Source organism: Schistocerca serialis, chromosome 3 (genome assembly GCF_023864345.2).
Source record: "Schistocerca serialis cubense isolate TAMUIC-IGC-003099 chromosome 3, iqSchSeri2.2, whole genome shotgun sequence".
NCBI lineage: Eukaryota > Metazoa > Arthropoda > Insecta > Orthoptera > Acrididae > Schistocerca > Schistocerca serialis.
In genome coordinates, this window is record NC_064640.1 from 801,192,850 (window position 1) to 801,337,028 (window position 144,179).

General features: G+C 43.3%; 1 protein-coding gene across 1 annotated transcript; it reads left to right on the forward strand.

The window, feature by feature from the left end:
• The first annotated feature begins 50,641 nt into the window (after window positions 1-50,641).
• Window positions 50,642-106,137, forward strand: LOC126470646 (protein obstructor-E). The gene is made up of 4 exons (XM_050098628.1): window positions 50,642-50,765; window positions 87,320-87,733; window positions 95,398-95,605; window positions 105,826-106,137. Exons 1-4 carry the CDS (start codon window positions 50,714-50,716, stop codon window positions 105,845-105,847), a joined length of 696 nt encoding a protein of 231 aa, XP_049954585.1. The 5' UTR covers window positions 50,642-50,713; the 3' UTR covers window positions 105,848-106,137.
• Window positions 106,138-144,179: the final 38,042 nt, after the last annotated feature.

A 144,179-nucleotide genomic window follows, 5' to 3' on the forward strand; every position in this document is an offset into this window, starting at 1 on the left:
CTGAAGATGAACGCTATTAAGGAGGTGAAGTTTAAGACAAAGAATAACAAAATATTTGTAATGGTTGCATGGGGCTATGCCTACCGTGCTGCATGAATTGCATTATGGGGGCAGGAGGCACGTGACCACATCCGCTTCCAAAGACATACAGCAAATATGTCTAAAAAATTATGTCTGGGAGAACCACAGACGTGGTATCTGGGCAAAGTTGCATAAAAACGAAGTGTGTAAGACAAAATGTACACACAGAACGTGAGGTAAGAAACTCATTTATTTCTCATAGTAATTTTAGATTTTCGTTAGCAGAAACAACACGATAATCACACCTATTGTTGAGTCGATGGAGAGGAGGGCACCCGTAGAATTCCAGGTCTCGGATAGTTGTATACTTTAAGATTTCAGCATCCATGGGATCTTCGGCATCCCCTTTACGTAGATGATGGTCGAATAATGGTAGCGACGTCACCACATCTTTATAGGGTATACCAGGATCATCGCAGTGAAGGCCACGGTAGAAATAGGTTAACCACTTTGCACTCTTCGGTGTTTTAGCACACTTCACATGCTCGAAAGACCTCCTCAAGCAATACTTGCTGAGAATGTCTCAGTTTTACCAGTATCTTCTGTGTATGCAATATCTTTAAATATCAATTGTCTAAGCTCATCATCATAGAAACCATGAAGTAAAGCAATAGCTTATTAAAAAAATAGTAACACCTTACTTGGCTACGGCACAGACATTATTATTTTTGTTATTATTATTAATCTTTTCAGATATAAAACCAACACAATATATTTTACTTGATGGTAGTCCACCAATCTGGCATCGCGAATTCGAGTCATGGTGCTTAAAGCAAAGCTCATCATTTGAAATGAGTTCATCCCTTTTAAACACGTCAGGTATCAAATGAAATCTGTGCGTTATATATGATATAGTACCGGTACAAGTTGCGAAGGGAACATGTAATAGTCAAGAGCTTTCGCGTGGTGACTACGCTTAATCAGTTTCATTTCTTAACACACATTTCTTAATTTCACTCGCTCAAACAGTTTAGGCAGTAACATTCTCTTTTCCCGCCGAATCCGTAGTCCTCAAGGCTAATAGTCGTAATATAATGAGGAAGTAAGAGCTCTAGAATATTTTTTCTAATATGTGCGTACAGCTGTGCTCTTCAATAAGCAGAGTTGTGCAGTCACTATCCTCCTTTAATAGCGATAACTAAAACATGAGCATACTTTGCAACACGCACCGGCACTTCTTAGATTCACTATTAGAATTACGGCATTAAATTATTCACAGACATCCTGCCCACACTTGAAGTTCAATAACTGAATGACCATGGATTCATAGTGATTATTCAGTGACATACAGCTGATGCGCTGAAATGGACAATCAGAAGTCCACATAACATGGTACTCCTTTTTGAAAATTCAGCTCCCACACTCACATTTTATACGATATAATCAGGTATGTATCATTAAGTCGCCATTTCTCGCACATGTAACAAAAAAAAATCTTTGTATGACGTTCTAAACGGTTCATTCGTTTGTTTCATAACAAACTCAATTTTGTCAGCTGCAACAACAGATCCATCTGACGGTGATTCTCCATTTGCTTCAAAGCATTAAGCAGGTACGGTGCTTAGCAACAAGAATTTAAAATGTGCTTAGACTCTATACACAACATTCTTGCGGTTTCTCATCCAATTTCCTTTGTCCCTGAAAAATAACTCCAAATGGACGTACTATAGTATGTGTTGCACTTGGAATGATTTCTTGGGACGTGGGAAATTTGTATGATCTGGGTGGTAGGTCTACACTGGCTGTGCATGCAATGGACTGACACAAACCCCGATCTGGTGGTTTGAATACGTATATGACGCCTGTGTGTGTTGCCTGGATTTACAAGAATCAAAAATACAAAAAGGTTTCAGGGAAGTGGTGAAATCGATAAAACAAAAAACATATGGTTAGGATTTTTAAAATTGTAATTGCATCCTTAATTCATCGACAAATATGTGATGGCGGTAGGAGTGTTTTCTACAGGGCAGTGCAAACGCTGCCCAGCCAGTGTGAGTGTGGTCATATCATAGTCTTTCCGTACACCTATAAATGATATTTCAGAAATGTTATGCTGCTTGAACGTAAAGGTAATGTGACTTATGTTCCGACATATCACCAAACGTTTGTGGGAGGTAATCAAACTACTATTCATGTAAAAAAATTATGTACGTCTAGTCATAAAGGAAGATAGATTTAATGTGGTTAATTTTGATTTCAACATGTTAAGGAATATATCCGAACGTAAGGGTGATAGATTTATTTCGTAAACTGCTGTTCAATACAGCAATGCCAAGTTTCAACTGGATCTGCTATAGGGTATAAACACGACGAGCAATAACGCTGTAACAATGGTTAGACAAAACGTCCCCTAATGGCTGCTCTAAGCAGATCCTAACGTTTCCTTGTTGCACTATCGACTGCGATGTTGATTACAGTACACCAACCCATATCGGTGATGTCTTTCCAATCCTTTTGTCCACGGCAGTGAAATTGATTAGACCGCAGCTCGTGGTCGTGCGGTAGCGTTCTCGCTTCCCACGCCCGGGTTCCCGGGTTCGATTCCCGGCGGGGTCAGGGATTTTCTCTGCCTCGTGATGACTGGATGTTGTGTGCTGTCCTTAGGTTAGTTAGGTTTAAGTAGTTCTAAGTTCTAGAGTATGTTAAGTCCCATAGTGCTCAGAGCCATTTTGAAGTTGATTATCACACAGTGCCGGACGCCTGTGCTTTACCATACCTGTTTGAAAGAGTGTTGCCAGGATGCAGCACCTATGGACGTGCTGACTGGAAGACTTAAACGTCAAATAATTTCCTAGAACTGAGGAGATCGAGATACCTAGCCAGTGTGTGTGTGGGTGGACCATAACTTTTTTCGATGCTATACACATATAAACGATAACTACACTGCCTGTTTGAAATGTGTATATGTTGCAGTGTGAAGTTACTGTGGGATTATGTTCCAACACGTGCAAAGAAAATAGCCTTGTCCAGTCAGGAGGGTGGTATAGATTCAACACACCAACAGCCATAAGGATATGAAAGATTTTCCATGAAAAATTATGTGCGAGATAGATATTAAGATTCGTTCCTTAACCTGAGTCGTCAAGAGGAGACATATCCAGTAAATTGCTCGGTGTCAGACTGCAGCAGCAGTAGCAATATTTAATTGTAATTACACTGATTAAAATGTGCCTGCTACTCAATATTCTTGTGAGTCTGGAGATGGCCGTAGAAAGCATAGCAGCAAGCAAGCAGGTCGGGGCCAGAAACAGTATCCCACGGACACCTTTATTCCGGGTTGGGGCTGCATATCCTTGTACATCAGTTTGGAGAGTCCGAGAAAGCTTCCGATGTGCCACGGCTTATGACAATTTGGCTTGTGGCTCCTCCTGGACAGATGAATAGTGGACTAATACACAGTATTCAGTAGGTAGCCTTCGTGAACGTGCTTGCTGCAAATACACTACTGCCCATTAAAATTGCTACACCACGAAGATGACGTGCTACAGACGCGAAATTTAACCGACAGGAAGAAGATGCTAAGATATGCAAATGATTAGCTGTTCAGAGCATACACACAAGGTTGGCGCCGGTGGCGACACCTACAACGTGCTAACATGAGGAAAGTTTCCAATCCGATTTCTCATACACAAACAGCAGTTGATCGGCGTTGCCTGGTGAAACGTTGTTGTGATGCCTCGTGTAAGGAGGAGAAATGCGTACCATCACGTTTCCGACTTTGATAAAGGTCGGATTGTAGCCCATCGCGATTGCGGTTTATCGTATCGCGACATTGCTGCTCGCATTGGTCGAGATCCAATGACTGTTAGCAGAATATGGAATCGGTGGGTTCAGGAGGTTAACACGGAACGCCGTGCTGGATCCCAACGGCCTCGTATCACTAGCAGTCGAGCCGACAGGCATCTTATCCGCATGGCTGTAACGGATCCTGCAGCCTCGTCTCGATCCCTGAGTCAACAGATGGGGACGTTTGCAAGACAACAACCATCTGCACGAACAGTTCGACGAGACCATGGCTGCGGTTACCCTTGACGCTGCATCACAGACAGGAGCGCCTGCGATGGTGTATTCAACGACGAGCCTGGGTGCACGAATGGCAAAACGTCATTTTTTCGGATGAATCCAGGTTCTGTTTCCAGCATCATGATGGTCGCACCCGTCTTTGGCGACATCGCGGTGAACGCACATTGGAAGCGTGTATTCGTCATCGCCATACTGGCGTATCACCCGGCGTGATGGTATGGGGTGTCAATGGTTACACGTCTCGGTCACATTAACGGCACTTTGAATAGTGGACGTTACATTTCAGATGTATTACGACCCGTGGCTCTACCCTTCATTCGATCCCTGCGAGACCCTACATTTCAGCAGGATAATGCACGACCGCATGTTGCAGGTCCTGTACGGGCCTTTCTGGATGCAGAAAATGTTCGACTGCTGCCCTGGCCAGCACATTCTCCAGATCTCTCACCAATTAAAAACGTCTGGTCAATGGTGGCCGGGCAACTGGCTCAGTCACAGTACGCCAGTCACTACTCTTGATGAACTGTGGTATCGTGTTGAAGCTGCATGGGCAACTGTACCTGTAGACGCCATCCAAGCTCTGTTTGACTCAATGCCCAGGCGTATCAAGGCCGTTATTACGGCCAGAGGTGGTTGTTCTGAGTACCGATTTCTTAGGATCTACGCACCCAAATTGCGTGAAAATGTAATCACCTGTCAGTTCTAGTATAATATATTTGTTCAATGAATACCCGTTTATCATCTGCATTTCTTCTTGGTGTAGCAATTTTAATGGCCAGTAGTGTATATTCCATGGAAATTTCATAAGATTCAGTATGGCAAGTGTTTGCGCTGGGACTATTGATAGTTTTCGAACTCGTACCACTATAATCATCCCCAGATGCCCACAATGGTTGCTGGCCCTCTCTCTTTGGCTGACACGTGCTTACATGGCTGTAACAGCGATGGCCATGAGCCGCGTTTACGGTGGTAGTTTTCTCCAGTCTGTGAGTGTTGGCGCTGCACTTGGGCACGGTATGCTGCGTGTGGACGTCCAGATGGTGAGTACGTATGGTGTAAGAGTGTTTCCAGCGATCTCTGACGAATGAATCATGTTTTTCTTGTTGTCGCTATCTTATCATGCGGTAGACAGATTCTTCCCGCCTTCTTCGTTCTGTTGTAGCAGATAACCAGTCAACTCAGGAATTATATAGTACTTTAAAAAAAAGAAAATACACTTAGCAGGCCTCTAATGGTCGGGAATGCCATAACCATGACTGCGTAAATTTGAATTTCCAACTATCAGTTCATACATCGCCGCTTACAGTTGTGACTTCAAATAATAACAATAGGTTTGGATCATTTAATGAAATTTCTCACAAAAAACTAAACACTGTTGTATATGTGCGCAATCTACTGTGCCGTGTCGTCTTTTTTTCAAGTAGTTTTAAACTGTGTTTTTGTTTGTTTGTTTGTTTGTTTGTGTGTGTGTGTGTGTGTGTGTGTGTGTGTGTGTGTGTGTGTGTGTGTGTGAAATAAATTGTTTAAACGCCGCCGGCCGCAGTGGCCGAGCGGTTCTAGGCGCTTCAGTCCGGAACCGCGCGACTGCTACGCTCGCAGGTTCGAATCCTGCCTCGGACATGGATGTGTGTCATGTTCTTAGGTTAATTAGGTTTAAGTAGTTCTAAGTTCTAGGGGACTGATGACCTCAGATGCTAAGTCCCTTAGTGCGCAGAGCCATTTGAACCATGTTTAAAAGCCTATATTCACGATTTAATTAATATTTCCTGTGGTACGTCTTCTGAAGCAACATTTGTAACATTTTCAAGATATGATATTCCGCACCAGATTTAATAGCTCCCGAAGCAGTTCACATTCAACGGCAAGTGTACCACAAAGAAAGTGCATCAATAAGGCTGGGGCATTTTAGAGTCCGTGGCAGAATGGAAAGTGTCATTGTTAAAATGTCCCATGCTAGTTCCTATGTCATCTGCAAAGCAAACTACAGTTCTCTCCCTCTCTCTTTGTCTCTTTGCATACAAGTTTTAGTTCAGATCTTCTTTAAAGTGTATTTCGAGGCATCCTGCTATTAGTTTTGAGACATCGCCAAATTGTGTGTGTGTGAAATAGCTACTGCGTCCGCCTTCTATCCAGTGCATCACGATCATGTGACCAGAAATTAATTATTTATCAACTTCAGCAGTACTTCTGGATCGATTCCCACTCGAGTATTTGCTTTGGACGGAAGCCGTCTCTCGTGTACGCTGGTAGGTTGTTTCATGCATACAGACCGAGTGAGATGGCAAAGGACGCCGACAGGATGTGTGGTTTTTTTTTCGGGGATTTGCGCAGTACCTCAAGGGGCTCTGTAGTAGCCGACAGCCGACAGCAGCGCGTCGAGCCCGCTAGCATTTCCGCGCCATGGCTCCGGGCAGCCTGCGCTGGTGGTGAAATGCGAGAAACTTTTTGAGATATGTTTAAGCGGTCTGTGACAGTGTAATTACGTGTTGCTTTACGCGGGCAGAATGAAAAAAGCGCCGCAACGTGTGCTGATGCCGCCTTTGCCCAACTATTGATGTCGATTACGTTATTATAATTGAATGTTACGTTGTCGTCTATAATCACACCCCCTTAGATATTTTTGCAAGAAAGGGGAATGTTACTTGAGAATAATCTGAACTGTGCTGGGTATTACTTTTTCCTCAATTATGATCGTCGTTTACTGATAGAATGTGACCTGATGGTGGTAATTGTCGCACTAATGTCGTTGGTGAGTGTGTAGCTATGTGATTACTCAGGAAGGTCTTTGGACAAGAAATCTGTGTATAAAGATCAAACTTTGAAACGCGAATTTCAATGTAGTCGTATTTCCTTCCTTGTCTTCAATGTTTGTCCTAGCTGTGACAGTGTCCTGTAATGATTGATAACCAATCTCAGTTTTTCTCGTTGGATTCTTTCGTCACTGTGTAATTGAACAACTTAATATTTTAAGTTTACTATGGAACATTCAAAATTTGTGTTTGATCTATGAACTGTCGTTATAATTCCTTGGCCAGATGCCCTTCCTAACGGTGCAGTTATCAGTTACGCTAACGGAGGAACGTCTTGAGTTCTGTCTATCTGTCCATCATGTAAAATCTTTTTTATTTCATTTTGTCGTCATTGAGACGATAGGATTGAAAAGGAAAAGAGATATTGATTTGTTTCTTTTACGCTAAATTCAGGTTTTATTTCAAATGTCACTTGCCCGGTGCACAGTTCTCAGCCTTTCTACTACTAAAGTTATATAGCTACTGTTCCAACCACCTCAGAACCACAAGATCAGTTTCACACAGTGATCAGGGAATGTTAAGTTTCACCTTGCATTACCTCGTTGATTACGTGAGGTAATCCTATACAACAGACACATAACATGAACAGTTACCTCTGGTACAACTTGAGACAAGCTCCAAGGACGGATGACGCGCAATGTTTCCAGGCATATCGCTGTTTATAACGATCCATGAGCGCCAGTAAACAAAATGCTCATTAACAATTTAGTCTAGTCTTAATTACAGTAATGTATTCATCAATAATTAAAACAGAGTAATAAGAAAAGAGGATGAAGCTAATGTTCTTATTCTGGTTCCGATTGCGGTATTTCAAAAGTTCTCATTTACGCCATTCTTCAAGTTATTTACATCTATCTCATACAAAAACGATTCGTTATTGTTTCCTTCACTGTTTGTGTCGATAGCAAACATTTAATGACATTTAAGTACATTCCGATTTATTCTTCCATGCACTTAAACAACATACGTGAAATAATTTATTATACAAGCCAAAATCCTTTTTATCAAATCCTTGTAACAAAATGCAGTACGTGGATTATGATGACCTTGCTGTCAGTCAGAAACAAGTATTGTATGATGATCTATCGTTTATTGTGTATATTTATCGAAATAAGTAATTTTTCTGCATGGGGCTGTTCTTTATTTAAACCAAACACTTTATTTCATTGGCGATTAACTTGTTTCACCTGGTTGTCGGCACCTCATGACAATATAGTTGTGTTGCAACATCAGCATACATCGTATAATCCAACATGAAAGTCTCTCTATCTAGAACGAAAAATTGAATGTTAGTCACCATACAGTCACACATGGTGCATTATGATAGATCATAACATGCTTTGAATTAAGAATCACGCAGAGAGTTGACCATAGCTAGGTTCCTACTAATTTAACAGTTAATTCCCTTTTATATTTTTAAGACTGACTTACCGGTAGCTAAATGAGTGCTCTCCCATACGGGTTCTCTGTTATTGGGCGAATCACAACATCAAAGTTCCTGGAGAAAGAGAACTAGCGTGTTTTTTTTAGACAGAGATAGGTGTCAAAAACATTATACTGGTAATGTAATAGAACATATTCACTACTTTTTACTTCGTTATTCTTAAGAAAGGCGCGAATTAAAACGTGTTCTTGTTAAACTTGCTACATAGGCTTTAAACAACAGTTTACTTCATGAATTATCTCAGAAGATGAACAATAATTGTACAACATTATACTCCTATAAGCAACAACACATTTGATGATTGTTTTCATTAAATAAAGAAAATCTTAATTTCCATATGCAATAAACAAACTTGCAACAATTTTCAATAAATTAATACATTTCAACTAAATAACATACATGTTAATATATTTCCAAAACATATACATTCCATCTTTGATAGATATTTTGTTTGATTATTTAAAAAAAAGGCTCTGAGCACTATGGGACTTAACATCTGAGGTCATCAGTCCCCTACACTTAGAACTACTTAAACCTAACTAACCTGAGGACATCACACGCATCCATTCCCGAGGCAGGATTCGAACCTGCGACCGTAGCAGCAGCGCGCTTCCGGACTGAAGCGCCTACAACCGCTCGGCCACAGAGGCCTGCTTTGTTTGATTGTTCTTATTATTATTATTATTATTATTATTATTACGTGCGTGAATTCTCGCCCTTATTTAGCGTCAAAAATTATTATTCATTGTGAAACGAACAAAAGTGCTATGAATGTGTGTAAATTTCTTGCTTTCCAAACTATACAAAGGAAATAAAATATAAATTAAAAACAGTCTTTTTAAAGGAATTGGCGCCCGATTCTACATAACAGAATTTACGTTACTCGTGACAAATACGTGGCATATTGTTAATAAATTATTACATACAGTCATTCTGTTATGCAACAAGTAGACGAGGACTGCAACTCCGTTCCAACTATGAGCTGTCGCTGCGTTTGACAACGACACTGGATGAGTGAAGAAGGATTTATTAAGGTGCTCCGTATGCGGAACGACCAATCGTGTATATGCCGCTCAGTGGTCGTCGTAGAGGGTACGATTGCAGTGCACACACGGAAATGTTTACTGATCTGAAGGTCATTGGAAGGTAGTTTTCGTCAATTATGAATCCTTTTTTAGCGAGAAAAGTCATCGAATGTGTTTTGATTTGGCAAGAATCAAAAATTAATTACCATCCATCAAGCATTTCTGATAGAAACGCATCGACAAAGGCCATGTGTGTGGTCTCTCAAAACATCACGCATTTCCATGTGGTGTTACGAATTTGTAGGTGTACAGATATGATGTCCTTGATGTTTAAAAATGGCACCGAAGACTACGGGACTTAACATCTGAGGTCATCAGTCCCCTAGAACTTAGAACTACTTAAACCTAACTAACCTAAGGACATCACACACATCCATGCCCGAGGCAGGATTCCAACCTGCGACCGTAGCGGTCGCGCGGTTCCACACTGAAGCGCCTAGAACTAATGGGCCACCACGGCCGGCTCCTTGATGTTTATGTTCGTCCTTACGGCAGTCACGTAAGCAATGATTTCACCCTATAAGACCACAAAGCTTGAAACTGCATAGGCTCATTTCGTGCATGAATATCTTCTAGCTCGATTTCTTGACGTAAATCTCATACAGTAGTTGGAAAATTCGTATTTTGTATTCGCACTCCTCGACCACCTCTGACGTGTGGCGACAGTCCCTATATTCAGTCTATAGCCAACATTTTGAACAGCAGCTCGCATCGACGGATGTGCAGTAGTACTTCTCACAGTAATGAAAATCTATATTGAGGGTGCACCTAATTAGTAAATTCTTAAAATGTCCTAAGTTCTAAAACTAATCAATGTCTGGCATCGTGTTTTTATATTTTTTTCAGTCTCATGCGTTCTACATTTGGTTAAATTTTTAATCATTCAATGCATATCTTTTTGAATGATCGTTATATTTGCAATTCGTGTTTGATTCACGGAAACTAGTGTATCTACAATTATGAACTAGCGCCGTTAGTACCTTATAGTGTACAGCCTCGAAAAAAATATTAGGAACTCCAGTCAAGTCATAGATATCCTGACTAAAGAGGTAGATTAATTCTTTTTACGGTCACTCAACAGCACCTCACAGTAAAAGACAACTGGGCTACCGACAGTAAATTTAATAACACGTATCACAAGTGTAAGTATGAAGACATATGTATCTCTCTGAAATCTCCTACAATCGTCTTATTGTACATATTGCAAAAACTACCTCAACAAGTTTTTGTCCATAGAAAAATCAATGTATGCTAAATTATGAGTGGGTACTGGAAATACAAGCATTGCATAAATAATGAATCATCATCGTCATCATTATTTATTGCATGTAAACAAACCATTTAGGCCCATGGCAGAAGACAAAAATATACAAATTCATAAACATAAAACATAACGAAATGATCTACACATCCCAATAGCATTGTAACGTTACAAAAATTTATTACTTATGTTTGCCAGTTTACTTCTGTTCGGGGTATCCTTAATGCTGGTTGTTGGATGTGCTTCTTCCAGGGTCTGTCTTTCCATCCCGCTCACGAACGACCTCTTGAACGTCTGCCAGTTGCCTGCTGTACCAATACTTTGTTAGGGAGGAGAGTACCCTCTGTTCTAAGAACATGTTCTGCCCACCGTACTCTTCATCTTGCAATCACTCTCTCAGAACCAGCTTTCTGAAACCATCGATACAGATCTTCATTGTATCTTCTTTCCCATCTTCTATTTTCTATATTTGTGTACTGGACCACAAATTGTCCTTAAAATCTTCCTGTCAGACGTAAGAATTCGCTCTTGAGTGGTGTACTTGCCCATATCTCAGAACCATAGAATATCACCGGTCGTACTAGTGGCATGTTCAGCTGTATCTTGATTTGCTGAGATGTTATGCGTGGCATGTATAGTTGGTCTAAACTGTAGTACACTCGGTTCCTCACTTTTATTCGACAATACTGACAAAAATTCAACAGTTTACACACAGTCAGCATACATCGAAATGTATCGGCTGTCACCGCATCCAGGGTGTCCTCCAGAATCACCACATCATCTACAAATGCAAGTATCCTTTCACTTCCAACCATCTCCATCACGCTATTACGTCAACTGCACGTCTCACGTTTCCCAATGCTATGTTGAACAGAACTGGCGACAGAGGGTCGCCCTGTCTCAAACCATTCTTCACTGTGAAGGGTGCCGACAGTTGATTTGCAAACCGTAATTGGCAATTTTATCCGTTGTAACAATCTACATCCAGCCTTTTGACTTCATTGGTATAAAGAATGAACTCAAGAGGACATCGTTATCAGGAAAATGAAGAAGCTTGCACAGGATAGGGTAGCATGGAGAGCTGCATCAAACCAGTCTCAGGACTGAAGACCACAACAACAACAGAATAAAACAATGAGCAGAGTTTAAATTATTGTGGTAAAATAATATATACGTCGCCATAAAAGTCAGAACAACGATTCACTCCAAAAATTTTGACGTTGTATATCAGGCTGTGCTAGTTCATTGAGCGTATTAGCGCGATAGCCTCGCAAATTCCTTCATTCAGAATTAGCCAACCAGCTGCATTTAAGCATTTACGTTGAATGTTAATCAACAATGGCTTGGATACAGCCTTTGTCATATTTTGATATCGAGCATCTGGCTAGTTGGAACCCGGACTGAAGCATCCCAGTATCACAGGGTGGTCCATATTTCGACCGGCGAATTTCTGAATCCTGCATACTAAACCGTGAGTAAATTTATATCTTACAGGCTAAAACTGCCCATCGACCGCCATTTCACGAGGACACCATACAAAAACAGGAACGGTGTTATTTAATTCGTAACATTAGCTCGTCCGTAACTTTCTGAATAACAACTTGTATACTGAAAGTTCCTCGTGTACCACTTAACCAGATTGACAGAACGGGATATTTTCTAATAACTGAAACACTAATAAGCAACTGTTATTACGAGCTAACGTTCATCAGAAGATGAACAAGATTTAATTAGGCCTCAAGCATAGATACAACTACTACTTAAACTAATGTTTAGCTGCGCATAAAATGTTGATGGTAAAACTCGTAAAACCACATCGACTGTTTTTTGACTCAACTGCGACCAAATAGTTGTATAACTATCAACAGACAGCCATCGTATGTACACGGTTCTGCGTTGGCAGCCACATACATTCAACTAAGCAGTCGATCCTTAGTGGTTCACATACATTTTGACAGTCAGAATAGAATGCCACAATATTCGTTGAAACTCCAAATAGGCTTATAGCGGCAATTGTCACAATGGCATAGATTTTTGTATGGATAGAGCAGAAAACAGGCCTGCACCATATTTAAAATTTCTGAAAGCGTATTGCTGTGATAGTTTTCTCCGGAAAGGGTATATCTTCAATGTGTGACAGAAAATCGCATTGACTATTTACATACACCTACTGACAGAAATCACTAAAAATTTGTATTATATATGACGGTTCCAGAAACGATAAAATGTACGGTTCGCAATAAACAACTATGGAAAGGCTTCTAACGCTCAGGAGGAAAATATTCAATAGAGGATGAGAAATTTCAAACTAAAATCAAAATCGTTCAGATATTATATTTTTCAGATATTATTTTTATTTATGGGGGATGAAATCTTACACAATGACTGCCTTTGAGGAAAACATGAGAAACAACTCCACACGACCTACATGCCTCGGTACAGGATTTTCTCTGCGCTTCCATAGCCCTCTTTTCAACGCCCTCCCTTCCCTGCGACTTCGAATTCTCTGTAAAATTTGTCAACAACTTACGTAAAGAATTTCAGTCCTTCACCAGAAAGTGTTATACCTGATTCTTCCTCATGGTCATCGACAGACTGAATGCTGGTCAGACTCATACAACTGTTTACTTAACAATTAATCACTAATTACTGATTCTTATTAATAATTAATAAATAAGTAATAAAAATAATTCCAGATATTTGCAAATATGCTCGAATTACTTTTCTTTTAGAGATACACAGCACTTATATGATATGTCACGACATAGTACATGCGATTGAATTACTATCAGTATTTCATTAAAACTCTCTCACGCCATAAAACGTGAAAACCGTTTCTGAACACATCTCTTGTTGAAAGTGTAATGCGTGGAGTTTTCCATTTCATGTACTATCCCCGATAATGGAATATGTACAGTTTCCACTTCTCGTTTCCTTTGTTTTATGTTCTATATAATGCAAAACGCAGGAGAGTTCTCATTTGTTAGACCGTAGCATGAGTCGGCAGCGCGTACTCGAACGCCTGTTAGCACGTACACTATGTGATCAAAAGTATCCGGGCACCTGGCTGAAAATGACTTACAAGTTCGTGGCGCCCTCCATCGGTAATGCTGGAATTCAGTATTGTGTTGGCCCACCCTTAGCCTTGCTGACAGCTTCCACTCTCGCAGGCATATATTTAATCAGGTGCTGGAAGGTTTCTTGGGGAATTGCAGCCCATTCTTCACACACTGTTGCGCTGAGGAAAGGTATCGATGTCGGTCGGTGAGGCCTGCCACGAATTCAATGTTCCAAAACATCCCAAAGGTATTCTACAGGATTCAGGTCAGGACTCTGTGCAGGCTACCCCATTACTGGGATGTTATTGTCATGTAGCCACTCCGCGACACGCTGCGCATTATAAACAGGTGCTCGATCGTGTTGAAAGATGCAATTGCCATCCCCGAATTGCTTTTCAACAGTGGGAAGCAAGAAGGTCAAGTAGGCCTGTACTGTGATAGTTCCACGCAAAACAACAGTCCGCAGCTCGTGGTCGTGCGGTAGCGTTCTCGTTTCCCACACCCGGGTTCCCGGGTTCGATTCCCGGCGGGGTCAGGGATTTTCTCTGTCTCGTGATGACTGGGTGTTGTGTGATGTCCTTAGGTTAGTTAGGTTTACATAGTTCTAAGTTCTAGGGGACTGATGACCATAGATGTTAAGTCCCATAGTGCTCAGAGCCATTTGAACCAAAACAACAATGGGTGCAGGCCCTCTCCATGAAAAACACGACCACTCCGTAACACCAACGCCTCCGAATTTTACTGTTGGCACTACACACGCTGGCAGATGACGTTCACGGGGCATTCGCCATACCTACACTCTGCCATCGGATCGCCACATTGTGTACCGTCATTCCTCACTCCACAAAACGTTTTTTCCACTGTTCAATCGTCCAATGTTTACGCTCCTTACACCAATCGAGGCGTCATTTGGCATTTACCAGAGTGAGGTGTGGCTGATGAGCAGCCGCTCGACCATGAAATGCAAGTTTTCTCACATCCCGCCTAACTGTCATAGTACTTGCAGTGGATCCTGATGCAGTTTGGAATCCCTGTGTGATGGCCTTGATAGATGTCTGCCTATTACATACTACGACCCTCTTCAACTGTAGGCGGTCTCTGTCAGTCAACAGACGAGGTCGGCCTGTACGCTTTTGTGCTGTACGTGTCCCTTCACGTTTCCACTTCACTGTCACATGGACCTAGGGATGTTTAGGAGTGTAGAAATCTCGCGTACAGACGTATGACACAAGTGACACCCAGTCACCTGACCACGTTCGAAGTCCGTGAGTTCCGCAGAACGCCCCATTCTGCTCTCTCACGATGTCTAATGACTACTGAGGTCGCTGATGTGGAGTACTTGGCAGTAGGTGGCAGCACGATGCACCTAATACGAAAAACGTATGTTTTGGGGGTGTCCGGATACTTTTGATCACATAGTGTCCCTACAGCACTTGACTGACTGTATACGAACCCTCCCAACTAAACTGTTTAGTCAAGCTGAAATCACGAGGCTCATCAATTGCGATTCAGTAGTTTAAACCATGGAAAAATATTATTAAAGGTACCTGGTATGAAGGTGCAGGTGTGCTGAGTCGATGTGACATTTCTATTTGCGGATGCACAACAAAACGTTATGTTCTCCAGTGTGGAAGTATAACTGCTCACCGTTGTTGTTGCTGGATTTCCCTCAAAACACTTCGGACACGTAGAAGGGAATAGATAGATAAATATTTGAATGAGGACCAGTATCCAAAGAGGTTGCGTTTCTGTATCGCAGGAACAAACATGTAAAGCAATATGCTCCAACCTGCTGTGGATTCTGGGCAAAGAAGAGATAGGCATTTACTGTAGCTCTGGTAAACAATACCCTTGGCCAGCAGATCCACTATTCTAGCAGTGGAAGTCGAGTTAGTTCGTAGTGTGATACGTGAGTACCACACATTTCGTGCGTACCTCAGAACTGGTCGCCGTTTCCATATTAGTTTGTTGCTTACAATTGCAGCAATCACCAGAATCGTCGTACACTGCTATCGCTCGTCGCCAGGCAGGTGCGCGTGAGTAGAAGATATTATTTTACATATTTTTTCCCTGTATTATTGAGTCGGCGTGTCTCCGGAAAGGGTATCTAATAAAATCATTTTCCACCCTGAGTCTTCTACACATCGTAAGAATTTCTAAGGGTACTTTAGAAATATCCAGTCTAAGGATGATATTTTGGTTGTTCCTACAACACTAACGTTTCTGAAAATTGTAACGGCAGTAAGAATACGTGTGACTAAAATTAATTTCATACATTTTAATACATTATAACACACAAATAATTACGATTACAGAACTGAGGAGGATCTCTGATGTTGATAATTAAGTATAGTGTGAGGCCAGCACGAGTTGCCACACGGAAAATCTCATTTCACGCTGTCTGTATGCGAGCCCACAAAGTTTCAACAGTAGTTGCGAGAGGACCGCGAAAAACCTGTTGCCAGCCAACCATACCCAGACGTGTTCATTGGGCAGTATGTGAAGAGCCCACACAGTCCAGGGAAGCAGTAATGCTCGTAGCTCTTCAGAAGACCTTTCTCATTCCTTGTTACACGAGGCCGGGCATTTCGAGTAGCAATGTAGCATATCGAGTTTATTGAACGAAGAGCAGTAGCTTGGGCTCCTATACCATCCTCAAGTACAGGTTGGTGTTCTGGTTTCTCTCAGTACGAAGAAGTCGAAATCAAACATCCTATCAAAGAATACCACAATGCTGCTTCAGTGGACTGGCTGAACCAGTGAGGTTGTAGTGATAACAGGCTGTGAATTTTTGTTATTGACGTTTTCGATTAGCCTTTATCCAGGAGATATGTACAGATATTGAGAAGTGGCGATCATAGACTTCGTTATTGACCTACACTGCTAGCCTTAACGGGACCATGGGGTCACCATATGTAACACTGGAAGTTATGATATGTGGAAGAATTGGAACATAAGATTTTCTTTGCTTTGGTACATAATTAAGACACAAATTTGGTTCCTTGTTGTGCTACATACATTCCGTATACTAGACACCTCTATAGAAGTGACTTGTCTTTATAACTGCAAAAAGTTATGAAACGTTGAATAAATGTTGTCATTATTACATTAGACTGTTTTATTACCAATAAGAATATTTATTTTTATGTCACATCTGGCAAAGATCCACAGCGTTGCTAATTTCACTAACTGTTGCCAAAATTGAGAACTGGCTAACATCTTACGGTTACTATCAATCAACACATCTACCTTCGGTCCCATGACTTCAGCTTTCACCATAAGTGTAGTACAACTTAAGTTACTATCTGTTCTTGTTTGTATAAATCGCATTTCATCCCTGCTTTTATGCAGTAAAGGCTGCCTTGTCTGACTGACTCTTCCGGTCATGTTCTTATTCGAAAGTTGGTACATGGATGTCATTTACTTCGAGCTGACGTGGCTGGTATATACATCTGCCTTTCTCCCTCTCACTGTTTAATCTGCCATAGTCGTAGTTCAACACAGAGATGGACCACGCCGGAAATGATCGATCTTCACGTCGCCACAATTCCAAATATCTTCCTTCTTGTAACCAGTTATATTGCTCAGAGCTTCTCTCACGATGTGACTAAGCGATATGGCGCACTGTTTAAGACGTTGCAATTTCATTTGGAAGAAATGGGGCTTAAAACCCTGTCTGACCGTCCACATAAGGTTTTACGTGCTTTCGCTAAAGGCAAGAGCTGGGATGGCTTCTTTGAAAAGGATACGAGCTATTTCCTTTCTCATGCTTCCACAGTCCTAGCTTATGCTATCTCTCTACTGACCTTATTGCAGTGGGACGTTAAACCCTAATCTCCTTCCCTCCATCTCATGAGCGACATGTTCAGCTTTATGTAACAATAAATGCATTTACTCAAACTTTTTTAGATGGACCTATTGGTACTTTTCGTCTTACTGCTAAAGGCAGTTGTAAACTCAAAATCTCAATTAATTTTACATCTTTTACCGAATACTTCACATACATGTGTTTGCCACAAGTCGTTTGACATATTCCCTTAATGTACCACTACTACGTGAATGCAGTCCTGGAGTTAATAAAGTTGGCCACTTTGTCTTTCTGTGGGTTCGAAGCCTGTAATGCTAAGGTAAACCGTTTCTGACTCTTGAGAAAGAAAAGTCCTCTGCAGGTTTGACAAGCCCTCACATTTGCTTCTTCCTGCACATATTCAGTGATTATAGCTGTGTTCATTTGCTTGGACCACAAAGTTAGGAATTCGCTGTGAAACCGTTTAATAAATGCTACAGGAGAAATGCAGCATGACTGGTTAAATTGGTGGAACTGTTCATTATACAGGAAGGTACATTGTAGTACATTGATCTAGATGATCAAATGGATTTCAGCCTCGCTCCTTGCGAATACGAGTCCAGAGTGTTAACCACTGCACTTCCTTACTTGGTACCAAACTCGAAGAATACATAGGGCAGTGTCCTAGTGATTAAGTTTGCAAAGAAATGTCATACGTACAGGTCCAACATCGTCGTTTTCAGTGTGACCAGGAAGGTCATTGTTACACCACGGGTACGCTAAAGGAGACCATAGTATTTAGAGCCTTGTCCATCCAAACACGTTGCAGTACTAATATACTCCTACATTTTCTCTTTGCTATGATTTCAGTTTCCGCCCCTCATGATAGCACTATTTCTTTGATTAGTTATGAAAAATATACTAATTGGATTTTCTCGTGGGAGACTTGGTAATGTGGATTTTTCACAGATAGCATCCATCGGCCATTAACGTATCTAGGACATGCTTGACCAGCACGTGTGGATGTTTAGTGGGCTCGTATACAAACAGCAATGAGGGAGAGTCCCCTATATATCCAAGCATTCTTTGATTCTCTGCGACAACATTTAGAGTCTCTGGTTGTAGGTTATGGGGGTTTCGTATCGTAGTAAATTGTCAGAGGACGCTTCTGTTATCTTAGCTATACGTGTAATATAGCACGTGACGCGGTAACAAAAGTATGTAAGCGGAGCAGACACACACGGGGGATCACCCTAGCGAAGATATGGGCTGCATATGGGAGAAACCATTGGATAAGCGATTTTGACAAAGGACAGGTTGTTATTACCCAGAACCAGTAAACGAGTATCTCGAAAATAACGAAAGTGGTCGAATGTTTAATTACTACTGTCGTGAGCATCTACGGAAAGAGATAGGACAGTGAAGCTACCACCAAAAGCTACATGGATGGACATCCGTGACTCTTCATAGAGCGTGGACTTCTGAGGCTTGTCTGTTCTGTGAAGCAATATAGATGGCAATCTGTGTCATCGCTGCCGAGGGAGCACAGTGCTGGAGCACACCATTCACCATACATTGTTGAACATGGAGCTTCGCAGCAGACCACCAAATCATGTTCACGTGTTGACCCAACGAAATCGTCAATTACGATTGCAGTGGATGCCGGACCATCGGGACTCGACCGTCGATCAATGGAAACGTGTCGGCTCTTCGGGTGAATCACATTTTTTGCTACACTAGGTCGATGATCGTCTCCACAAACGCCGTCATCGAGGTGAACGACGGCTCGAAAGATGCGCCACGGATGCAGGCTCGTGGGAGCAGTATTATGCTATGAGCTTGCATGGGACCTGTGGCTATAACCTAAGACAAGCTGACAGCTACGAACCACCTGCATCCCTTCCTGCTCGATGTCTTCCCCAACGGTGATGTCATCTTTCAGCAGTATAATTGTCCGTGTTTCGGAGCCAGAACTGTATTACAGAGGTTTCAGGGGCATTATAGTGAACTCATGTTGATGGTTCTCCGGCCAAATTCCCCTGATGTAAATGCTATGGAACCCATCTGGAACGTTATCGGGCGCCATCACCGCGTACGCAAATCAGCGGCCCGTCATTTACGCAAATTGCATGACTTGTGCATAGACATCTAATGCCACATACCTCCACAAGCCTACCAACAAACTTTCAGATCCCTGATACGCAGAATGAGTGATGTGTTTCCGTCGAGAAACGGAAAAATTAGCTATTAAGTATGTGGTCATAATGTTTTGGCTCATCAGAATATATGACGAGGGTATTGGAAAGTTTGTTCAATACTACGACAGATATCTATTCGGAGCGGTGACTATGTAGAGAAGTAGCTGGAAGGTGTAGCCAACTGTTGCAAATAAAACAGATTTGATTTTCACTGTAGTTTCCATTTCGTGACAGATCATTCCTTACTTTCCGAATAGCCCTCGTACGTGTACGACTGAATGCTTTTTGTCGTTCATGCTAGATGAAGATGACCCTCTTGAGGAGTCGAAATTGGTCGCTTAAATAAAAAGCTAAATAAATAACGGCTGTTGGAATACAGTTTTTACAATTCATCCCCCAGCCGCAGTCCAATACTCAACAACTGCAAGGTAGAGTTATGTTTACTATTTTTGTATGTGGATTGGGCAGTATAAAGAATTGTAAGCTTGAAAATTTGGTTTACAGGGAATCTTGATATAATGAGCTTCAAGTGAGGCTTCACTAACGTATGTTAGCCTGCCATCGTCAGTCTCAGTCGAGCTGGGCGCATCTCTTGAAACATAACAGTTTAATAGTTCATATCATGACCTAAAATAGCGTTTAAGGAATCCGAATTTTCAGTGTTTTTAAGTGTATACGTCTATCATTGCTCTCTGAGATAGACCCTACTCCTGTATTTATCTCCGTAGCTACTTTTATATGAATTCACGACAACATTTCATTTGATACTATTTGTATATTTTCAATCTTTATGGCTATTTCTTTGTGTTTCTTGATATGATCTGACTCTCTAGGTGTAGTTCTTTCAGTTTCTTAATTTCGATGTTAAAACTAAAATGTGATGCCCTGAAAGGAAGTGCCCAGATAATAAGTCACCTGTTCAATAACTCTGGCTGACGTCAGAGTAGTTGTTACACGGGCCAAGAGTTTCATGTTCGCTGTTCGGGAGTAAGTGAGCTCCATTAAAAACTACGTAGGTCATATAAAAAAGGAGAAAATATCTATTGCTGTGGCTGCATACATTTTGAGACGATGTGGGATTAATGCAGTAAATGTTGTTAAGCACCTGATACAAATTCAAAGGCATCTAAGTTGCAAAAATAGTATACCGATAATTTCCACTAAAGAACTTATCATTTCTATCGGTATAAATTCAACTTTCATATTAAAAATCTTAGAACATGCTTTTCTATATCGAAACAACGCTACTTACAAACTATAGGGCATCTGGGAATCAGTCTGATGTACTCATGGAAAGGTCTAGTCGGAATACGTGGTTCGCTAACATCCCAGATATCAACATGTCTCAACAGCCTATAGAATACATATAAGGACGGCAAAAAAAAGTATACAGGGGCAATGCCACATCACAAGAGTTCGTACGAAGAGTTCTCGAGCAAAAACGCATTACCTGAAGGCATTTACTGTAGAAAATGGTATGAAAAAATTGGTGGGGAGGCCCATCAAAAGTGATGATTATGTGCTATAATTTTATGGAATTTGGCTTCCTACATGATATACATCATTAGATGGGGGATACAGTAAAGTAGTTAAGCAATAATAACAATTAGCTCCTGAGAAGTATATATAAAAGGCATATAGGGCTTAATTTGTGCTACATTGCATTTCATCAGAACAAAAACAAGTATATATTAGTCTACCAGAGCATCAGATTACCCTTCGACGTAAGCGAAATATGTGCCCCTTAAATTACATAAGAGCTCTGTAATCATCTGGGAGTAAACCCGTCTTTGGCTTCTTTCCAACGTCCGCTCGCCACACACGGAAAAATCTCAAGTAATTATGTTCATTTTAACATAGCCCGCAATGGCGGCATTATAAAAGCACAGCCCAGTGCCTGATCATATAGAATTATGAGCTATAAAAATTACCCTGTGATGTACCTTTAATAACAGAGAGGGCGGATGCTTTGGAACCTTAGATCACAAAAGAGGCCACGACAATTATTTTGGTAAGTATACAATAAAATAACAAAAATCATCATAAAATCTATTGTCATGGTACTTAATCTTGCAGTTCCTCTTATAAGAATGGAAAAACAAAGAGAGTGATACAATTAAACACAACTTCTGAAGTAACTGCGCTACATACGTTTCGTAATTTTTATCGACTAGTGTTTTACTGATAGTAGCAACAATACGGCCAACTAGCCCACACGAATACGTGATCAAATCTTTGAATAACACTGGAACCGTAATAAACAGGTAATTGCACAGGCTGCACTGACATGACACCAGATACTTGCCAGCTCGGGACTCTACCATAACCTCCTCAGTTGTACGGTTCTGGGAAGGTGAGTACAGCGTATCTACCACACGTGTGTCTCGGTTATTCACGGAGAGGCATTAACATAACATTGCCACAGACAGCGAAGTTGCCTAAGATTTTCCAGCCCAAAATTAAACTACATTAAATTTACTGATGAAAGATCCTTTTCGCTTTTTTTTTTTTCTGGGACTAATAGTTTCTACGTTGCAGAGGACGTAAAAGTAAGAGATTATTAAAAATAGTGTTTTAATGGTGTAAAATTGATGTTAATTGATAAATGAAATGGATTCAGAACAAAAATTAAATGTGTGTACCACATCTAAGTGCAGTAACTCTGTATTGAGGAATAAAGTGTGTTCTGCGGGTGTAACAGTGTGTGAAGGTGGAGGTGGCTATTGGAAGTGTAAGGGAAGGTAGGTCGCCGGATTGTGGTTATGCACTTACTTCCTTCATAGTTACGCAAAATGAAGAGCGAGCAGACAATTCCCCATTCTTTCTACCGCACTAAGTCACAAAATCCGGTAAAAGATAAAATCATCGATATCGCTGCGGCCAGAAAGAGATCCTGCAAGAATGAGACTAACGACGACTGAAGAGAATCGTTCGACGTGACAGAAGTGCAACGCTTAAGCAAATTGCTGAGATTTCAATGCCGGGCCATCAACAACTGTCAGTGTGCGAACCATTCAACGAAACATAATCGATATGGGCATTCGGAGCCGAACGCCCCACGTGTACCCTTGATGACTGCACGACACAAAGCTTTACGCCTCGCCTGGACCCGTCAACACCGAAATTGGACTGTTAATGACTGGAAAAATGTTGTCTGGCAGGACGAATCTCCTTTCAACTGGTATCGAGCGGATGGACGTGTACGGGTATGGAGACAACCTCATGAATCCATTGACCTTGCATCTCAGCAGGGGACTCTTCAAGCTGGTGGAGGCTCTGTAATGGTGTGCAGCGTGTGCAGTTGGAGTGATATGGGATCCCTGATACGTCTAGATATGACTCCGACGGGAGACACGTACTTAAGCATCCTGGGTGATCACCTACATCCATTCATGTCCATTGAGCATTCTGACGGATTTGATCAATTCTAGCAGGACAATGCCGGCCGCTGGTGGCGGAGCGGTTCTAGGCGCTTCAGTCTGGAACCGCGCGACCGCTATGGTTGCAGGTTCGAATACTGCCTTGGGCATGGATGTGTGTGATGTCCTTAGGTTAGTTAGGTTTAAGTAGTTCTAAGTTCTAGGGGACCGATGACCTGAGATGTTAAGTCCCATAGTGCTCAGAGCCAGCAGGACAATCCGCCACCCCACATGTGCAGAATTGCTACAGAGTGGCTCCAGTAACACTCTTATGAGTTTAAACACTTCCACTGGCCACCAAACTCCCCACTCTTGAACATTATTGAGCGTATCTGGGGTGCCTTGCAACGTGCTGTTCAGAAGACATCTCCACCCGCTGAGAAGTGCTTCATTTGTGTGATGTTTTCAAATACCCATGTAGTGTTTATGGGAAAGGGATTGGATTGCTAAATGTGGTACTTGTTGCTGTCAGTCGTTGACAGAATATTTTAAAGTCATATAACTGTGTTGTAATCACTTGGTCGTGAATTAATGAATGAGCAGAAAGCTACTGCGCTTTTCTCAGCATTAATTGTGTCACTGGAAGACTGTATAAGTCTCTTCCTTTCATAAACTGTTGGAATCTGTAGAAAAGGCTGCACTGAGTGGAGTCACGTACCAAACATTCACAGCATATCTTGCAAGGTGGGTGTCATTATATCTGATGGAACAGGGCTCATCATGTTAATTCTGCAACAGTAATTTTTCTGTTATACATTCCTTGATTGGTGTTGAAGTAACTGAAGTTGCACAACTCCTAGGTGACCTATGTCTCTCACAGAGGGATCGAATTTTAGCCTCTGGGTCTCTTAAGATGTTGGGAGAGCTGAGACTGAGGTGATGCACTTGATACCCTCAAGCTGCGACAAGAATTTCCAGCCATTGATAGCGGGGACAATGAAATCGACATTGTCGAATACATATAGATAGCATGTTACACTTGGGGCACGCTGTTCAGTGTGGTAGACAACTAACAGCTACAGCTGTTGAGCTTTTTTTACATAATAGCCTATTTAACAACTACAAATACATACTCACTTAATAAACTGAAAATAGCTCTTCTGTATATTCATGAGCTTAGTGAAGTTATTCTGTTTACTAACGTGAGAGAACTAGACAGGAAACGTTGGGGAGGTATAGTCTGTAGACTGATATGAACGCTACAGCTGCCGTACAGGATGACGAAAAATCAGTCCCATCTAGCATTGTACGGCAGTGTGCAGAATCTTACGTAGATGCTGTCCATACATGTTTATTGCGTTAGTATTATTAGTAATTAATATCTGTTTTCCCCGTAGCGTAAACGCAGTTTGTGGAAAATAAATAGCCCCGGACATGTCTGGACACTGCGTCGCCAGTAATTCCTCAGGTCAGCTGCGGAAGGGTCGGTGTAACTTTGTGAAACACGCTGTAGTTGCTTCTTGTGACGTATTGAGGTAAATTTGATGCGGAATTATCCGCTCACTGTTCAGTTTGCTGGCTTATGAAGGAGGGAAGTGCATGACTGCAATCCAGCAAACTACCTTCCTTCACGCTTCTAAGATCCACTCCTACCTCTCCTATCTCTTACACCTCCAGAACACAATACAGTCCAGCTGCTCTTAGACATGGTACAAACATTTACTGTTTGTTTTTAAGATTTTAAACATGGCTGCAGCAGCAACTGTTAAAATTCTTCACAATAAAGGATGACAGCCGAAAACAGTTGCAGGATAGAATTTTTTTATTAAAATTCTTGACCAAGGTTTCGGTATATATAAATATACCTTCATCAGAAGTAAAACTTCTAAAATTACATCATGCACTGGAGAATAATAAAACAATTATGTCAAAAGGCGTCGTCAATAATTAAAATATCATCTCCATTTGTACAACATGTGTAATGGGCACAGGATCAAAGCGAACAGTTTAACACCGTTACTTCGCCTATGTACGCAGGCGAAGTAACGGTGTTAAACTGTTCGCTTTGATCCTGTGCCCATTACACATGTTGTACAAATGGAGATGATATTTTAATTATTGACGACGCCTTTTGACATAATTGTTTTATTATTCTCCAGTGCATGATGTAATTTTAGAAGTTTTACTTCTGATGAAGGTATATTTATATATACCGAAACCTTGGTCAAGAATTTTAATAAAAAAATTCTATCCTGCAACTGTTTTTGGCTGTCATCCTTTATTGTTTGTTTTTAACCCACGTTCTTTAACATTATACATTAATTTTATAAATTAAACCACTACTTTTAATAATCTATGGTTTTTCCATGGTCTGATCCTCTCCAACGAGAAACTATTAGCCCTAGAGAGAAAGTGAATAGGAGGTTTTTTTGTAGGAAATCTAATGTAACACTGGACTCGCATTCGGGAGGACGACGGTTCAATCCCGCGTCCGGCCATCCTGATTTAGGTTTTCCGTGATTTCCCTAAATCACTCCAGGCAAATGCCGGGATGGTTCTTCTGAAAGGGCACGGCCGACTTCCTTCCCCATCCTTCCCTAATCCGATGAGACCGATGACCACGCTGTCTGGTCTCCTTCCCCAAAACCAACCAATCTAATGTAGTTTAGTTTTGTACTGGGAAATATTTTCGAGCCATTCAAGAAAAACCAAAAAAAGTGAACTCTGACGCATCCCCCAACCCCTCGCTCACAGCCAACCGGTTAGGATTTTTAGCATGTTATGCATTACACTCCCCCTACACTGCACAAAAACTTGCGACTACACAAATTTTTGGTCTAATTCTCTTTCGTTGATTGGACAAAATACAACTAGGGAACTATCATGTAACAAAGGTACTGTATGCGTGAAACCTGATTCGACGTAAGACAATGCCTGATTGTCCTAATCAGATCAGGTTAAATAAATGAAGTAAAATAAAATAAAATACAGCTCCTGTGTGGTTTGAAAGGGATTCTTACACCATTCTTCCTGCAGAATAGCGGCAAGCTCAAGTAACGATGATGGAGGTGGGCAGCGATGACGCAACTTCCTCTCCAAAGTAGACCGCAAATGCCCAATAATATTGAAATCTGGTGATTGTGATGACCATGCGAGATGAGACCAGTGCTCACAAAACCAGTCCTGGGCGATGTGGTCAGTGTCGTTTTGGATCTCAGTACCACCACTGGGGTCAACCAAAATCGTCATATAATCCTTGACAGTAATGCAGATCTTGCAGAGTACCCATGGCGCCAAAGGAATACCATGATATGGTCACCCAAATCATCACCGAATCTCCGTGACTGTGTAAAAGCAGATCATTTAAGGAAGGCAGGTGTACATGAAAATCTTTAAGAGTTTGGTAAACGAACGGTACATAAGACAAAAATACGCACCGTAAAAGAACGTTGCATTGAACACCATCTCTACACCCGCTTACTACAGCCTAGTAAATCTGCAGTGGCTTCCATTGATTATTCCATGGATTCCGCGAAGATAAGATACTCACCTCAACCTGCTGGGATTTAGTGGGCAAGGAAGCTATGGAAATACAATTAGCACACGACCTGCTCAACTGATACGAGGTTTTCTAGCTCGACATATCATGGGAGCTCCTAATTTCACGTCTGCGCTCTCAAAGGAAATATTGGTCCTTGTCTTCGCTGCGTGGCAGTCCTACGTAGGCCATCCATAATAATCAATCAAATACGTCTTAAGCACCGTGGATTCACCAACTCTGCGCTTTCTCTGTTATACCGTTAGACGCGTAAGGTTTTATTTATGTTCAAAATGTTCAAATGTGTGTGAAATCTTATGGGAATTAACTGCTAAGGTCATCAGTCCCTAAGCTTACACACTACCTAACCTAAATTATCCTAAGGACAAACACACACCCATGCCCGAGGGAGGACTCGACCCTCCGCCGGGAGCAGCCGCACAGTCCAGGACTGCAGCGCCCCAGACCGCTCGGCTAATCCCGCGCGGCTTTTTATTTATGACTGACGCTTTTGTCACCAATATGTTACCTCTGAAGTGCGCGTGATTTTTCCACAGTATTGTGAAAAATGATTTAAAAATCTTACAAACAACACATCTTGAGAATAGTTGAAAGGTTTCCAGCCAAAATATCGCAAAAAGGATTACTCTTTTCCCAGATTCATGCCCGAAAATGATGGAATATTAGATCAGAATGGAGAAGTTCAAGAAACACAACGCCTAAGATGAGTATGTTCAGAGCAGTAAAATTGTCATTTTTCATCAGAGAACCCCTGTCGGAAATGCATAATTTCGCTGCTGTGAGGCGAATACGTTCGAGGATTTTTGCCTCAGATATTCTTCCGGCAATGTTCGGTATCGTAATTATATACGCAACTCATTAGTCACCATTCTAAAGCCGTGCGGTTCTTGGCGCTATAGACTGGAACCGCGCGACCGCTACGGTCGCAGGTTCGAATCCTGCCTCGGGCATGGACGTGTGTAATGTCCTTAGGTTAGTTAGGTTTAAGTAGTTCTAAGTTCTAGGGGACTGATGACCTCAGATGTTAAGTCCCATAGTGCTTAGAGCCATTATTTTTTTTTTTAACCAGTCTAAAGCGGACGCGAGGACTGTGGCTTCGAAGCGCTTAGTATGTTGATCAGAACGGTAAGCAGATCATATTTCAAGCCGGAATCCAAGTCCAGAAATTCATGGTTAGGGCTCAGTCAGTTTGGATATGGTGAAGGGTCGGTGTTCCACATTTCGCTACGGAATCCAACAACAGCTGACAACCATCAGTATATTACAAAAGGGGCTCAGGATTTCGCCATCAAATATGATTCCATAGTTTACTACGATGATGTAGAAACTAATGCACATTGTGAAATAAGTCCGTCTGTGCAGTCGCAGCATAGGTTTATACATTAAGGCCCTTTGATGACGTTACCGGAGTAGTGTACACCATCATCCTCATAGCGCCTAGCAGTCTAGTGACCTGGTGACGTTGATGACGCTGCTATCAATCCATCAGTCTGCGTACATAGTGTCTAGGTGATGCCGCACATTGTCGTCAAAATAAACTGAAGCTCGGTACTCGTTTGTAGCCACATAATCTGACAAACTTGTAGTAGTGCCTCCTCCAGAAAGCCAGATCTCTCGTGCTATAATAATAATAATAATAATAATATACGGCCCAAAGATTTAATCACAAACTATCCCCGTCCATAGAGTAACGCTGAACCAGTATTGGGTACTTCTAGTCACTTGCAAAAGGAGATCTTAGTTTACCCAAATATGAGTGTTGTGCAAGTTCACAGTGCCTTCTCGAGTGAATTCACATTCATTGACAGATAGCAACAATGTCAGATATTGTGCCTGGAGAATGTAGTGCTGTAATTACCGTAGAGACAATGTACTTATAGTGGATAGTCGCTCGGTATTAGTCCCTGAACTTACTGCAGATGGTATGGGTGCACCTCTTGTTCGCTGACAACTGTCCGTACATCAGTATGAGATATACTCAGTTCTTGCACCACTTGGTCAGTGCTGGTTGACAGTTCCTCCACAAAGTGTTGCTAAACATCTTCCTCAAAGGAAACCATCCGAACCGAGCGTCGACGGGTGGTATTAGTTGTTGACGTCTAATACCGGACAGAAATTTAGAACAGTTGAAATGAGCAGCCAAAGGCCATCGTAAAACACTGGATGTGATGCCCAGTCGTCGCCTAAAAAAGCAACTGTCGTACATTCGTCTCTGTACTGGAGCCCTGACGCCCCACTTTAAAATCAGCGGTGATGTAACTCAAAGTAGACCCGCGATATCACAGTTTAGCTCGGCGAAGGAGATGTGATGTCCGTTCGTGAAACACATCTGGCCGTCTAGTTCCGCGCCTTACGCTCCTAGAACCACTTTTTCTGCAATATTGAATATCGACCCTAGTCGCTATTGACTTCGTAAACCATAATTATTGTGTAGTCTCCGAAACGTCATGGCCCGTGTACGTCTTCAACCGATTACCATTCACGTTCAAAGTCTGTTAACTCGCGGCCATGTTTACTACACACCTGTCTGTAAAAGACTGCACAGTTATTATGTTTGCCCGAGCGCATTTAGCCACAATATTTGGATGTCTTACATAACACACACTTAAATGAAACAACCCTTCCCATACCTTCTAATAACTCAGCTTTACAAACGCTTACCGTAGGTGCAACAAATATCTTAGTGCCACTTAATACTATCAGTTGTACAGCATAATGTGACAAGCAGAGATAAGACCTTTTTCTGTACACGCAAGCAACACTTTTGGAAAAACTCCAGACAGAAAACACATTACTACTTGCAACTTTTCGGTCACTAACAGTCTTATCTCAGTTGTTGAGAATGTCGAATAGTTCGGAGTTGTGCTACGTCTCTGCTTACTCAACAGTTACATAACACAACTACCCAATTACGTTGTGAAAAATGAATGGGAAGATGCAGCACAAGCGCATGAATAGTATTAGGCACAGTTCGTGAAGCCACCATACATTAGTGGCTAGTATGTTGCATAAGTAATTAGGCTGTCAAACATAGTCGTAAGATTAGTTTCTTCATGTGTAGGGCTACAGCCTCGATGTAATTTCTGAGCGGTAAAACTTTATTAAATATCCACCCAGGCTGTAAAATCCTTTATACAACATGACCTTTACTTCATGATGCATTATATTACTTAACTGGTCATTTGCAAATGCCTGTAATAACAATACCAACGAAGTAAAAGGGTAAAACACCCATTTAACATCGTTACACAAAGCATATTATGATTAGTGACCACACACTGCATACAGGAGCACATTTTGTACTACGTCGTGTAACTAAAATGGCAATAATCTGCACAACAAATGAGTGGGGTTCCTGTAAGCGCTTGAAAGCCTGCAATTTAGTACTTGTGAATTAGTCCCTCAAAAGATAAGTGGATTCCTTATCACAAAGATCATAACGTTTATGATTGCTTAAAACCTATACAAAATGTTACAGTCTTTGCATAACCACATAGACCTACAGAAATTTTTACTCCTTATTTCTCAGTCTCATCAATTATCAGATACTTATTCATTCATTCATTCATTCCTCAAAATAACAAGGCTTTTTATCACTATTTCCAAGGTTTTATACTTTCACCCCAAGTTTTCCACAAATGTATCTAATAAAACTGTCGGGCAGCTACAACAAAATCATACATCTTAGAAAATTGAAGATAATTACACAAAATATAGGATTGAGACTGCCTTAATAGTCAAATTGCTTAAATCGGAATTACTGGTGACACAAGACACAGTGTTTCTCTGAAAACGAACTCCTCCATGTCCTGTTCTGTTCATTTGCTTATCTGCCTTTCCCCGATATTATACGTGCCCGGCTGCCTTCCGTCCTGTACTCTGATATTCTTTGCCTGTCTTTCACATCTGAAAGCCTCACGAAATTATTGAGAAGTATCGGAAGTTGGCGACATTTGTGCAAGGAGTAACGCCCTACAACTTAGTACCTGTGGTCTCTTTCACCACAGTCATATCCACCGCCACGAGATACACAATCATCATATGAGGCTGAGCGGTTTCCACGAACTGCACCTCCACCATAGCTTTGCTGGAAGCCGCCACCAAACCCATCACTTTGCCGACCGCGTTCGTAACTCTCATTGGACGGTCCAGTAAGACATAGCAATGTAGCCCATAGTAAATGCAGGGAATAAAATGACACCTGCTGCCTTAAAGTTGTTCTTTTCCAACAAAAAAAGGTTCCCAGTGCTAATAATGTGTTTATTGCTGACGTTGCTAATTTTCGGAATCAGTAAAAGAGAAAAATTTATTTCAGAGCCTGCTGATAAGTCACACAGCCCTGTTTTCATATATCAAAGCCTCCGTTTGAAGCCATCGGCGTTTGTGTTGTTCAGAAGGCTATTCATTTCCTCCCAGTAGATTACTGACTATGAAGCTAGCTACTTCAGTCAGTTTTGCACACAGTTATGATTTTTGCTTGGCTTTATCTCATTTGAAACCGACAAAACTTTCCAGGAATGTCAATTTTATGTTACTATAGTTAAACAATATATAGTTTGCCTCTTGGTAATGGTGGAGGAAATATTAGTTTTACTAGCCCACACTCGGAGATACATCCTCGTCGTACGGTTAACAAAGCAAACGATTTTATCTTAGGTCCTATGCGACTGCGTTGTTGTTCTACTTTCTTTTCTACTGGATTTGATGGTACTTGTCCCACTGTACTGAAGAACGACGTGAGTTACCATGACAAAATACTACTTTCCTCCAGTATGACACTGTACTCAAAAAGTTTTAAAGTAATATTTTCCAAATAATGGGCAATACCGCTATTTTGTTTTTATCTCTCATCCACTTTATTTCAATTTGCTCCTCAGTTTTTACTGTTAGCCAAGTCCAGTGTAATTTTGTGGTATAAACTACCTACCGAGTAAAGAGCGCAGTCACTGAAGCACTGAATTCCAGTTTGGGAGAAGTGAGGTTAAAGGGCGACCATTCCAGTTTGACTTTCTTGCGACTTTCTAACCAACTTACGTCGAATGTCCTTATGTGTCTTACCCCAATTCCTGGGATCTTTCTTCCCCGATTCTTCTCCAACTTATTTAATGCTCCATCATTAATAACTACAAATACTTTACACGTTGACGGATCCTGTTGGTAGGGTACGAGTACTTCCAAAACCTTTTGAGTCTCTTGCTGTCCGATTATACAGGGTGTACATTAATTCCGGGAACACTTTCAATTATTTATTGCACAAGAACCAAACATTGTAAAGATATCATACATATGTCATTTTGAAGATAAGCCCTGAAAAATTTTCTTTTTCATGTAAACCGCCACAGCGTAGTTTGGTAATTTGCCGATAGTCGGCGCTAGTCACAAACATGGCGAGTTCGCGTGCGGAGCGAGCTTTCTGTGTGTTGCAGTTCGACAAAAACAAGCTACAGCTGCTCAACGGATGTTTAGAACCAAGCCTACGCTGTCCGACATCTGTAATGACGGGTGGCCGCCTAACCCCAAGATGTCTGGACGTGGTTTCACTTTGATTTCGCCACGCCTTGAAGACACACACCCGAACACCCGAGAAGTCGTACAATTTACGAAATGCTCGTGTCGAACCATCACAGTCTGCCCAAGGTCAAATTCATATAGATTCCCCATTCTACACGGACAGCACGCTGACTGATACTACACGCTCCGTGCGTGTGTCTGACTAGAAGTCATTCCTCGCCAGGTGACGCTGCTATCGAGTGGATGGGCTGATATCGATAGTAGTTCGGTGGTCGTTATGTTCTGCCTGATCAGTGTACACTCACGGTTCTGGGTGGCTTCCTAACGCGTTAGGTGCATGTGGAGTTCATGCCAACACGCTGTCGTCACGTGGGCGAACCAGGTGATACACGACAATGGGTATGCGTTGCTAATTCTGTTATTAAGAAGTATATTTTTGCTCCTTGTTCATCGATCAAACGTTTTATCTCCGAATTTAAGTATAGTCCCGTGCGAGGATACGAACGCTGTAGGAACTGCGATCACAGATTTACTTACGTTATATGACCGAAAACCTCCTAACACGTACTGCTCCTTTTTCCAAAGTAGCCAATTGCGTATTCCTCCGCAAGGCGAACAGGTTATCCGGCCGTAGCGAAAACTGACTTGATCACGTGACTACGTACATTCACGTTCCTGTTCAAAGTAGAGTGCGTTGTTACCTCACAATGTGACCGCAAAAAGTGCGCGTAGAAAATATCTTCGAGGGAAGCAGTCATACCTTGCTGTTAACGTTATTAATTTTATTAACAGTGAGAACGAGATGGGTGTGATGGTGTCAGCAGAGAAGGCAACGACAGGTGCAAACAGATATTGACAAGCAAAAGATAAGTTAGACAGTGCTGAGCAAATAACAGAAGGAGCAACACGAGTGGAGCATAAATCAGGTATCTGCCATAAAGCAGAGTAAGCAAAATGCACACAATAAATTTTTCACCGATGATCTAGATATACCTGTATGTGTTATTAGGCAGTAATTACTGCGATATTTTGAACGATATAAGGAAATATCATTTCTGTAAAAACTTCACAGTTTTTGTAGCACAGAACTAGACTTCCAGGCTTGCAAAGAAGCCCTGAGAAAAACTGTTCCATTCGTGTGCTTTGATTTTAAAAGGTGCCACAATGAACCATTCATTACGCGCAGACGAGAAAACGTACTTACGAAAAAATGAGGCATCAAAATTAAAGTGGCCTGTGCATTCATAAACACTACACTGCGATTGTATGTTACAAGATTCAGTATTGTCAAACAACAGTTCCAGACCACATCTCATTCTTGTGAACGCAAAGTTTATTTTCGTGTTCACTTCCCGTTTATGATTATAACGGCATACTGCAGACTATCATGTAGAAATGGGCCGAAAAAATTAAAATTAGTCTTTTGGCGCCAACTTAGGACAATCAATCTTCTCTCCTTTTTTCCGTCGACAACATTTTGCAATAAAATAGTTTCCTTCCTACTACTGCTAGGCCATTTACAACTAAATCATATGGAACTGCTCTGGAATCTTGCAAAGCATAAGATCCGTAGTTATAAAAGTCTAGCATCTGGCTCTGTAACCCGAAAAAATAACGGTTGATGCTTTTGCTGGTAATAAATAAACGTCGCGTGTCAGTTAGCCTGGTGAAAGCGTTTCGACGTAACGCTACTTCGGCGACCTGTGCGTCATTTCACTGCTTTTATATGGAAGCAGCTTTTCAGTGGCCCCATAAGACTGAATGGATCTCCTTCCAGAGCTTTGAAACGTAGAAAAATTTGAGTTGGTCATCGGGAATCAAATCCGGGACCTGGAAGTTTCTAGCCAAAACCATTTACTGCTAAACCAAGCAGCCCGTTTGCTTCTACTGCTGGAAGATTAGGAGGCCACAAGGCTGCGTTTCATGTAAAAAATACGTGTGATTACCACTGGAGGACAGATACTGTGACAGTCGAGGAAACGGAAAATATAATAAAACCAGTCGGCATAGCTTCGATCAAAGAAACGGCAGTTTCATCTGCGGCTGAAACACTAGCTGACGAATCAACAGACATAGCTGTGGAAAACAGCGATGTTACTGGGGAAAGTAGTTTTACGGGTACTGCAAGAGAAGTGTCGTGAGCAACCACCGGAAGATATACTTTTTGTTCTGTTTCTGTTCTTTTTCTGAAAGGGAATTTTATTCTGTGGTGCGCACAGAAGTGTAGCATGACAGTACATCACGTGCAAAAGAGAACTGGGATGTACACTACTGCTGCATACCCTATCTGCTGCCGCGCGGGGTAGCCGCACAGTCTGGGGTGTCTTGCCACGGTTCGCGCGGCTGTCCCTCCTCTCAAGTTCGAGTCCTCCCTCGGGCATGGGTGTGTGTGTTGTCCGTAGCATAAGTTAGTTTAAGTTTGATTCAGCAGTATGTAAGTCTAGGGACCGATGACCTTTGCAGTTTCGTCCCATAGGAACTTACCACCACCCAATCTGCTACGACGAGATACTATAGCTTTTAATTTTGTGGGAAAGCTTTCCACCGAGATCTGATACACCGCAGATTCTGTGCAACAAAGTATTTCAAAATCAGTTATCCAATTTCACCAGATTATATCTTAATGAATAAAGGTAGACACTTGTGGTGAATATTTACTATAAACAGTTTTATATTCAGAAGAACTGTCCGACATTACACAGGTATATCTCTTACGTGCACGTACATACGCAGACGAGCCAAAATATTGTGACTTCCCATTTAATAGGTGACGGTGCCCCTTTGGGAGGCAATACAGTCGCGATTTTGCATGGACTCAACAAGTCTTCCGAAGGTTATGTGACACGGGATGTCTGTGCACAGGTCACGGAATTCCCATAAGTTATGGGCCGCTGGGTTGTGGGCGTGGAGCTGTGCCCTATAGCATCTGAGATGTGTCCCATCGGGTTATAATTTGGTGGCCAAGAAATCAACACGAGTTAGTACATTGTTCCTCAACCACTGTAGCACGATTCTGATCTTGTGGCACGGTCAATTATCGTTAAGGAAGTTGCCATCGTCGCCGGAGAACGCATCGAAAGAGACGCGATGCTGGTATCCGCAATAATGTTCACGTAGTACATAGCCGCTATTGTGCATTTGAATACTACCACAGGCTTCATGAAAGTCCGAGTGAATATACCCCATAGCATAATACTGCTCCCAACGGCTTGCTTCCGTGGCGCCGTGCATACTTCGAGTAGCCGTTCGACTGGATGGTGGCGTATCCGGACCTGTCCGTCGATTTGGTATAACAAGAAACGCGATTCGTGCGACGATGTGACGCTTTTCCGTGGTTCAATCGCTGCGCGTGGCTACTTCAGTTGTAATTGACGATGACATTGAGTCAATATGGGAACACGCAAGGGTCATCTGCTGAGGAACTCCATGTTTAACCATGTGCGCGAATGGTGTCCACCGAAACACTCGCACCTGCACTAGCATCGTACTGTGTCAACAGATCTGCCGCAGATCGCCGCCTATACTGCTGTATACAGCGGACAAGTCTCCAGCCCCCTCGTTCTGGGGCGAAGCGTTGACGCCCAGCACCTAACTGTGATTTCACCGTCCTGCAACCACTTTTCGTACGTTTTTACGTCAGTAGCACGCGAATAGCCCATCAGCTTCGTCGTTTCCGAGGTGCTCGTTCCTAGTCGCCGGGCCATAACAGTCTGCCATTTGTCGCTATCGCTTATGTCAGTGTATTTTCCAGAATGACATTTTCACTCTGCAACTGTGCGCTGATATGAAACTTCCTGGCAGATTAAAACTGTGTGCCGGACCGAGACTCGAACGCCCCCAGACCATGGCTAATCCATGTCTCCGCGATATCCTTTCTTCCAGGGGTGCTAGTTCTGCAAGGTTCGCAGGAGAGCTTCTGTGAAGTTTGGAAGGTAGCAGACGAGGTACTGGCGGAATTAAAGCTGTGAGGATGGGTCGTGAGTCGTGCTTGGGTAGCTCAGTCGGTAGAGCACTTGCCCGCGAAAGGCAAAGGTCCCGAGTTCAAGTCTCGGTCCGGCACACAGTTTTAATCTGCCAGGAAGTTTCAGTGTATTTTCCCATTCCCCTTCGTCGCAGGACTTTTAGATTAGATTATATCAGACTGGATTCAGTTTTAATTCCATAGACCCAAAAATGAGATGATTCTCGTGGGTGTGGAACAACTCAGAAAGTATAACACAAAAAACAAATGGTTCAAATGGCTCTGAGCACTATGGGACTCAACTGCTGAGGTCATTAGTCCCCTAGAACTTAGAACTAGTTAAACCTAACTAACCTAAGGACATCACAAACATCCATGCCCGAGGCAGAATCCGAACCTGCGACCGTAGCGGTCTTGCGGTTCCAGACTGCAGCGCCTTTAACCGCACGGCCACTTCGGCCGGCCCATAAAAAAAAAAAAAAAAAAAAAAAAAAAAAAAACATAAAACATTTGAATTTAATACTCACTACCCAGACGATCCCCCCCATGAACCATGGACCTTGCCGTTGGTGGGGAGGCTTGCGTGCCTCAGCGATACAGATAGCCGTACCGTAGGTGCAACCACAACGGAGGGGTATCTGTTGAGAGGCCAGACAAACGTGTGGTTCCTGAAGAGGGGCAGCAGCCTTTTCAGTAGTTGCAAGGGCAACAGTCTGGATGATTGACTGATCTGGTCTTGTAACAATAACCAAAACGGTCTTGCTGTGCTGGTACTGCGAACGGCTGAAAGCAAGGGGAAACTACAGCCGTAATTTTTCCCGAGGGCATGCAGCTTTACTGTATGATTACATGATGATGGCGTCCTCTTGGGTAAAATATTCCGGAGGTAAAATAGTCCCCCATTCGGATCTCCGGGCGGGGACTACTCAAGAGGATGTCGTTATCAGGAGAAAGAAAACTGGCGTTCTACGGATCGGAGCGTGGAATGTCAGATCCCTTAATCGGGCAGGTAGGTTAGAAAATTTAAAAAGGGAAATGGATAGGTTGAAGTTAGATATAGTGGGAATTAGTGAAGTTCGGTGGCAGGAGGAACAAGACTTCTGGTCAGGTGACTACAGGGTTATAAACACAAAATCAAATAGGGGTAATGCAGGAGTAGGTTTAATAATGAATAGGAAAATAGGAATGCGGGTAAGCTACTACAAACAGCATAGTGAACGCATTATTGTGGCCAAGATAGATACGAAGCCCACGCCTACTACAGTAGTACAAGTTTATATGCCAACTAGCTCTGCAGATGACGAAGAAATTGAAGAAATGTATGATGAAATAAAAGAAATTATTCAGATTGTGAAGGGAGACGAAAATTTAATAGTCATGGGTGACTGGAATTCGAGTGTAGGAAAAGGGAGAGAAGGAAACGTAGTAGGTGAATATGGATTGGGGGGAAGAAATGAAAGAGAAAGCCGTCTGGTAGAATTTTGCACAGAGCACAACTTAATGATAGCTAACACTTGGTTCAAGAATCATAAAAGAAGGTTGTATACATGGAAGAAGCCTGGAGATACTGACAGGTTTCAGATAGATTATATAATGGTAAGACAGAGATTTAGGAACCAGGTTTTAAATTGTAAGACGTTCCCAGGGGCAGATGTGGACTCTGACCACAATCTATTGGTTACGACCTGTAGATTAAAACTGAAGAAACTGCAAAAAGGTGGGAATTTAAGGAGATGGGACCTGGATAAACTAAAAGAACCAGAGGTTGTACAGAGATTCAGGGAGAGCATAAGGGAGCAATTGACAGTAATGGGGGAAATAAATACAGTAGAAGAAGAATGGGTAGCTTTGAGGGATGAAGTAGTGAAGGCAGCAGAGGATCAAGTAGGTAAAAAGACGAGGGCTAGTAGAAATCCTTGGGTAACAGAAGAAATATTGAATTTAATTGATGAAAGGAGAAAATATAAAAATGCAGTAAGTGAAACAGGCAAAAAGGAATACAAACGTCTCAAAAATGAGATCGACAGGAAGTGCAAAATGGCTAAGCAGGGATGGCTAGAGGACAAATGTAAGGATGTAGAGGCCTATCTCACTAGGGGTAAGATAGATACCGCCTACAGGAAAATTAAAGAGACCTTTGGAGATAAGAGAACGACTTGTATGAATATCAAGAGCTAAGATGGAAACCCAGTTCTAAGCAAAGACGGGAAAGCAGAAAGGTGGAAGGAGTATATAGAAGGTCTATACAAGGGCGATGTACTTGAGGACAATATTATGGAAATGGAAGAGGATGTAGATGAAGATGAAATGGGAGATATGATACTGCGTGATGAGTTTGACAGAGCACTGAAAGACCTGAGTCGAAACAAGGCCCCCGGAGTAGACAATATTCCATTGGAACTACTAACGGCCGTGGGAGAGCCAGTCCTGACAAAACTCTACCATCTGGTGAGCAAGATGTATGAAACAGGCGAAATACCCTCAGACTTCAAGAAGAATATAATAATTCCAATCCCAAAGAAAGCAGGTGTTGACAGATGTGAAAATTACCGAACTATCAGCTTAATAAGTCACAGCTGCAAAATTCTAACACGAATTCTTTACAGACGAATGGAAAAACTAGTAGAAGCCAACCTCGGGGAAGATCAGTTTGGATTCCGTAGAAACACTGGAACACGTGAGGCAATACTGACCTTACGACTTATCTTAGAAGAAAGATTAAGGAAAGGCAAACCTACGTTTCTAGCATTTGTAGACTTAGAGAAAGCTTTTGACAATGTTGACTGGAATACTCTCTTTCAAATTCTAAAGGTGGCAGGGGTAAAATACAGGGAGCGAAAGGCTATTTACAATTTGTACAGAAACCAGATGGCAGTTATAAGAGTCGAGGGACATGAAAGGGAAGCAGTGGTTGGGAAGGGAGTTAGACAGGGTTTTAGCCTCTCCCCGATGTTGTTCAATCTGTATATTGAGCAAGCAGTAAAGGAAACAAAAGAAAAATTCGGAGTAGGTATTAAAATTCATGGAGAAGAAATAAAAACTTTGAGGTTCGCCGATGACATTGTAATTCTGTCAGAGACAGCAAAGGACTTGGAAGAGCAGTTGAATGGAATGGACAGTGTCTTGAAAGGAGGATATAAGATGAACATCAACAAAAGCAAAACAAGGATAATGGAATGTAGTCTAATTAAGTCGGGTGATGCTGAGGGAATTAGATTAGGAAATGAGGCACTTAAAGTAGTAAAGGAGTTTTGCTATTTGGGGAGCAAAATAACTGATGATGGTCGAAGTAGAGAGGATATAAAATGTAGGCTGGCAATGGCAAGGAAAGCGTTTCTGAAGAAGAGAAATTTGTTAACATCCAGTATAGATTTAAGTGTCAGGAAGTCATTTCTGAAAGTATTCGTATGGAGTGTAGCCATGTATGGAAGTGAAACATGGACGATAAATAGTTTGGACAAGAAGAGAATAGAAGCTTTCGAAATGTGGTGCTACAGAAGAATGCTGAAGATTAGATGGGTAGATCACATAACTAATGAGGAAGTATTGAATAGGATTGGGGAGAAGAGAAGTTTGTGGCACAACTTGACCAGAAGAAGGGATCGGTTGGTAGGACATGTTCTGAGGCATCAAGGGATCACCAATTTAGTATTGGAGGGCAGCGTGGAGGGTAAAAATCGTAGAGGGAGACCAAGAGATGAATACACTAAGCAGATTCAGAAGGATGTAGGTTGCAGTAGGTACTGGGAGATGAAAAAGCTTGCACAGGATAGAGTAGCATGGAAAGCTGCATCAAACCAGTCTCAGGACTGAAGACCACAACAACAACAACCCAGACGATCTGTTAAGATATTGTCAAAATAGGTGACTACATTACACTGTCAGAATGAAAAATAATTATGCACTTTTAATAAATTAATCATACACAAAATACCTAACCTTGACTATTGGGACAAAGTGCTGTCAAAATTGAACCTAACAGACATTTTTACTTGGGCTGGTCTAAGACTCCCTGTTAAGATATTCATCAATAGAGGAGAAGGAGTTGTCTATCAAAAAGTCTTTCAAACTTTGTCTAAACTGTGCTTTAACTGAAACCAAGTTTTTAATGGTTACTGGCGGTTTATTGAAAATGTGTTTTAATTAATGTTGGATCTCTTTTTGGACCAAGGTAAGTGATTTTAGGTCTTTATGTAGATTGTTTTCATTCCTGGTATTGAAACTATGAACTGAGCTACTGGTTGGATATATTAACTGCAACAAAATTAATTAAGGAATAAATATACTGAGAATCAGTGGTTAGAATACAAAGTTTCTCGAACAGGTATCTGCATGATGTTCTTGAATTTACACCACAAATGAGTCTTATTACACCCTTTTGCACGATAAAATCTTTTGCTCGGTTGGACGAGTTACCCCTAAATATGGTCCCATACGACATAATAAAATGAACGTAAGCAAAGTTCGTAAATTGTTTTGTATTTATATCTCCTACATCTGACATCATTCTCACTGCAAATACAGAATTGTTCAGGCGTTTCAGCAATTCTGTGGTATGCTCTTCGCAACTGACTTAATTATCGAGTTGTAATCCCATAAATTTAACACTGTCAACCTCTTCGATCTGCATGTCTTCGTACAGTATACACATGCTGGAAGGAAATCTCTTACAGGTTCTGAACTGCATATAGTGGTTCTTTTCAAAGTTTAATGACAGTGAATTAGCTTTAACGCACTTATTAATGTCGGTGAAAGTTTGATTGGCAACCATTTCTAAATCTCTACTTGATTTGCTACTTATTCCAATGTTTGTATCATTTGCAAACAAAACAAACTTAGTATCTGGCAATTTAACAGACGAGAGGTCATTAATGTACACAAGTAAAAGAAATAGAACCATGATGGAACCTTGAGGAACACCACATGTAATTAATTCCCAATAAGATGAAGGCTGACTGCTTACTTCACAGGTATTTCGCAATGAGACCCTTTGTTTCCTATTAATTAGATAAGGCTCAAACCATTTCGCAGGAGTGCTTAAGAGAATGCTGTGATACACACAGTCAAAGGGTTTTGACAGGTCACAAAAATGCCAGTAGCGTGTAATTTGTTATCTAATGAATTAAGTACATTCTCTCTGTACGTATATCTTTCCCATTCCATTCCATTCCGTTCTGCTCCGCTTACATACTTACCTTTATGCGTCAAGTAGCCCAAACGCCACCAGTTGGCAATCAGTCTCGCTATGAGCAGTGGTTATAATGTACTGGCTTAGTGTACATACTTGAGGTAAGTTTTACAATTACATCCTTGATGATTACAATGTCTATGTTTCTACAGTGTCTGTATCTTCACAATACAATATCCTTCGACATTGTAACCATCAATGATGTAGCTATGCCTCGACGGGTACAAAGACGATGTACAGGGCTATTACAAATGATTGAAGCGATTTCATAAATTCACTGTAGCTCCATTCATTGACATATGGTCACGACACACTACAGATACGTAGAAAAACTCATAAAGTTTTGTTCGGCTGAAGCCGCACTTCAGGTTTCTGCCCCCAGAGCGCTCGACAGCGCAGTGAGACAAAATGGCGACAGGAGCCGAGAAAGCGTATGTCGTGCTTGAAATGCACTCACATCAGTCAGTCATAACGGTGCAACGACACTTCAGGACGAAGTTCAACAAAGATCCACCAACTGCTAACTCCATTCGGCGATGGTATGCGCAGTTTAAAGCTTCTGGATGCCTCACGGTTTAAAGTTTACGGCCCCTTTTTCTTCGGCGAAAAAAACGTTACAGGACACGTGTATCTGGACATGCTGGAAAATTGGCGCATGCCACAACTGGAGACCGACAGCGCCGACTTCATCTTTCAACAGGATGGTGCTCCACCGCACTTCCATCATGATGTTCGGCATTTCTTAAACAGGAGATTGGAAAACCGATGGATCGGTCGTGGTGGAGATCATGATCAGCAATTCATGTCATGGCCTCCACGCTCTCCCGACTTCACCCCATGCGATTTCTTTTTGTGGGGTTATGTGAAAGATTCAGTGTTTAAACCTCCTCTACCAAGAAACGTGCCAGAACTGCGAGCTCGCATCAACAATGTTTTCGAACTCATTGATGGGGACATGCTGCGCCGAGTGTGGGAGGAACTTGATTATCGGCTTGATGTCTGCCGAATCACTAAAGGGGCACATTTCGAACATTTGTGAATGCCTAAAAAAACTTTTTGAGTTTTTGTATGTGTGTGCAAAGCATTGTGAAAATATCTCAAATAATAAAGTTATTGTAGAGCTGTGAAATCGCTTCAATCATTTGTAATAACCCTGTATTTGTCTCGCTGTGCGGGAATCACGAATTGTAAGAGTTGTGACTACGTGACGTACGAGTTGGATGCGTTCTCGAGGCGTGCTTGGATAGCCGAAGTGGTTCTGATCCACACAATGGAAGTGGTTTCCTTTTGGTACAAAGTCATTAATAGCTTATTACCTACTAATGAACGTCTACACCGAATTGGTCTCTGAGACACGGCAACATGTTGTCGATGAGGATCCTTGGACATGCTTCCGCATAGATTTACCTGCAGTGGTCACGTGGAGAAGTGGCCCTGACTGCGGAATCAGCTTGCTTTCCTAAGGACTCACCAGGACTTCTGTCACTGCTTATACCGCGGTCATTATCCTGTGGCCAGAATTCTTCTTCTTTCCGAAGTCGAAGACTAATTCCGTGATGTGGTTATTTGCTCGTTTTGTACATTTCGTTTTTGGTGCTGTGAGGAAGATGACTTTTTGACGTTTCGGTTGTACATGGCTACTACACATTGGGAGCCTCGCAATTGCCCCGTTATTGGTACAATTTTCCTAATACGCTAAATCTCACGATTAGCAGGCAGTCTGTTGGTTACGGTGGTCAGCGGGTATAGTCTTAATCTGACAGAGGAGTCGAAGTGCACCGTCAGGGTATATGACCCTCATCATTTCCTATTTCTATCTTTGGCAAGATGTTCGCCGATTGTGTACCCTGTTATATATAGGTGGAAAAACCCACGTTTGGCGTGTGTTCAGTTCTCCAGCTGTTTGCTGTTTCAGTTTAAAAAAAAAAAAAAAAGGAGAACAAACCGGTAATGCGCGTGTCAGGAAACCGAGAAAAATAAAACAGCACTAGTGACGTGACTCGCCCCGTGTTTGTGTGTTTAAAAATAGTGGTGATGTGACGCGATAAGTATTGCGATAAGTGAGGAAATCCGGGTTCGAGTACCAAAAAAAAAAAAAAGAATAAAATAAAAAAAATAAAGACATAAATAAGTAAAGACATAAAAAAGTGAGGTGACAGCTCGCGATAAGCGGGGAATCTTGCTTCGAGTCCTGGTCCTGCACAAATTTTCATGTGTCGCAGACTTCTGACGTCAATGCGTGGTCGCAGAATGCGAATCTAATTCTTAATTTTTACAGTCAGGATAAAAGTTTTCATTTGCGTTTCACAAATGTTCAATGAGCTCTACGACTGGACACACATTAGTCACACTCGTCCCAAATTTTTACGCCGATGTCTGAAGTTATTGCATTTACTACTGCTGTAGCTATGAGTCATCGCAGTTTAGGAGTTTTTACAAACCACCACAAAAATTTGTCACGTAATCAAAGAAGACCGATGAGATTTACCTCCGTATTTTGAGTGCGATAGTTTCTTTGAACCCTCATGAAATGTTCATTAAGTTGTTGGCATGAGAGGTGCTATGATGAATCACACAAGAGACTTCTGTTAGCCGGCCGCTGTGGCTGAGCGGTTCTAGGCGCTTCAGTCCGGAACCACGCTACTGCTACGGTCGCAGGTTCGAATTCTGCCTCGGGCATGGATGTGTGTGATGTCCTTAGGTTAGTTAGGTTTAAGTAGTTGTAAGTCTAGGGGACTGACTACCTCAGATGTTAAGTCCCATAGTGCTCAGAGCCATTTGAACAAGCTCAGATTATGGAAGGAAGTACATAGGGAAGAAACGTACACTCAGATATCCAGAAGAAATGTTCACATTCCCACAATAACTACAGTAAATAAGGAAACTATTGAACGATTAGATAAACATCTCATTTGTGTCAATTACTGAGGAGAACTCGCTTCACAAGGAGCCTTCGGGAAACGCGTAGTTCCAATCTCTGTGTGGCCATCCAGATGGTGGAGCACTTGCCCGCGAAAGGCAAAGGTCCCGAGTTCGAGTCTCGGTCGGGCACACAGTTTTAATCTGCCAGGAAGTTTCATATCAGCGCACACTCCGCTGCAGAGTGAAAATCTCATTCTGGACACTCCTCTGGTGTTTACGCTCTGCGCCTGCACACATATGTACAAAGAATGCATCCAGCGAGAGAGTCGGAGACTTTTGATCTCATAGTCTATGTCGCATTTTCCGACATTACCAGGAACACTGGACCCTCACTGGTACTGCCTCCGATTTTGTAAACGTTGCACGGGCTATACGTGGAGCGAAGCCAGCGGTCCAACCGTTCTCTCCATTCTTCTTTCACGTGAGTATATTCCATTTACCTACCTTTAGTTAGTTGCTTTGTAAGTGACAATTTGTTGAAATGGTTCCAATGGCTCTGAGCACTATGGGACTTAACACCTGAGGTCATCAGTCAGCTAGAACTTAGAACTACTTAAACCTAACTAGCCTAAGGACATCACACACATCCATGGCCGAGGCAGGATTCGAAACTGCGACCGTACCGGTCACGTGGTTCTGGACTGAAGCGCCTGGAACTCCTCGGCCACAGCGGCCGACAATTTCTAGAAAACGAGACTCGTTTACTTCTTTCTTCACGTAAGGAAGATAATCGTTCTTAAGAATAAAGCTGGGTGACTTGCACCACGTATTTACTTTTCATCAAGCGATATCTTCGGCATACAAATTTTCGAAATAAATAAATATACACTTCCGCTTTATGGTCATGTCGACTTTAAGACCACTATGACGGTAAATCATTTCATTAGCGGAAGACTTTATGCACGATAAACGAACATTCCACCAATCACCTGCCGTGACAGTGCGATGATGCCACGCAGTCGATAAACACTTATTAAACAGGGTGTTCGATAAGAACACTGGTATCCAAAACTTAGGGACGAAAATCTCTTTCGTATGATGTGTCACTACCAAGTAAGATGGCTGGATAGAACTTGGACAATACACAAAAAGAACTGCTACAGTACAGTACAGAAGGTAACTGAAAAGAATACTCCATGAGAAGAACATAAATGACACTCTCATTTAAAAATAATAATTACACTGAAGTCACCGAGATTTGTGGTAGTCCCCTACTCATTACGAAAAAAGAACGGTTCAAATGGCTCATAGCACTATGGGACTTAACATCTGAGGTCATCAGTCCCCTAGATTTAGAACTACTTAAACCTAACTAACCTAAGGACATCACACACATCCATGACCGAGGCAGGATTCGGACATGCGACCGTAGCAGCAGCGCGGTTCCGGACTGAAGCGCCCAGAACCGCTGGGCCACAACTGCCGGCGCCATTACGAAAGACGGGACAATGGTCTTAATTGAGTATGTGATCACCTTGGACAGCAATTCATGCTGTGTAACGTGTTACCTTGGTGGCCAAAAAGTGGGTAACGATTTTTTGTGGTAGAGCATTCCGTTCACCAGCGAGTTGACAGCTGCTGGCCAGTCGTCGGTGCATGTCTTCCCAACGCATCCCACACTTTTACGACGGGATTCAAGTTGGGGAAACGGGGCACGCCAGTCCATTAGCCAAATATCCTCTCGTCCAAGAGCTCCTCTTTCTGTGCAGTTTGCTGCGGTCGCGCATTCTCATCCATAAAAATGAATTCGGAGGCCAATACACATCTAAAAAAAGACGCACTTGAGGAAGGAGCGCAGTGGCACAATAACGTTGACTGGAGAGTGTGTCGTGTTCAAAGACGTGGAGGACAGTACTCCAGTTCAGAATTGTGCCTCCCCACACCATAATAGCTGCGCCAGAAAAACCATTATGTTCGACAACATCCCTACGTGCATTACGTGTTCCCATCTCTCGTTACATGAGGGTATGTCCAGCATTTTCTAACATTATCGTTTTGGTAGTCCGTGTGTAAAGGTGTGAGGAGGCATAATATAGCATGGGAATACCGACCTCCAGAATTTTGAACACGATACACTCACCACCCAACGTTATTGTGACAAAGTACTCCTTTCCCATGGGCGTCTTTTCAGGAACCTATTCGCCCTTGACTTCATTTTTATGGATGAGAATGCGCGACCACATCAAACTGCACAGGTGGAGGGGCTCTTGGACCGAGAGAATATCGGGCGAACTGATTGGCCTGCCCGTCTGCCCAACTTAAATCCCAAGTGCATATGTGAGATGCGTTCTGGAGACGTATTGCAGAACGTCCAAATGCAGAAACGACCGTGGAGCATTTGTCAACCGCGCTGGTGGAGGAATAGGACGCCGTAACACAGGAACCGCTTACCAACCTTGTGGCCAGTATAGGGGCACGTTGCAGAGCATACTTTGCGGTCCGTGGTAATCATGCACTCTACGTGATCAAAAGTATCCGGACACCTGTTGAAAATGACTTACAAGTTCGTGCCGCCCTCCATCGCTAATAATGGAATTCAATATGGTGTTGGCCCACCCTTAGCCTTGATGACAGCTTCCACTCTCGCAGACACACGTTCAATCAGGTGCTGGAAGGTTACTTGGGGAATGGCAGCGCGTTCTTAACGGAGTGCTGCACTGAGGAAAGGTATCGATGTCGGTCGGTGAGGCCTGGCACGAAGTCAACGATTCACAACATCCCAAAGGTGTCCTATAGGATTCAGGTCAGGACTCTGTGCAGGCCAGTCCATTACAGGGATGATATTGTCGTGTAACCGCTCCGCCAAAGGCCGTGCATTATGAACAGGAGCGCCATAGTGTTGAAAGATGCAGTCATCATCCCAGAATTGCTCTTTAACAGTGGGAAGCAAGAAGGTGCTTAAAACATCAATGTAGGCTTGTGCTGTGCTAGTGCCACGCAAAACAACAAGGGATGTTAGACCCCTCCATGAAAAATACGACCAAACTATAACACCACCGCCTCCGAATTTTACTATTGGCATTATACACGCCGGCAGATGACGTTCACCGAGAATTCGCCATACCCACACTCTGCCATCGGATCGCCACATTGTGTACCGTGATTCGTCACTCCACATACCGTTTTTCCACTGTTCAATCGTCCAATGTTTACGCTCTTTACACCAAGCGAGACGTCGTTTAGCATTTACCGGCGTGATGTGTGGCTTATGTGCAGTCGCTCCACCATGAAATCCAAGTTTTCTCACCTTCCGCCTAGCTGTCATAGTACTTGGAGTGGATCCTGATGCAGGATGGAATTCCAGCGTGATTTTCTGGACAGATATGTGCCTATTACACATTACGACCCTCTTCAGCTGTCGGCGGTCTCTGTCAGTCAACTGACGAGGTCGGCCTTTCGCTTTTGTGCTGTACGTGTCTCTTCAAGTTTCCACTTCACTATCGTATCTGAAACAGTGGACCTAGGGATGTTCACTATCGTATCTGAAACAGTGGATCTAGGGATGTTTAGGAGTGTGGATATTTCGCGTACAGACGTATTACACATGTGACACACAATCACGTGACCACGTTCGAAGTCCGTGAGTTCAGCAGAGCGCCCCATTCTGCTCTCTCATGATGTCGAATGACTACTGAGGACGCTGATATGTAGTACCTGGCAGTAGGTGGCAGCACAATGCACCTAATATGATGTTTTCTACCATATACTCTATTCAAACGACGTATGGAGCAGGGAAGCCTGTGATGGAGGCAACGACGACGACGATGATGAAGACGACGATGACAACGATGATAAATAATGTCATAGTGGTGAACTCCAAAGGCCCCTGCCAAGAAACTTAAATCTGGTTCATAGTTCTACCTCATCGAATAAATTACCACAGTAATGAGACATTTCGATTGCATACCGAAAGGAGTGTGCTTCAAATATCCATCGAGCCCACTTGGTGGGATTTCTCTGATCCGTTCAGACGTATGATTTATCAGATAAAGTACGACGTTTTCCTTCCTCTGTCTTTGTGTAACTTAACTACCGTTCAGTCTACACTGCGCGAAGAAATGTAGCACTGTTTCGAAAGCTCGTAATTGTCTCCCACAGAGGCGCCTCCATACTTTCTCTGTAATAGTGCAAAAGCGGTGGAGCCCTGCAACGTCACCCTCGGGCTCGGCAAAGCTTCGAACAGCAAAGTGTCGTCCCATAGGAAAAAACGGCCACAGTTCATATGTTTATGTGAGGTTCAAGGTGGCTTAATGATGTCACATTGGCACCCACATTTCATCCCTTCTTTTGACGCATCTGCGATGGACTCCAGAGCTGCGGCACACTGCGTTGAAATCACTCAGTTTTCTTATGGGTCGCCGAGGAAAACATTTCAGACACATTGCTTCTCAGAACTGACACGAAAAGCCCTTAGGAGGTGGCGTAAAGAGCGTCAATGAAACCACTCCTTCCGATTCCCATATATTACGCGCACGAAAATGACAGTTCGCAGTGCGATGGACAACAGGACAACATTCAACACCACTAACACCCCTCGGATAATTCAACCCTACCATGGAGCTGGAACCCCAATGAACATGACCTGACCGCTATGGAGTGTAGTGCGACCGCAGTTTTTGTTCTGGCATACAGTGTGGAATCACTAGGTACCGTTCATAACCGCTCGACGAAATCTGAACCTGATCCGAGGCAGCCAAGGGTGTTAATGCATTGTCAGTCCTCCTGTGGCGTCATCAGAGAGGGGGTGCTGCATTGACAGTTGCGTGAATAAAACAACAAGGGATCACTCTAAGGCCCCCTTCCCTACCCCCTCGCCCAGTTTGGTAACGCCCCCAGTGTCACCCATGCAGTTCGTTGAGCATGTTACAAATGTGCCTGTCAGAGGCTTCGACGTCCACTCAGCTGATTGGTGCCTCGCGGCTGCTCTAGCGCCTGTGGGCAGGCAACCCCTCTGACATCGCTTAGGTGGGGTTGCCTGCTCAGGCACTACAGCAGCCACAAGTTTGGCAGTAAGGCTCTTTGCAATCATAATAACTTTCTTCTAGCATCACCCACTGGAATGCAGCTGAGCATTTCTGTAAGGCTCTCACGCCCGCCCGGTTGACCGTGCGGTTTAACGCACGGCTTTCCGGGCGGGAAGGAGCGCCTGTTCCCCCGCACGAATCCGCCCGGCGGACTTGTGTCGAGGTCCGGTGAGCCGGTCAGTCTGTCGATGGTTTTTAGGCGGTTTTCTATATGCTACGGCGAATGCGGGCTGATTCCCCGTATTCCGCCTCAGCTACACTATGTCGGCGATTGATGCGCAAATAAGTTTTCCACGTACGAGTACACCACCACTACTCTACCACGCAAACATAGGGGTTACACTTGTCTGGTGTGAAACGTTCCCTGGGGGGGCCGAACCGCAGAATAACCTAGGGTTCGGCGTGGGGCGGTGGAGGGGTGAAGTGGACTGCGGTAGTCGTCGTGGGGTTGTGGACCACTGCGGCTTCGGCGGGGATGGAGCCTCTTCGTCGTTTCAGGTCCCCGGTTAACATACAATACAATACAAATAAATACAAAGCTGACAGTTGCGGCTCTCGGATAGAGGATGAAAGTTGTGGATTCCGAAACTACCCGATTTCATTGTCGTGTATGACAGAAAAGCTTTGCTCGAGGGTTGAGTGGCATCTCGGGGTGGTTCCCAAGGCCTGCTTGGCGTATTTTGAAGTTACGGTTTTTGGGATTTCATCCCAGATGCGCGGCCTCAGCGGTGCGTTAGCCCAGCTGTGATGTAGCAAGTATCAATTTAGCTTGCATGTCGATAAGAATGCAATACAATACATACAATACAATGCAAGGCTCTCGCAGAGACTAAACAACCCCGTGACGAATCTTGGATCTCTTGGGTCTTCTCTTCCTCTTTCGACAAGCCAGCCGAAAAAGGACCCAAGACCAACAAACAATTCTCAAGAACTGGTTGATAGACACTTTTTAAACAGCCTTCTTATGATTCTTCCAATAATAAGTTAGTGCGGCTTATGAACTACCCAGGGCTCTATTTACGCGGTCGTTCCACTTTAAATCGTTCCATGAAAACACTCGTCGAGACATATTGACTGTGACAGATTCCAGTAATTCATCACCGATGAATTAGTAAAACAACGACGGATCTTTTTGTCCGTTTACTAACATTTTATTGCGTTTCTTTTTAAATGGAGTGTACGCAGCGGGCACGAAATAATTACTCGTGCCGTTGAACTGCAGTAGCCGAGCAGTAAGTTTCTCGGGCGGTACGCATGGAGAACAGGGGAATGAGATCGGAGACATGTAACTGGTGCGGTTACCTTCTGGCCTAGAGACTGCGGTGGCAGTGAAGGGTGCGGGCTTGGCGACAGGCCGCCAGAGGGCAGCAGCGGCGGCCGGCCGCGTAGAAATGTGTGTCGCGGCGGCCGCGGGAGGCTCAGTCTGCCCGCTGCCTCAGCCATGAACGCCGCCGCAGTCTTCGTCGCCGCTGTTGCGCTCGTCCTTGGCTCTGGTAAGCCGCTCTCTCGCTCCACAAATATTTGTCCGTTCCTCAAATCGCATTAGTCGCTGCACCCCGGCGCACGAAAGTATGACGGGTCACCCGCCACTATGTATTTTTCGTCTCTAAGACACAAAAATGAAACTGCCAAATGTGTATGTCTGCATTGTCTCCACCAGATTTTAAGAACAACAGCACCATCCTCTGGACGATATTTGGGTACTTTCTTGCTTCGTAAATGAATCTCCCTCGGACCGGAGATAATCTGTAGTTTCTAGAGAATCACAGGACAGCTTAAGCCGACATCAGGCTAATGGTATTACTTATTTGGCAGTCTTGTCGAATTACCTGAATTGTAAATGATGTCCCAGGTTGTCGCTAGAATTTGATGACGCGCGAGTCGATAGATCGTGTACCTCCGAGCAAGCGGCAGCAAGTGCGAGCAGTTCTCGAACTTTCACAGTTGGATTGTTAGACTTTCACAGCCTTGGCGCGAAGAAGTTTTAGGAGAAATCCTTCTCAGCTACGGGAAGCGATCACTATCCAATCTGCACGAAAAAACGATCGCAGGCTCTTAGTTCTCAAAGCAGTGTATTTGGTCAGGAAGAGAACAGCAATCCGGTTTTGTTTCCACTGCGCATTTAAAAGTTCCTAAAGGAATGTTTATTCCATAAACATTTTATTTGTGACTTTTGTTGAACGTAGGATACGTATGACAAGCAACATTTCGTCAACTGCACGAGTAACATTTTTGCTTCGGAACACAAAGTGTACAGATCAGGGACGTATGTGAAAGTAGCACGTAAAACGGACTGCGCTGGTCCTTTTTTTGTGTCCGAATTGAAAAGTAATCGTTCCGTGGCGGGCGGTTTTGTACGAAAGGTGACAGCGTGTAGCCGAGAACAGGCAGCAGAACTAGGTCACTTTCGATGCTTGTGTAAGTTCCAGAGGTAGAGCACCGATCCAGGAGCCCGAGTCCGTGGAGCACGGTTGCGGTTGCTGACTGCAGCGTCTTGACAACTGGCTGGCCCAGACGCTCGCACCAGCAGTGTTGCATACAGTCTCCCTTAGCCTCGCTGATGCGTTTGTATTCATAACGACAATATTGAGATAAGGAATCCCGACATTCGATATTGTTATACTTGGACTTTCAGATCATCTTCGTTACTGTTGTGGCCTTGGCAGTGTTGTAATCGCCTACAATGGTCAAACAAGACTTGTAGCTCAGCCGACACAAGTCGTAGTATGCAGCTCTCGAGGGTGGCATAGGATATAACACAATAACTGAGAACTAAAGCTCGCCCATGTCGGCAGGAAGTGCATAGCTGCTGAACGTCATCGAGATGGTGTAACGGGTAAGACGCTGGGACTCCCGTTCCAGAGCATTGCTACCCAAAACGGAGAAAGAAAAATAAGGAAGCGACAAGATACTGTCAGAAAAAGTGCTGTGACCATTATCAATGGGACGTTAGCAGCATCCTACTTGAGTTTTATAGGGAAACCCGAATTTGGATAGCTGGACGTGTATTTGAGCTAAGCTCCTCCCGGATGAAAGTCCAGCGTGCTGACCCGTTGCACCGCCTCACTAGGTGACTTAACACTCAAATCCCCGTCCTACCATCCGGCTGAAGCTTCTCCGCGATTTTCCTAAATTGTCTCAGGCGAATACTGGGGTCAAGGGTAATTTTGCCCCCATCGTTAACCAAGTGAACAACTGTTCTTCCTCCAACTACCTATTACACGCCTTACTTCATTATTTCACAATAAAAATTACTGGCTCTGCGCTGCGAGTTTATTTCATTAGACAAATATTTTGCTTTATTTTGAAGTTAGGTAATGCATATATGAAATTTTACGCTCTTAATTGTTGCTAATTAGGAAATTTACTCACAAACCTGTTCTGAGATAAGGTTTGACTGGATGAATCATATCCGACTGCTGTGATCAAGCTCATTACATTTTAACAAAGTATCCTCAATTTTAATGACAATTTTTTACTGCAACATTGGCTCGTTCATACCTCCTTGTTACCGTCCACAAACTATGTGTGGGCGCGTGTGTGTTTGCGTGTATGTGTGTGTGTTTAGAATACTTGTACTGGACTGGTGCTTGAATATCTAAAGATATTTCGAAATAACTGTAATTTTTAGGAAAACTGGACAATTTCACGATGCTACTCTCTCTTCTACCCCTTTCCCCCTCTCTCTCTCTCTCTCTCTCTCTCTCTCTCTCTCTCTCTCTCTCTCCCTCCCTCCCCCCCCCTCCCTCTCTCTCTCTCTCTCTCTCTCTCTCACTCTCTCGCACACACACACACACACACACACACACCCCACACACACACACACACACACACACACACACACACACTCACAAACACCACATCAGCACTATTTGCATGTAAAGTGGCTTGCGGTATGTAGAGGTAGAAAAAAGTAACAAACAAAGAACCTAACCTTACGTAAGTTAGTGACGATAATATGTTAGATGAGTGGAAGAGACACTAGTGTAAATGACTATAGCACACAACTATCGACCTAGTAGTGAGAGTATTAGTAATTTTCGCTATCAGCGGCCTGAAAATTCTACAAACCATTCAAAGTATTACTCACATTACTGCGCCGTCAGTAGGAGTTTCAGGCCACTCCGCCATTATATTCTCATCTTAGGTTCTACGCTCAACCCCTCTGATCGTCACATTTTGAATAGACTCAAAGTCGAAGATATCCTAGTGACCTCACATCCTTGTACTCTTAAGGCTAACAAAATTCAGTTAATCTAAAAAAAGAGTCATACCGAGAAAAATTATTACCAATATTTAAAAAAACATCTTCCCGAGGTCTAGTATTTGGCTCTGTTATTTCTGTATGAGTTTCACTATTAAGCCTGGTGATAATATGAAACGGACTGCGTGACCCAAAGAAATGCATAATGACGTCTCACTAGAATATGAAACTCAAGGGGGAAGCTGTAAGTAGCGTTGTCACCATCATTAACGCTGGAGTACTTCAGTTACCTTATCCGCAAACCACACGTCACGAATGAAGCACGGGTTTATACGTATGGACACGCAGACTTGTGGAAGCTACAGGTTCAGAGCACCAAGCGAGAATGAGAAAGAGTTTCGAGAAATGCCAAATGACACTGAGGTGAGTGTTGGTTGCACCAGTACTCTAGACCTCGCAGGTCAGCCAAAGAAATTTCTGTAACTAAAGCTCAGAACAGTTATGATAACAAAATGATGAAAAATATGGTAATAAGGAATGGAATATGGTCTCGAGGATGGTTACACTTCCTTGCACCATCATTTGCCAAAACAGTAAAAATTTAACGAACACGCCGAAACGATAAAGATATGCCGTTTACGGCCGAATATCTAATGTCCTCTTAAGTCACCTGCCAAAATTATTCTGCGTTTCTTTGTTTAATCTTTCTGCGACTCAAAAGAACATCCAAGTCGGCAGCTACAGCCTGTTCGCAATTGAAAAACACTTCACAAAGAGCAGCAGCGTGCGGCAAGATGCTCGAGAACTTTAAGGACCATCTTCATGTCAACCCTCTGTGAATGACGTAAACAGAATTCAGCGACATTAGCAAACACAGAGTCCACCAAACATCTCGATAGAAACAGCCATAGAGTTCACACACACACACACACACACACACACACACACACACACACACACACACACACACACACATACTAGACTTTCTGGACTGAACTGCTGAATGACTACAGAGCAGTGACGGTACTCTGTCTTGACAAATGCTGAAAAGACTCTGCATTAGTATAATTGAAAAATGCACATTTTCAGATTTTTAAAATTGTCTTCAAAGTATAAAAATCAATTACATGGCATATTGAAATCCCCTTTAGTTGTGTCTGTAAATGTCGCAGTTGAATGCTGGAATAAATCGCTCCGAGGCGGCATGAGAAAGCTTGTCGAAAACCCTAGCGAAAGTTCGTTGACTTCTCCCAAGTCCTTTAGACAGAAAGCACCAGTTTGATATTTGCCACCCAGTACGTGTTTATCTAGCGGGAGCAGACAGGTAAAGAACGTCAGTGGCCCTAATACCTGCATTTTTTGCAGGGGCTGCACAACGATGCGGCTTGACCAGTTGGGTATACTACCTGAACGAAACTAGAATATTGAACATACTGCCCTAGATTCCTCAAATGGTGCTACATGTGAACAGCGATTAAGAAAACAGTTGCCTCTACGTGAAACAAACATTAAAAACTGAACTTTGTGACATTAGCTCGGTAAATTGCTCCAGGGTGCCCAATTAAGTTACTAACGATAAATGCGAGAAACGTTTTATTTCTCATAGATCGAGGAGACTGTTTGCTTTTTTAACATCTTATCTAGTTTAATATATAAGCAGTGTGCGTACTGCCTAAGCAGTAAACGTGTCTTAGGATCACACCATGTCAGTTCTCTTGACGACCATCCTCAAATTGAGGTACCGTGCCCTGTACGTTGAGTAATTTGTAAATCAGTGATGGGCCTTTCAGTAGTTCCATGGTAAAATCTGTCTCACCTCTTCTCTTCCTCTTTGATATTCCTGAGAAAATTCGTTATCTCAGCGACGCGTCAGATAATAGACAGTTAACGCCAGCTTCTTCCATAGCATTAATTTGCTGTCTATGGGAATCGACTGCGCATGAATCGCGAAATATTGTGGCATTCGAACAACTAAATCAGAAAATTTAACACCTGGAAACACAAATTTTCCGTTTCCTGAACTCTATATACAGGGAACTGGCAAAATAATGTTAACACCTGTACTTACTTGGGAATAGTTTATTAATAAGGGATTGGGCCGCCATTTGCCCGTAATACAGCTACGTTTCTTCTTGCAATATTGGCATATAATGATTGTATCGTCTCCAGTGGAATGTTATGCCACTCTTCGATCAGAACCTCATCTAACTCCTGTAGTGATGAGGGAGGCCGAAATCTGCTCCGGACTCTGCGTCCAATATTGCCCACAAGGGTTCGTTAACGTTCAAGTCCGAGGATTATCCTGGCCAGGGAGGACGCTGCAGTGGGTTGCATGCCCCGCATGCCACGATTGTACTGTCCGAGCTGCGTGAATGGGTGCTTTATCATCCTGAAATATGGCATCATTGTTGGGGAATAACATTTGAATCATGGGGTGAACCTGATCACCTAAAATGTTCACATAATCGTTGAGTAATTATGGGACCAGCAGAAAACCATGATATGGCTGCTCACACCACTACACTTCCACCTCCATGCTTAACCATTGGAATCAAGCCATCAGGATTGGAGGCTCCTTTTGGCGTTCTCCAGATGTAAACACGGCCCGATGTTGGAAATAAAGAAATCGTTGACTCGTCGGATCATATGACGTGTTTCCACTGATCAGCCGTCCAGGATTTATGCTCCTGACACCATGTTTTACGCTCCTTTGCATTGGTTGTCATCACTGATGGTTTCGGTATCGCAACTCATCCGTACAAATTCGCTTTCTGGAGTTCTCGGCGGACAGTGTCGATAGATACGAGGTCTCGAAGATGCTACTAAGCTCTGCAGTAACTTCAGCTGCCGTAGTTTTGAGTTGTTTTGACACAATTCGTGTTGGCATACCACGATATCTGTCATTTAGTTTTGATTTGCGCTCACTATTACGTTTATACGATGATGTCTTTCCTTTTGTATAGGCTCTCATGACTATTGAAACAGTTGCTCTTGAAACATTAAATAAGTTGGCTGTCTTGGTTACTGATGCTCTAGGTAATTGGGTCCCCACAATCTGCGCTCTTTGGAACTCTGTTTGGTCTTTCACCGCACGTCGGCCTCGGCCTCTGAATGCAGATACGAAATGTGCGCTACTCGTAAGCAACCTGTACTGGTGTCTAGTCCGCACTGAACACGCACATTCCAGTGCGACAAGTGCCTGACCTGCGTTGTTGATCGTCAAACACAACCATCCCATTACTACCACTGTTCACATCATTTTGCCTATCCCCTGTAGGTATAAGCAAGAAGGCGCTGGAAACCATGGCCCTTATTTCTTAGCAGAATAACTAGAGGTTTCCTGTGAACTAAAGTGTGCCTGGAGTTTTAGAGCATCTACACTAATCTCTAGGCAACGGCCCTGCCGCAGTGGATACACCGGTTCCCGTGATATCACCGACGTTAAGCGCTGCCGGGCGTGGCTGGCACTTGGATGGGTGACCATCCAGGCCGCCATGCACTGTTGCCATTTCTCGGGGTGCATCTGCAATAGACCTATTATAAATGAAACATTTGCTAACTTCAGCTGATATTTCATTCTAGGTTGTATGACGTCGGGAACCGAAATATACGCATCAGTATATACGTTTAGAGCCTAGTCTCGAATGGTACGATGACCTAGAGTTCTCTCCGGGTGAAGTGCAGCCCTAATCGTCTACTTATATAATGCTTCACCAAACTACTCGAGTTGTGAGATTCCTGTTATTGTAGACTAGCAGGAAAAGCGAAGGAACACAAAGTAGGGCTGAGTAGCTCTTCATCTTTGTGTAATTCAGCAGTAAATGAAATACTATGTTGCAAGTAGCTACTTACGACGTTTGAAGAAGCGACTTTTATTGATGGATTTGGTATATTGCATTTTGTAAAAGAAACAAGACCGCTTGCGTTACTATGGAACCAGATCATGAGCAAAATAAAATTCGCCCGAAAATGTTTAGAGTAAGACTGACGCCCGATTGACCCTTGTTAATGAACATCACAGGAGGTACTAGAAATAGCCATCGTTGACGTCGATGCAGCACAATGCTCGATTTATCAAACTGCAAGATACACGTAGCAGCTTTATCTGAGGGACAGAAGCAACAGCGTTTTCAGTGCTCTGCTCTGGCTCTACCAATGAGTGAGAGTTGTTTGAGTACAGCTAAGCCTTCAATTTGCTCCACAGGTAAAAATCACAGGGGGAGAGATGAGGCGATTGAGGTGTCCAGCACAGCCTCTGCTGACTGTCCTCTCCTCACCGAACACCTCATGCACTGATGACAAGCTTGTGAACTCGGTGTGTGCTGTCCCTCCGTCTTGCTGAAAATATCCATGTAGTCGTTCATCTTCTGTGAGCTGACTCACACATTGTTTAAACATTTTCTGGACGTACCGCTTAGCATTAACAGATTGGTGAAAGAAATGTTTTGCGATGTGAACAACAAATACCAATCTTGAAATTGTGCAACGCCTCTTCAGTGTACTGACAGGGATTCTCTGATGCATAATGAAGCATATTCTGTGAGTTCACATACCACGAGCTGAACCAAGCCTCATCTGAAGAAATGAAACCTGAAGATTCCAAAGTCCTTACTACACTCAGAAACCGCCGGCTGAACTCAGCACGTGAAAGGTCGTCTGGACGCTTGAACTTACGCACAACAACATTTTCTTTCATGAGAAGCTCTCCTGCTCATTAAGAAGGGCCACTTCAGGCGTACAAATATTTTTCAGGTCAGTTTTATTTATTTTGCCCACCCTGTATTTGTGGTGGCGTGTTATTACGCGACTATTTTTCAACCTTGAACTGTTTCCTCGTACTGTAATAAGTGACATCATGGTTGATCAACTTAGTCGTAGTGGATGACCAGTTTAACGCAGACGTATTCCTGCTTGCTCATTATATCAACAGATAAGTCGAGCTTATACCACTTTCTTGAGAACTTGCAACGACATAATAGAAAGATACACAGCAGAAAAAGGAAATATCGATACATACTAAATTAGTCATGAACTCTGGTCATATTCTGGAGACATAAGGATGCATAATGAAGTTGTTTTAAAGGCGCTGCAGTCTGGAACCGCAAGACCGCTACGGTCGCAGGTTCGAATCCTGCCTCGGGCATGGATGTTTGTGATGTCCTTAGGTTAGTTAGGTTTAACTAGTTCTAAGTTCTAGGGGACTAATGACCTCAGCAGTTGAGTCCCATAATGCTCAGAGCCATTTGAACCATTTTTTTGAAGTTGTTTGAGCACAGGAAACACTTCATTCATTACCTTCCTATCATCATTGTGATATTCATAATCTCTAGTTTTGATTAGAAACTGAAATTATTGCTCATATCCTTGACATCTTCCACATTTCACCACCCGAAGTTCTGTTGATGTAGTGAACCAGCTTTCATCTATTATTTTCAGATTTCACAAACATTACTGCAAAAGACCTATCAGTATTATATGGTGCTAAAACACTTTATGTCATTGACCTTTCAGTTGACCAAACCTCAAACCTCAATTAGAAGTAGCCCAAATGTAAAATGACTGGATTAATTTTCAGAACCGACGTCAGTCACAAAAAGAGACAATTCTCAACATCTGGAGAGAAATCGACAAACGTATCATTACCTTTCACCGCAGTTCACTTTATCCTGTGAATATGAATGAAACAGGTGCTTACCATTCACCAATACGTTGAGTTCATTTTTTGCACAAACTGTTGCTTCAAAACCCGAGCATTGCATGGGTATATCACCAGACAACATATACTTGGTTGCCTCTGTAAATGCAGATACTAAGAACAGACACACAACGTCTAGGACTGGATTTGAACCTGCAATCTACCCCAAGGTAACGAAGGCCAGTGTTGATAGCCCCGATCTGTGAATCACCATATTTGTCACCCCGAAAATGACTAGCAGCATCTTTTTGCTGTAAATCTCCACTGTAGCGACTTGCGAATCGCTTTCAGAGCTGAACACCCCCACGCATCAACTCGGTACATCCAGACGCCGGATTTCTGAAATCTCAGAAGTAACTTCCAACAGATTTGAACCACTTATCAACAGTGCGCCGTTAGTTCTATGTTCCACAGTAAAAATTGCTTGCTTTGCGCAAATGGCACAAACAAAACTATTCCTATGAGTTTATATAGTAAAGATGGCAGGTTTTACTCTCATATTTTAATAGAAACAATCTGACTTCTTATATTCACGGCGAATGGTATCCATCATATGTAGGTTGAGCCACTCCGACCCATCTCCAAACCAGGAAAAACTATCCATGATCCGCGAATGTGAAGAGTGATGCAGTGACTGACCCAGTATAGAAGGAAATAATGAAAAAAAAAGTAAGAGTATATTGTTGGGCTATGCTTCAGCAGTGTTTATGGACATATAAAGAAACCATAGGTCATTCTAGAGCTTTCTTCTGTTAATCACTCCCGCATGTTACCTTACCTTTTTTCTGTCCAGACGTCTGCGCACTGTCCCAGTAGGTCAAACCAGTATTTTTGATTAGGGATACTCAAATATTGCAACAAATGACAGCAAATAACATTAGCACTACCAGATCTATCATGACTACGTTTCATATGTGGCTGAACACTTCCTGTTTCCTTAAATAACGTAACTATCCGGCGAACGGTCCAGACACTGGGATGATATCGCCCAGCATACCGAGCAGCATGCACAGCACACGCCCGTTGGGCATTTTGATCACAATAGCCATACATCAACACGATATCGACCTTTTCCGCAATTGGTAAACGGTCCATTTTAACACGGGTAATGGTTCAAATGGCTCTGAGCACTATGGGACTTAACATCTATGGTCATCAGTCCCCTAGAACTTAGAACTACTTAAACCTAACTAACCTAAGGACATCACACAACACCCAGTCATCACGAGGCAGAGAAAACACGGGTAATGTACCACGAAGCAAATACCAACCGCACTGGCGGAATGTTACGTGATACCACGTACTTATACGTTTGTGACTATTACAGCGTCATCTATCACAAAGCGAAAAAAAACGGTCCAACTAAAACACTCATATTTCTTTACGTACTACACGAATATGTAATAAAAACTGGAGGCTCCTATTTAAAAAAAACGCAATTGATATCCCTTTGACCTATAGCAGCGCCATCTAGCGGGCCAACAATAGCGCCATCTGATTTGCCCCTTCAGGCTAGACAAGTTTCGTTCTTTGTAGTTTTTTTCGTTTGATGCTTATTTCCTGATATATATATATATATATAGGGGACTGATGATCTCAGATGTTAAGTCCCATAGTGCTCAGAGCCATTTGAACCATTTTTTTTTTGATGCTTCATACGTAAAACAGTGCCAACTGATCAAATATGGTACGTGCCTTCTGATGATAATAACAACATAATATATATATATATTATGTTGTTATTATCATCAGAAGGCACGTACCATATTTGATCAGTTGGCACTGTTTTACGTATGAAGCATCAAAAAAAAAATGGTTCAAATGGCTCTGAGCACTATGGGACTTAACATCTGAGATCATCAGTCCCCTAGAACTTAGAACTACTTAAACCTAACTAACCTAAGGATATCACACACATCCATACCCGAGGCAGGATTCGAACCTGCGACCGTAGCGGTCACTCGGTTCCAGACTCCCTCGGCCACTTCGGCCGGCTATGAAGCATCCATATTGTCTAATACAGGTAACGAAGTGACAGACGATGTACACCTTTATACCACTTATACTGAAGTGTTCTCAAACTGCTCCTGAGAGATCAATCTCTTTGTTTCCTTGTATGTGTGTTCTACCTATATGCGTGCTCATGATCAGTAGATCGTGGAGTTTTGTAGCCTCAGTGAAATTTTGAGCTTGTAGTGATATCGACTGTGACCACCACTTCCACAGCGGTTTGAATGTCATCAGTTCTCCCCCCCCCCCCCCCCCTCCATTACTGTTTCTTTCTATTTTATTTTTCCTCCCTCTTCTACTTTTAATTGGATAGCTTACTAGAGATTATGCGATTATGCGGGAATCGGGGTGACCTCCAAGCCAGAAACGTCCCACCAATTTGCGACAGCTACCTCGTATGTCTATCTGTCTCTCGATTCTGAGAGACTAGTCTTGCTTACTGCCAGTGGAGTCTTTCTCTCTTTCTCGCTATCAGTATGGCTGATTACGTTGCATATTTTCGTAATACCTGTATTTCGTATTCTGTTAGCTTCACGGATGGGAAAGATGTAGTGTATCTCGTCTAGCATGAGTCTTTGTTTGGCATGAGTCAAGATGTGCTGGTTACACTGCATGTTCCGATATTTCCACATTTATACAGGCCATTTTGGCCCATAGACCACTAATCATTTTTTACCGAACGAGATTCGTATGAGCACGAGCTGTCTTGGCCAGGGTAAATTAGTGAATTTATATATAAGAGAATGTAGACCTGGCTACTATAGCTCCAGCTGGTGTGAATCTGTAACTTTAATTCCCGGCCATGAAGTCTGATCTGCTTCAGCAAAAATATTGTCGTTCTGTGGCTGAAATTATACGTCAAAATTACATTTCCTTGTTTCTGCCAAAAACGATTGTTATTATAGAGTCTCCTTGAACAAAGTAAGGTAGTTTTTTGATCATGTGTGCGGAATGATGCATGAAGTTTCGGAAGAGCATCCAGAGAAAATCTTGTTTTCGAGTAGACTTTACCGGCTGTTGAGAATGGATAATTTCCTCTGTCTGAAAATTACAGCCGTCCCTTGTTGCTGTAGCATGGTCACGGAACGTCAGCCATGTCATAATTTTGAAGCGCTCTGGAACTGCAGCTATTAATTTAAGTGGTCTGCATAAGACTATGATTGCCAGTTACAAGCAGTTTCCTGAACCAAAATAAGCTCGTATTCAAAGCACATTACAACATCAGGGCTCCCACGTCTACAGATACGGCTCAGAAAATTGGCTGCCGTCACGAAAAGACGTGATCTGCAGATCAAAATCTTCTATCTGTGGAATTATAAACATAAAAAGACATAAATGAAGCTGAATATGTACGAAAGGAATTATAGACTGTACTGAAGTACTAGCTAATAAAGTGATGTCGGTAAAGTACATCGGAAGAATGTTAATTTTTTTGTCATCCCATCTCGTTATTCAGTACAGATACATAAGAAATTACACTCACCTTATTTTGACATTGATATTAAAGATTTATATTCGCATTAAGTTTCAAACAAATTACGTGAAATCTCTTACGTCTAACTGCAAAAAAATATATCTTTCAATGAGGCAGCATATAATGACGCAGCGCAAATACACGACGAATGTTAACAAGTTATTAAGCAGTACATTTCAAACTTTACCGGATGACATCTCACACAGAATTAAAATAACAAAATTTACATGAAAACTAATTTACATAGCAAAATTCTTATATGAAGAACTTCCGGATTGACCTCTTGAAAGATGAACTGATGTCTTGTGGGAACCAAGCATGTACTATTTTCAGCTGCTACGTGAGTCTTTCCCTCGCAACTATATATTTACTTTCTGAGAGAAAGGTATAATTTACATCTCCGACCATTACACTATCACAGTCACAGAAAGTGGTTTTCTTGATGGTAATTCCATACAGATGAGACGGACACCACTCATGACCAAATTTCAATCTGTAAATCCTGTTCCAAATCTTAGGTAGGCTGTAGCGTAATGCCAGCCCTAACGAGTTCTGAAGTGATCCATTGTTCTTGTCATTCAGTGACAATTCCCGATACTAGACAGATACGAGGACCTTTGGGAAAGTAAGGTCCGATCGATCGCGAAATGGAAACGACAGTGAAAATCCGATGAAACTTTGCAGAGATGTGTTTGGAAGTGTTTCTAGTATGCTCGTCGAACGCGTCACGTCGCTCTTTTCAATTTTGTGTACACAGTGAGCGCGAGAGAGACGATAAAGTGTCTCCCTCCAAGTGTTAGGGTCTGATGAGAGATTTCGTCTGAAGCTATTCAGCCCACGTAACATGACTGTCATGCGTTTCTGTCTTCATGAAAATTCACGCCCGTACTCTACAGGGGCAATGAAGATGCTGCTGGAACGTTTCCGATGGGAATTGTTTGATTACCAACTTACTTCATCAAACATCAGAAGGACAACGCAGATAATTCCATCATAGAGCCCTTCAGGATCATGCTCACATTACATGAAAGTTTATGAGAGGAGTTCACATTAACACATACTTTATTATAAAACAGAAATGGAAAGTGATATTAATAGAGTGTGAAAGAGGGCTGCACCATACTGTACATCGGCCTAACAGCTGACATCGCCCAGCTTCATATTCACACCCACAACTGTATTCCGCAAGCCAACGTAAAGTGTTTAGCCTAAACACTCATAAATAAAGAACAAACATTTGCCTCTTTCTTCAGTTATGTTGATGGACGAACAATTATTTTATCATCAAGTGTGGTACCTCAAGACTTGTAGAACATCTAGTTAAAGCTACCATAATACCTTTATTGGACTCTAAACATTTTTCGATGACAAATGTCTTTAGCTGTGAGCATAATAGGAAGACAGAGTGTGCCAAATCTGGTCAGCTGAGTTTCTTCCACTGAGTCGTAATCCCAAAGTTTTTCCTTACCAAACCACCATCCACCATCCTGACGAAAGATTATTTGCTTTTGCGTTGTAGGCTTTAACTGACGTGTTGTATCATGAAGTTGGTCGAGAATATATAAGATATTCGCCAGTAGTTGTTTTCCTTTCACAAAGTAATCAATAAGAATAATCTGTTTTGGATTCCAAAAACATCGACCATAATGTAATTGATTCCTTTTTCAGTGCAGTGCCACTCCTTTCTTACTTATTCTTTACTAGCCTGTAGTACAGGACCAAAGTGCCACCCACATTAACAATTCGCTGCACACAACCTGTTGGGTTCTTTTTGAAACGGCCCAAAAATTGCTGTTGAATTCAGTTTTCTGTTTTCTTCAGATCAGCATTTACGTTTATTTCCCTTAGCTAATTTTCCTTTTGAAAACATACAGCACTGTTTCTTGTGATACGCCTCTGGTGTCAATTACTTCATGCACCTTCCAACGCTGATCTTCCTGTGCCGTATTATGCACTCTCTCGATGTTCTCATCTCTGGTTCCAGATCTGAAACATTAAAAATGGCTCTGAGCACTATGGGACTTAACATCTTAGGTTATCAGTCCCCTAGAACTTAGAAGTACTTAAACCTAACTAACTTAAGGACATCACACACATCCATGCCCGAGGTAGGATTCGAACCTGCGACCGTAGCAGCCCCGCGGTTCCGGACTGCAGCGCCTAGAACCACACGGCTACCGCGGCCGGCCTGAAACATCCTTCATGCGGGTTGTCTGAAGAGACGTAATGCTACATATGTACCCAGCCGCCCATTTCATCAATCTTGTAACGAAAAGAGGCTCATCATAAGCTCAAAATGCGGAAAAATGTAAGTTAACGCGGATGAATAGGAAGGACAAATCTGCACTGTTCGGATTCGGTATCACTAGCTGCTTGACACAGTCAAGTCGTTTAAAAGTCTAGGGATAGCGTTGCAAAGCGATATGAGGAGGAACGAGCATGTGAGAACTGCGGTAGGGGAGGCGAATGGTCTTCTTCGATTTATTGGGAGAATTTTAGGAAAGAGTGGCTCACCTGTAACAGAGTCCACATTTAGGATGCTGGTGCGACCTGTTCTTGAGTACTGCTCGAATGTTTAGGATCCGTACCAGATCGGTTTGAAGGAAGACACCGAAGCAATTCAGAGACGGGCTGCTAGATTTGTTACTGATATCTTCGAATAATACGTAAGTGTTACGGAGATGCTTCGGGAATTCAAATGGGTATCCCTGGAGGAAAGGCGAGCTCTTTTTGAGAAAGACGGCATTTGAAGCTGACTGCAGAACGATTCCTCTGCCTCCAATATACATTGCGCGTAAGGACCATGAAGATAAGATACGAGAAATTAGGACTCATACGGAGGCTTATAGACAGGAAAGGATATGACTAGTAGTGGTACAAGGTATCCTCCGCCACGCACCGTACGGTGGCTTGCGGATCATCTATGTAGATGTAGATGTAGAAACTTTGGTTAAACTTCCGTTGGCGATAAATTATCTGAAAGACTGACGGCACGCTGTTCTATTTTACCCACTTTAAGAAATCAAGCACAACACAACATGTCTGATTTGTTATTTATGAAAATCTTTATGCCAACAAAACAATGTACTCGTCAACCTCGTAAATCTAAACATGTACTTCGCAAGCCACTGTATTAGCTGGGAATGAAAGTGCTTCGGTCGGCATATCGTGAGTCATAGCGTAACCGGGTTTTCGGAGGGAAGGAAGTACGGTACAACTACTGTTATGTAATGAAAACTGCACTAACTTTTGTGATTAAGAGTTATCTACATCTACATGACTACTCTGTAATTCACATTTAAGTGCTTGGCAGAGGGTTCATCGAACCACAATCATACTATCTCTCTACCATTTCACTCCCGAACAGCGCGCGGGAAAAACGAACACCTCAACCTTTCTGTTCGAGCTCTGATTTCTCTTATTTTAGTTTGATGAACATTCCTGCCTATGTAGGCTGGGCTCAACAAAATATTTTCGTATTCGAAAGAGGAAGTTGGCGACTGAAATTTCGTAAATAGATCTCGCTGCGACGAAAAACGTCTTTGCTTTAATGATTTCCATCCCAACTCGCGTATCATATCTGCCACACTCTCTCCCCTATTACGTGATAACACAAAACGAGCTGCCCTTTTTTGCACCCTTTCAATGTCCTCCGTCAATCCCACCTGGTAAGGATCCCACACCGCGCAGCAATATTCTAACAGAGGGCGAACGAGTGTAGTGTAAGTTGTCTCTTTAGTGGACTTGTTGCATCTTCTAAGTGTCCTGCCAATGAAACGCAACCTTTGGCTCGCCTTCCCCACAATATTATCTATGTGGTCTTTCCAACTGAAGTTGTTCGTAATTTTAACACCCAGGTACTTAGTTGAATTGACAGCCTTGAGTATTGTACTATTTATCGAGTGATCGAATTCCAACGGATTTCTTTTGGAACTGATGTGGATCACCTCACACTTTTCGTTATTTAGCGTCAACTGCCACCTGCCACACCATACAGCAATCTTTTCTAAATCGCTTTGCAACTGATACTGGTCTTCGGATGACCTTACTAGATGGTAAATTACAGTATCATCTGCGAACAACCTAAGAGAACTGCTCAGATTGTCACCCAGGTCATTTATATAGATCAGGAACAGCAGAGCTCCCAGGATGCTTCCCTGGGGAACACCTGATATCACTTCAGTTTTACTCGATGATTTGCCGTCTATTACTACGAACTGCGACCTTCCTGACAGGAAATCACGAATCCAGTCGCACAACTGAGACGATACCCCATAAGCCCACAGCTTGATTAGAAGCCGCTTGTGAGGAACGGTGTCAAAAGCTTTCCGGAAATCCAGAAATACGGAATCAACCTGAGACCCCCTGTCGATAGCGGCCATTACTTCGTGCGAATAAAGAGCTAGCTGCGTTCCACAAGAACGATGTTTTCTGAAACCATGCTGATTACGTATCAATAGATCGTTCCCTTGGAGGTGATTCATAATGTTTGAATACAGTATATGCTCCAAAACCCTACTGCAAACCGACGTCAATGATATAGGTCTGTAGTTCGATGGATTACTCCTACTACCCTTCTTAAACACTGGTGCGACCTGCACAATTTTCCAATCTGTAGGTACAGATCTATCGGTGAGCGAGCGGTTGTATATGATTGCTAAGTAGGGAGCTATTGTATCAGCGTAATCTGAAAGGAACCTAATCGGTATACAATCTGGACCTGAAGACTTGCCCGTATCAAGCGATTTGAGTTGCTTCGCAACCCCTATGGTATCTACTTCTAAGAAACTCATGCTAGCAGCTGTTCGTGTTTCAAATTCTGGAATATTCCATTCGTCTTCCCTGGTGAAGGAATTTCGGAACACTGCATTACGAAGTGGATGGCTCATCACACAAGCGTAGAAGGCAAGCTCTTCATCTGCTGTATCCGTTTCACTGGAATCTGCTCCAGTTTCATCCGTTATGTCAGTATCCATACCACTGTCATCGTCATGTTCTGCATATTCATCTTCCCTCTCTAGACCAACATTGAATATTATATTCTCTGTTGCTTCTTCCACTAACCCATTCCCCCGCCAATCTTCATTCTCTGTTCCTTTTATATGTTCGCAAGCTTTTAACCAACCATGTTGGGCAAACTTAGGTGAATACTCAGTGGTTATTTGTTTTATGGTAACTAAATTAATGGTAGAAACAATTTTTCCGAAATTTTTTGTTGCATTATATTCATGTTAGGTCTATAGCGTTCAAACCACAGTGGTATAGAGGGAGCCTCAAAACGGTAGACCTATATCCGTTATACTATAAAACTGCATCTACCTCAAAAATAGGTTTTTGGATTGTTATAACGCACAATTTGTAAAAGGTCATTTCTTGTTAAGTTCAGTTCAAAACTTATTTTGTTCTGAACGAGCTCTTCAGTTATATCCTCCTTGTGAACTACAGTAGTAGGGGCCTTTACTTTCCTGAACAACATTATACGGTGCGTCATCAAAAACAGCAATACTACCAGCTGCAATGTTAGGAATCAGTTTCTCTTCTAACCATTAGTGACAGTTATCCCCATCATCATCATAATGTAGGGACTGGTTTGGAATCACAAATTAAGTCTGCTTCCTCTATGAAACCCATTTCTTCTCCAGAATGCAGAACAATAGATCTTTGGTCTACGCTGCTATTAGTCATTGTACCCGGAAATTCGTGCTGCCAGCACTTTTTCGTGGTATAATTAGTATGTAGCCACTTTCATTCGTGAACACCACTGGTTTATTAGGCCCCTTTTCATTATTTCTCATTGCTCTCAGGTGTTCTACACGCTTTTTTACAATGTCGAAATGTTCTGTTGATATGGTTTTCTTATTTTTACGTTTTTGAAATGAAATCCTATCTCTTTAAAAATTTACCGATGTGTTCCCCTTCCATCCTGAAAATATATCTCATCTTCTTAATATATAAGCATCTTTCTCAACGTCGGCATTGTCTTCCTCTGCTCATAATACTCCAAAAAGCTTCTTCGAATAACTGGTTTATCGAAGTCATCTGGAGAAACTAGGAGCTTTCTAAAAGTTTTTCAGAATGTATTTTACTGTTCTTTTTGACGACCCTACCATTTTTATAGCTCGCAAGATTGCTTTTTATAGAAGCATCGTAATCTGATTCTGCTTTTCTTGTTCCTGGCAAAACTGTAGAACTTTGAATACAAGCTCTTTTTCACCTTTCACGCTTTTGCGACATCTTTCTCTGTTTTCCACTCTCATGATTATGGATAACACCGTACTGCACTACTGACGATATTTTACGAGGACACGCTGTAGCACATTATAGTACAAGCATTGAAAGTGCGATGCGTTTTCCTTAGTCACTACTGTACCAGATTGCTGTAACGTCCGTGTTGTTTCCGACGACTGCCACGAGAGTCCAATTGCAGTAATGTCATGGCTGGTTGGTCTAGTGCTCGGTTGAGGGACTCATGAACACAGTATTAAATATTTGCCTATTACTGAAGTTACGCCGTTATACCACCAATTATAGTGCGAAAGGCAAGTTTGGGGTAATTCGGTGATCGCGTTAGCATGCGTATACTTGTAGGCGGGGTCCAGCAAGTGGCGCGGAGAAATCTGGAGCAGGCCGGCTTACTCGTATGCCTTTCACTCGCGGCGGCGGCGGCTGCAACTAGATCTGGTTGCACCATCGGCCAGTCCAGTCCCTGCCATGACATTTGTCCGTGGCCAGCTTACGGCCGCTAATGCAGCCCAACCGGCTGGTTACCACGCGCGCTGCGGCCGGCTGGTGGGGCAGGTTAGAACACAACGCGTGTCGCACCACACACACACACACACACACACACACACACACACACACACACACGGCTTCCTGCGCAATACTTCCACTGCCTGCGCGTGCTTGGATTTAAAGATATTGCACCCTCACATAATCAGATGGTCGTCAGCACTTCTACTGTACATAAGTCTGCCGATAGCATTCGAAAGGAATCGATGCTATACAATATACGTTTTCACGCCCAGTGTTTATTTCAATTAAAACTTCCGGGCTGAGATGCCAGCTCGAGATACAGATTGTTTAGAAACAAGTGCTGCAGGAAGTTTTATTGGTACAAACTAGAGGAAAAGTTTCTGTAATGATATGTCCAGAAACCAATACCTGTTGAGGTATGGGCCAATCGGTCCTCTCATTTCCATCCCTGTTACGTAAAATTAGACACTATAGACAGCGATGCATGTTGTTACCACGCATCTTAACACATACATCAGCCCTTATTCCCGGCAAATCACGCTCTCTTTCAAATACACCAAACTCCATTCGGATTGCGTGGCATGCGTTGGTCACATGCTTACCCTTACGTACATCGTCTGTTGTCTTAAAATGCCCCCCCCCCCCTCTCCTCAAGCCATAAACACAAAATACTCAGGTTCGGTATATTGGGAGGCACCCTCGATCTATCCATCGCCCTCGAAACTATGTGGTGAGTTACGTCGCACAATCCGTAGAAAATCGGATTGTGTCCCGTCTTGTATAAACGACAGTAGTCGTCTTTCTACAAAGGTAACGTTCTTGAATGGCGCTGGTAATTCATCGTGCAGTGCCTGTTAATTTGTTTGTTACAGCGTGTGGCCCCATGAGTCTGTCACCACCAATTCCCGCCAATACACATATACTGAAGCGATCCTAATGCCTCACCTCTATGAGTGCTCGAGGAAGTGCATCTGCAAACAAGTGCGTATTATGGTAATTTACTACGACCTACACTACCGAATACTATACATTACTTGTCACAAGTAAAATGACCCTATATCAACAGGTACTGGTCTCCAGACATATAAACATGTGAACTTTTCTTCTATCAGCGACCAATTCTACCTACTGTACAAGTGTGACACTTTATTCAAACATCCTATACAAATATATTGCCTGACGTTTTTTCTCCGACTGCGGCAACAGAATGACGATCGATTACTTTTAATCGAGAATGATGACGTCAGTCAGAAATAATCACGTGATGAATGGTTCTTCCGTCACCACAGTCATGCACAACAGTTAAATACGTGGGGGATATCCATCCTTTGCGATTTGAGAGAGAAGGACAATGTAAATCAGACTGTAGAGAAATCAGATCCACTGGAGGAATCCTAAGGAGATATAATTTATCCACGGAGATGAGCACCGGAAATTTCATTGGGCTGACTCCTGACTTTTGCTCACCAGTCCAAGCCCTTTGCCGCATTAGACTAATAGATGAGATAAAGAACACTCAGAGATGAGCCGTGACATTCTCCACTGTGCGAAACCATCGTAGAAGTATTCAGTGGACTCGAATTAAGAATGATACTAGGAAGAAAAATGAAGACCCTGCAGTACTTGACTATTAAAATTCCGAGAGAAGGCATCTCAGTACACATCAAGAAACATATTACTTCCTGCCACATACCTCTCCCGTTATACCCACAACTGTAAAATAGCAGAAATTCTGGTTTATACAAACGCATAATCTTTCCTCTCGCGTTCCATCCACGATGCTCCCTTCGTTACACGCCACAAAATGTCTTACGGAGTATAAACGTAGATGTAGACGATACTTTTCATCTCTTCTAGCTGGCCTCATATCTAGATAGTTACTGGTATGGCTGAACATTCATATTTCCAATTCAATGTCCACGAAGCACAGCGGCACCGAACGTTGATGAAACGCCAACAGAAATTTTATTTAAATTCTTTGTTAAATTATTTAAAAATATAGTAAAATGAGATAAAATTGCTACATCACCATTGCAGCCTGTGTTATAAACAAAATATTATGGCACATTTAAGAAACCAGTTAATCTGAATGACGTGACCCCGCGTGGTCTAGGCATCTTGTGACGGTCCACGCGGCTCTCCCCGTCGGAGGTTCGAGTCCTCCCTCGGGCATGGGTGTGTGTGCTGCTGTTGGTTTAAGTTAGATTACATAGTGTGTAAGCTTAGGGACCAATGACCTCAGTAGTTTGGTCCCATAAGACCTTACCACAAATTTCCAAAAACATTTCCTACCGTCATTTCGCGCAATAGACTATCAGAACCTTTGAAAATGTGTCACACGTGACGAAACAGTTACTCACTACTTTTAACTAACACACGATCAAAGCAGTTAGAGAGCCCATAATGTTGGTTATCAGCTAGAGGTAAGGTCAAGAGAGGGAAAACTCTCAGACTAAACAGGAATGCTGTTCAGAATCCGCGCCCTTACTCTGATGATGATAATGGAGAGGAAAGATTCCGCTCTTCCCGAATAATATTACACTGTCTTAATTTTTGCCCACTTCATCAGGTAAGAGCTTAATGAAAAATATATGCTAGCATGGAACAAGGACCTTTCCTTGATTAAGGACTGTGCAAGAGACGAGCGTTCGAAAAGCTTTCGACTAGTTTGGTGCAACCTTTTATTGCTTTCTACCTTAATAAAAACTGTTCATGGCAACATAGTTACTACGAACATTATCTTAAACAATTCTACTTCATAATTATCAGATTAACCAAACCTGTAAGCCTTAGAACACCTACACATCTGATTTTGCTGTTGGTAAAGTATCTCCACGGTTTTATTGCTTTCTACCTTAATAAAAACTGTTCAGGGCAACATAGTTACTACGAACACTATCTTAAACAACACTACTTCATAACTATCAGATTAACCAAACCTGTAAGCCTTAGAGCACCTACACATCTGATTTTGCTGTTGGTAAAGTTTCTCCACGGAATTATTTCTTCACTTCATTCATTTCTGCTTGTGAGATTTCCCCATAGATTTCTTTCCGAATTTCTTACATCTAAAACCGCTTCTTTTCTAGTATCTATAGATTTCTTGCGTAGCATCACATTTCAAACTCTCCTCAAACTTTCTACCGCCGGTGTTTTGCTTCATTGGAGAGTCCTAGATCAGATGTATAATTTCAGAAGCTCCCGTCCTTTTCTTCTACAGGCAGCGGTTGGTATGAGATTTCTTTTGTTGAACGAAGCTTTTCTCGCCCACGATAGTTTGTACTTCACGTTTTCCTTGCTCCTTCCGTCTCATGGAGCTTTCCTTTCTAGACAGCAACAACTATTCAGATCTTGTAATGTGCCACGCCAATTTGACAGATTTAGCATATGTTACTCGTGTCTGCGTTACTAATGTAGCTGACCCTTCGGTATTCGTTCTACGTCCTTTTACAATTTACTTATTTTTTCAGTGCTGCAGTGTCGCTAGCTAGTTAAATACTTTATCATAGTTCTGAAGCTTTATTTCACCAATTATCTCACTACTACAGCGCAAAATTCGAGCAATGGGGTTGATCTTTGTGCGATCCCCCTTTTACATTTTCTGAAGTTTTATCATTTCGGTTTTTAATTCTGTTGTTTCGAATTTTCAGATGTCTAAAAATTATCGTCTTCTCTCAATCGCACTCATGCTTAACCAATGAACAGCTACTTGCATCTATCAGAAACAAGTGCAGAGATTTTAATACGATTTTCACTAATAGATAGATTGATTCACGTGGAAGGTTTATGCATATAATCTATTACCGCTACTGGTGTGAAGCCGAGGCTGGTCGTCAGTTACATCTAACCGCAATATATTTTGTGTGATGTTTTCTCAAACGCCAAAAATAAATATTACAGGACTATTCTAGTTGCTCTTAATCATATTTCCCGTTTCCGTGCTAATACAAGTGCCTCTAGATTATTGTTATTTTCTCTAAAGCGAAACTTAGTATCACAGACTAACAATCCATAGTCTTTCATTGTAGTTTTGTTTTCAATGTTTACGTCCCGTCACGACACAGTCATGAGCGACGGAGTACAATGAGGATGGGGCCTTCAAAGAAAACATCCTGATATTCTCCATAAGTGATTTAAGGAAATTACGCAAGATCTAAATCTGGATGGCCACACAGGGATTGGAATTACGCGTTTCCCGAAGGCTCCTTCTGAATCGAGTTCTCCTCAGTAATTGACACAAATGAGATGTTTATCTAATCGTTCAATAGTTTCCTTATTTACTGTAGTTACTGTGGGAATGTGAACATTTTTTCTGGATATCTGAGTGTACGTTTCTTTCCCTATGTACTTCCTTCCATGATCTGAGCTTGTTCAAATGGCTCTGAGCACTATGGGACTTAACTGCTGAGGTCATCAGTCCCCTAGAACTTAGAACTACTTAAACCTAACTAACCTAACGACATCACACACATCCATGCCCGAGGCAGGATTCGAACCTGCGACCGTAGCGGTCGCGCGGTTCCAGACTGTAGCGCCTAGAACCGCTCGGTCACTCTGGCCGGCAATCTGAGCTTGTGTTCCGTCTCTATAGACTTCGTTGTCGACGGAACGTTATACACTAATCTCCTCCTCCTCCTCCTCCTTCCTATAACTTATATTCAAACCACATACCCTACAGTAACTCTGGACTTTCGTGGTCTTTTAGCAGCTCAAGCCTTTTATAATCACCTTCAAATTGAGATAACATCACTGGTACACCTTTTTTTCTATATAGGTAAATCCCTTTTTTCCGTTACCAACCGTAATGGCGTGGTGCTTAAGATACTAGATACTTATTAGGGTAAAGTTAAGTTGCCCAGCATCCTAGCTTATATTTCTGATTATTTCTTTAACCATTTCAGGTGAATACTGTGTGGGTCCATTCAGTTCGGCCGATTACCTCCCCGCTCTTTCCCCAAAAGAGTCAGCACACCCTAACTAACGGCTTCGATGTCAAAGAACTATTACACGCCAACTTTTCTTCTTTCTTTCCATCACGTTCTGACAGCGTCTTTTGATCTCGCGCAGCCTCTTGACATGCACTTTGAAACACTTTTACCTGAGCTTGCCGGAGATTTCTTGCTATCTCGCTTTGACGTTGATGTCTTCCGTTCTTTTGATACGGAAAGCAGTCGGTGGTGTCTTATCACACTGTGTCTCCGCATTAAAAATATCAGATCTGTAATATATTCTGTATCGATTAGTACTACTTGGAAGTTTTGTTACTTTCTGCTATACACATTCACAATAGGATGCTTTTCAGTTTCATTTAATTCCTCTTTCGACATTGGATGTGGTTTTATCCGTAATGAGTGCAGTGTGTCTAGCCTTCACTTGACATAATATATTTTCCTTACACAAGGCAAGGCTGGAACTATATCCAAACAGGAAGAACTGCATCCACCTATTACGATAATTACTGATTATCAAATACTTTCGACTGCTTTATGTTGTTACTCGGAGGAAAATATACAGTTTGCTATCGCTACTGTCGCTGATAGAACTGTAAGTACATTTTCCAGCCCTAACAGATGTACTGCTGACTTCGGCCTTTTCTGTAGCTGATATCTTGTAGGCTCCGTGGTAGTTATTCACAAGTGTGCAAATCTTGCAGTGGCTGGCATTTTATTAAGGACACTTCGGTTTCTATACACCTACAACGTGCTATCAAATCTTTAATATATTCTGTATCGATTAGTACTACTTGAAAGTTTTATTAATTTCTGCCATACACATTCACAATAGGATGCTTTTCATTTTTATTTCATGAACTTTAATGCCTCTTTCAACATTGGAAGTGGTTTTATCCGTAATGAGTGCAGTGTGTCTAGCCTTCACTTGACATAATATATTCTCCTTACATAAGGCAGGGCTGAAACTATATCCAAAAAGAATTAACTGTATCCACCTGTTACGATAATTACTGATGATCAAATACTTCCAACTGCTACACGTTGTTACTCGGAAGAAAATGTATAGCTTGTTATCGCTACTGTCGCTGATAGAACGGTAAGTACATTTTCCAGCCATAACAGATGTACTGCTGACTTCGGCCTTTTCTGTAGCTGATATCTTGTAGGCCCCGTGGTAGTTATTCACAATTGTACAAATCTTGCAGTTGCTGACCTTTTATTAGGGACGCTTCGGTTTCTATACACCTTCAACGTGCTACCTTTGGTGAAGCACTGTCTTTGTAGTGAAATCTGAATTCACCATCGACGGAGCTGTCGAAGGGGCATTGAACCTTAACGAAAACAGCATTTTTTCTTAAAGACATCGGTTGCTCGCGGATGTGTGTGCTTAAACAGTTCTGGAATCGGAGTGGAGGTCATTATCTGTAATGTACAGTGGCATTAATATATTTGTATTTATAACAACTCCTTGTCCTCTTCTTAACGCGTATTCTGTAAGCATTCGTACATTCATGACATTCTTCTCGAGACAGTAAACAGCTCATTCCCTGCCACTCCATTCCGTACATAGAACTGTACCATCTTCCTCCGCATCAGCTAGCGGTTGTCTCTCTCGTCTACTAGCTACACCCCAGAGAAATTTGTGCTCAACTGACTGGAGCCTTCCGTGGTACTCACATCACTGTAGCATTTTCCTCAGCGGAGACGGAAGTGTAGCCGTTGGAATTAACTTCCAAGTGCTACGTCACTGCTCGACAGAATTAAATTCGCAGAGAAAGCTGTTTTACAGGAAGCTGCCTCTTCTGTTCGTAATCTGAACAAAATCTCGAGTTCAGAGGAAAAAAGTACGGTGAAAATGTTCCACTTTCTAGTTGTAAACGTTCAACCATGACGATCTCTTATAAATACTGCTACACAAGAGTGCACAGCACCCTTCGTAGCACAGCAAAACTTTCACTCAGGCAAAGCTCGATGACGATGTCCATGCGACACCGTTTCGTGGAATTCCTCGAAACGAATTTAATATCCTACTGTAAACCAGAAGTTGATCATCTCGTAGGAGACAGCCGTCATGGAATCATTTCATAAGGAAAATTAGAGCACTCTGAGGCGCATTTTATAGCAATTTTATACACGCGCAGATAAAGGGTACTCATTTATTCTGATCACCTCAAATAACTTTTTGTCCAGAAGCAAAATAAAAAAAGTATCAAGCTAGCGTTTTGACACGACTTTAAACTCCGGCCTTACTTGTGAAGCACTGATGAATGGTTATGGTGTATCACCCATGGTAATGCTTCAATTGAAGCCCCATCAGATGCACTGCCCACCATAAATCAAGCAAGAAGTAAGAGTGTAAAACAACATGCAAGAAATTGTGATGTTCAAGTTATGCCTATAACCGAATGAACTTACATACCAGCCTATCGATCAAAACGTTGAAACTAATTTTTTAAACTGTCGTAAGAAAGACAGAGCTGTCATCAGATCGAAGGTTGAAGGTAGTATGCCCTTGCCTTTTTACGACATTTGAACTGACATATCCAACCAGGTTTTGAGGCCCAACAGTTTTCGTGGACCCCGAAGGACATTGTGGCTTTGTATTTTCCACATTAACAAATCATTGTCAGAGTGAAAGAAGCGACGAATAAGTAACCAGAAAATCTTAAAAAAAAAACTATTTAAACTGTGATAAGAGACTCTTCCAATTTGCTTTATCTCTAAGCCGTCGAATGAAGAGAAAGAAAAAAAATTCAATCCCTAAGCAAATGGTCATCGTAACAGACTAATAGTTGCGATAGTGTGAAGCGAAACAGTGGCTACGACATTGGGCTCGCGTTTGGGAGGATCGTGAAACAAATCCCCATTCGGCCATCGTAATTTACGTTTTATGTTGATTACCTCAGTAGATTATAGCAGTTGCCGGGCTGATCCCTGTGAAAAGGACCTGGCCATTTCCTTCCACATCTTTATCGTATCCAACCTTGTGCCAAGTCTCTAATTTCCATATTGCTACCGGCCGCTGTGGTCGAGCGGTTCTAGGCGCTTCAGTCCGGAACCACGCGGTTACTACTGTCGCAGGTTCGAAGACTGCCTCGGGCATGGACGTGTGTGATGTCCTTAGGTTAGGTTTACGTAGTTCTAAGACTAGGGCACTGATGACCTCAGATGTTAAGTCCCATAGTGCTTAGAGCCATTTGAACCATTTGAAACATATTGCTCCTCTTTTCTTCCAATAATTTCGAAATTAGTTAGAGGAAGATGGGAAGACATAGCAGTAGACGGAAGATTCTCATCAGTAACTGCGCATTTGTCGGTTAGGTCACGGAGAAATTTACTGTTAAAAACCCAAGAGCGAATGTTATATGGGACAATCAAAATGTTCCCGTTCGAAGGCCGTACAGTCCAAAATCGGTATGCCAATCTGTCAAAATTACCGTGAGCATTGAGGCAATCATCCCACTGACGCACCAGGTATAAGACAGCCGCCTAGTAAAATACAGTCTCTTGCTGCGTGAACTGCCTGCTGAACATCCTGGTCGGACAGGAATCGTCGACCACCCATGGCCTTTCTTAATTAACCGAAAGCGCGAAAATCGAATCGAGAGAGATCAGGACTATAGGGTGCGTGCTCGAGTGTCTCCCACTTCTTAGTGGATCAGGCTGCCCTCCCAGATCGACCGGCTTCTTGTATCGAACCGCGACCAGCACGGAACTTGGTACGCCATTCCACAACAGCGGTTCTCGATAGAAATGCTGCCTCATACACAGTATCCGTTCTCCGATAGATGTCCTCCAGTATTTGTCCTTCGGCAGCCAAGAAAAGAATAGAAGCACGTTGGTCCTGTTTGGAAGCCTTTGGTAATAACGTCGCCATAGTTCACGTTACCGCGCTCACCGCGAGCACATGGGAAAGACACGAGTGCCACACTAATCCCTTGCCTACATGTCTGTGCATATACAGGGTGATTCAAAAAGAATACCGCAACTTTAGGAATTTAGAACTCTGCAACGACAAAAGGCAGAGCTAAGCACTATCTGTCAGCGAATTAAGGGAGCTATAAAGTTTCATTTAGTTGTACATTTGTTCGCTTGAGGCGCTGTTGACTACGCGTCAGCGTCAGTTGATGCTAAGATGGCGACCGCTCAACAGAAAACTTTTTGTGTTATTGAGTACGGCAGAAGTGAATCGACGACAGTTGTTCAGCATGCATTTCGAACGAAGTATGGTGTTAAACCTCCTGATAGGTGGTGTATTAAACGTTGGTATAAACAGTGTTGTGGCGTAACAAGACAGCTACGCCACACTGAAGTAGCCGAAAGGCACGCGTAATCTCACGTAGGCTAGAGAGAGGTCTGAAACAGGATACGTAATGAATGGTAGCAAGGAAAGTACGTAACTGCTATAATACTTAACTTTTAATCCATCATTTGTATACAGCATTCCTTGATGATACAAGTGAGACTCTATCTTAAAATGGTTAATGGCGCCTTGCTAGGTCGTAGCCATTGACTTAGCTGAAGGCTATTCTAACTGTCTCTCGGCAAATGAGAGAAAGGCTTCGTCAGTGTAGTCGCTAGCAAAGTCGTTGTACAACTGGGACGAGTGCTCTTCCGTATCTCGAGACCTGCCTTGTGGTGGCGCTCGGTCTGCGATCACACAGTGGCGACACGCGGGTCCGACATGTACTAATGGACCGCGGCCGATTTAAAGCTACCACCTAGCAAGTGTGGTGTCTGGCGGTGACACCACAAACAGTTTACAGAATGGGTGTTTGTGCAAAGGGAAAAGTTCTGGACGGCCGAGAACGAGTGATGGAAATGAGCGTTTGGCGTCATTGGCCGGGAGGCCCCTCGCGGGGCAGGTCCGGCCGCCATATCGCAGGTCTTATTACATTCGGCGCCACATTGGGCGACCTGCACGCCGGATGGGGATGAAATGATGATGAACACAACACAACACCCAGTCCCTGAGCGGAGAAAATCTCCGACCCAGCCGGGAATCGAACCCGGGCCCAGAGGACGGCAATCCGTCACGCTGACCACTCAGCTACTGGGGCGGACAGAACGAGTGATGAAAATGTAGCACGCATCCAGCAAGCATTTGTTCGCAGCCCAGGAAAATCGACTCGCAGAGCTAGCAGAGAGCTGCAAATTCCACAATCAACTGTATGGAGAGTCCTACGAAAAAGGTTAGTTATGAAACCTGAACGTCAACTACCCGAGCCGATGGATCGGCCGCCAGGCAGCCCGTGACAGAGCACTTCATCACTGGCCTCCAAGAAGCCCTGATCCTACCCCCTGCGATTTTTTCTTATGGGGGTATGTTAAGGATATGGTGTTTCGACCACCTCTCCCAGCCACCCTTGATGATTTGAAACGAGAAATAACAGCAGCTATCCAAACTGTTACGCCTGATATGCTACAGAGAGCGTGGACCGAGTTGGAGTATCGGGTTGATATTGCTCGTGTGTCTGGAGGGGACCATATCGAACATCTCTGAAATTGTTTTTGAGTGAAAAAAAACCTTTTTAAATACTCTTTGTAATGATGTATAACAGAAGGTTATATTATGTTTCTTTCATTAAATACACATTTTTAAAGTTGTGGTATTCTTTTTGAATCACCCTGTATACCTGTATCGAAGTCGCGCTACGTTGCACATAAGCGGCAGCAACGCCCTCAAACGGAAACTTTTTGATCGTTCATTGAACAGAAACAGTTAAGTAACACACACAATGCGCAAAATGACCGTGACGGGAAAATTAGAGAAATTCTAGCTGGTAAGAAGGCTTTACAACAGTCGATGTTCCCGTGAAAAACTTGTGTATGGAAAGGAGGGCAATGATATACCCACAATAACGTGAGAGGGTTTGCGGACTATACACTACTGGCCATTAAAATTGCTACACCACGACGAAATGCAGATAATAAACGGGTATTCATTGGACAAATATATTATACTAGAACTGACATGTGATCACATTTTCACGCAATTTGGGTGCATAGATCCCGAGAAATCAGTACCCAGAACAACCACCTCTGGCTGTAATAACGGCCTTGATACGCCTGGGCATTGAGTCAAACAGAGCTTGGATGGCGTGTACAGGTAAAGCTGCCCATGCAGCTTCAACACGATACCACAGTTCATCAAGAGTAGTGACTGGCGTATTGTGACGAGCCAGTTGCTCGGCCACCATTGACCAGACGTTTTCAATTGGTGAGAGATCTGGAGAATGTGCTGGCCAGGGCAGCAGTCGAACATTTTCTGTATCCAGAAAGGCCCGTACAGGACCTGCAACATGCAAACAAGAGGTGACCGAGACGTGTAATCAACGGCACCCCATACCATCACGCCGGGTGATATGCCAGTATGGCGATGACGAATACACGCTTCCAATGTGCGTTCACCGCGATGTCGCCAAACACGGATGCGACCATCATGATGCTGTAAACAGAAAAAATGACGTTTTGCCATTCGTGCACCCAGGTTCGTCGTTGAGTACACCATCGCAGGCGCTCCTGTCTGTGATGCAGCGTCAAGGGTAACCGCAGCCATGGTCTCCGAGCTGATAGTCCAAGCTGCTGCAAACGTCGTCGAACTGTTCGTGCAGATGGTTGTTGCTTTGAAAACGTCCCCATCTGTTGACTCAGGGGTCGAGACGTGGCTGCACGATCCGTTACAGCCATGCGGATAAGAAGCTTGTCACCTCGACTGCTAGTGATTCGAGGCCGTTGGGATCTAGCACGGCGTTCCGTATTACCCTCATGAACCCACCGTTTCCATATTCTGCTAACAGTGATTGGATCTCGACCAACGCGAGCAGCAATGTCGCGATACGATAAACCGCAATCGCGATAGGCTACAAGCCGACCTTTATCAAAGTCGGAAACGTGATGGTAGGCATTTCTCCTCCGTACACTAGGCATCACAACAACGTTTCACCAGGCAACGCCGGTCAACTGCTGTTTGTGTATGAGAAATCGGTTGGAAACTTTCCTCATGTCAGCACGTTGTAGGTGTCGCCACCGGCGCCAACCTTGTGTAAATACTCTGGAAAGCTAATCATTTGCACATCACAGCATCTTCTTCCTGTCGGTTATATTTCGCGTCTGTAGACCGTCATCTTCGTGGTGTAGCAATTTTAATGGCCAGTAGTGTAGATGTAGGTGTAACTGCGAAACCAAAGACATGGATTTAAGCCCTCTTCCAGGAAACTGAATTTCTCTAACGGTGCTGCAGTCAGTTATCAAAAGATTCGTAAGGAAAATACGATGCAAGAATATAGTTAAATGTCCCGAAGTCGACTTCATTAAAAATAGACGACTAACTTAGAAGAACAAGGGCGATAGAGTAAATGAGCGGTCGTCCACTTGGAAGAACCATACTGCCATTCATATGATGTACCTCAGAGAAATCCTAGGAATCTAAATTCGGATGGGCATGTGAACATCAATCCACCAGAGTACAGTACAATGAATGTTTCAGTTGGTATTCACGTTTTTATTCTAATACGTGCTCCGACGACTATCCACATACACATAGCACCACAACAAGTGTTAAATAACTTCCTACGAAAGGAAAAATCATTAGTATCCCTGAAACATAAACCTGCGTAAGCGTAGGTGGGCTCTCTTCATGACTCTTAGAAAACTGTAGAAATGATGACAAGAGCAAATAATAAACTGATTTAAAGAGTATTTCTTCACACATTAGCTTCTTCTAAGCTCTTCCTTATGGCGTTTTGCGGCAGTGAGCATCAAAATCTGCGTTGTCCACGGGCATCGCGATACGCCGACTTCCTTATAACACAGTGTGACTAGCAGAACACTTGTTTGCTTTCGCCAGGGACTGAACATAAGGCAGTCAGTGGGCAAACTCTCAGGCCAAGTTGCTGTTCATTTCGCAACGTGAAGAAAGTGGCAGTGTTTAAGCGAGACGTCGCTTGCGCAGTCGTCGAGAGTTCACCGTATAGAAAGCGCTTAGCTGCCTTGTACATGCTAAAAACCGAAGCTAACCGCCAACATTTTTTCATTCCAGTAATCTCCTCAATACTTCCTGAATGGGAGAAGCTAGAAACATTTCAGTTCAAGTCAATCGAGCTAAAGATGGCTCATTACATATGCGCGTAACTGGTCATCTCTGCACCCCTCCCCCCCCCCCTCCCCCCACCCCAATACTCTGTCGTGCTTTGGCAGACTTGCATACTACTTTCTGTGGCTGTCTGAATCAACCATCCCGTCATAGATGACATCAGGTATGATGTTCTTCGAATCCACTCGATTAGAAAGGTAGTGACGCTTCATAAGTTCAAGTGGCTCTGAGCACTATGGGACTTAACTTCTGAGGTCATCAGTCCCCTAGAACTTAGAACTACTTAAACCTAACTAACCTAAGGACAGCACACACATCCATGCCCGAGGCAGGATTCGAACCTTCGACCGTGGCGGTCGCGCGGTTCCAGACTAGCGCCTAGAACCGCTCGGCCACTCCGGCCGGCGCTTCGTAAGTGCAGATTACTCATGAGGAGATTTTATCTAGAGAAATTACACGAAAGCTATTGCACGACGTAATGTTACACCAACTTCGAAAATGTTCCAGCGCATCCGCCTGTGGTTAGTTGTGCAATAGTATGTTCAAGGTATGGACAAAAATCTGGAAACACCAAAAACACAACACTAATACGGCGTAGAAAAATCCGTTGGTATTAAAAACAGATTCCAGTCGTCTTGGAATGCACAAATACAGGTACTGTATGGTTTTCAAGGGAATCTTATACCATTCTTCCTGCAAAATAGTAATGATGATGGAGGTGGGTTGCGATCACGCACCCTTCTCTAGCAATTAGAACACAAAGGCTCAATTACATTGAGATATAGTGGCGGTGGTGGCCTGGTAGATGCGGCAATTCATCATGGTGCTCATAGAACAAGTTGTGGACGATGTGAGATGTGTTAACAGAGGGCCTATCATCTTGGAACACAGCATCACCATTGCGGAACAAACATTGCATTATGCGATCGAACTGATCAGAAAAAATGGCCACATAAGCCATTGCAGTAATACGACCTAGCAGAGTAACCATGTGGCCCACCGAATACCGCGATATGGCTGTCCAAACCATCACCGAATCCCCGGCATGTTTCACCCTTGCGACGTAAACTCTGACAGAAATTGGAAACAGTGTAAAACAAGCCTCATCCTGTCAAATGACTTTCTTCCATTGCTCCATGTTACAGGTTTCATGGCTTGGGCACCACGTTTTCTTGTTAGGGGCATTTGCCTCACTAATAAATGGTTTTGAAATTCAAGTTCGCCTTGCAGTTCCCTGCTTCTGGAGTTCGCTTTATGTCTTTTTTGTGCTGACAAAGTCCGCGGGTGCGATATTAAATTCTGCAGTTCCATTTGCAGCTGTTGTCCACTTAGTTTTCACAGTCCCCTTCACTGATCGTCTGTCACGATCACTCAACACATACTTTCGTTCGTGGTGTGACATAGCTAGTGATGTTTTTCCGATTTCCCTGTGTGCGGTATAAATCTTTGATCGTTGCCCCTTGAAGTACCACACGCTTCGGCTACCGGTACCACCTATCATACGAACACCAACAATTCGCCCACTTTCGAACTGACTTATGCTTTCACAACTACACAGAACACTGTTCTGGCCATGAGTGACACTTACGACGTACTGAGGACATGGAACAGATGCCGTTAGTGATCAAACACGACAGCACGACCTGCAGGATTGGCTAGTATCTATATTTAAGTTAAAGCATGCATTTTTCATGCTGTTTCCATTTTTTGTCCAACTCCTGTAAATTTCGCACAATGATGAATAAATATTCTCTGGAAGCACAGTTCCAATGTTTGAGTACTGAGGCATATTACGATATAACATATCCATTACTCAATATTAAAACACCAATTAGAGATACAGAGCAACTTCCCATCAAGTTTCTGTAAACATCATTAATTCATTGAATGAAAGTATCCTGCATCAGAGAATTAAGGTGATACTGACATTTCTACCTTTTTTTATGATCTTGGCAGAGAGAAACACGACAAGTACTCGCAATACATCTAACATGTTTAAGTGTAGCATTTTCTCAGCGTCTAAATAAAACTCAGACTAACGCGCAAGGGAGATCACCGCTGCAGGGAAGTAGAGTTTGAAATTCGTGAACGCGTTCTTTAAGATCGTCGTACGCTAATAGTTTAGTGGTTTAAAGATATGCAGTCTACAACATAAGTATGCTGACTATCATGATGTCTGAAATTTTTGTGGCTGCTATCGTTCGAAGTGTTTCGCAAGTATACGGATCTCACTCCACAACGTAACCTTGCATTGGTGTATAGTCATGTAACAGTGTGTTCCACTAACATCAGTCACTACGCGCCGCTCCCCCCGTCGGAGGTTCTAGTCCTCCCTCGGGAATGGGTGTGTGTGTTGTCCTCAGTGTAAGTTAGTTTAAGTTAGCTTAAGTAAGCTTAGGGACCGATGAACTCAGCAATTTGGTCCCATTCAACTTATCACATATACCCAAATTTCCATGCCCTATCAGTGACAGTCAGTTTCCAACCTGACAGGAATTGCTGCTTTCAGTTAATGAAGGTCCATCTCAACCAGTTTCAGAGCAAACGTTGCAAAGGAAACTGCATAAGAAAGTCATTTGGAGTCTGTTGCCTCCTATTGCTCACCGTGGTGCATAGAGATGCATACTTTCGCTGGGGCAAAAACCATAGAAACTACACATTAGCTAATTGGAGGCGTGTAGTGTGGGCCGACGAATCGCGATATTGCCTCTTCTCAAATGATACTCGACGTTGATTTCACATATGGCTAAATGAGACGCGCAGCCAGTGGAGGGTGTAGTTCAGGCCTGAGAGGGTTCTGTGATGTCTGCGGGCCGTTTTTTGTGCCATGACTTCAGCCCACTCGTTCAGGACATGATGAACACAACCTGGGCGTTTACTTCAATATTCTCGGTGCCGCACGTTTAGCTCTTTGTCCTGTATTTTTCATGATTGATATGTTGTAGACGCTTCCGTCTACCAGGATGACAACCGCTATGTTCACAGGGCTGCATGCATACATTTCCGGTTAGACGAACACTCAGGCACCTGGCTGCACCTCTACTGTCCCGCCAAATCATCCAATATGAGTCTGTACTACAGTATACACTGGTCAGCCAGAACGTAATGACCACCGAACTACTGTCGATATAAACCCGTTCGAGCGACAGCAGCGTCGCCTGGCGAGGAAGGACTGCTTGTCAGACACAGCACGCACGGTGCATGTAGGCTCAGCTAGCGTGCTATACGTGTGTAGAATGGGGAAGCTGCGCGATGTATCTGAGTTTGATCGAGGGCATATTGTGATGGCCCGGACGCTCGGCACGAGCATTTCGGAAACTGCACGACTAGTCTGGTTTTGAGGAGTACTGTGATGAATGTCTTCAACACGTGGCGAAACCAAGATGAAACCACGTCCAGACGTCGTGGGGTTGCACAGACACTCCTCATTACAGATGTCGAACGTTGCAGGCTAGGCAGACCGGTAAAATAGGACAGGCGGCTAACTGTGGCAACTCTAATATCAGACTTTAATGCTGGGCAGAGTACAAGTGTGTCTGAACGCACATTGCACCGAATACCCCGAACGATGGGCCTCCGCAGCCGACGACCCATGCATGTACTAATGTTAACACTACGATATCGGCAACTACGAGTAAAATGGGCATGTGACGATCGGCGCAGGACGTTGGCGCAGTGGAAGAGCGTTGCATGGTCTGATGAATCCCGATATATTCTTCATGATACCGATGAGAGGGCGCGAATCCGTCGTCTTCCAGGGCAACAGCTCCTTCACACCTGTACTGTGGGACGGAGACAAGCTGGCGGTGGCTCCTTTATGCTCTGGGGAACATTCACGTGGGCCTTCATCGGTCCAGTGGAGCCCGTGCAAGGCACAATGACGGCCAAGAAGTGGTAGCAGACCACATACACCCCTTCATGACGATCATGTTTCCCGACGAAAGTCATATTTTTCAACAAGATAATGCGTCACGTCACAAGGATGGGAGAGTGACGGAGTGGTTCGAAGAACACAATGGCGCGTTCCAATTGACGTGTTGTCCTCCCAAGTCGCCAGATGTGAACCCTGTCGAATACATCTGGGATGTGACTGATCTTGGCGTCAGAGTCCATCGACCCCCTCCCCAGAATTTACGGGAATTAGGTGACTTGTGTGGTGGACAGATGTGGTGGTATCTCCCTCTCGCGATCTACCAAAGCCTCACTTCTTCCATGCCACGACGCGTCTCCGCTGCTATCCGTGCCAAATATGGACAAAAAAATTGTTCAAATGGCTCTGAGCACTATCGGACTAAACATCTGAGGTCATCAGTCCCCTAGAACTTAGAACTACTTAAACCTAACTGGCCTAAGGACATCACACACACCCATGCCCGAGGCAGGATTCGAACCTGCGGCCGTAGCGGTCGCGCGGTTGCAGACTGTAGCGCCTAGAACCGCTCGGCAACACTGGCTGGCCAAATATGGACACACCGGCTATTAAGTAGGTGGTCATAATGTTCTGGCTGATCAGTGTAAAATATCCAGCGTTATTTGCAATTGCGGATGAAACATCCCCACAGTTTGGTAGCTCTACGGGATCTAATCATCAAAGAGTGGCTTCAGCTCGATATGGCATACCTGAAGAAACTTTTGAACTCTCTTCCTCAGCAGACTGAAAGCATTATCAAGCCTAGAGGGTGTGTTACACTATATTGGTGTGATATATCCTGGGGCTGACTAAATTTTGTGCGGTGTGGTTATTCCTGCAAGGAACCTCAGTCCAAATCCCCATCGACTCGATAAGCAATAGAGCTAGAGCTTTGCCTCGAATGCCTCGCGATGTTGACAGGAGTTGGAACTGTAAGCTCTTTGCCTGTTGCAGCGGAGGCGGGCGTGCTGCTGCACGTGCCCGCGTGCCCGGAGCCGCTGGGCGTGCAGACGTACCCGCACCCCGACCTGTGCGACCACTTCTTCCTGTGCACCAACGGCACCGTGACGCTGGAGCAGTGCGAGAACGGGCTGCTGTACGACGGCAAGGGCGCAGCGCACAACCACTGCAATTACAACTGGGCCGTGGACTGCGGCACGCGCAAGGCCGACCTCACACCGATCAGCACGCCCGGCTGCCTGTACCAGTTCGGCATCTACCCCGACAGCGCGCAGTGCAGCACCACCTACGTCAAATGCGCCTTCGGCGTGCCGCACCAGACGCCGTGCGAGCCCGGCCTCGTCTACGACGACAAGACCCACAGCTGCAACTGGCCCGACCTGCTGCTCGACCAGTGCAACCCTGAAGGTACGTTCGACACCTTCCACTCATTCTTTTAGTCTCCTGCACCTCTTCTGATCCAAATGCTGACAACAGTAATCCATTAATACAAAAAACTGTTACCAGACACTTTTTAATATACCAGGGTCAATTAAAGAGACAAATTGGTCTGGGAAAAACTGTTAGCATGGCAAGTTTATTACTTTTATTGCTTTAAGTTGGCATTACTGGGATGAGCCCTGATCAGCTGATGTATCAACATTCTTATGTTTATAACATCAAAAATACATTTGAAGATGGCGAATCAGCTTCAAACGTCCACATCAGTTGAACAACGTTCTCTTAGTTTTTTGCTTGCTGAAGGCGAGAAACCAGTGAATGTATACTGTAGAATGTCTAAAGTTTATGGTGAAAGTTGTAAGAATCGTGCACATTTTTACGAGTGGCTAGAGCAGTTCAAAAATGGTCGCGACTCAGCAACTGATGAACACCGTTATGGCCAACCAGTTGCAGTTTCATCACCCTCACTTGAAAGTCGAATTGGTGACATTATTCGTGCCGACTTCCATGTGACTGTGAAAATGATGGTTGATAAGGTTCAAGTTAGTACTTCTACAGTTCATAACATTATCTGTAACAAGCTCAAGTACCGCAAAAGATGTGCAAGATGGGTCCCAAAGGAGTTGATGCGGCTACACAGGCAAACAAGGTTGAGAGTATGCACAGAGCTAAAGGAACGATATTAAAGAGAAGGTGAGCACTTCAACAAAATTTTGACTTGTGATGAAACTTGGGTTCACTGTTACGAACCAGAATTTAAAAAAAGCATGGAGTGGAAACACACCAACTTACCTGTCAAGAAAAAATTCAAAACCCAAGCACCAGCAGGAAAAGTCATGTTGACGGTGTTTCGGGATGCTGAAGGTCCAGTTTTTTGTGATTATCTCGAAGAGTAGCGTACAATGAACAGCATGTACTACTCGGATTTGCTTTTAAAAAAGGTGAAGCCATCCATGAGAGAGAGACGACGTGGATATCAGAGGACAAGACAACGCACATCCTCATATTGCTCACCTACCCCGTGAAACCAACGAAACAATGGGCTGGGAAGTACTGCCTCATTACCCTTGCAATCCTGATTTAGCACCGAGTGATTTCCATTTGTTTGGTGCAGTGAAGGAGGTATTACGTGGGAAGAGGTTCGAGGACAACGAGGACGTGAAAAAGTTTGTGGGAAATTGGTTCAAACATCAAGATAAAGAGTTCTTTGCAGCCGGAATAAAAAAGGTTATAGCCCATTGGAACAAGTGCATAATTGTTCGATGGTATTATGTTGAAAAGTAGAAAAGGTATTGTTTTGTAAAAATAAACGTTTTTTTCTTGAGAGAAATTTATCTCTTTAATTATTGAGTGACCCTCGTATTTGGTTATTCCCACAAACCGAGGAGATACTTGACTGAGAAGTAGCGGCTTCGGTCTCGTAAACTGACATACGGCCAGGAGAGCGGTGTCCCGACCACATGCCCCTCCATATTCGCATTCAGTGACGCCTCTGAGCTGAGGATGACACGACGGCCGGTCAGTACCGTTGGGCCTTCATGGCCTGTTAGGGCGGAGTTTAGTTTAGTTTATTCTCACAAACCGTTTTTATAACCTTTTCAGGCTCATCTTCAGATGGGACGCATTGAAGTTACATCTTTATTTCCGTAGTGTAATGTTAGGTCCTGCCTTGTGGCAATATTAGAAGTATTTCAGTCACTGTCATCTTGACAGATTCCCTTTCAATTGCCTATTGGCCTTAAATTAATCAATTTTCACTATAAACATAAATACTGGTTGTTACCGTAAATCGGCCTGCATCCAGCATGTGCTTTGCAACTGATGTGGAGACTGAGCCAAAGTCCTCAACATTTAAAATTCAGTATTTCACGGAATAATGTAGGTAGAGAGGTAAAACCTGACACACATGCTTCAAGTAACATGGGGTTTTACTGAAACAAAGAAAGTGCTCAAAATGACTAACAGATCGCACTTCATGTGATACGAAAACAATAATTATCATTACAACTGATTTTTAGCAAAGACAATGTTCTTCATAGCAAATGATCAACATGTCAGCCGTTAATCACCTGTCGTCGAGGGATAATGTTGTGAACAGCATTGTACAGCGTATCGGTAGGGATGGTGAGAAATTGGCCTCAGATGTTGTCTTTAGCATCCCTAATGAGATCGAACGATCGCAGTAGACTTGCAACTTCAGGTAGCCCCACGACCAATAAGCACACGAATTAAGTACTGGAGGTCTGGGAGGCCGAGCATAAATGAAGTGGCGACTCAGCAACTAATCCTCACCAGACGTAGTGCGCAAGAGCTCTTTCAAACATGTAGCAACATGGGGTAGAGCGCCATCCAACATAAAAGTCGTACCTTCCTGCAGGTGTTTATCAGCTAGGCTAGGGATGATGCGACTCTGTAACATATGGGCATACCTCGCACCCGTCACGCTGTCAGTCTGAAAATCATCACCCCGCATTTCCTCTAAGAAAAAGGGTCCGATCACGGCTGATATGGTAAATCACGTCACACCGAGACTTTTTCTTCATGCAATGGAGTTTCCACGACAGTTCAAGGATTTTCGGTAGCCCAAATTCTGCAGTTGTAGGTGTTGGCAGATCCTCGGATTGTGAAATGGACATTGTCGGTCCACAACACGTTAGACAAAAAATCGTCATCTTCCCCCATTCTCTGAAGTGCCCACACTGCAAATGCCCTCCGCGTCACAAAATCGGTGGATAACAGTTTGTGATGACGCTGGATTTTGTACGGATAGCATTGGAGTTTACGCCTTAGTGCTCTCCAAACAGCAGAGCGTCAATTGACAGTGCGACGAGCGACTTCACGAGCGTTGATTTCACCATGCGGAGATGAACCCCCTAAAGTTTCCACTTTTTCCTGAACTCTTCGAGAAGCAGTAGCACTTGTGTTTGGTTACCCATTACGGGGCCGATCGTCTGAAGAACCCATAGCTCCAGACTTCGTGATCATTTTCTTCACAGCGACACTTGTCACTGGACCTTTCCCCGTTCGAATACCCCCCTTAGGGCGATAGCATCATAAAGCTGCAGTAGCAGATTCTCCATTTTTATAACAAAGCTTTACTAACAGTGCCTTTTCTGGTACCTCAACATGCCACAACTGCTGGATTATCTAACTCCTTCTCTCATTACAGCTCATTTTATACACGATTCTCATTAACCGTGACTGACGTTTTGCTGTCCACCGCCATCTGTTGGCCAGTTTTTGCACTCATTGTTGGTTTCAATAAAACCTCTTGTCATTTCAGGCATGTGAATCAGTTTTTACCTCTCTACCTGTATTAATCAGTGAATTAGAGCATTTTCAAATGTTAACAGGCTTTTGGGTCACTCTCTGTATAACAAAGATCTTCGCTCAATCCCAACCACTGAAATATTTTTCAGAATACGGGGACTGCAAAAATGAACTTTGATGTCTTGAATTAAGTATGGATTCTACAACATGACCTAGCATCCCAGCTGCAGGCGGTCGTTTGAAACAATATCTGTAACAGAGTAGATAAAGAGAGAGAAATATACGTAAAATGTAACGCATGTTCGTATCAAATTTTCTCTATAGTTTTTGGTCATTTTTACGCTGGTGCCTTGAGTCTTATGAATTAAAGTACACCCTAATTTTAAGGCGCGTCTGTGTGATTGTCTTGTAACTCAAAATGTCGTGGTAAACTTCCTGTAGACTCGGCTACATAGGGAAACATCTGGCGTTAGCTTGACATAATTTGCGTTTGGAAGAGAGTTTTCATTGACAGTTCGCGACCTTTACTGTCATTTGTTCTTGTCCGACCATCAGGTTTCATGTAAACTATCAAATTGGCGTTACTTTGTTTGTAGTTATTCACTTCGGAAATTGTATTATATAATTTGTAGATTCGGAGGCCCTGGAGAATACACTAATTTTTGTCATAACATTCACGAATGAAAATTTATTTGAGGTGTAAGGTAACAAAAAATCATGATTGCTACTTGGCAAGTCTGTGGCGAGCATAGGAATTCTTACCACACTACAGTTTGTACAGTGTGTCCACAATCAACAACACATTATAACTCTGAGACATTAAGCGTATATATTCCTCATCTCTCTCTATTAGTCCACTAACGGCTCCTGTTGGAAAGCCGATATTAACAGCTGCGGGAGCGGCGTGTCCATCAACGAACACTAATACTGCCTTCCATGGTCGCATTAGCTAGAGCATACAGCACGGAATATTCATTTTTCATGTTAGGGTCCGCCGTCTTTAGAAGTTTATTGAAGTAAAATATTATTTTCTGCTGAGGTTGTTTACTATTTGCAAAAACTGGGATTTATTTCGTCATTACAGACCAGTTTCTGGTTTGGAAACTATTTTGAGGTGAAATTTGCGTGTAGATTGGTGCAAATTTGCGCCATAAATCATTCCAAACATCAGATTTCTTTTTCTTGAGCACATACATTCACCAAAGGCATAACTGACGTATCTAATAGCAAAAAAAAAAAGCCATGCGTCTTTAAGAGTGCAAATACTTACTTTCGTGTAATTGTGACTTATGAGACGTTCGTCTGCTAATGCATGCACAAAAAACACTTTCGGTGCATATGTTTAAAGGCATTGTACTCCAATAAAGTTTATTTTACTTTCCCTTTCTCTCAATCTGTGAATAAAAACGATCAAATTCCTTGTTATAGAGGAAACCGAGGATGTGAACGGCAGATGTCTGAATCGATTGACGTCAGCCTCAGCCTGATTCTTAGTTCTTTACCCCTCAAAGTCACATTTCCTATAATCTATCTTCATAAGTTTTGAAAATTTCGATTTAACCTATTTTTCAGTAGCAAATTTGGTTTTGGCCAACGACCTTGCCGCAGTGGTAACACCTGTTCCTGTGACATCGCTGAAGTTAAGCGCTGTCGGGCTTGATTAACACTTGAATGGGTGGTGACCATCCGGTATGCCGAGCGCTGTTGGCAAACGGGATTCACTCAACACTTGTGAGGCAAATTGGAGAGCTACTTGATAGAGAAGTAGCGGCTCCGGTCTCGAAAACTGACAACAGCTGGGAGAGCGGTGTTTTGACCTCACACCCGTCCATATCCGCATCTAGTGACACCTATAAGCTGAGGATGACACGGCGGTCGGTCAGTACCGTTACGGTCTTCCGACGCCTCGCTGTTGCAAACTGACGTTACACCACGACATAGGCACTAATTTCAGTACAGCGAACAGAAACATCAATGACCGGACGAAAAGTTCATAATTTTGTGAAAAAAATGTGCACGATGGAAATTTGAACACTGTGACCACATAACCCCGACACCATGGCTCTACGGAATCGGTCGATGTTGCACCTTTTGATTTGGACCGTTCATATTTTCTATTTTGCTTCTTTTTTCCTAGTTCGGTACACCTTCCTTTTTTCATGCTTCATCTGTGTTCAGTTTTTGACGGGCAGTACACTGGGCCATGTTACCACTATATCTGAGGGGCTTGCGATGGGAAGTTTCCCTTGTCAACAATGTTTCGAAACGTTCGTGCCAGCTTCCATGTGTCTCAAATTATTTCTTACTGCACTCAAGTCTTATATTTCAGAGGGCGATAATCTTTGCAACATCTTATGGCCTGATGGTATCGCAATGTTATGCTTCCTCAGTGTGTTGTGTGTGATGTATTTTGAAAACTGTTTTCCCTACTTTACTGTTATTTTCTTTTATGGATTCCCAGTAAGAAACGTACGGAGACGACAAACACACGGAGGCCAATAGCACGACTGCCATCTGCATTTATATAGTTGTGTTTTCAAATTCACTGGTTTACAATTTCATACTTTACAGATTTCTAAAGTCATTTTACACCTAAAATGACTTTAGAAATCTGTAAAGTATTTTGATATGCTTATTTCGGAAATGCCAAGGATGTCTCTCTAGAGTGTAAGATTTTTCACAAAATAATGATGAAGACTCAGAAAATTAATACTAATCACATATATTTAAAAAAGTGTATAAAAACAAGGTAAAATAACACACTTTTAACAATATAATGAAGTATTATGTTCTTCAGTACTAATACAGAGGTATGCATCGTAATGTGTCCTCTTTTCCCACTTAACTGTGTTTCGAAATTTTTCTTTCGTGCACTGCATGAGGACACTCCATGTGCAGCGTCTAGCAATAATCAGCTATCATAGTGGCATCCCATCGACCATGATACCCTCGTCCCATTTCTTTACACACTTGATGGAACGTTTCTCCCTATTTCTCACTCACAGCAACTAGATTGTATTCAAGATAAGCTGACATGGGAGCCCAAAAGTGCAGCTTGAAGCTCACTGTGTTATACAGCACGTTTTTACTACATACCTGTAATCAGTGATTTTGAAGTTGCTCAGAAGCTTGTTGATAATTTATTTAAAGTATATCCAAGCTGACCTACCAATGTCTTTAATTTTATCTCAAAATATTCCGTCCTGCGCTACATTCCGAATGTCAGATCCGACTTACTTTAACGTTTCCTCATCGTTCGATAGAGTTTTACTACACTGTTTCATAATTTCGAGTGTTGTGTGAAGTGGAGGTAGGATTTTTTTCCATCAAGTAATCGAATAGTAAGTTTTTCCCTCCAACGTAAGGCGTTTTCCTTTGTCAGATTTTCCAGGTCCAGTTCTGTTTCTTTCAGGACCATCCCATAGCGAGGTAGCTGCCTTACAGACTATGAAATGAAACAACTCTTTGTAGCAAAAAGCACTGCAAAACATCACAAAACAATACTGGCGTTATTATGATGCTTATGTAGGTAGCTACGTTTTGCGTAACATACCTCACAGAGATTCTCAACTCAAACTGCATGTGACTGAACATTTTACGTACTGTACCTGAAATCAGTATCCACAAATACAACAGACAACAATATTTCATTGTTAACTAGTGATTCACACCCTAAGACAAAAAGAAATAAATTACAACAATTTCAGAAAAATTGGATGATTTATTCAAGAGAAAGAGCTTCACATATTGAGCAAGTCAGTAATGCGTTGATCCACCTCTGGCCCTTACGCAAGCAGTTATTCGGCTTGGCATTGACTGACAGAATTGCTGGATGTCCTCCTAAGGGATAACGTGCCAAATTATGTGCGATTTGCACCTTAGATTGTCAAAATCTTGTTGCTGGTAGAAGGGCCCTGCAATTTCCGACCCATTCGGGTAATTCCTTCGTGGTGCGTCTTACAGTGTATATAAAGGACTTCGTAAAGAAATCTTGCGAGGAAATAATAATTTTGATTAATTTTGAAGTTCTTGTTTTAATCGGCAGTTGTTAAATAATTTGGTTTCCATTTATTTGCCCTTTGTGAAACAATGTTCTTTTCTCTAATTTTTCTTATTAAGATATTTTTGAGTGCCTGTATGTGTCATCGTGTGTGGTTCTAGATTTTGTTTTGTTAATAAGCATAATTTAAGTCTTAGATATAACAGGGTAGCATATTTCAAAACTAGATGATCAGCTGGAGCTCAAATGCATATTACAGCAACAATATACATGCTTTGCGACTGTTACCGAGACGAATTCAGTGATATTCTGCCACCTGCGTGTCAGCAGACGTAACTGTGTTACGACTCGATTGTTGCAGCTGTCGTGGGCTTCAAGTGCCCGACCAAGGTGCCGTCCAACACGGTGGCGGCCAAGTTCTGGCCGTACCCCCGTTTCCCCATCCCCGGAGACTGCGGTCGCCTCATCACGTGCGTCAACGGCTACCCGCGCCTCATCTCCTGCGGCGAGGGCAAGGTCTTCGACGAGTCCAGCCTCACCTGCGAGGAGCCCGAGCTCGTCCCCAAGTGGTAAGAGAGCAGTCGTTAAAACGCCCATCAGTTCAAATTCCTGTCCAGCCGCCCAGATTTAGTTTTTCGTCGTTTCCCTAAATCCCTCGAGGCAAATGCTGGAATGGATCCTTTAAAAACATACGGCCGATTTCCTTCTCTATCCTTCCCCAACTCGAGCTTGTGCTTCGCCTCTTATTTTAGTATCCCCACCTACAGCGGGTATCGACAGCGACTCAGACATGCGACCCCTCGCTACTACAACCGCCGACTACAGCTACAGACCGGTGCCTCACTTGGGCCGCGCCTCTTGCACAGAGCTAGGGCAGAGATGTGGGCAGTCCTCCATTGTTCCGTGCTGTGTGAAGTACTCAGTCTGCCATCACAATGCCACAACACAACTATCCCCTTTTGTTTGTGGGCTGTCTTGTTCAAACGTGTGTGACTTCGTAAGGGACCAAACTGCTGAGGTCATCGGTCCCTAGACCTACACACTACGTAAACTAACTTATGTTAAGAACAACACACACCCGTACCCGAGGGAGGACTCGAACGTCCGGCGGGATGGGTCTCGCAATCCGTGACGTTGCGGCCACTCCGCGCGGCGGGCTGTCGTGGTTTCATTACTGGTGCAGGAGATGGACAGTAATTTGGAACCCTCAAAAGCACAACACTTTACCATACCTAATTCAGTGCAGGTAAGACGTTGGCTTTCAAAACACCATCCAGTCGTTTCCGAATGAATGGACACAGATCCTGACCGAGCGAGGTGGCGCAGTGGTTAGCAGACTGGACTCGCATTCGGGAGGACGACGGTTCAATCCCCCGTCCTGCCATCCTGGTTTAGGTTTCCCGTGATTTCCCTAAATCGCTCCAGGCAAATTCCGGGATGTTTCCTTTGAACGGGTACGGCCGACTTGCCGGCCGGTGTGGCCGTGCGGTTCTAAGCGCTTCAGTTTGGAACCGCGTGACCGCTACGGTCGCAGGTTCGAATCCTGCCTCGGGCATGGATGTGTGTGATGTCCTTACGTTAGTTAGGTTTAAGTAGTTCTAAGTTCTAGGGGACTGAGGACCTAAGATGTTAAGTCCCATAGTGCTCAGAGCCATTTGAACCATTTGAACGGCCGACTTCCTTCCTCATCCTTCCCTAATCCGATGAGGCCGATGACCTCCCTGTCTGGTCTCCTCCCCCAAAACAATCCCAACCCAGATCCTGTATGGTTTTCAGGAGAATCTTATACCATTCTTCCAGCAAAAGAGGGGCACTTAAGGTAAGTATGATGCGGGTGGACAGTGCTCACGCACCCTTCTGTCCAAAATTGACCACAAAGGCTCAATAACATTGATATATGGTGACTGTGGTGGCAATGGGAGATGTGTAAGTTTGTCTCAGCGCTCACAAAACCAGTCTTGGAGATGCGAGCTATGTGAACAAATGTGTCGTTTTGGAACGCAGCAGCAACAGCATCATTGAGCAACAAACATTGTTCCAAGGGATCTTCCTGACCAGCCGAAATAGTCACATAATCCTTGTGATTAATGCGGCATCACAGAGTAACCATGGGGACCCTTGGAATACCATTATATGGTTAACCAAATCTTCATCGAACCCCCGCCGTGTTTCACTCTTGGAATGTAAACTCTGACAGAAGCTGAAAACAGGGTAAAACAAGACTCATCAGACCAAATGACTTTCTTCATTGTTCCATATTCCAGGCTTTACGGCTTCGATACTTCGTGTTCCTTATACGGGCATTTCCTTCACTGATAACTGGTTTTGGATTTCCAGCACGCCCTGCAATTCCCTGCTTCTGGAGCTCCCGTGGTGTTGTTTTGGTGCCGATAGGTTTCGCGAGTGCAGCGTTCAGTTCTGCAGTTGCTTTTGCAGCTATCGTGTTATTTTTCGTCGCGATCATCTTCAATGACCGTCTATCACAATTATTCAACAGACACTTTCTTTCGTGGTGAGGCTAAGCGGATGATGTTTCTCCGCTTTCTCTGTAATCGGTGTCAATCTCCGATACGATGCCTCTTGATACACCAAAAGCTTCTGCTTCCTTTGTTACGGAAGCAGTCAGCATACGAGTACCAACTGTCTGCCCACATTCGAATTCACTTAGCCCCGACATAATGCACTCACAACAACACTGAATGCTCTTCTGACCACGAATGGCGTTTACAACGCATTGAGGTCAGTGTACAGATGCTACTCGTGGTCAAATATAACAGTACAACTTGCAGGCTTGGCTAGCGTCTGCGATTATGTTCAATCATGCATTTCTCGCGGTGTTTCCACATCTTTGTCCAACCTCCATATACGAGGGCTGTCCAGAAAGTAAGTTATGATCGGTCGCGAAATGGAAACCACTTGGAAAATCCGGTAAAGCTTCGCACAGATGTGTTGGTCAGTGTCTCTAGTATGCCCGTCAATCGTGTCGCGACGCTCTTTTCAGTTTTGAGTGAACAGTGAGCACGTAAAGATGCGTAGGGAATAGCGTCTCCCGCCAAGCATGAGGGCCCGGTTAGAGATTTCGCCTGTGTCATGCAGCCCACATAACACAACTGTCGAGCAGTTCCTTCTTCAAGCCAATTCTCGGCCGCACACTGCAGGGGCAATGAAGACGCTCTTGCAGCGTTTCCGATGAGAAGTGTTTGATCACCCACAATACACTCCGTAATTGCCTCCCCCTGAGTCTCATTTCTGCTCACAAAAACCGCTGGCCATGAAAACAAAATTTTTCGACGGACAACGAGCTGCAGACCTGGCCGAAAGCACAGGCGGCTGCTTTCTATGACGAGGATATTGGAAAGTTGATTCAACACTACGACAAAACTCGAAGTTGGAGCGGCGACTATGTAGAGAAGTAGGTGGAAGTTGTACCTAACTGTCGCAAATAAAATGTTTCTGGTTTTCACTGTGGTTTCCGTTTCGCGACCGATCGTAACTTACTTTCTGGACAGCCCTCGTACGTTCAGTGTGCAACTTACGACGACTATTTACGCTTGCGCGTCGATCGTAGACAGTAAACTTATGACCTCTTCATTGATGGGACATTAAATCCTAATTTCTTCCCTACCAACAAACTTCGATATCAGCATTTCGTTATCCGTCCAGTAGATTATCGAACATTACTGATAAAGACTCTTAACACACACTATCAGGAAGAAGTGTCACTAGCGAGTTACTGGCAGTGATTGGAGCACACTACTAATAAATCTTAGCTGTGTTTTTGCAGATTTTGTTAAAAGTGTTAAACGTGTTCCCTCGTGGCTACTATACAGACACTGAAACTGTAATCATGTTTGTCTCTCAATGTACGTAACACATTTGTATCAATCTGATCGAAGGCATTGCCAATGAGAGTTCATAGTTCTAGCAGGTGTACTGGCAAAAATGCCACAAACAATAAGAAGGGAGAACCGATAGAGGCACTCAAGGTACCCTCCGCCACACACCGTCGGGTGGGATGTAGATGTAGATGTAGATGTACAATCTTCTTTGCCTTCGTAAAGAAGTCACAAGTAGGGTGAGCGCTGAAGCCTTTATGAAAATCTCTATCCATTGTCCCACCACGAACCATCCATAAGTTTCCCAATGTCGTGTTTAATAACTCATGGTAGTCGAGGTGGACTTGGGTTGAGACGCTATCCTGTTGACAGATGAAGACCAGACTGTCGGTCTTTAGCTCCGGCTAGAGACAATTTTTCAGTACACACTATCCGATGTGAAGTATCCGGACACCCCTATACGATGTGAAACTGACCACGTACTGTCACACCATTATAAAAGGAAGCGGGAAAAACTGTGTTGTCAGATGAGAATTAGTAACAGCAGAATGGGCCCGTCAGAAGTGCTCAGGTACTTCAAACGTGAAATAGTCGTTGGATGACACCGTAGTAACAAACCTACCAGGGCTATTTCAAAACTTCTCAAGCTCCCCAAGTCGACTGTTGGTGATGTGATTGTGAAGTGGAAGTGCGAGAGAACAGCCGCAGCTAAACCGAGACCGTACAGATCTCATGTAGCGACGTACAGGGACCATCGAAAACCGCGGAAGTTGGTTGTAAAAAATCGCAAGAACTCAGCGGATTGATTCACTCGTGAGCTCCAAAGTTCTCTCAGCATTCAAAATAGTACTATGTCCGTGCGTAGGGAGTTAGCAAGAATGAGTACAATGGTCTAGCAGCTGCTCATAAGCCACACATTTATGTAGTCAATGCTAGCGACGCTTGAGGTGATGTAAAAAGCGACATTACTGGACAGTAAGTGACTGGAAACAAGTAATGTGGACTATTGATTCATGCTGTATCCTGCGGCACGCCAGTGGAAGTGTTTCGATTTGACACCCTGGAGAACACTACCTGCCGTAATGTTCAGTGCCAACAGTGAGGTAAGCCGGAGGGGCTACTGCGGTATGGGGCGTTTTTCATGGTTAGGGTGTGGTCTCATTATTGTACTTAAGAAAACGCTTAATGGGGAAGGATATGAACACATTTTACAGCATTGTGTACTGCCTGCAGTAGAGGAACAGTTTGGAGACGATGACTGTGTCAGCATGACAACGCTGACTGTCATAAAGCAGAATCTGTGAGGCAGTGGTTTGTGGACAGTAACATTCCTGAAATGGACTGACCTGCCCAAAGTCCCGACCTGAACCTAATGGAATACCTATCGGACGAGCTGAAACGTCGACCACACCAGCCAACAGCGTCGAAGTATGGCTGCGGCTGTTGAGGAAGAACTGACTGCCATTATTCCATAGACATTCAGGCACCTCATTGAAAGTAACGCCAACAGAGTTCAACTATGGACATACCTTGTGTTACTGTCCACTAATAGGTGTCCAGAGTGGATTTTCTGCGTGCCAGATTTACTTATTGTTTCAAACCGCTGTACCATTTACATCCAATGACACGTTTCGAACGAAAACTATACTCTTTCATTCTTCTACATTCTGTTGCATTCGTGTAGAAAACTTAAAATGAGTCACTTTGTGCTCGTGCTTTAGTGGTTGTGGTAAATGCGTGCAGTGAGGTTTCTGCTTCATTAGTTTCCTCACGATTTTCCAAACAATCGTTTCTGGATTGTTCAGCCTCAGATTCCTCTATTCATCGACTTCTGTGACAGATCGAAGGACCCTTTTTTAAGGCAACGGATTTAACATTCGAGAAGAGCGAGGTTCAAACATCCTATGGCTGTCCAGATTTAGAATTACCGTTACTTACAGAAATTGTTTGGAGCAAATACCGGAATGATTCCTTTGTAAAACTTACGCCAATCTGCTTTCCCATTCTTATCCTATCCGAGTCTGAGTTCCGTCTCTTATGATCTCCTCGCCGACATGACACGGAATAGTAATTTTCAATTCTCTCCTCACTTCTGTGGTTTACGGAGAAAACTCGAAAGCACGACTCAGCTGTTTCGATAATCACTGTCAGTTGATCTGTTGATTTCTCCTTAAAGAGGAATTCCGTAAGTGGAAGCCGTGTATGTCATTACTGGATGGCACTCGGTTTATTTTTGTAAAACCTCGTTCTTATTCTTATTGCACTGTTGCTAGAGAATGCTCCTAATTACACTCAGGTATGATGTAAGCTTTCTTAGCACCCTAAGTCGTCTTTACTGATTGCTGCGATCTGATGAAAGTAAGGAATAACTTCTGCAGCAGAGCGATTTTTTTTAATGTCTGAGTATGACTACAAAGTTCCACAACATTATGTGAAAACACTAGTAGAGTGAGATAGTTAAACAACTTCAGTCAACTGTAATAATCTTTTGTATTTGTAACAATAAGCATGGAAGAAACGTCCGATGTGCAAGGAGTGATGTCTTAAACAGAATTTGAGAGAAATACACAGGTGGTATTAGTGAGTCAGAAAAATGTGTAGAAATTCAGCTACAATGAAAGAATCAGATTGTCGCAACGAGCAATCCTACGAGAGAGTCACTACGGCGGTTCAAAGAGTTAGATACACGTAGAAATTCAGCTACAATGAAAGAATCAGATTGTCGCAACGAGCAATCCTACGAGAGAGTCACTACGGCGGTTCAAAGAGTTAGATACACAGGGTGTTACAAAAAGGTACGGCCAAACTTTCAGGCAACATCCCTCACACACAAAGAAAGAAAATATGTCATGTGGACATGTGTCCGGAAACGCTTATTTTCCATGTTAGAGCTCATTTTATTACTTCTCTTCAAATCACATTAATCATGGAATGGAAACACACAGCAACAGAACGTACCAGCCTGACTTCAAACACTTTGTTACAGGAAATGTTCAAAATGTCCTCCGTTAGCGAGGATACATGCATCCATCCTCCGTCACGTGGAATCCCTGATGCGCTGATGAAGCCTTGGAGAATGGCGTACTGTATCACAGCCGTACACAACACGAGCACGAAGAGTCTCTACATTTGGTACCGGGGTTGCGTAGACAAGAGCTTTCAAATGCCCCCATAAATGAAAGTCAAGAGGGTTGAGGTCAGGAGAGCGTGGAGGCCATGGAATTGGTCCGCCTCTACCAATCCATCGGTCGCCGAATCTGTTGTTGAGAAGCGTACGAACACTTCGACTGAAATGTGCAGGAGCTCCATCGTGCATGAACCACATGTTGTGTCGTACTTGTAAAGGCACGTGTTCTAGCAGCACAGGTAGAGTATCCCGTATGAAATCATGATCACGTGCTCCATTGCACGTAGGCGGAAGAACATACTGACGAAACTAAAATGAGCTCTAACATGGAAATTAAGCGTTTTCGGACACATGTCCACATAACATCTTTTCTTTATTTGTGTGTGAGGAATGTTTCCTGAAAGTTTGGCCGTACCTTTTTGTGACACCGTGTATGTGACAAGCTAGAAATGTAATTTAACACAAGATGTCACAAATAAGCATTAATTCCTGTGTAATACCGTCCGTGAGCAGTACAATATAATATACTGGAAATTACCGACGTTGGTTCCCTCTAATTTTTGCTTGTAGGATTCAAGACATAACACGGAAATTATGTGTGAATGTAATTGCTCATAAAAAGGGGAATGAGTCATATTTACTGAACCTATTTCGCTTTCTGTTAAAGTAAACATTCTCGGCAATGTAACGAAGAGGTAGTACATATCCAGATCGAAAACAGCTTTTCGCCTTCGTTCAACAAATGCAAATAATTAGCAAATAGGACGAGACGCATTCGTCAGGAGCCCTATAAAGTCCGCAGTACTGGGAAGCAGTCAAACTGGAATTACTCAAACTATGGCGTAACTTGTTTCAATAAGTGTTCTTAATTTTAAGCTACACAGCTCACCTTTTTTTAAGTTATGCGTGTAAGTGACCATAACAAGATGTTTAAATTTAATAACGTAGTTAAACAGAATTTGAGGCTGAACATACTATTTCTTTTTAAGGAATTTGAGGATTTTAGATCTCTATAAAGCTCAGCATCTGTTTCGGAATTCCGGGGAGAGAAACTAAATATATGTTTGACGAACATGAAGAAATATTGTGAGATTGAGCTCTAATGTTGCGTGGACAACGAAGTCTAAGAGGCAGCAAAAGCTCGAACTGGAGAGTAAAGCACGAGGACAAAGTGACTCTCTTCTATGCGAAATTTATACGGAATTTTTTTTTTTTTTTTTTTTGTATCGTGCTCAAACAGTCATTGATTTTTTTTATTTTTGTATTTTAAAGGAACTCGGATTTTCCATATTAAATAAAACTATAAAACCTTTTATTTTATCAAATAAGTCTTACCACTTTTCTTTCAGTGTTACGTGGAAAACACGATTTAAATATTGGCTTCGGCTTAGCTGGAAACCAGATATTGATCTTAGAGTGTTTTGTGGGAGATTATGCATTAGAGGTAGGGTATTTCTATTACCTCTTCTGCAGTTCTTCATGACGTGAACCATCGAATTCAATAACTGTTGGTCATATGACGTATATTATTGCCCGTAAGATTTACGCGTGTCATAAAATGATCAACGATTTTTATGTTCTCGCGTGATGCAAGGTTCTTACGTTGATCGCATTTAACATCTACCATTTTCAGCATAGCGATATGATGAGCGTATTTTTTCAGTTTACTGAAAATAAAACGTGTCAGTCTGCTCTTTTCTTAATAACTCTGCAATTATGTTGCCAAACAAGCTGACACTTTCTATGTTCTAGTTGTGTGGATGTCATATGTTGCAACTTCAACCCTGTGACGTTTCAGCATACAAAGTTCTTATTTTAGGATGGACTGGATTTTTTGCTGTGGAAGACCAATAAATCAACTGTTTTTACAGCTGTTAGTGACTATTTAATAAATCTGGATGTCTCAGATGTGGAAGAGACACTAGCTCAGGATGCACACTCCTGGAAATTGAAATAAGAACACCGTGAATTCATTGTCCCAGGAAGGGGAAACTTTATTGATACATTCCTGGGGTCAGATACATCACATGATCACACTGACAGAACCACAGGCACATAGACACAGGCAACAGAGCATGCACAATGTCGGCACTAGTACAGTGTATATCCACCTTTCGCAGCAATGCAGGTTGCTATTCTCCCATGGAGACGATCGTAGAGATGCTGGATGTAGTCCTGTGGAACGGCTTGCCATGCCATTTCCACCTGGCGCCTCAGTTGGACCAGCGTTCGTGCTGGACGTGCAGACCGCGTGAGACGACGCTTCATCCAGTCCCAAACATGCTCAATGGGGATCTTGCTGGCCAGGGTAGTTGACTTACACCTTCTAGAGCACGTTGGGTGGCACGTGATACATGCGGACGTGCATTGTCCTGTTGGAACAGCAAGTTCCCTTGCCGGTCTAGGAATGGTAGAACGATGGGTTCGATGACGGTTTGGATGTACCGTGCACTATTCAGTGTCCCCTCGACGATCACCAGTGGTGTACGGCCAGTGTAGGAGATCGCTCCCCACACCATGATGCCGGGTGTTGGCCCTGTGTGCCTCGGTCGTATGCAGTCCTGATTGTGGCGCTCACCTGCACGGCGCCAAACACGCATACGACCATCATTGGCACCAAGGCAGAAGCGACTCTCATCGCTGAAGACGACACGTCTCCATTCGTCCCTCCATTCACGCCTGTCGCGACACCACTGGAGGCGGGCTGCACGATGTTGGGGCGTGAGCGGAAGACGGCCTAACGGTGTGCGGGACCGTAGCCCAGCTTCATGGAGACGGTTGCGAATGGTCCTCGCCGATACCCCAGGAGCAACAGTGTCCCTAATTTGCTGGGAAGTGGCGGTGCGGTCCCCTACGGCACTGCGTAGGATCCTACGGTCTTGGCGTGCATCCGTGCGTCGCTGCGGTCCGGTCCCAGGTCGACGGGCACGTGCACCTTCCGCCGACCACTGGCGACAACATCGATGTACTGTGGAGACCTCACGCCCCACGTGTTGAGCAATTCGGCGGTACGTCCACCCGGCCTCCCGCATGCCCACTATACGCCCTCGCTCAAAGTCCGTCAACTGCACATACGGTTCACGTCCACGCTGTCGCGGCATGCTACCAGTGTTAAAGACTGCGATGGAGCTCCGTATGCCACGGCAAACTGGCTGACACTGACGGCGGCGGTGCACAAATGCTGCGCAGCTAGCGCCATTCGACGGCCAACACCGCGGTTCCTGGTGTGTCCGCTGTGCCGTGCGTGTGATCATTGCTTGTACAGCCCTCTCGCAGTGTCCGGAGCAAGTATGGTGGGTCTGACACACCGGTGTCAATGTGTTCTTTTTTCCATTTCCAGGAGTGTATTACAGTGAAATATAGCGAATTCTCTAAATACAATCGAACTAATTACTACATTTTTAGCTACCAAATTCCAATTGTAGGAGTACTTTGAAATACTTTTGCTCACGTATTCGATGGAATTCAGTCAAATGGTTTTCTACATTCGAAAAAAATATAAGAATCGTTTATCGAAATTACAATAAAAGTTCTATTCCGGCAGACAACTTTTTTCTTTCATTTCTGCTCATTAAGATAGAACTGTCGGTACATACATAGAAGGAATATATACAGTTGTTATCTCAAAATTATATATAAGTTACTCTTTTCAGTGAAATAACGTTCAAAATATTGAATTTGAGTTGACTTAAAAAAAGAAACAACTTCTTTTTAAATCTTTACAGAACAGCTCTCTAGAATGATTATGATGATGAATGTTCTCAATCTTGAGTTATAAACTTTATATCGGTGTGAATGGTACTGATGCAGTTTGTGTTTGTTTCAGCGCCAACTACCTGAGGAAGTAAGGCAACCGTCTGCAAATATTCTGGAGCATGCTGCTGTGCGCCACACCTTACAGTTAATTTCTTAGAAAATGTGAAAATATATTACCACAAAAAATTATTTATGATGTTCAAAATTGTGTATGTAAAGTCCTAACAGATTTTAAGACTGCAAGAAATTCTCCCAGAATAATGTAATTATTGTACAAATGTTGTCGTCTCTGTAGAATAAGTACTGTATATCTGGTTCAGTGGTATACACTAATGTCCACCGAATAAAGTTCTTTACCCAATTAACTACCGTACAGCACCGACTTCTTTGTGTTTTTATTTTTATGAATTTTTGTTTTGATTGTCTGTAAGTACTTATCTGTGGTAACTGTTTTGCCTGACGCATGTTGAATACAATATTTTTCCTCTTCGGAACTTCTGTGCACATAGTCAGTATATAAAATAGTAGCCAGTCGCTAAAGCATTCCCACTGAGCTAGTACCTTCTCAGGAATCTTGTGCAGGAAACCTAATCGTGTAGGGCTCGTTTCAGTTTAGTGACTTCCATGGCACATTACAGCGTTGCTATTTTTGTACTAAACTATAAAAGCACGGAGAATGAGAAATTCCAGTAAATGCTGGGTTTGGCGTGTAGTATACTAATTTTTTAATATCCAATTATTACAATCGTAGACTGCAGAAATAATTTTGAAAATCTCTTAGAAAATTCTCGTTTATTTCTTTCCTGATATGAAATGAAAACTGCAGCTTTCTTTCATGTTATTCTTGATGTAGTATGCATCTTAGAACAACTCGGAGAAACAACGTGTGCTGGGCAAATCATAGTCATGTACAGAGAGGTTGCACATGAAATGATGGATTTGGTAATGGAAATGCAAAAAACAGCAATTTAAATGAAATGAATTTGTAAATCAGATTGTACATCATGCAAAGGTAAACGCTCCTCAAAAAATGGCTTTAACTCAGTCGTGACTTCGGTGAAAAAATTCTGCACTTTAGACAAAGCTGTAGCATTGTTGTCTCAGTTACAAAACTCACCCGGTGTTCACATCAGTACCGTAATCTACACACTTTCATTGCCCTCTGAGCAGATGTTTGGTCTGCTGCAAATGTCTACTACCAGTGTCACCAATGGGTAGTTGATACTTGAGCAAGGAAAAACTGCTCCTAGAAAAAGGGAATGGACACTCCGTTTGGAGAACTCTTTGCCTTCGGTCGCCAAATACACACCAGTGGGCAGCATCCTCGGGGACGCAGCGTGGATGGGGCCATAGGTACCATGAATACATTACTGCTCGTGTTGGTGTGATTTCTCTCACCATGCTGAACGAGTATCCCTCGAGGATACTTGCGCGTTACCTCTACCGCTCATCTTTTGCTGTCTGAGAACGTCCATTGCACTATAAACTTGCCGGCCGGTGTGGCCGTGCGGTTAAAGGCGCTTCAGTCTGGAACCGCTTGACCGCTACGGTCGCAGGTTCGAATCCTGCCTCGGGCATGTATGTGTGTGATGTCCTTAGGTTAGTTAGGTTTAATTAGCTCTAAGTTCTAGGCGACTGATGACTTCAGAAGTTGAGTCGCATAGTGCTCAGAGCCATTTGAACCACTATAAACTTACTGACTAGGGTTGAGTTGTATCAGAAAGTTTTAGGGGTAACCACCGAGTGGGCTGCCAGGGGTTTACACCGTATCCCAAAAGGGAACTCGGACAGTAATGACTACTATGCGTGGCCCGACATCTCAGACAACTGCCCCAGTAGTTACTCCACGATTCCCTTCCCTAGAAGATACGCATATCGCCAAGATCCCGTTCATCACACTGATAACTGTCGAGGATGCTTGCACGCGCCCCTGCCGCAATCTAATTCTATCAGAAAACGCAGGCAGCGTGGCTACGCATTGGGTGGTTTCTGATAGTTTAGAGGGTAACACCATGCCATCTCAAAAAGGGACTTCGCCGTGATCACAAAGACCCTCGGAAAGTTATAAGTCCCATCGCACCGTGAGACCCTACTCCTTTAACTACTGGCCAAGTTAGGTATCTACGTTCTAGATACCAGAAAATATTCAAATCCGTATTTTGTCAGTTTCCGTATGTAATTTTAATTCATTTATTTGGGCTTAGATTTTTAAGGCACACAGCCATCGACAATTACAATTTTTCTCTCCTAGGTTAAAATTCAAATTAGTGATTAACAATGTTTTAAGACAGGAAAGCCGGCCGCGGTGGTCTAGCGGTTCTAGGCGCTCAGTCCGGAACCGCGCGACCGCTACGGTCGCAGGTTCGAATCCTGCCTCGGGCACGCACGGATGTGTGTGATGTCCTTAGGTTAGTTAGGTTTAAGTAGTTCTAAGTTCTAGGGGACTGATGACCACAGATGTTATGTCCCATTGTGCTCAGAGCCATTTGAACCATTTAGAAGACAGGAAAAAGATCCTACGTTTCACTTATGTCTATACATTCAGACAACTGAGACAAGGACACGTTCCACATTCAGAAGTCGTAGGTTCTTGTCGTACCCTTAGAGGTACGCTTGCTTATCGCTGTTGGGTTTTTCGTAAAACGGTGCTACATTAACGGTCTCTCGAGAAGATAGTCCGTTCAGCTACACTCAGATACCACATCGTTGGGAAATAGTGGGATTGGTTTGAATATTTTTGCATCTTCAGTTGCTAAAAGAGGGCTGACCGTTAAGTTGTCATGACACCCAACTGTATAGCTGCCTCAGGAAATTGTCTCTTTCCTCAGTTGACATCAAAAAACAATATGATTAATGTCGCTCACATTTCCACATTCACAACTGGGGGCGTCTCTTCTACCAAATCTGTACAAATTCGTTTCATAAAAAGTGATGGTTAAACTTCAGCCGAGTAATTCTTGTATAGATCTTTTTATAATTACCGTTTTTTGAACCAGTGTTTTTCTCGTAATAGCTATTACAAGACCAGTTAAAGGCACTGCTATATTTGTAACACGAAGGTTACTGGATTGGAGCAGTGTAGGCCTGAAGACGACGTAGTGTAACGTCGAAACTGGTAGCCTACAAATAAACCTATCTTACGGCGATTGGTATTGTCTTTATTGAACAATGATCGGTTCAGTTCGACAAGAGGACCCGGTCCATTCCATGCAAAAACAGCCCACACCATTATGAAGTCACCACTAGCTAGCACAGTGCCTTGTTGACAAATTGGTTCCGTGACTTCGTGGCGTCTGTGCTACACTCGGACCCCACCATCAGCTTTTACCAACTGAAACGGGAACTCATCTGACCAGGCAACCGTTTTCCAGTCTTCTAGGGTCCAACCGATATGGTTACTAGACCAGGAGAGGAGCTGCAGACGATGTCGTACTGTTAACAGCACTTGCGTCGGTCGTCTGCTGCCATAGCCCATTAACGCCAAATTTCGACGCATTGTACAAACGGATATATTCCTAGCACGTCCCATATTGATTTCTGCGGTTATTTCGCGCAGTGTTGCTTGTCTGTTAGTACTGACGCCCCTGCGCAAACGCCGCTGCTCTCGGTCGTTAGGTGAAGAGCGTCGCCCCTGCGTTGCCCGCGTGGTGAGAAGTAATGTCTGAAGTTTTGAATTCTCGGCACACTTTTGACACTGTTGATCCCGGAATATTGATTTCCCTCAGGATTTCCGAAATGGAAGTTGCATGCATCATGCTCCAATTACCACACCGCGTTCAAAGTATGTTAACTCCCGTAGTGCCACCATTATCACGTCGGAAACCTCTTCACATGAATCACCTGTGTGCAAATGACAGCTCCGCCAATGGACTGCCATTTTACCCCTTGTGTACGCGATACTACCTCGATCTGTACATGTACATCTCGCTATCCCATGCCTTTCGTCATTTCAGAGTACTTTGCTGTGGGCAGATGGATGTTCTGATGAAGGAATGTCGATGTAAGTGAGGTGTTCAAATGTGTACCTGAATACACAACACAGTGCGCCTTCTAACCGACCTGTAGACGGTGTCAAGGAACGACAAGCTTCCTCGATGTGCTGTTAGGTGTCATGTCCGGTTAGACTGGCGACCGTCTCATTACGAGGCCAGATACCCAGCACGTTCGAAAGCACAAACGAATGGGGTTCAGCGTGCCGCGGATAATGACGTCCAATAAACATGGCAAACACATCCAAAGAGTATGGTGACATGTCAGTGAATGCCGGCACTATGACACTCATGCAGTCATGGCATATGTTGTGAGATACCCTTTGTCGTAAAGCTCCAACAGCCATTACTTTCTTACGTATTGAAAAACGACTTCGGGAAACAAGTAGTTTGAGAGAGTGCAAGAGTAACAGACGAAGACCAGCAAGAAGTGAGGAGATGGAGACTTTTGTTTTAGCTGCAATACACCACGATCTTCACGTCAGTTTACGAAACACTGCTTCAGTCACTGGTATCATCATTACATACTTATCAATGACACAGGAGCTACATGGGAACGATTTCAATCGGAGAGTTACTTTCTGCGAATGGGCCATGTGTAATTTCACTCTGGGAGCCTTACGGGGGGTTGTGTTTTCAGATGAATCAACGTAGACAAAATTATGGTGCAGTGAACTGTCATAATATGTTTTACTGGGCTACAGAAAATCTTAGGTGGGTACGACCTGTCAGTTTACAATGGAGGTGGTTCGTAAACGTATGGTGTGGAATCCTGGGGGTGAAATCTTCGGTCCACTCTGCTTCACAGATACACCAACAGGTGAGATGTATCGAGCTTTTATCGTCGACAGTTTAGGTTTTCTAATTGAAAATGTCCATCTAGACGTTAGATGCCGTATGTGGATGCAGCACGATGGTCACCCAGCCCATTCTGCAAATGATATGCGCAAGAACTCAACAACATATACCTGGAAGTTGGTTGGACGCTGTGGTCCTCAGGAATGGGCCTCGCGGTAGCCCGATGCCCGCATCTCGTGGTCGTGCGGTAGCGTTCTCGCTTCCCACGCCCGGGTTCCCGGGTTCGATTCCCGGCGGGGTCAGGGATTTTCTCTGCCTCGTGATGGCTGGGTGTTGTGTGCTGTCCTTAGGTTAGTTAGGTTTAAGTAGTTCTAAGTTCTAGGGGACTGATGACCATAGATGTTAAGTCCCATAGTGCTCAGAGCCATTTGAACCATTTGGTAGCCCGATGTAACACCAGTATATTTCTTTTTCTGGGGATAGCTAAAGAATCGTGTTTATGTCGCTGAACCCACAATCCTACGTGACCTGAAACGGCACATCGAGAAAGCCTGTCGCTTCATTACGCTGGCGTCGTTACATTTCGTCCACCGGCTGTTTAGGAGGCTCACTGCGCTGTGCATTCAGGAACTTGGGCACATATTTGAACACCTCACTTAAATCAACATTCCCCCACGTGAATATCCATCTGCACACAACCGTGTACTATTAGCAGCATGTTGCACCCACCCCTAACACTTTGAAGGTTTCTAGCTCCCAAATTAAACGTGATAGAAATGTGACTTAAAATTATTTGTACACAGTTAGCTTAAACACACTAGCTACATGATAGAAAAACTGATTTTCTATTAAAGAAACCGGATATAGTTGCTGTAACTCTCTGGAAAATAACTCAATAAACTATGTTCATAACCTTACAGAAAGTGTAATGTTTATTATGTGGTCCTATCTCAATAAATATTCCTGTCACCAATTAGTTTGTAAGTTACAGAGCTAGATACTTCATCTCAAACACCATTTCTAATAGTACAGTCAAGTTAAACATAAAAGAAGAAGCCATAAAACTTAGTGACATGAGGACATTTTGAATCATCAGTCCTCTGACTGGTTTGATGCAGCCCACGACGAATTCCTCTCCTGTGCCAACCTCATCACCTCGGATTAGTACATGCACCCAGCGTTCTCAATTATTCCTTCGTAATATTCCTGTCTCTATCTTCTCCTGCTGTTTTTACCATCTAAAGCTCCCTCTAGAAACATAAAAGTTATACCATGATGTCTTAACACTGTCCTGCTACCCCTTCTTCCAGTCAGTGTTTTCCACATTTTCCTTTCTTCGGAGATTCTGCGGAGAACCTCCTCATTCCTTATCTTATCAGTCCACTTAATTGTCAACATTCTTACATAGCAGCCGGCCGGAGTGGCCGAGCGGTTCTAGGCGCTACAGTCTGGAACCGCGCGACCTCTACGGTCGCAGGTTCGAATCCTGCCTCGGGCATGGATGTGTGTGATGTCCTTAGAAGTAGTTCTAAGTTCTAGGGGACTGATGACCTCAGATGTTAAGTCCCATAGTGCTCAGGGCCATTTGAACTATTATTCCCAAACAAGCAGATGTAATTATTGTCTACAGGGTCTCTGATTCACACAAGTCACCTACAAATACATGACATTACAGCAAACGGGTTTCATCACTCATCCACTGTTATTAACACTTTGCCATCCGGCGACAGCACAGTGGTGTCGTGCGCGAAATAGCGGTCAACGGCCGGCGACACCCCACTGGTGTCGCGTGCATGGTATCGCTCAGCGGCCGGCAACACTACAGTGGTGTCGTGAGCACAGTGTCGCGTAGTGGCCGGCGACAGCGTGTTTTGTTTGGGTGACAATAAGTTACACACGTCAACAAGTTTTTTGTTTTTTTTTTTGTTTTTATAAGTACTTGCGCACTTTCATCATGGCAGACGAAAGAGACGATACGATTGTTTACGATGAATGTGCAGTCGTCTTGTCTGACGTTCTTGACGACTTGGTCGATTGGGAAGAAGACATTGGATATCAAAAAAATTTAAGTGAAGCAGAATCGTCGGAAGTTAGTGAAATATGACCAAGAAGAACTCGGCGAACGCTACAGTTGCCAACGGCCAACTGATTCGGATGAATCAGACGAAGAAGATAGACTATGATTTACTGAGGACCAATAATAAAATTGAAGGATCTCCGGGTCCACAAATATTTCCCAAAGATACACAGAGCGTCGTGGATATCGTAGAATTATATATTGGGAACGATCTATTTGAATATATTAGCAACGAAACCAACAAGTATAACAGTCAAAATTTCAATAGAAGGAAACTGGATTTAAAAAATTCCAAATTTGTTGACGTTACTGGACGCGAACTTAGAAAATGGTTTGGGCTTGCTATCCTTATGGGAATTGTAGAAAAAGCAAGGATCGATGATTATTGGTCAACGAATCCATTGACAGACACACCGATATTTCGCAAAACCATGTCCCACAACCGATTCAGACAAATATTATCATTTTTATATTTTTTCGACAACGACAATAAACCGGATAATGCCGATCAGCTTTGATTCACGGTCAAACCTCGTGGATCCCATGCTCTGTGCAGCCGTAATTGACGATGCCGGTGGGTCCACGTGGGGACACGTAAGGGTCGACTACTGCAGAATCTCACGTTCGACGTTGTGCGCTGAATAGCGCACACCGAAACACTTTTGCCTGCACCAGCTCTGTACTCTGTTGTCAGGTGGACAGACCTGCCACAGAGCGCCGCCTATGTTGCTTTACAGAGCGGCCAAGTCACCGGTGATGAGGCGTGGACGCTTAACACTTTGTCGCCCATTACTTAAATGCTCATGGCATTAACACACTCGTTCCTAGGTGCCGGGCCAAAACAATTTGCTCTTTCTCAAGAGTCGCTTATGCCAGTGGATTTACTCATTTGCGACCAGTATAGTCACTAGACTGATTCCTTATTCGTCTCTTTTTCACTTGTACATTCTCCTTACCATCTCACGTGCTCACATGGCCATCAGGCGTCACTCAGTTTCGTGGTGGGCAGTGGACATAATATTTTGGCTCTTCAGTGTACGTATGCCAAGCAACCTGCCAGATGCATACCACCCAATCTCGTCACTGAAGGTACACCTATATTTCGCAAGTCATCTTGCGGAGTACGGCAAAGGGTACACCGTGTACAACTGTAACTTGTCTCCTTTCCTGTTCCAATCGTGAATGGCGCTCGGGAAGAATGACAGTTGCCAATCCACCGTATGAGCTCGCTCGAATATCTCAAATTTTTGTTTTGTAAATGAAACCGCCTTTTCTTGCTGCAACTGTAATTTATTTCTCCAATATAAGCCTAGGCGCGGACGGAGTTGAAAAAATTTACGTCTTTAAAAAGCACAATTTTCGAACAAACAGCTATAACCAGCGGCAAAAGAGTAATAGTGCACCACAAAAGTAAGGATAAACATGGTGAACAGAGCGAAAGAAACAGATCGGTATATAGAAATGTGCTTATCTTTCGGAAATTATGTGGTAGTGCGACCCCCAGACCAGATAAGAGGAGAAACACGTGCCAACAAACTGTAAGTAATTACTTATTTACATAAAGAACGTGACGTGAATTGTTTGATAATCTAAAAATAACACATATCAAACCAAAACTGTATCATTCTAGATCCCACTGAAGATGCCTTAGAGTAAATAAAGGCGAAACGCGTCTGGCAGAAATAAATTACAGTTCCAGCCAAAAAAGGCGGTTTTATTTACAAAACAAATATTTCTGTGCTTGATACGGAGAATGGCCACGCAAACAAAGTTGTTATGTCAAATTTTACCTTCATTGTTCTTTCGCAAGATATGTGTAGATGGGAGTTAAAAGTTGGTTGACTCTTTTAGATACTTTCCACTAAACACACCGTCACGCAGTTCGTCTCATTTATAGCGTCAGTCAACAGAGTTATATGAGCACCTTTGTGACGCTTTCACACTTGTTAGACGAAGCTGTTATGAAACTCATTGTTCTTTTTTACTACTGACCAGCTGTTCTTCGTTGATGGGCTGGCCTTGAGGGTTTCATTCTAGCTGTCTCGTGCTGACTATGCAGAAGCTGTCACGTTTATATGTCACTCAGAAGATTCTTGAAAAGGGGCCACTGACCTTGGGGCCTTATGCCCATGGTGGGCATAATCTCAGAAGCTCCTCTCTCCTTATGGGTGCTGTGTCGGCAGTCAACTACTGCTACTGGCATGGATGGTTGCGAATATTCAGATTCAGTTCTTGGGTGTGGCTCACGCCATTACACTAGCATCTGCCTTCCCTACGATTAGTTTTATGTGTTCGCTCCCCCTGCGTAATGAATGTGAGTGTTCCCAGTGATTGCTCGGCAATCCTATAATCAAAGAGGATATTTATGGGCAATACAGTACGTTTTTCTATACTGATACTCAACTGCCAATGCTGCACCAAGCGTCGGTTCTCGGAAGGTCTAACTGCATTCATTACAAATGTTTCACCTTTTCTAGACAGAGTGTTTATAAAGTGGTGTTCATTAATTTAGGGAGTGTTCCTGACACCAAAACACAACAAATGTTCACATGAGCATGAGTCCGAATATCTCCCATTAGTGAGTTACCTGGGTTTACTGCCAATGTTACATGGAGTATATTTAACATCACACATTTTCAAACACTGATCGAGTGACCTTTTTCGATGGATGGCCTGAGTCAGCGTTCCTTAAGTGCGTCTTATTTGGAAAAAGCCATTTTGGATATGCTTATTCAGCACATCAATATTAGGTACAGAATGTGAGTCCACCAAGAATTTTATGTGTGTCGAGAGGTAAAAATTCATTTGATTTAAATCTAGTAACCGGGTAAGCCACGCAATGAATCCTCACTTGACCAATCAATTGATTGGGAAGCTGGTTATCAATGAACCATCGAAGCAGTAGATTAAACTGAGGTGGAGCGTTCTTGTGTTTAGTCATACACTTGGGATTAAGTCTAAAGATACATTATCAAGTAAATAATGCACCTCATTTCAGTGAAATAATAGGTACGTTTATCCAGTAACAGACTATGGTTAGAAATAGGGGCCAGTAGCCCACACGATGATGCTGTAGTGACGCCATGCAGCTACGCTGACAGTAGGTGAGCGCGGGACATTGTCACTGTAATAATGCAACAAAGCCACACCATGTGGCGAGGCAAGTTAGTTTGCCGAAACGGTGAACTGAGCGGCACTGCACAGACTAATGCAGCAAGGGGCAAGGCAGATTTCCATACTGACAGTGGCAGTGGTCTTTTGTGATATGTGACTGATAGTGGTGTATATGCCCAACAAGAGCACTGCTGCTAACTATAAGTACTGGCCTTTCTTTGTTCTTAGTCTCGCAGGCCCACCAGGATGACGAGGCCGATGACGCCATATGGACCTACCAGTAGAATTCACTAGTTCGAATCCATGTCAGGCAATAGATACATGCACTAACTCCATTTAGTGCCTTGGTGCTGCTGGCCATCCCAGGTCATCTCCAGCAGCATGGTTGAATCCTGCCAAGAGGGTAGTGGGTCGCAACTCATCCACATCATCTACCATCCACCAAACAGGATGGATATCTCAGCCTGGTGGGCATCCACTGGTGTGATGCAGCTGGACATAACCTGTGGCTGCGGCAGTTATGTCGTTGTCAAGCACATGTCGCTGGCACAGGGACCGCGCAATCATCTCACGTACCTAGGGCACTGGCTATCTATGGAGTAATTGCGTCAGCATCGTTGGGTTTGCAAGCGACCAGCCCAGCACAATTTGGTGACCTGCTGACCACTGACCAAATGGATCAAGCAGTGCAGATGTCTTAATAATGAACTTGTTGCACGTGCAGCTGCCTTCCTCTGGAACCTCCTGGGCTCCCACATCATCTCCAGTACCCGAGGGCGCCATCCTGGCTCATAGCTGCCCCACACTGCACTGGGGGCGCTATAGTTTGGTGCCAGAATTTGCGGCGTCTTCTTGACAAAGCATGTAGCCTGTGAAACGACCTACAGTGTCAACACGGTGTGGCAAGTGATGAACCGTTTGGTCATGTTTTGGATGGTGTAATGAACATGGAATTGAGATGTAACTGTCATTGTAACTTGAAGGTTACCTAGTTTAGTCCACTGACTGATCTGAGTTTAAGGGTGATTGTGGAGAGCAGTATTTCGTGTCTGTAAGGTGTTCGCAGTATAACTTACTTCAGCATACTGCACCATGCAGAGAGTCCGTGCCTCTAACCTGCTATACATGTCACTGACATTTTCATATTGCAAGGCAGTATAGAGACTCTAGCTGGCTTATGATACAACATAATGAGTAATATGTCATGAACTTCTAGAGTTGTAATTTATTTTTGTATAATTGTGTGTAAGGAGACTAGAAATGTCAATTGAAGATATCAAGTCTGAAAACGAGTCCCTCCGCAGCTCGTGGCCAAGTGGCTAGCGTTACTGCCTCTGGTTCATGGGGGCCCGGGTTCGATTTCCGGCCGGGTTGGGGATTTTCTCTGCCGGGGACTGGGTGTTTGTGTTGTCCTCATTATTTCATCATCATCATCATTCATGAAAGTGGCTCCATTGGACTGTGTAAAGATTAGGAAGTTGAACAGGCACTGACGACCGCGCAGTTGATCGCCCCACAAACCAAACATCATCATCATCATCTGAAAATGAGTCCATGATCACAATGTTGCAATGACACAGTTAGATGTGCAGGGTTTTCCGGAGATGGAAGTAGTATGGATACTGTTAGAACAGTTAGCTCAGCTGACAGTGGATAATAAGCAGCTACATGGACAACTGACAGCTAACGATGAAAGATTGCATTGCTTCAGGTACCACAGTGTGAGGTAGATCCAGTTGCTACAGGACTGAGTTCAGCACTATTGTAAAGAGGCATTGAGAAACTAAAGAGGATTTCCCGTATAGGATAAGGAAATGTAATGAACACACATATGAGTTGGGACAGGCTGATCCAGCAAACGCAATGTTTTTGCAAGAAGGTGAACAGAGGGTCCTCTATATTTTTATCAGAGGATTGATATTTGACATGTCAAGAAGGGTGCATACAAGTGCACCAAAGGAGTCTGGTATTAGATTAGTGACGGAAAGCAAAGAAACTGACATATCAACAGGGGTATGAGACAGACGTGGGGTATTTTCTGTGAGCATTAAGTGTTACATCTACATCTACAACTACATGCATACTCCGCAAGCCACCCGACGGTGTGTGGCGGAGGGAACCCTGAGTACCTCTATCGGCTCTCCCTTCTATTCCATTCTCGTATTGTTCGTGGAAAGAAGGATTGTCGGTATGCCTCTGTGTGGGCTCTAATCTCTCTGTTTTATCCTCATGGTCTCTTCGCGAGATATACGTAGGAGGAAGCAATATACTGCTTGACTCTTCGGTGAAGGTATGTTCTCGAAACTTTGACAAAAGCCCGTACCGAGCTACTGAGCTTCTCTCCTGCAGAGTCTTCCACTGGAGTTTATCTATCATCTCCGTAACGCTTTCGCGATTACTAAATGATCCTGTAACGAAGCGCGCTGCTCTCCGTTGGATCTTCTCTATATCTTCTATCAACCCTATCTGGTACGGATCCCACACTGCTGAGCAGTATTCAAGCAGTGGGCGAACAAGCGTACAGGTGTGGGCTGAAGGGGCATTTGCAGAGGCAGTGGCGCCAGCTACAGGGAAATAGCGGAAGTGAAAGGTATTGGCAGCAGAATTTTGCTATTAGATGTAGGAGTGGATGAGGAGGTGGTAACCTGCCATTAAATGCAAGGGGGGACCCGAAGTGCTCCTAAAGGCATTCTTGTTTAAAGTAGATGCAACAAATACATACGTTGAGTGTGCAGTAACAGGTGCTGTAAGAGGTAAAGAGTACAAGTATTTGTTGCATGCAGAGAATTCATGTGACGATTTCCATTAGAGACTTAGTGAGTTGAAGACAATGGAATCTGCCACGCTACAGGTTACTGAGGGATAATGTGATACCATTGGCGTCAGCAGACATAGATCTTCGTATAGGGGCTGTTCGATTTAATCAGTATGTAGAGGCGGTACCAGATGTAAGCAAGGGCTCCAGCACGATCCTGAGGTTAGACTTTTATTATCAAAACTGTGCTAAAATAGAACACCGGCAACATACAGTACAACAGAGTGGAATGACATTCCATCTAGAGGAAGTTGTTGCTGGTATAGAATTGCAGCAAGAGCTGATCAGCGTTTTAGGCAAACCAGGTAAACGACATACAATTATACTAAGGCTTGACTTGCATAATTGTCTACTAGGTGGCATTGGGAAGTCGCTCTGGGTGAATGTGGAGCCAGATTTATGTTATGTTATGAAGAGCCTCTGGAAGAGAACGATTTAGCCCATCCAGTAAGTTGTTTTATTAATTGAAGTGTTGTACAAGAGTTGTATGGAGGAAGAGGGGTACCCGTAAATATACACTCCTGGAAATTGAAATAAGAACACCGTGAATTCATTGTCCCAGGAAGGGGAAACCTTATTGACACATTCCTGGGGTCAGATACATCACATGATCACACTGACAGAACCACAGGCACATAGACACAGGCAACAGAGCATGCACAATGTCGGCACTAGTACAGTGTATATCCACCTTTCGCAGCAATGCAGGCTGCTATTCTCCCATGGAGACGATCGTAGAGATGCTGGATGTAGTCCTGTGGAACGGCTTGCCATGCCATTTCCACCTGGCGCCTCAGTTGGACCAGCGTTCGTGCTGGACGTGCAGACCGCGTGAGACGACGCTTCATCCAGTCCCAAACATGCTCAATGGGGGACAGATCCGGAGATCTTGTTGGCCAGGGTAGTTGACTTACACCTTCTAGAGCACGTTGGGTGGCACGGGATACATGCGGACGTGCATTGTCCTGTTGGAACAGCAAGTTCCCTTGCCGGTCTAGGAATGGTAGAACGATGGGTTCGATGACGGTTTGGATGTACCGTGCACTATTCAGTGTCCCCTCGACGATCACCAGTGGTGTACGGCCAGTGTAGGAGATCGCTCCCCACACCATGATGCCGGGTGTTGGCCCTGTGTGCCTCTGTCGTATGCAATCCTGATTGTGGCGCTCACCTGCACGGCGCCAAACACGCATACGACCATCATTGGCACCAAGGCAGAAGCGACTCTCATCGCTGAAGACGACACGTCTCCATTCGTCCCTCCATTCACGCCTGTCGCGACACCACTGGAGGCGGGCTGCACGATGTTGGGGCGTGAGCGGAAGACGGCCTAACGGTTTGCGGGACCGTAGCCCAGCTTCATGGAGACGGTTGCGAATGGTCCTCGCCGATACCCCAGGAGCAACAGTGTCCCTAATTTGCTGGGAAGTGGCGGTGCGGTCCCCTACGGCACTGCGTAGGATCCTACGGTCTTGGCGCGCATCCGTGCGTCGCTGCAGTCCGGTCCCAGGTCGACGGGCACGTGCACCTTCTGCCGACCACTGGCGACAACATCGATGTACTGTGGAGACCTCACGCCCCACGTGTTGAGCAATTCGGCGGTACGTCCACCTGGCCTCCCGCATGCCCACTATACGCCCTCGCTCAAAGTCCGTCAACTGCACATACGGTTCACGTCCACGCTGTCGCGGCATGCTACCAGTGTTAAAGACTGCGATGGAGCTCCGTATGCCACGGCAAACTGGCTGACACTGACGGCGGCGGTGCACAAATGCTGCGCAGCTAGCGCCATTCGACGGCCAACACCGCGGTTCCTGGTGTGTCCGCTGTGCCGTGCGTGTGATCATTGCTTGTACAGCCCTCTCGCAGTGTCCGGAGCAAGTATGGTGGGTCTGACACACCGGTGTCAATGTGTTCTTTTTTCCATTTCCAGGAGTGTAGATAACTTTTCTGCTGAGGAAGTGCATTTAAGGAAGGACATGTTGATAACGACTTTAGGCATTCTGGGTGAGGCTGTTTGCTGCACGAGGACTGTGGAGCGTAAGCAGCCGCGAGCTACTGCTAAGACTCCATTACATAGGAAATTGGAATATCTAAAGGGAGTAGAGAGAGTGGATGGAAGAATTGTTATTCGAATTTGAGAATTTATATTTTCCATGGGATCCACTACCAGCAGCATCCGTAACAACATCAAATACTAACAGGGAACGAAGTACCAGTGTATCAGAAACCATATCACATTCCTAGGTGTATGCAGTCAGTTTTGGAAGATTTTATTAATCTGCAAAACAGAATGCAAGCAGGATTCACGTATGCGGTGCACTGCATAGTCAAGGATCGCTAGAGGATATTTCTTTAATAACTCGCCAATGAAAGATTTTTGGATCAATGTACATATAACTTTTTTTTAAATTTTTTGCTGTCAAGAACGCATTCCTTCATTTGCGGACACCAGTTCATAAACACCCAGTACCCAACAACATATGCGAGAACCTCATGGAGCTCCCGACTTTATCCACTAGATCATTTATAAGTTCGCAGAACAATATATTAGTCACCCATTTGAAAGAGTACAGTGGTCGCTTTGGACCACAGTAGATGGTCCAGAATAGGCAGCAGGCGGTAATGTGACCCTCAACTGATGACAAAGTCATTACAATAAAGGGATGAGTATGTGCCTGTGTGATGTACGGAATCAGCGTAGTAAGATGGTTTGACATGGCAGAATGGCAGGAAGGAGTTATCGTATTTGGATGTGCTCATGAGCACACTATGAATTAAGTTGCCTAATTATTTCAACCAGTTTCCGAGTGAACTGTATGCAAGGGACATTTGAAGACGGTTACCTCGCAAAAGGCCACTGTTCACAGACTCACATAAAGTTGCACATCTTCATTTTGCCATAAAACACAGAAAATGGACAGTATCTGACAGGGGGCGCGTTTTGTTGTCCAGCAACTCACTATTGCACCTCTTATCAAACGATAAAACGCTGCGAGTACAACGACGGCCCAATGTGGTCTTAAACCGCCGTATGGAGACTGTGCAGCTAACGCCCTAGGTGCTTCTGTGGGGGCTGATTTTCGTACCATGACTGGTGACCACTCATAACAGTAAACATGAACCAGGATTCTTATTTCAATGTTTTTGGTGACCAAGTGTTGCCCTTTCTTCTAAATCTTCATGAAGGATGTAATGGAGCCATTCCCGTCTTCCTAGATAACAACAGCCGTGACCACAGGGTTTGTACTATCCTCTCTTTAAACTTGTATGATTTATTTTATTTGATATTGTCTCGTAATTTACTCAGCAGAGAAATCAGTTGAGAAAGATAGCCATTTTAATAGGAAATTCTCGACTTATTACAGAATGGCTTTAGCATTTAAATTCTTTGTTAATATCAGACGTAATATTTCTAAAGTTACAACCATTGCAATAAGAAAGTGAAATCATTATTACCGACCGCGATCTCGTTTAGATGACGTACCTTATGACGTGTAAAATATATGAAAATGGACTATCCAAGTCACGCGTATAATCTGCACTAAGAAGTAAGACGAAAACGTTACCAAAAGATGCAAGCTCAATTTTAATTCTAAAGTGGTTCGCGAGAAAGCCAATACCACTCGATCGCAGCATCATCAGATAAATCAACAACTGAGTCGCTATTAACACGACAATAAACTGAAAATCTTTTTTTAAATCAAAGCATATATTGAACAGAACTAACTACCACAAATAAGGAAAACAAATTCATGCATATTGAATTATTAGTCAAATTATATATAATGGTACAATGATAATTACAATATGACGTTAACACGAGTTAACGAAACTTACCTGGTTACTCTCAGGGCTCTCGATAAGAAAACACAATGTGAGAGTAAGAGGCAATGGAGCTTCGAATATAATGTTGTCTCGGATTAGTCACATCTCAATTACTAACATTATCGCTGCAGTTGCTAGTTATGCTAAATGATCAGATACATAAGCAATTCGGATATTATAGGCTGGCTGCATGCATATGCTCCTAGTTTGCCAAATGTTCAGGCACACCAATGCATGTCAACTGGCCCCCTAAATCATCTGATCTTCATCTCACAAATAATGTCTGGAACTATTTGGAATCATGGGTGAAACGCAGTAATCATCATCTCCGCAGTCTGATATCTCTACTGGATTTAATCATCAATGAGTGGTGTTATTTGGATATGGCATACACCGTCCGTACAAAAAGTTCCGACACTAAATGTACATTCGGCCAATCAGTTGTCAGTAGGCAGTAGTAGTGGACGTGCGGCCGTAGTGTGTCAACATTGTTTCGTCACAGATCGCAGTGGAGCATTATCTCTAAATCAAGTGTTCTAGACATTATCCAAAATGTAATGAAGAAGAGAAAAAAATCTGTCGAAATTAAAAACCAAGGCAATAATTCTTTTATGCAAAACATCATAGCGATGACGGCACTTGGTATTATCCATAGGAACCTACCACAAAACGACAAAGTACAGAAATGCATATGAAGGTTCAACGCTTTGACGCCGTAACGAGAATTCAAATTAGCGTGAAGTGCTAGTTGAACAGCTTTCCAAAGAAGAACTTTTGTGAGTGTTTCACATGGTTTTATGAATGTTCTGTGCATTGTACTCAAGTAGGGGTGGTAGGAAGAGACTATGTAGAACAAATGTGACGTTAAAGTATACAATCTTGAACATTTTTGGACTGACGAGGTGGTTTACAAAGAGAAAGTAAATGAAACTTTGAAGGATGGAAGGCTGATAACAACTGGTCAATATGTAGATGATTTAACAGTGAACACAAATAAAATAAACATCACAAATTCCCGCTTAAAAACAAAAAGAATATGTTGTGTACATAGTTCTGCGTAGTCAGCGCGTACACAACTTTCCCACTAGAGCGCGCCCCGCTAAGCACAACAGCGCAGGCCCAGCGCTCGTCCATCTCCGCACTACGAGATGGCGCTGTCTTAGAGACGGACCAAATTCTGCTTCCGCCGATCCGCGTATTAATATGTAATGCAGCCAACGAGATTGCTGCTAACATAGAACCTTTTCTCCTCGCGGCTCACACTCGCGCAGTGATACCTGAACACGCGAGGTATTATAACGAGTGTACAGACCTCCGATTAGTCAGTCTGCATTAGTCTGTACCAGTCTGCATTAGTCTGTACCAGTCTATAGTCAAGTTTCAGTCTGCGCCTAATAAGATTACCATATTCCTGTACATAGCCATGAAGATAAATGAATAGACACTTTGTCAAGTATCAGAGATATGTGAGAATAAGATTAACGTACCAAGACCAAAGGAACTTCAGATTGTCAATTGCAAAATAGCATCCAGAATCAAGTTACGTAATGTTTACGCCTGTTATTATTTTAATAAATGTGTGTGAAAATTAATCAAGTTCTGTTTAAAGTTGGTCACCATCAATCTGCTACTCTAAGCGTGCAAGTGGCATTTCTATCGTCTGACCTAACGGCAGAAGATAAACACGCCACGATAAGACCACGAGACATATTGCTGACACTCTTCTACTTCGTTAGAGCGACAAGTCAAATAATCTGATGGTGTGTGTACCGAAGGTCTTACAGTACGTACACCACAGAATACTTTTAGTAATGATTGCTTAGATTCTGCGAGAAATACCAAAATTTTAATTTTTATAGTGATTGTTCGTAGAGGCGGTATGAACGCACTAAAATGCCAGCAAAGAAAATGTGATTAGCGTGTTATGCCCCTAGAGTTGTGTCATTAGTGTGCTGCAGTTAACACTCTCTTTATACATGATTATCAAGGCTACAGGCTGTTTTCCACGCTGTTAGTGTGGGGTCTTCCGGGAGAGACTATTTTTTTGTCCGATGTGCTTACTTATTCTGTGAACAATACTGACTCTATAACACTCCCTGCGGGTACACCTGCGCCGCTTTTACATATGAATTTTTCTGTCCTTAAAGAGCGACATGCTCCGTTCTATCTGCTAGGACCTATCAAATCTAATCATAAATCTGCTCTGATATTCCTTACACTCGTATTTTGTTCATTAGACAACAGTGTGGGATTGTATAGAATGCCTTCGGCAAGTCAAAGAACACGAAATGAAGTTGGTCGCCAGTTTCTGGTGCCTTCTGTGTCTGCTGTAAGAATAGAGTTAAGTGGACTCCACAAGATCGTCGTTTGTGCAATACATACTGGAACAGAGCAAATTTTCGGTCCACGAAGACTGCGATACGACACTACCAAACGTGTTACAGAATTCTACAAATGTCTACATTGGACTGGTGATTGAGTATCGCTCTCTTCACGGATGAATCACGTTTTAAAATTAAAAGTTACAACAAACATGTATTGATTTGTCAAGATTCCGGAACCCGTTGTCATCCACCAAATACCAGTGAGAAAATATTCTTCCCAAGGAGGCAGTGTTCTTATGAGGTGGCACGTGAACGAACAGATATTCATACCTATCGAAGTGCTAAGCTACTCTGATCGCGCATGTGCATGTAGATGACATCGTAGCTTCTTTATATGTTGTTATATCGGTACAATAGGTGCTTAATTCATCATAATAAGCAACTGGCTACCACATAGAGCTCTTCACATGGATGAATATCTTCAACGTCGAGCAATTCATCACCTGGAACGATCATATCGACCTCACGACCTGAATCCCATAAAGCATATTGTGATGCTTTCGTCTTTTGCATTACATCGACAGACTGGAGATGAGAGAAGATGATGGCAAATACTACAGCGCTGACGCACACTACCTTTAACAACATCACACATAGTGGTATGCGCTATACTAAACTAGACAATGATGTACTATGCTACACTGCGCTAATACATCCGTTTATTACATTTTAAACGTGTTTTAAATTTGGTCATAAATTCTCTGAAATCACGTTTTCGCGTTTTATTTCTTTCTTCTCAACAGCTTCTACACTCTACACAGCTTCTACACACACACATATAATTAAATTAGAGTTCGTCAAGTTTGACATATAACTTTCTGAGTTAACGTATTTTTTTTTTTTTTACTTGATTTGCAGAGACCTAGTAATTTTTCTGACAGAAGAACGTTCTTAATAGTATTTTTACTGCTTAGTGATTACACGTAGTCACATTTGAAATGTATCGTGCGGCTTGTTGGCATTTCTGCGTTTACTAATTTATTAGTTGTCTCGTTACCCATATAAAACTTTCGTCTGTGGTATTCAAAGCACTTGTTGATTACTCGAGAGAAAGTGAAATCGAAAAGTTTCTTGGTGAGTTCAGTGGAGAACCTCTTGCGGGTCCCAGCCGAGTCAAAGCGTCCATTGTATTTCAGAAGAGAAGAGAGAAGAGTCGCTTCCTGCAACGCCGTACACAATGGATTCCTTTTGTGGCGAGAACTGCACCCGAGCCTGGCTTGAAGGCTATAAACGTTTCTCCTTGCCGTGGGGCGTGAGAAAGAGGGTCCTCGTCTAAAGGTTTTACGACTGCGTAGTAACTCCTTCTCAACGAGATTCTCTTCCTTGCGTTGTGTTTATTCCACACAGAACAGAAGAATCGTACTGCAAAGCTTGGAAAAGAATATCTGTGTCGTCATCCGGTACACCACTTCAGTAATAAGGAGATGCATCGGCTTCTACACTACCCGTGAAAATATTTTCGTCTTTACAGGAGAAAGTCACAAAGCTACCGAAGTGCAGCTCCATTCGAAACCAATTACGAACGGTGACTGATGCAACGCTACCCCATTACATACCTGATTCAGCTGCGAAAGTTTCAAGTCAGAATTTTTTTCTTTTTTCTTTATTTTTAAGAAAAACTGCCAGCTACTAATATTTCAGCCCAGCTTAAACCGGAGTGTTAACATGTACCTTATTACATCCAACTATTTTGTTTTTCAGTGACTATTTAGATGTTGTCTCAGCCACTTGGGTGGTCTTCGAGAGAATGAACAGGATGTCGACGCAGAAATTTCAAAATAGTGACATTTTCTAAGACGCCACTCTTGTCAAATTCCATTTCTCGTTCGAGAACATCCTTTTTCAATATGCACTTGCCATTGCATCATATATAATTAAATTAGAGTAAATTACTGTAACCCGTAAGAAATGTCAGAAGAAACAATACTTCGACGAAAAGTATGACTAATAGCGATTCATTTAAGTGAGTAGACTTTTAGATAAATGTAACTGCAGTGATGGCACCATATCAGTAATTTCTTGAACCATCCAAAACGACATTAAAGGCTTCGTAGCATCGAATCAAAGAAATACGGGATGCTTGTCTCGGATGCATAACTCCCTGTCTGCTACGACAATAGTCTACAATTTATTGCCACTGATTGCTGCAAGGCACTGAGCGGGCAGCTGATGATTACCTATAACACATACATTTACTGCTTCCAGGGTACTGAAAGGTTACTAATGTAAATGGTAAGATCCGCTGATAACCTCGCCGTTGAGCACCCGTATACTCGAAATGGTAACAGTGTCACTGCAAAGAAACATTGGATGTTCCTACACGTTCGTATGACTACAACATCAGTGAGTCACAGTTGGAATCAATCAGCTCGTACAAATACCTGGTTGTAACAGCTAGTAGGGTACAAAACGGAATGATCATATAGGTTCAGTAGTAGGTAATGAAGGTTAACTGTCTGGACGCTGGGAAAATATTCTCAGTCCACAAAGGAGACTGATTACAAATTACTTGTGTGTCTCATCTTAGAATATTGTTCCAATGTATGGGACCAACCCTAGGGAGGACTAACAGGGGACATTGCACACATACAAAGAAGGGTGGCAAGAATGGTCACAGGTTTGTTTGACTCGTGCCACAGTGTCACGGAATGTCGAGAAATCTGAAATGGCAGACAGTTGAAGACAGACGTCAGTTATATCACGAAAGCCGACTTAAGAGAAGTCTCTAGAGGTATTCATCAGTCTCCCACTGATCGCTCACGTAGGCACCGTGAAGACAAAGTTAAACAGTTAGACAGTTACTCTTCCCGCGTTCCACGCGCGTTTGGAACAAATGGTTGGTTCAAATGGTTCTGAGCACTATGCGACTTAACTTCTGAGGTCATCAGTCGCCTAGAACTTAGAACTAATTAAACCTAACTAACCTAAGGACATCACACACATCCATGCCCGAGGCAGGATTCTAACCTGCGACCGTAGCGGCCGCTCGGTGCCAGACTGTAGCGCCTAGAACCGCACGGCCACTCCGGCCGGCCGTTTGGAACAGGAGGAAACCAAAACGTGTGATACCATGCTAATTAAACTCTGCCATGCGCTTCCCATTGGTTTGCAGAGTCTTTGTTTAGATTTGGATATAGATATAGTTGTACATATGTGTGAATGTAGTTTCATTTGAAATACGAGACGGGTAGCGCTTTGAGGAAGGACTGTACCTCCACAGCTTCCATGAGGCAGCTATTACGGTTGATATGAGCCGTATGGTATTTTTGACTCGGAGACCATAAGAAAATGTTCTGCCGGTTAATTGTAAAAGGTTTCTTCCTTAGCGCATTTTGGTATCTTTCCTTAGATATAAAAAGGAGAAGGAAGAACAGGTTTTAAAGTCCTGTCGAAGATGAAGTCATTAGAGACTTTCCGATACAAGATAGCTTTGTGTCGAGAGTGTTCCGACTTGCTGTAGATTACGACTGAGAGTAGGGAATGGTGTTGTATTTGTTTAATCGTTGCCGAAAAATGAAGCCGAAACTCAATGCCACCACATGGCTTACTTCCTTCGAATACCAACACGGAGCGAGCGGCGACAGTTATTACGATACCCAGCTCACATTTAGGGAAAAGAAGAGTCTAATTCTGCGATCCGTTGTCCTGATTTAGGTTTTCCGTGGTTCCCTGAATCGGATTACCAGTTGATTCTTCGAAATAACGTCACAGCCGCTTTCCCTTCCATATTCATGTCCAGTCCAGCCCAATTAACGAAGACCAAAAAAGGTCGACCGTTGAAAGGGGGCGGGGGGGGGGGGGAGAAATTGGTATAGTCGCAAATTTTTATACACTAGTAGGGGAACTGGGGAGTACAATGAACAACATACTAAAAATCCTGACTGGTGAAGTGTGGGCATGTGGGATAAGAGGTGGGGGGGGGGGGATGTAAAGGTTACTTTTCAGGTTTTTCTTGAATATCTCGAAAACTGCCGCATCTACCGAAAATTGTTCTCACTACAAAATTAAATTAGATTACATTTCCTACAAAAAAGATCCTATTCATTTTTCTCTCTAGGATTTGTAATTTCTGCTTACCAGAGGATGTAAAACTCATAGATTACTACAAATATTGTTATAGCGGTATTAAGTTAATGTATATTGTTAAATAACGTGCGTTAAGAGGAAATATTGAATTCTTGTACCACGTATAACTGCAGTGCAGTTCTATTAATGGATAAATTGTGTTCTGATTGTGTAACAGGGTTGAAAGGCCGGGGTGGAATTTAGAAGCGTGAGGGAATTTAGGCCGCCGGATTGTAACTTGCAATTCAGTCCTTCATAAGTCTCCAAAATGAAGAATGAGCAGGCAGTTCCCCGTTATCTCTACTGCACTACAACACAAAAAGCAGCTACAATGTATTTCAAAAAGTTACGCCGACCTTTGCACAGCTCGCCTTATAAATAACTAGCGAGGCAGTGTGCAGACACTCCAAGAGGGAGTATGTTAATTTTCCACAAAGTGTGCTAACACTACACTGAATTCAGATGGGAGTTGCTAATAATAGAAATGCAAGAAAAGCATATAGGCAGAGTCTATGTAGATCTGTACACACTGTACTAAACTGCCACAGGGGAAATATATTCCCTCACCACGAGCGCTATTAGGTTTTCAGTTCGCAGACGGACAGTATTCCTTCTTCTGTCCTCAACATTTGCTGCTGCCCTAACTACAGGTCTTCAGACATGTGATTGTCTAGGTGACATAACTGCGACCACTGCCTCACACAAAACTTTGAGCATGGTCCAAGGAATCATGTTCTACAGAGATCTTATACTCCAAACAGACGAGGAATTCCAGAGTAATCTCCAAGAGGCATACAATTTATCAGACGTGTACAAAAAGGGCTCAGGGATATTCATATATGTACAGGCACATTTACCTTAAGCTTTGAAGGGAATGTCATCCCAGAGAAGGTTAAGGTTATGGTGTAAATGTGATGTGAAGCTGTATGTCCCACAGCCTATGAGATGTTTCAGATGTATCCATTTTGGGCACACGTCATCCCATTGCAAGTTGGACCCAAAAGTGCCATCCGTAGACGATCATTCCACGAAGATAGTCCTTGTGAACATCCACCTTTGTGGCTAAACTGTGCAGAATATCACCCTCCTTGTTCGCCAGTATTCCCAGTTTTTAAGAAAAAAACAGAAGATCCAGGAATGCATATCTATTGACCATCTATCGTATACTGAGACACAGAAGAAACATGAATGTCTGCAGCCTGTGGCTGCGATTACCAAATACACTAATCTCACAGCCATCACCCCTCCCCTTCCTCAACCTTATCCAAACAAGATTTCCCAGCTCCCTTCTCTCCTGTAGTATCGCTTCCTGCACTCGGCCGGAGAAGCATTCTACTTCTTCAGCATCTAACGGTGAGAGGGCTCCCTTTCGGGATCCATCCTCCCCGAAACCCTCAGATCAGAGGACTGACAACAAAAAATATCTTAAGAAGCCATAGCCTGTTGATCCCAAGGCTGCTCTCTTCATCAGTCCTTGTGTTCAATGTGGATAGCTCCTTAACCGAACTTTGCCCACCAAAGGTAACGAAAGAGAAACAGAAGAAGAATCGGGACAAGGTTCCTCTAGTGCTGAAAAAGGCGCCGGATCCCCCAACACAATCATAGTCTGAGCTGCTGTTTGTGGATGTAGTTTCATCCCCAGAGGTGACAGGCAGTGATCCTGTGTATGAGTGGTCCTCCTGGCCCATTCATGCCAAACCTGATCAACAGTCAAATGATCATTTCGTGGAACGTGTTATTGTAACCTGCCAGAACTACAATAAATTTCCTCTTCTTCTGTGGTTTGCACTGCTCTCCAAGAAATGCACTTCACTGGTGACCATTCTCCAACCCTCCATGGTTATCATTCATTCTGTTGGAACTGTGCTGCTTCCAAGAGGACGTCTGGAAGGACCTGTATTTTGATTCATATATATGTCGTCGGTGAATGGATTCCCCTTTGTACCTCGTTGGAGGCAATTACGGTGCTGGTGAAAACAACCTCAGCGACTGTCATTTGCAACGTTCACCAACTTCCAGGCAGGCCTTTTACTTACATTCATTTGACCACATTAATCCAACAACTTCCCCCGTACCTCCACCCTTTTCTCCTGCTTGGGGACTTCAACACACACCACCCCCCTGTGTATGGGAGAGGCCTTCTGATTGACCAGCTTCTCACAGACCTTGATCTGTGCCTCCTCAATGATGGGCCTTGTCCCCATTTCATAGCCACCCATGGCACCTTTTCATCTATCGATCTACTGAACGCTTCCCCTAATCTAGTGGCTTCGGTACATTGGTCACTACATGATGACCTTTGTGACAGTGACCACTTTCCAGTGATCCTGTCGTTTTCTTGCCACCGCCAGACAGACCGACTACCACATTGGGCACTTCACAAAGCCAAATGGCCTTTCTATGCCTCTGCAGTTGCATTCGTCACCTCTCTGTCGAACTGTATTGATTAGGTTGAGCAAGACGTTTCTGACGCAATCGTCCGAGCAGCTGGTGCTGCTGTTTTCCCTTTATACAGCCACCACCCCCTCTCTTCCCACCCCCTCAACTCCTACCATCGGCTTCTGCAGTGGTGAACCAAAGATATGGCAATAGCTATTCAGAATCATTGACGAGTCTTGCAGCGATTCAAACGACATCCTTTGCAGACCAAACTTATCCACTTTTAAGCGACTTCATGCTAAGGCTCGCTATTTAATCAAATGCAGTAAGAATGAGTACTGGGAGCGCTATGTCTCATCCCTTGGGACGCATGTCTCTTCATCTTAAGTGTGGGCCAATGTGGTCCGCCAATGTTCAACAGCTATTCTGGATGTTGTCCTACAGAGTTGGTCGTTCTACCGATTAATCGGTTCTTACAGAAGACCCTGCGACCCACTTTGTGGTAGCATCAGCGTCCTCTTCCTATCTGACTAGTTTTATTCTGAAGAAGTAACAAGTTGAAAACATCCCCTTATGTTTCGCTTCCCACGAGCTGAATCCTATAATGAACCCTTCACTGACTGGGAACTACTCGTACTTCAAGTTCTTACCTCGTCCTTTGGCACACCCCCAGGCTCTGATTCAATTCAGTCAGATGATTTAACTCCTGAAGTTTCCATAAAGGCATCACTTATTCATGACCTCCAACCGTATTTGGCTCCAAGGTGCCTTCCAATCAGAAAGGCGAGATAGCTTAGTTGTCCCAGTGCTTAAGCCAGGCAAGAATCCGACTTCTCTCGATAGTTACTGGCCAAATGGCTTGACCAACATATTCTATAAGCTGCTTGAAATGATTATTAGCTGCAGATTATGCTGGGTTCTTGAATCTTGGGCCTTTTGTCCTGCAATCAGTGAGGTTTCTGGGAGAGATGATCCACCACTGACCACCTGCTTTGGTTGGGAATGGCAGTCCAACAGGCTCTTTGTAGGCGCCAACACCTTGTTGCAGTTTTTTTACCTGCATAAGGCATATGACACCACTAGACCTCGTCACATTCCACTTACGCTCCATGACTGGGACTTTTATTCGTCAGTTTTTATTCCACTGAATAAGATAGTCAGCACTTCACTCAGTTCTCCATGGGTCCAAGAGAACGACGTCCCACAGGGCTGTGTGTTGAGTGTCACTTTCTTCCTCATCACTAACAATTGGCTAGTGACCTCTAGTGGGCCACTGAACACCCTTACGTTGTATCTTGCCGATTTTTGGATTTGGTACAGCTCCCACTCGGTCGCCTCTGCTGAATACCAGCTCTAAGGTGCCATCCAACAGGCGTCTGCATTGCCTCTTTCCCATGATTTCCAGTTCTCTCCTACAAAAACACGTGTCATGCGTTTCTGCTGCTGTACCACAGTCCGTCTTGACCTGGAACTCTGCTTAGGTATCCAGCACCTGAATGTTGTAGAACAGTCCCGTTTTATGGGACTCCTTTCTCATAAAAAGCTGACCTTGCTGCCCCATATTCGTCATCTGAGGACTAGCTGCATGTGGAAACTTGACGCTCTCTGATTCCTTGCCCACATATCAAATGGTTCAAATGGCTCTGAGCACTATGGGACTTATCATCTGAGGTCATCAGTCCCCTAGAACTTAGAACTACTTAAACCTAACTAACCTAAGGACACCACACACATCCATGCCCGAGGCAGGATTTGAACCTGCGACCTGTAGGCTACTGCCCCATCTAATACACTCCGCACAATCAAGGAACTACTGTAGCATTTTGCTCTTCCTTCTGCTTCTCCTGGAAGGAATTCACAGTCCTATGTCGCCACTGCATCAGTCACACCAGGTTAACGCATAGTTTTCTTCTGTCTAACGAGCAACCCCCGTATTGTGGTTATGGAGTCTTACAGACAGTCATATCTTGGTTGAATACCCCCTCCTTATGGCCCTCTGTGCTATAGTCCGTGAGACGAGTGGTTGGTACTGACAGTTCCGGCGGGCAGACGGCGCTGTTGCCGAACGTGGCTCACAGCACGCGGCGCCCTGTATGCTACACGCATTCTCTAGCAGCAGAAATAAAAGCGAGACAAAATACAAGTCGTATTGGTGCGCGTGAATTTATTTAAAGTTGATGCTTGAAATATATTAACTGGAAAACTGATAAGAGCTATTTAGTACAAGTATCTAAGATGCTGAAACATAATAAAGTTATTTGTTAAACTTCACAACTGAAATGAAAACTATTTTCGCAAGTTGTTGAACATTAGCAGTTTTGGTTTCCATTGTTAAGTATTAGCATTATTAATTTGTTCTACTACAAGCTACAGAATAATTGGTCAGTGTATTAAGAGTTATAATCTGAAGAAAGTACTCACAATATGATGATCTGGTTGTAGATCGATAGCAAACTCCCTCCTTACATTCCTGAATACGTTGTAGTTACTGTAATGGAAAAACACCACTCACATCACTGTCAGAATCTGATTTGACATTGTCTTCCTCAGCACTATCACTGCTCTCTCCCAGATGTATAATTAAATTTTCGATGCATTCTTCCACAACCCCTTCGGTTTTGGCCGGCTCTCTGATGGCACTTGCAGTGCTGTTTACAATTTTAGCCCACGTCTCGCTTGTCACTTTATTGATAGCTGCTGGAAGGAGAGTTTCCACTTCAGAGATCGTGAATTTTTTGTTGTTTGCAGCAATGTAATTTTTTATCTGCGCCCACACTCCTTCAATTGCATTGAAGTGACAGTGGTATGGAGGAAGCCGAACGATTTCATGCCCGTGCCTTTTAGCAATTTCGTCAGTTACATATGTTGGAAATTGGGGTTTCTTTTGTGCCACAATTTCGAGCAGTTCCGCCTTCCTTAAATCGTCTCTGAAATCTACTTTTCGCTGTTTCAACCACTGAATGATATCGTCTTTTTTTGTTGCCAAGGTTGGTGCCTTATCGTGAACAACGGAATGATAAGGCGCATTGTCCATAACAACAACTGATGGACTTGTCAGATTCGTCATAAGCGATGTCTCGAACCATTCTTGAAATACTACACTGTTCATTTCTTCATGGTAATCTCCCGTCTTTTTTGACCGAAACATTTTCAAGCAGTTTGGCACAAAACCTTTCGATGTTCCTGCATGTAAGACAATAATGCGCCCTCCTTTGCCAACAGGCACTGCCATTGTCCCCTCGGGCGTTCCATCATTCCAGCCTCTACGTAAAGAATGGCTGGCATTGACCCAAGTTTCATCTAACCACACTATACTTTCGAATTCCACACCCATGATCCTGCGCAGAAATCTGCACCGCCATGCAACTACATCTGTCCTTTTCATTAATATTTTGCGTCCGTTAAACAGTGAATAGCTGAAGCCTATGTCTTTCAACACTGTACGCAATGAAAATTTGCTCCCTTTAAAAAGATCGTCTTTATGAAGCGACACCTGTAATTTAGATAGAGTGGGATGTTCCCTTCTCTTATAATAGCTGTATATATGACGACGAATAGCGTCTTTCTGAAAATCGTCCAAAGCTGTCACCTGCTTATTTCTCGGTCGCTTCTTTCCTGGTGTGTGCAGCTTTGTTGTGCCACTCTCGTCACAATCTACACTATACTGTTCTTTCCCTATCTTTACAACAGTGTTCTTACTTATTTTCAATGCTGCTGCAGTTCTCTTCACAACCTGAACAACAGGAATTAAGGGCCCACCTTTGTCCTTTTCTTTCTCAAATCCCTCACAGAGCACACGAATTCACGGGCCTGGGTGTGTAGCACACTTTTCTTCCTCCGTTTCACTTCTTGTGTTGGGCTGGTACTACCCGCCGCACTAGACATTGTTTACAACGAAACATAAACAAAGAAACACTAAAAACAACAAAAACGAAATAAACTGCGAATTCAACTTCAGACAAACGACGAACGACCGCACCGCCTGCACGCGAGACACTAGTAAGTTTCATAAGCGCGCGCGACCGGGCTTCAGAGCGGCAACGTGGCCCTTGCTACCCGCTCAAAGTCAGGCCGTCATTGGCTGCCTGCCTGCGGTCGCTAGGTAACGGAAAGACGCTACAGAGCTGTCAATACCAAAGACTCGTCTCCCAGACTATAAGTATGGAATTCTGGAGTCATAGCCTCTAATATTTGCGGATGGTGCACCCATGGTTGTATTGGTTCTCAGTTTTCACCATGAAAATGGTTTTTATTCTGAATTGTAAGGTTTCAATCTGCCTCCGGTTAGGGACGGAGCGTCTCCCATGATATGCTAGGTCTTGGAGATCCCAGACCTACCCCCTTGACCAGGCTATTTTGTCATCCCTCTTTCACTGTATTTTAATCGCTTTTAAATTCGGTTTGCCTCCTTTCTGCTGCACTCAGTTTTCTGTTCTGGATATTGCACTTTGATAGATAGCGCCCTTGACTGTAATGGATAAGGGTTGGGACAGGTGTGGGTGGGACATTCCCTGTCGCATGCAGAGCCCCAGGGATGCTCACTAGCTGACTTCTCTATGTCTTTCATCTTGCTTTTATTGTTGTCGGCACAAAAGACGTCCATTACGTTTTTAGCCTTCTCGCTTTTTCTGTTACGAATCTGTTGACTAGATCAGATAACGTTCTCGGTCGAGATCTACTTTTGGACGCACCACTCTTGGATCGAGGGACTGAGACCTTGCTGTCTGGTCCCTTCCACACAGTCAAGCAACCAACCTATCAGATCAGTGTGCAAATCTCTTTGTGGATAATCTGAAAAATTCAGCTATGGAAAAAGGTTTTGGCCTCAGCACCAGAAACTTTCCTTGAAATCCCGGAAGAAAGAAGTGAGTTGGATCGTGGAATATGAGTGTAGGCTGCTGACTGTCGTTTCAGCGGATTTCAAAACTCTAGTCAAGAGTCACTGTAAAGAAATATTGGCGCTGGTGTAGAGTTGTGGCTTGCCAAACAACATGCAATAGGAGCCACACATCAGAACAATGTACATACATTTTAGGGAGAGAGGTCGTAGAGATCGTAAAGATGTAACGTGAGATTTGTGTGTAACAATACATTAAGTTTTTGGTATCTGTGTAAAGCCTTTGCAGATTCGTACAGACAAGCACTCTTAGAAGGGGTTTCAAGAGTATATCTCTGTACCAAGGTTATTACTCTGGCCTCTGTGCTGGATGTGTCATTAATATATGCACGCAGACAGTAACATTCTCGTATCTAGCGAGATAACCACGTTTCTCCTTAGTTGTACGTATCGGTTTTCTGTTACCGTATTGTGTTGTCACATTTTGTGGATCAAAACTGAACTGAATTTTAGCCTTTCCAGTTGTCTTCAGTCTCCTGTTTCCTCATGCACGTACCAGTCCTGGGATTACGTGGCATTCATAAAGCCATCATCCTCCACACCGGTAGGTTACCCGACTGCTTTTGTACTACGTAATTTTTTGATTGTCCAAACACCTTGATAATGACGACATACAATAACGCTGATCGTGTAGTGTGCAACTCGCTGGCAACGAGACGCTATAATTGGAACAAGACCAGTTTGTGCTACGAGGGGGCGGCTGGTGGGAAAGCAGTGGAGTGTGACCCTTCGATGCGTAGTATCCTCGGGGTTTTGTTCCTTTTCTGTATATTTATTCTTCAGAGAATAATATAACACGGCTTCCGAAGCCTGTCACCTTGGCCCTCTTACATTTACACATTTCTCACGATCGCTCTGACGGTGTTTGGAATCCCAGAAACCCATGCTCCCAATGTGTATGGGGCGAGCGAGGGGGCGGGGGAGGGGGGGGGGCAATGGATATCAAACACTTCAAATCACTATCCGATAGTCCTGATTTGGGTTTCCTGTGGTTTTCCTAAGCCACTAGAGGCAAAAGCAAGGATTGTTCCTTTGAAGAGAACACAGCCTATTTCGTTCCCCATCCTTCCACAATCCGATCTTTAACGGATTTCGATTCCCCCCCCCTCCCCCAGAGGAGGGGTTTGGGGGCGCTGGCAGCAGTGTAATATGCCACTCTGTAGCCTACAGAAAAGTTATAAGCAAAATTAGGAGATATCATAAAAATAAAAACGGCGATAAAACGGTGACTGATTAAAACTGGAACAAAGCGTAAATTTGCGAAGAGAATATAAAAACAAATGGTTGGTGGTGCTGATTATAACACATAGTAAATAGACAGGCACAATTAAAAACAAGGCGACAGTCTGGTTTCTGTTCACAACAGTTTAAAAACACACATAGTGACAGTATGGTGTCCGTTCGCAACACTGACATGGGACACATAACACTGAACATGCACTTAAAACAGCACTATAGAGGAAACACGGTGGCAGATAGAGGGGGGGGGGGGGGGGGGGGGTAGGAGGACCGGACCGATGAGGGGAAAAAAGGGGGGAGGAGAGGAAAGGAAAAAAGGGGGGAGCCGATTGAAGGGAGAGGACACAGGAGAATGGGGGGCAGGGCAGATGTGAGAAGGAGTGGGGAACCCAGTGGAGGGGAAAGAAAAAGGACTCAGGGGGAGAGAATGGAGTCAAAGAGTAGTTAGGTGGAGAAAAAATAGGATGGAAGGGGAGGAGAGGGCGCCCAGGAAAAGGACAGAGGTGAGGATCATAGTTGATAGGAGGGATAAATGGAGGGAGAGAGGGCAGAGAGGGCATCATCTGGGAGGGGGAGTTGATGGAAGCCACCTTGGGAAAGGAGATGAAGGGTGTAGAGGTGGAGGGTAAGGGGGACACAACGGTTAAGGCCGGGCAGCAGGCAGAGGTTGGAGAGGAGAGGAGCAACCAGGGGATGAGGGGGATCAAGTCAGAGGAAGGTGTAGAGGACGCAGACATTTTCCTTGAAAAGGAGCAGATGGGGGAAAGGAATCAGGTCATAGAGGATCCATGTGGAGGACAGGAGGCGTATACAGAAGGCAAGGTGGAGTGCACTCGAGGATCTGGAGAGACTTATAGAATTTGGGGGAGGCAGATACTCTGGTGGGACTGGCATAGCAGAGGATGGGATGGGTTTAAGATTTGTAGGTGTGGAAGATGGTAGAGGGGTGCAACCCCCATGTCTGGCGAGAGAGGAGTTTAAGGAGACAGAGGCAGTTGTGGGCTTTGGATTGGATAGAGCAGAGACGAGGGATCCAGGTGAGGTGATGGTCAATGGTGAGTCCCAGGTAGGTGAGGTTGGGGGTCGACGTCAACGGGACGTTAAAACCTTATATTATTAAGTTCCTTCTTACGAATCAACTTCAGTTATTCGTCAGACGTGTTTAATTCCCTACTTTAATGACAAGAAAAAAAGTTGAACGCCTAAGATGCTCGGAAAGTGAAAGTATGAGCGAAATTCAATAAGTAAGGAAACACATTTTTTTTCTCGGGCAATTTCAGTTGAAAAACTGCCGAATTTGTTTTGAGACATCGCGGAATATTCCCACTTTAGCCCGACAGTTTCATGAAGCCCCAGTAGGTGGCAGCGCTATACGTAGCCTTCAAAATGGCGTCTGTAACGCAGGTACGTTTCAAGCAGAGACCTGTCATTGAGTATCTTTCGGTAGAAAACCAGAGCATCGCAGATATTCATAGGAGCTTGCAGATTGTCTACGAAAACCTGAAAGTGAACAAAAGCACGGTGAGTCGTTAGGCGAGGCCGCACTTGCAACTCCTACTATGTTGGAACGTGAGGGCACTCTAGTTCTAAGTGATTGACGGATCACAATCAAATACCTCACTGTACAACTGGACATCTCTGTTGGTAGTGCTGACGAACTCATTCACCAGTTGGGACATTTAAAGGTGTGTGCCCACTGGGTTAATCACCGCCTAACAGAATATCATAAAGAGCAACAAAGTACCATCTGTACAGAATTGCTGCCGCGTTACGAGGACGATGGAGAGGTTATTGATGCAACAAGCCATTGGTCCCGTCGTCGACAATTAGAGCGGTACAATGCGGGCATACAGGCCCTCCCAGTAAGGTAGCGTATGGCCGTCGCATTGAATGGAGATTATGTTGAAGAACAGGATTTTGTAACCACAAGAGTAGGGAATAATATGTTGCATCGGAGTTCTGGAAAAAACAAACCCGCTTTCTGAAAAGAAGCGTTGCATTATTTGTTAACCCCTGTCGTGTAAAGTGATCGTAACATACAAACACACACTCGATGACAATTACAAAGTATATTATATGTCTTAAATGTATTTTATATGAAAGGACGTATTAACATGATGTTATGAAGTAGTCATCTTTAATGTCAATGATTCAATACACAGCGAGATGGAGCGTTGGTTCAGAAATTGGACTCGGTATTAGGAGGATGACATTTGAATTCCATGCTCGATCATGTTTAGATCTTTCGTGGTTTTAATAAGCGGCTTAAGGAAAATGCCGATTAGGTTCCTTCGAGGACAGCACCCGTATTCCTTCCCAATAGGAGCTTATGTTTATAATTGTCGGCCGGCCGGTGTGGCCGTGCGGTTCTAAGCGCGTCAGTTTGGAACCGCGTGACCGCTACGGTCGCAGGTTCGAATCCTGCCTCGGGCATGGATGTGTGTGATGTCCTTAGGTTAGTTAGGTTTAAGTAGTTCTAAGTTCTAGGGGACTGATGACCTCAGTAGTTAAGTCCCATAGTGCTCAGAGCCATTTTTTTTATAATTGTTCGACCGACAATTAAATGTGTATAGAATATGTGACGTCACAGATATGAAAAAAAAAGTACGGTATAATACACTTAAAGAAGCTATGAGATAACTTTGAGCGAGATAGGTGCCTCATTCATTGCGTCACAAGGAAATAGGAAGACGATATTCTTAGCAATTACTGGGTCGTCTTAAAAATATTGCAACAGGTTTTCTGCACTGATTCGTTGATGTACTTGAGACCTAGAGCCATAGTTCCACTCCACAAATAAAAATGCGTCAAGTAGTGGGTGAAGCCGATGTCTTGTACCTCAGAAATCTAAGATTCATTTTGTTAATTACCTTGCAAGAGGTCAAACGTCCTCTTACGATTCTAAACCACTTGCAGACAAAATACGCGAGAAGGAGCCTGAATTTCAAAATAAAGCAAAATCTAGGGAGTCGAAATACAAATTATAGGAACATTCATCATGTTCGCCGCACTTGATACCTTCTGACTTCGAGCTGCTCACGCACTCGAAAATGTTTTCAGTTAAACGAGGATGCTATGACATCTCAAGATGGATATTTCGCAGACCTTCGAGAATCGCACTTGAAGGATTAAGTAACACAACAAAATTAATTCGCCAACTTCTAAGACACAAGAGAATTAAAGACATTAGCTGCCAGCGGGCACTGATTTATATCAATGATACCAGTAGAAAATTTGTCCTGCACGTGGGTTCGAACGTGGGTCTCATGCTTACTAGGTAGTTGCACTACGCCATTTAGACACAGTGGTCACCAGAATCTCATGGACTACCCTAGCATACCTCCAATCACATTCAAATTCTCATCGTTACTGCATACTACTGATATCGTGCCCCTACTCATTAGCCTCATTACTTGCAGCATGTCGCCCATTCCTGTAAGAGTTCGAGCTTGGTATGAATCTGTACTGAAAAGATCATTGGCCATCATTGCTTTAATTATATATGTAGTGTCTGTTCTTTCAGACATGTCCAAAAAATATACCCCACATATATTATCAGTTTTTCCCACTGATAAATAGTAGTAAGAATAGGTTTGTGTCATAAATAAATCAATCACAGAAATTGAAACTAAACTGTTTTATTTTCAATAAGAAAAAGATCACAAAAACGATAAAACTGTATTCAACCCATTAGTTTTTTTTTAAATACCCGGGTTTTTCCCAACCCTGATCAACATTTGTCCCCCCGAGTGGGGAGTGAAGTAGTCTGCAGTTGACAGTATTCCTTATTGGCTGTCCACACTATTGGCAGACGTACACAATGAACCAGAGGAAGTGGCGTAGAAGCAGGAAGAGGTGCGTATTTGTGTCATCTGGAGGCCGCTGAATGGGGCTGATTAACATCAAGCGAAGGGTTCTGCCTGTGTGGTGGCGGCCTCTCTCGGTATTTGTTGTGTACCTCTTGCTTGGTACACAGCAGTCCTGTTTTACCTATTGTTGCTGCATTTTTGTATTATTCTGGGAGCACTGGGACTGCGAGAGAAAACTGTATCCCCCAAAATTGGTCCGTATGAAGTAGGAGAAAATAAAGAAATATGAAAGAAGTACTATTCATTTTGCCATACAAAACGAAAATGATCTGCTCCTCTGTAAATACATTACAACTCTGTTGGTTCTTCAGTATCAATTACACTGTAACTGGTATAAAAACAAAAAATGAACACAGATAGCCGGCCGAAGTGGCCGTGCGGTTAAAGGCGCTGCAGTCTGGAACCGCAAGACCGCTACGGTCGCAGGTTCGAATCCTGCCTCGGGCATGGATGTTTGTGATGTCCTTAGGTTAGTTAGGTTTAACTAGTTCTAAGTTCTAGGGGACTAATGACCTCAGCAGTTGAGTCCCATAGTGCTCAGAGCCATTTGAACCATGAACACAGATACTAATGTTAAAAGATATTCTCAGCAGTCAAGGAAGCACACTGTTCCTTGACGCTCCATCCTGACAGAATACAACAAGCACAAGGGTGGAACTGATCCAGCGGATCAAAATGTGAATCAGAACATGATAAGTATCCGTAACAGGAATAGTGTAGCAGGGAGATAGTGAGCCAGAAAATCGCTGATCTCAGCAGTGTCGTACTACAGTTGATGCAGTTGTCCATATTATATTCAAGGTCACCTCTTCCCTTCCCCTTCCCTCTGCTCGCCACCCATGCCTTTCCCTCTCTCTCCCGCTATGGTCGCAGGTTCGAATCCTGCCTCGGGCATGGATGTGTGTGATGTCCTTAGGTTAGTTAGGTTTAAGTAGGGGACTGATGACCTCAGCAGTTAAGTCTCATAGTGCTCAGAGCCATTTGAACCTCTCTCCCCTCTCCCACTTTACTCTCGACCAATTGCAAAATGTGAACGTGCAGTGCTCTTTTGACAATCACTGGAGGCAATTTTCTCGCAGTTAATGGGAAGCAAGCTCTCCTCCCATTCCATTTTTTATTATCTCCTGCCACAGCCGCGCGGGATTAGCCGAGCGGTCTGAGGCGCTGCAGTCATGGACTGTGCGGTTGGTCCCGGCGGAGGTTCGAGTCCTCCCTCGGGCACGGGTGTGTGTGTTTGTCCTTAGGATAATTTAGGTTAAGTAGTGTGTAAGCTTAGGGACTGATGACCTTAGCAGTTAAGTCCCATAAGATTTCTCACACATTTGAACATTTGAACATATCCTACCACGCAAGAAGCTGCTGGCGCCAATCCAATGAGTTGTTTAACTATATGTATATGCAGGAATATTGTTCAACAAATAATGACATAGCAAAACAATGGTATGAAGATGCATTACCTGACTGGTTCCTTCAAGACAATGTTTTGCAATATTTCACAACACAAGCAATGACGCCTAGTCACATTTGAAAGTAAGAAGCTGTCCATAAATTATTATTAAGAATATTATTATTAATATGTTCGTTTGTACATGCGTTTTGTTATTGTTTTTCAGCAGCAGAACATGCTCCTGATTTGCTACTAGCAGAACTGCAAGTGTTGCCTACACCACCGCAGAAGTTCAAGGCAGTCTTCCAGATATATCGGACCTGCCATTTGACTGTTCTGTACCACTGCCACGGTTACAGCAACAGGTGCCATAACTAGCTTCACATATCTGTAAAAATGAAGTACTAACAAAATGTCAGTTTGGTTTCCAGAAAGGTTTTTCAACAGAAAATGCCATATATGCTTTCACCAGTCAAATTTTGAATGATCTGAATAACCGAATACCACCCATTGGGATTTTTTGTGATCTCTCAAAGGCTTTTGATTGTGTAAATCATGAAATTCTGCTAGACAAGCTCAAGTATTGTGGCATGAGTGGGACAGTGCACAAATGGTTTAATTCGTACCTAACTGGAAGAGTGCAGAAAGTTGAAATAAGTAGTTCTCGTAACATGCAAAGATCAGCACATTCCTCAAACTGGTTAACTATCAAGAATGGGGTTCCACAAGGGTCAGTCTTGGGTCCTTTGTTGTTCTTATTATATATTAATGACTTGCCATTCTATATTCATGAAGAGGCAAAGTTAGTTCTCTTTGCTGATGATACAAGTATAGTAATCACACCTGAGAAACAAGAATTAACTGATGAAATTGTCAATACTGTCTTTCAGAAAATTACTAAGTGGTTCCTTGTAAATGGACTCTCACTGAATTTTGATAAGACACAGTACATACAGTTCCGTACAGTGAATGGTATGACGCCATTAATAAATATAGACCTTAATCAGAAGCATATAGCTAAGGAAGAATATTCCTAATTTTTAGGTATGTCCATTGATGAGTGATTAAATTGGAAGAAACACATTGATGATCTGCTGAAACGTTTGAGTTCAGCTACTTATGCAATAAGGGTCATTGCAAATTTTGGTGATAAACATCTTAGTAAATTAGCTTACTACGCCTATTTTCACTCATTGCTTTCATATGGCATCATATTTTGCGGGTAATTCATCACTGAGGAATAAAGTATTTATTGCACAAAAGCGTGTAATCAGAATAATAGCTGGAGTCCACCCAAGATCATCCTGCAGACATTTATTTAAGGATCTAGGGATATTCACAGTAGCTTCTCAGTATATATACTCTCTTATGAAATTTGTTATTAACAACCAAACCCAATTCAAAAGTAATAGCAGTGTGCATAACTACAATACTAGGAGAAAGGACGATCTTCACTATTCAAGATTAAATCTAACTTTGGCACAGAAAGGGGTGAATTATACTGGCACTAAAGTCTTTGGTCACTTACCAAATAGTATCAAAAGTCTGACAGATAACCAACAAGTATTTAAGAAGAAATTAAA

Excerpts from the sequence above, each read along its gene's own strand:
- LOC126470646 (XM_050098628.1), top strand. The coding sequence starts at position 50,714 with ATGAACGCCGCCGCAGTCTTCGTCGCCGCTGTTGCGCTCGTCCTTGGC. Across the intron at positions 50,766-87,319 it reads TGCGCTCGTCCTTGGCTCTG|CGGAGGCGGGCGTGCTGCTG; the intron begins GTAAGCCGCTCT and ends TGCCTGTTGCAG. Across the intron at positions 95,606-105,825 it reads CCCGAGCTCGTCCCCAAGTG|CGCCAACTACCTGAGGAAGT; the intron begins GTAAGAGAGCAG and ends TGTTTGTTTCAG.